Raw genomic sequence first — 140,345 nt, forward strand, 5'->3', positions numbered from 1 at the left:
AGCCTCAGTGTCTACAGCACCAACCAGAACACCACTGCAGCTCCTCCACCCAATCCCTTAAAGCACCAACTCACCAAAGCCAAAACCAAGCTCCTCTCAACTCAAGCTCAGGAGAGACAATCAACATCAAAGAGATCGATGATTAGCCAAAAATAAGGCCTACATATAGATATAGCGGCATGAGGGGGCGGTTACGCCGCCGCCGCCGCCTCCTCTCTCTTCCCTAGTGTCCAATTTTTCCATCGCATAAACCTTAGCCGAACCAAAACCCTAGCCAAACCAAAGCCAAGCTCTTGTACCATGACCGCACGACTTGGGCCACACAAGGACAAATGGGCCGACCAATCCAGCAAAAGAAAATGCCCAAGAAAAACATTAAAATTCATATTTTTCTCAATAATAAGAGCTCAGAAATACAGTTCATACGCAGCCACAAGAAGTCGCAGAGCGGTAAAACTGTTGACTCACACAGCTAGTATACAAAATTGACACTTTTTATTGGAAAGTTTCACGAATCACATCACTTGGGACCATCACCGAGGCCGGCAGGCATTCCTAAGCTCTGTGCCAAGTCAGCCATCCTCTCTTTCATAGCCTGCAGGCATAAATTCGAGAACATTTCAGTTTAAAAGTAAATTTTACAATCGCTATAGCATCGGCAAGACTCCTTTTTTTTTCCTTTTGCAATAAAAAGTTATCAGGATTCGCACCTGGACACTACTCTGATGTGCATCCGTGTACGCATCATTGACCAACTCGGAAAGTTTCTGAAATGAAAATAGTATAACTGAAACAGACACAGCCAAATGGGACTAGAATTTCAGGTGAGAATAGAGATAAGCACGAATTCAACAACATAACAAGATGTTGTGGCAGCACAAAGGCTTTCCAATATCATATGTCAGGTAATAATCCAACTAACTGGAATATCCAGCAAAACCCTAGAATTTCAGCCAAAAATAGAGATAAGCACGACCAGTTTGAATCCTTTCTTAATACAAACCATCAATTACCTCTTATGGGAACAAGTTGTGTATTTCATTAATTTGAAATGTTAACCGCATGCTCGTGATGTTTCATTTCTGTGTACTCTTCCACAGATGCTCATTGTTCACTGGTCAGATCTTGTTATCACAACAAGCAAGTCACAAGCAATTTGTTTTGTTTTGGCGAATGCATACAAACCTAAGGTGTTTAGCCAATTTGATTATAACCTGTGGTAATACCATAACTTCACTTATGCCAAAATCATGTGAACATATATCATTATCTCACTCATTCAAACAATCAAGTGAACACAAATCACAGGAAATCCTCAAAGAAAACAATCAAACTAATAAAGACATGATACATACCTCGGCACCCAACTCCATTGCAGCTTCTGTAATTTCAATTCTTATAGGTTGCTGGTTTCCAGAAAGTGTTACCTAGTTAAGGAATCAAAATCATACTAATCTGAGCAAGTTTCGAAACAGAGCGACACAAAAGAATGTAAAAGTGGTACTCCATAGCCCCGATAAATATGTCAGAAATAAAAGTAAATGCAAACTTTACCGGGCATGGAGCTCTACAAGGTATAGCATGGAGCTAAAGAAACACTGAAATGTTCATTTTCAATTGCTTTCACATAGAAACTATACATCAATTTCATTTTTCTGACAGCACATGCCATGATCCATCAATTATTTATGGCTTCCAGCCGCACAGCTTTGACAGTGTTTGTAAGAAAAAATGGTACATAAGAATGGCACAAGATAACAATTAGGAGATGATGGGAGATTGCATGGTCTGCCGCTACAATGCTATCTAAGCCAGAGCTAATAGAAATATCAGGTGATTTTTCTTGGTTCATATAGTGATAAAAAAACCTTATAGATAAAGCAGGGAGGATCTTGATGTGTAATGATGCTGATATTTCCACAGGCTAGTTCTACAATGTAAGAATTCAGTTATTTGACAGAAATACGCAAATCTTAAAGCACAAGCAAGCATACAACTAGCAAGAGTGCAATTCAAGTCTTCAACTAATCCCAAGCATACCTTGACTAGTTCACCTTCACAATAACCGTCGATCTCAGTCCTAAAAAAGGGAGAGAAATGAAGTCACACAACCAAGCTATTTTGTAGCAACATGTGAAAGATTACTCAAGGGTACAAATGCATACGCTGCAAGCTCCTTCTGCACCCGGACAGCCTCAACTTGGACAACCATTTGGGCCTTCTTAACAGTTTCATAGAGATTTTGCATGTTTCCGAAAATTCCTGCCTAAAAGTAACTACAAAATGACAATTATGCTATGGACAGATATGCATAAAAACTAAAGGAACAGAATGAGTTGAGCAACATTATAAGCTTATACAATAGTTGCAAAGAGAAGCTTCATTTTTGACATGTCACATGATCAACAAAGTATTGAAAATGATACTACTCAAGTAACCAAGTCCAGACAACGTAAATAATTAGCATCTCAGAAGCGGCATCGCTCGCTGCAAGGAAAAGGTAGCGACCCAGAGAAGCTCACCTCCCTAAATTATATGATTTTTCTGTATGTTTATTTACTGAACAAATACATCCAAATGAGTTATCGCAACGAATTTCAAATAGAAAAGTTCTTTTAGCTATTGGATGTAGGAACCACAACAATAGTGAGAACGAAAATACGAAATAGTAAAGGAACATGACTTTCTTACTTTTGATGGTGCCTCATCACCATTCTCATCTTTATCCTTCTTCCCTCCAAATAAACTGTACACACGGAAAGATCTGTAACTTCCTCTTTTCCTTGTGGAACATGACAAACAGAGAGCACCCTCAATGTTTCTTCTATTACCTGAACAACAAAGCACATCAACAGCAGGTACCAAATGTTCAGATGTTACCCGAATCCAATACAAGTGAGCAACAACTCAACAGGTATGCACTGATAACTCAAAAGGAAAGAATAGATGCCTGGAACAGTGGATGAGATTACATATTTACATATTACATGGTTTCTTTAACAAAGGGATGAAACATTGACGCGATGGACCAAACTAAACCAAGGAATAGTTATGCCCACAATCACTGAATGAAACCAACCTGGCCCCTAGTGCCAATAAAAAAAGATTAAAATCGACAGAAATAAGAGAAAATCGAGATTCTCCCAGGCCTCTCCAAATATTTAGTATTTGGCTATTTGCAGACAATATACTCTTCGTCATTTCCACATCTCTTTCTGAGAACTAGTCTCATTTTGGGAGCCGGGCTCCAGCTCGCCGACCGCGGAGCCCAGCTTCCGGCGACAGTCGGCGACAGCCGCTCCCATAACCGCCGCACCTACCGTGCCTGGACGCGGCCCCCGCCCGCCGGCCGCCTCTACCACTTAAGCGCCTACAGCTACCTCGGCGCGGGGACCAAGCACTGACAAGCCAGGAGTCCTACCCTCTCTCCCGAGGCGACGATACCTCGCCGCCAGCTCCAATAGGACCCTCTCCCCCAAATCAGGCTCCGATGCGTCGGGATACCAGTTGCGGAAGAAATCGATCCCATGTTCGCTACTTGCATCTTCTTCTTGCTCCCGAACGCCTTCTAATTCGCCTCTAACATCGTAACCCGGAGCAGAATTAACCGAAATGGAGCGTAAAGATTGGAGCTTTGGGACTTACAACTAGTATTCGACGAGAGCAGCGGCGAGAAGGACCTGAAGGCCACCGGAGCGAGAGCTGTGGAGGGAGCCATCGCGCGGTGGGGGAGGGAGATAGGGCCGCCGGAGACGAGAGGGATAGAGAACGGAAGGGAAGGGGAAGGGGAAGGGAAACAGACCTGATTTTTCGGATAGAAGATATTGTTGGGAAAAAGAAAAGGATTAAAGGATGGGGAAAAGACAACCTGAAATGGATTAATATTTTCTTACGATAAAATGTTACTATTTATATTAGTCTTACGATAAAATTTTACATCTCTCACTGATACATGATATACAGGACTATCTATATCAATTTTCTTTTCTTTTTTTACAAGGTACAAGCTGAATGGAAGTTTTTACAATCCACCGACTTATAGACGAAAGCCTTCAAGGTGTCGAAAGCAAGAAGCAAACTAATCAGCAAAAGAAGAACAATACACAAGAAAAGGGACGCCGGCTACATTAGCTCCCCGTGAGAAAGGCAAATATCCTTGATATTTTCTTCCTCGGAGTGCAAAAAATGTTGGGTTTGCTACTCTTTTGGTTTCATAATATTTAAGGCATCAATTTCTTAAGACCAAACTAAGCTTCTGATAGTTGTGTTATGCAATATGTTAAAAGGGAGGTTTAACAAAAATTACTATCATTTCACCAAAGTTATTACAGTCCACAAAGAAGTGCTTATATACGGCAAAGTTAGAACCAGGTTCTATGGTCATTATTGCAGAATATTGTGTATTATTTGCCTAATGTGTTTTATGGTCACAAGATTTCACAAAACCACCGTAAAAGCATATTTGTTATCGCATCCAATTAACCTCGCAACCTCTAATATCTCTAGTGAGTGGATTTGCAGCGGAATTCCTTCCACTCGGCCAACTCGCCAAGTGACCCCGTGACCCCGTCCATCCTAATTTCTAACCCATTTGATTATTGTGGGGCTTTTTATATAAGACCTTATGATTATAAAATCTGGGATCATTAAGTGTCTCTAATAAAAGCTTGTTTTCACTGTTTCCAGTAGGTATGGCCAAAAACAACTTTATTTATTTCTAAACCTTTTTGCAAAGATATTTAAAAATAAACCTTTGTGTATTTGTTTCTAAAAATAAATATTTTGGCCACAACATGGCTCTGGCATGGCTAAATGAATTCTCATCTAATAAAAATCTATAAAATTCAAATAATTTATCCAATTTTATCATTCATCCTCAGTCCTCTAACCTCACCATCTTGTTAACAGATATAGATATGGAATCAGTTTTACTAATATAAATAAATAAAGAAATTAGGAGAAAAATTAGCAAATAATCTTCCTCTCTTTTTTGGATCTTATCTAAAATCAAATTACGGCATCACTTTCAATGTATTCGATCGGCGATATTCCTATAGCACATCTATATCTGCATACTTTAAGTTATAATTGATATTATCACATCCAAAGTTTATGTTTTCGTTACAACGCACGGATACTTAGCTAGTATAAAATTTACGTGGGACGGTTAGTGTAAATTAGACCTTATCATGGGTAGCTCGCACAGTAAACCCGGCTCGGTCCAAAAACCCCAATCCCATCAAGCTCGAGCATGTTCATCGGGCGGGCGAGGGCTTCAATATTCAGCCCAAGCAAACTTTGGGTTGGGGTCGGGCTCTATGATTCAGCCTTTGGGTAGCCCGATCAGGCCCGACTATAGCACAAATAAAATATTTAAAAAAAACTCATAGCAATCAGGCCGATGCAGCCCAGCCCATTTACTAGCCGTATAAAACCAATCCCCTTCCCCTCTAACGATAAGCCCCCAAGAGGCCCAGGCCCCCAGCCGCGCCTCCTGCGCCAGCATGCAGCCCCTCAGGCGCGTCCTGCGCTGCCGCCGCCCCAGCCCCAGCCCCACCAGCCGCGAGCGCGACAAGCCGCGAGCTCCCGGCCTCTCCGTCGCTCGGGCACGCGCTGCTGAGCCAACCCGACGCGACACGCGAGCTCTCTCTCTCGCCTCTCAGGTCTGTTCCGTCCGTGCATTAGTGCGTGTCCTCGTGCTATCGATCTGTGTGTTCTAGCCTGCTAGTTGCATAATCTTCAAGTCCAACTAGTAGTAGTACTAGCACTGCCTCCATTATTCAACGTTGCAGATTTGTAACCGTGAACCAGCTAGCGATGGCTGTGTTTGTTTCTTCGTGAGTAAATCGTGAGTCTGTGCAATTGATACTAGATAATGGCTGGGCTCAACGGGCCGAAGTTGGTGCCGTTGTGGAGCCTCTTTCGACATCGTGCCCATGGCCTACTAAGCCTTCCGCGTCACCATCATCCTCAGAGACTTTTTTATTTTATATTTTTTAAATCTAAAAATTATAAATATAAGTATTCATTTTAAAATTTTGCAATTCTATACTCCAACGTCAGTCTGACGGCCCCAGCAAGGGCAAGGGCAAGGCCCGCCCACATTTTCGTCAAGCTGTCTTGTGCACCCGCCCGCGACGACGGTGCGGTAGCAACAACTGAAACCAGTACCCGTGCTCCTGGCCGACCGAGCAGAAGGGTAGCATGCTTTGTATGTCGGTATGTGTTGCTACTTACTAAAAGCGTTAGAGTGCCTCTAATAATATAGTCAATTACTAATTTTGTTTATATTATCTATAAATAACACAATATACAATATTTAATGAACTAGCTATATTTTTTTAACTAATTTAATGTGAATCCATATATAATAGGATATTAAAAGACTATATACGTTATAGATTGACTACACATTAGTAGACAGGTTTCTCTCTCCTCATTAACTCTCCATATAAAAAAAAATATGATATAATATCCTTAAAGCTAGCTGATATTGATTGTTGAAGGCGTCCTCAATATATAGATAATTAGGTAATAATTAGTACTCTCTCCTTGTGTTTGATCGATCATCACGATTCAATGATCAGTGTTTGATTAGCTTATTAATTGGAGCGATGAGTACTTGCTGTCAAATTAATGTTTGTCACTGCCTGGCGCTATAATCTTTCTCAGAGTTAGTTTAGTGCAGCGGTCAATTTGGAAAAATAACTTGACACTCATGCGCCGTGCTTATATACATGCTCGTGGATGAAATAACACTTGTGGTGCTCTTAAGAGATTGTTAGCAAAGCAAGTAGTAGCAGCAGTAGTGCTCACAAAAAGGAAAAATATGGAGCCCAAAGTACTACAGTTCACTGCATGCATGATGCGTAGGGTTGCATTGCTCAGGTCAGATATAACCACGGTTACAAATATAGTCGGTAACCGCTCGTTTATTACAGTTATTAGACGATTCGGTTCACGCCGTTTTTATAAATCGAACAGTTACCGACTAAATATAAATTTAAAATTAAAAAAATAAAATTTTAACAAATTTTTATCAAATTTCACCAAATTACTGTAAATTCGTTTGCAAAACGGTAACTAAAACCTGACATAACCCTCGGCGTCGAATGGCCTTTTGCCAATCTCGTGTCGTCTCACTCTCACCAATCACGTCGTCACAGAGCAGGCACAGGAGTAAAGAGCAGAGGCGGACGCAGAGCAGAAGCAGACTGTCGAAACTGAGCCCTCAGCCCTTCAGTCCTCTGAAAGAACCAGAACCGCCGGCCTCCTCCACCGAATCCGGCCGCCATGGCCCCCCGCCACGGCCTCGTGCTCCTGGGCACCCTCGCCGCCTCCCCCGTCGTCCACGCCGCACCGCCGGGCCGCACCGTCTCGGCCGCGGACCCCGGACCCGCCGGCGTCATCCCACGCACGGCCGTCGACGACGTCTTCTCCGGCGCCCGCCGCCTCGGCCATGCCCGCCTCCACTCCGCCAGCCCCACCCCCGCCCCGGGCTCCGACGACGCGGCCGGCCTCCCGCTACGCGCCCGCGTCGTCATCAACGTCACCTCTTTCCTCCTCGGCTTCGCCATCGTCGGCACCTGCGCCGGCTCCTATATCTGGCTCTACGGCGACAAGGAAGTGTCCAGCGCCGACAGTCAAGGTCCCCAAGAGGGCCGCTACGACGTCGTACGTCCTTGTCCAGGACGTCGTCGAGGTCCGTGAGTGACGGCGTTGACAGCTAAGGACGGCGGCTGGACACGGCCACGGTGTAGCTCTCTCTCTCTCTGCTAGCTAGTTCCAGGCCGGCCGGGAGCGCAAACTAATGAAGTGTACATGCCTGCGTGCGTTGCTGCTTAATCAGTGTTGTGCAACTGCTAGTGTTCATTGTGCCGTGTAATCGATCTTACTCTCGTAATTAACTGTCTCGTCTCCTAATGCATGTGCGTAGTGCGCACTTGATGTCTAAATGTGCTTGCTAGTGAGTAGTGATTGATGAATATAATGTGCCCTTAATGATCAGTGTTTGGCTTATATTGCAAAATGCTTGTCAGGTAATAAGATTTTAATATAAGCGTGACATTAGCTCGCTTGTTGTAGTACAACATGCAACTAGATCAACTCCGAACCATTCACCTAACGTACGTTCTCTCTACTTACTGCCGTGGAACGGCGATGATCGATCGTTCGGAGTCGAACCTCGAAAGTGTGGTGTGGACGTACGGCGAATGATATATGAGGCTAGTTTGGATAGGGCTCTAACTTCGGAGCTCTTGAATTTTAGTTATTACTTTTTATAATAAATTTTTAGTTTCATAGCACAACTAAAAAACAGAAAAGCCGATTAAAATCTGTTTTACAATTTTACTTTATTTCAGTTATAACCGTTTCTTCCGTCAGTCCAAAACCAACATAAATGAAAATCAGAAACCAACCATTTAAATAACTTCGGGCTTTTAAAAAAACTGAAAAAAATCTATCCAAATGAAAGATCGTGCCGTCAGGTACGGAGGTAGGTGCGTTGGTGCGTTGGTGCGTGCAGCTGTGGAGCCTGCTCCCTGCCGATGCTGCTACTCCTACGCGCCTTCCGCGCCGGCCGCCACCATCCTCGGTCTGATCCGAGCAACCGATACTGCATGGCCGCATCCCACTGATCTATTCGATGCTGCTATTTGACACCGAGGTAGCTGTTAATCCCACTGGTCGAGCAGGATATTCATCGGCGCCTCACGCGGTACCGCAAATGTCCCTAGCTAATCCGTGGCGCCTCGCTTCATCACGTAATTAATTAGTACGTGATGTATATGATATAAGTTAGAGCGATGCCTCCTTGCATGCATGCATATATAATCTGTTTGCATTGTTAACCACCGTACATGCATCGATGACACTATATGCTATATGTAGCTACTGCAACAGTGGAGTGGTTGAAAAGGAGGCAAGAATCGATTGCATCGATGCGTAGGATTGCGGAGCAATCAAGCTGTTGGCATCACCTCATGCGCGTCCGATCGATTCGTGTGGCTTTTGCCGCTCTCGTCGACACGTTGTCGATCTAGTCGTCCTCTCTCTCTCTCTCTCTGCCGAGCAGACGCAGCAAAAAAGTAGGAGGCGTTCCTCGTCGGTTACTGTCATGTACATGGATAGCTGGGCCGAGGGGCCACTGGGCTTCGAGGACCGGAGCTATCGGGCTGGCTCTGGGCCAAGGCAACTTACGGTGGGGGAATGAAACACTACAAGTGCAGAGCCGCTAGCAACACGAATTCTTTTTATTTATATATATATATTCTTTAATATTTGCAAGAATACATGTCTATTAGAAAATTGCAGAAATAGTATACCGTTATCCGTCCATCAGACAACATTAAGTTATCACCTGATAAACGAGCGATACATTGTGAGTCCTATCTATCAAGTAATAAAAAAATCGATAGACATACGGGATCTACAAGATCTCACATGCTAAACGGATGAGATCTTACGTCATTAGGTTCACTGATCGAGTGAGTACTTTTCACGTGCAATGTTCACCTAGCTATGTCTGGTGTATGTACATTTGTGTGTTTTTATATTTTTCATTTAAATCTTCATTTTATTCGGGAGTATATGAGTGGTTTAAAAATTCTAAATATTTTTATGAGCAAACTAGAGCTCACCAGCAACCCATTTTAATTAGTTTTGATCAAAAATCCTAAACCAATATTTAATTAAAATTCTCCAAAGCAACTACTTTTATAACTTATAGAAATTTTCAATGCTTGAATAAATTTCCAAAAATCAGGGAAAATTTATTAATATTCTTATCATATGATGTACTAATTTATAAAAATATTTTCAAACTTAGGTTATTTTGTGAAAAAATAAGTTATTTTATAATGCTCCATTTATTTGCATTTTTATCATTTCAAGTGATATATTTTTTAATTCTATTTGAATTCAAAAAAATTCAAGATGCACTACTTGAATTTGTTTGAATTTAAATTGAATTAAAAAGAGAATATCAAATTAAATTAAAAAGAGAATATCACATGAAAATTAATTTTGATTTACAGTCTTGCGAAATCCCCACCGACGCCCCGGCCGCGAGCTCCTCCGACGTCCACGCCACGGCCGGCCACTCGCTACCGTTCGTCCTCGTTGTCTTGGGCTCCCTGTTATTCTTCCTCGCCGCCCTCGTCGGTATCGCCTTGGCCGCCTTCTTCGTGGCCACCCTCCTCAGGGCGTCGCCTTGGCCGCCGCCTTCGTCACAGACCTCTACGCGGCGACTAGGCGTACCCGAGAGAAGGCCAGTCGTGTGTATCCCCTCGACCAGGACGCCGTCGCGGCCGCCGGCCCGTGATGACGACGGCGACAACTAATTAAGGACGCGGCCATGGCTTAGTGCAGCTCCCCGCCGGCCGGGAGGGCAATCAAGCCAAGTATATTACTACATGTCTAACTTAACTAGGAGGCTAGGACTCGTATTGTGCAGACGTGTGCTCGTCGTGCTCTCGCCTCACTGTCTCGATCGTAGCGTGCTTTGTGCGCGCTTGATACCACAGAGCTTCTTCTGATATCCTTACTGATCTCAGCGTTTGGTTTACAGTCTTGCGAAATTCGTATTAGCGTCCCTGAATTGATTGCATTATACTCTCTCCGTTTAAAAATATACGACGTATTTTGTTTCAAAAAGTTAAACTTAATAAATTTTAACTGATAATTAATTAAATAATATACATGTTTAGTGTATAAAATTTATTTCAATAGATTTGTATTTCAAAATACTTTTAATATGATGTTGATTTTATAACTATTAATAACGTATTATAAAATAAACTAATGATCAAAAAATATTTTTTAAAATAAAATATGCCTTACGTTATGAATGCTTGGCTTCAATTATCAAGTGGTAGTACAATGCGTGCGTTCTCTCTCTACGGCCATGGCCACACAATCAGAACCAGTGGTCTCGGAGAGTGATCGGACAGAGATCCCCTGCAGTTTACACTGGCACTGCACAATAACGACTGCAGCAAGTCTCAGCCGTCCATCTGCAGATCGAACGGCAGCGGTTAGATGTCACGGTAGATGCTAACCAGTAAATTTGCTGGTACAATCATGCATCTCAGCCATCAAAACTTGATCTGACCGTGCTTACTCCAGCTGCTGAAGCTGCAATTTGAGTAACAACTGCATGTGATCCTTTTCCCATCGCCTCCAGCTTCATACACCAGTACCAACAACAATCACGCGCATACAGAGAAAACGGCCAAAGCAGCAACTGAATTCTCAACACAAGAGCACACTCACTTCACAGTTGAAACTGACCGTCACCGAAACGCGATAAGGTCACGGCCATGACCGGGGCATCCTGACCGTGAAGTTCCAATCCAACAAACAGCACACAAACCCGATTCAAACTTGACGCATCATACCATGTAATCAGAAAGAAGGCACAACCTAGTGAGGCATGGAACCATACTTGTTTACAGCACCACGAATGTTTCTACACCACAGAATACACCGGCTTCAGTGCACTTTGGAGGGGCGGCCTTGACCGAAACCGCAACCGGAATGCTCGAATTTCGCACGACAACGAATGAAGGATGGCACACAGGTGTGATGGGGGGATCCACCATTGCAGCAGCCAATGCCATTATCTGAGGTTCTCAGGCAGGATGTGCACAGCATGTCAGACAGTTGACATACGTACAGTGACATGTCTTCGCTTTCCCAGCTTCAGAAAGCAAACGTATGCATCCTTGCGAGCGTCAAGAACCGTTCTCCTCGGCAACACTGGTCCCAAAGTGCATTCGGATCATTGTGTGACAAAGATACAAGAAAGATTGGAGGCGAAAGGGGGCAAACATGGCATGAAGATTTACTCACCGGATCTCGGACGCATCTGTGCTGCTGGCAGATTGCTCCGCCACTTCGACCTTTTTGTTCCGATCGACCGCCTTTCTGAATTGCACCAAGATCATGGTCATGTTATCACATCCTTCACCGATTGTTGATGGAGCCAGGCATCTGTCAAGCACTCTTTCGCACACTGCAGATAGGCTGCTCTCCTGCAATTGTTTGCCCCAGGCATTGTTTGTCACTCCCTGGCACTATAATCTTGCCAAAAAATTTGTACAGCGGCCAATTTGGAAAATAACTTGGCACTCACCGTGTTTATATGCTCATGGATGAAATCCACCAACTGTTGGCTTGACATGCAGTCCCTGTTCATTAAACAAAGTTGTTAACTCTGTGCGAGGCACTTGATAATTGAAGCCAAGCATTCATGTTCTAGGAACTCCAGCATACTTTAGCTGCACGTGAAACAGTAAGCATAACTACAGCAAGTGCAGTGAAATAGCCTTACCAAATGCCATCACATGCTACAACAAGAAAGTCGTCATCACCACAAAGCTCCACCTGACAAAGAACAAGATCGCATGAACTTCCGAGGAAAAGGAAATATAGTGGCTTAACAGGTCCATAGTGGATAATGTCTCTCTGTAGAATTTCAAAGGTGGAACCAGATTTAGAGAGCTTACAACGTTAATGTCGGGATTTGCTGTCACAATTTGCTTCTCAGAAGGCAAGAATTTGTTCTGTTTAAATTCCATATCTCCTACAAAGAGGTACTCACGTACTTAAGGCACGATACAAGGTGCACTATATTAACAAAGAAGCAAGAAAATGCTCACCAATTGCTCTTGTCAAGTTTAAACTTCCATTTACTCGTCCCATATGGATGAAACCCCCTGCTTTTAGTATTCTTTCTCTCTCAGCTGCAAGCTCCGGTTTGTGGTCCCTTGATAGATTGTATGCCTATCATAGACATGACACAAAAAATATACCCAGGCTTTCAACGATATCTTCTTTATGAACTAATGGAAGAGCAAGAATAGCATACCTGCCCACCCCTTGAAATAACACACCGGGAATCACCAGCATTTGCCACAACAAGTTGGTTATTTCTTATTAGTGCTACACATGCTGTACTCCCACATGTCGGCCCAGCAAAATCAGAGTGAGGTCCCTGATAAAATATTATCTAGGTGAGACATTCCATGAATTTTATACCATAACTCAAACAATCGTGAAGAACATATGCAACACATGGACTTCAGAACATCAGAAAACTGAATTTCGTACTTCATAAATAACGCATAGTACATCATTATTGACAACACAGCCTTCATGTCTGTCTGGCAGTACTTTCTTTACACAGGTTTCATTTTCCAACATAAAGTTCAGCTGTTATTGCAATTCACAATTGACACAGCTTACAAATATTTAAGAATCTGAAACGTATAAAATCTATATTTTAATGAGAAGTGAAAATAGCTGTACATCTATTTTAGAAAAGTGAAAATGGTTGTGGCCAGTTGCAGAAATACCTCCTCAAAAGCCCAATCATCTTGTTGATTATCACCACCCCTTGGAGACCAAATCAACCCTTCTATCATACCACTAAACTTGTTTATCTTATCCCCAAGTGCAGATAGTTCTCGCCAACCTCTCTGTCCTCGCATCATTTCATCCATTCTGAAATATTACAACCACAAATCAGATATTATCATATTCATGCTAACAGTAATGTTAATAAATGTTGAAGCTTTACATCATTTCATGTGGAATCTGGTTTGCCATGTACCTGAAGAAAGATCTGTGGACAGCAGTGCCTAAGTCCCCAGTTGAATAGGCTTCACTTTTGAGAACTTGACTGTGCAGATATTTCGCACAGAATTTGGCAACCACTCTTCCTGAATAAAGCAACCCATATGAGGTTGTGCAATGTTAAAGAGATACTACTGGTCACTACAAATACCTGGCATGGCCGCATCCCTCGTGAGTAGTCTAGTACAATGGGGAACATGAAAAGACTGATCTTTGCGAGTATGCTTACCTCCATGACCATCAAAAACACCAAAGAATGCCGTCTCACTATCAAGATCTAGCAATGCTGAGTGCTGCAGGGTTGCACAGAAAGTTAAACATTGTATCAAGGAACAATTTCAGAAATGGAATGATCTATGAAAATGCTAAGACCATAGCTTTGAAAAATTACCAACTATGCATGTAGTGTGACACTGAACTAATTAAAATAACTGTTAAAGCACTAAATGAAATCAAAGGAATATCAATCCACTATTGATAAAAGAGAGGCTATGCCTCCAGTTCATGACAATGATGGATCCACAGTTTCCAGAAAGCATACTTCAACTAACAACTGAGGACATTGGAATTGGTGCTTTGATGCTCTCTTTCCAGGGGTGAAACTGAACACATGCCCACATTAACTATAGCCCATAAAAAGTCACTCATTCTCACTCTAAAAGGTGATATTCTAAAATGTTTGTCCTACCAGCCTCTGTGATACCAGACATTATTTTCGAGGATGAAACTACATCCATCATGCAAACAAAATGCCAAAAGATGATAATAGCCTAGGATTACAAAAACTCACGGCATCTTCCATGGTTGCTCGCCATCCTTGCATAGATGAAAGACCAAATTTAAGTCTCTCATTTTCCCCGTTTTCAGATAGCTTCTCGGTTTTTGGAGTACTGAGGTAAACTCCCATCCTTGCAAGCTGCAGATTAAAAAATATATATTGTAAGGAAAGAAATATATAGTCATTAACAAAAAGTAGATATAACAGAACAATGACATACCAGAAATTAATCAGGTCAGGTCAAGAACTTGACAAGTTACACCAGTATATCCACGAACTCCTGCATCAACGAAAATTCAATTGAAGTTCCTCGGTAAGTTCTGACAACAAAGTTCCAGCAAACATCAACATGACAAGAGCTATCATCAACAATTAAACCAAAAGATAGCTCATGCAATAAACCCCAAAAGGGATTTGAACAACATAGAAAGGTGAATCACCACAATAAACCAAACAACAAAGAATGCAACCACCCAAATACCACATTAACATAAGAGATATGCATACTAGAAACTACGAAGAACTAATGCAGATGTAACATGGTAAAGATAGCTGAAACAAGAACTTAACAAAATTAGCGAAGTCCCATTACTTCCACATAGGATATTGTCTCCCACCTCTATAATTAGCAAAATTCAGTCCCTTCATATAGGAAAACCAATCATTGGACAATACTTCAGCAATCACAAAACACAACTGCAAAACCCAGGTGTACCTGCAAAGGAACAGAACAAGCCTAACCGCAAGCAACCATATAAACTAGGACACCTCGGCCAACCACCGTTCATAGTTTTCGGTATGAATAACATGACGAATTGCTTAATCTGATGCAAAAATTAAAAAAGCAAAAGCATCCTCAGTAATTAATTTTAAAATACATCCTACAAACAAAACGATGGGCGATGCTAACACCATAGCCGTTTTTCCTTAAAAGCCGAGTAGGTGTGAGCTCACCACCCGGCGGTTCCGCGGGTACTGCTAAACAATATAAGTTTCTTTTTGATAAATATAGCTCATGATCGGTTGTTTGGTGAGATTCAGACAAATTTTAGTACTACAAAAACAAGAAATTGGTATATTACGACTAGGTAAACCATAACATATGCTTCATATCCCCAACACTTCCAATTCTTAAATTAAGAAACAAACTCAACCGATTGGCTCCTCCATGAACCGCAAGATCGACTGAGACAACGCTAACGCACATCACAGAATCCAACCTTGAAAAGAAATCCAAAGACAACAGCCACTGGGCATTGCGAAACCGTAAAAAGGGAAGCTTTCGCCAACAACTGGGTGAAATTTTTTGAGGCCGTTTGGAATGGAGTATTTTTCCATCGAAATTCCGAATGATTGGCATTCCCTCTGTTTTGCTCAACAACGAAACAACCGCACCTAAAAGAGAAATTCATGTACTTTCGGAGCAAATGGGGGAAAAGAGTTTCGGAGCAAATGGAGAAATTCATGTACTTTCGAATTCCTGACCGCCGCCGCTCGCTGCAAGATCCCGTCGCTGCCGGTCGATCTTTGGTCGCCGGTGCCACTGGACCCGCAGAACGAATTGAGAAGGATGAGCTAAAGAGAAAGGAGAGAACGATGAGATTGAGTCGAGGCCGGGAGTGATGGGAGGAGGGATGAGATGTAGTAGTCAAACCTCTACTGACTTGTGGGTCCACCAGTGTGGTGGCCCACCTGGTCAGCGGCTACGAGAGCTCAGGCCAAGATTCCGTACGGACAAATTGAAAAGGTGGACACTTTAATTATGATATTATTTATGTTAATGAAATATAGGATTATTTGAGTTAATGATTGTGGGCTTGGTGCCCAAATCAGGTTTTTTAGAGACAAATTAATAATTTCTCACTGAAAATATTAATATTTTAATTATGATACCATTTGTGTTAATGAAATGTGGGAACATCTAAATCAATGACTATGGGCTGGAGTGATAAGTGAAATCATTTCTTAGCAATGGTAAAAATCAATTGGCTCATGTAGAGATGCATCATATAATTAGGCTGAGCGGAGCCATATTTATTGAAAAAAAAAATATTTGGTTAGTTGTATATATCTGAACAGTCTAAGTTAAATTTTTGTTTGATTGATTGAATCTGAGACCATATGAGTCGATGTAAAAGTTGATATTTTAATTGGTTATTCGCATAAAATGATTTTGTGATATTGACAAGTGGGTCCGCTTGCATGGGTGGATGCAAAGCATACATTCATTGGGCCAAATTGTGGAGTGAAAATAGAGCTTCACTTCCAAACCAGTATGAGACTGTATATTTGTATCCACCGAGCCAGGCTAGAACAGTGGATGCGAGCAACTAAACATATTTCTATCTAGGATTAATAGTGAAGGGATCGGTGACGTCCTAAGAGAGGGTGAATTAGGACACTTAGAACTATTTCGGCTTAAAAACAACACAAGATAAACCTATATCAATTTCTATCTAAATATGCTCTAAGTTTATCTAGTGAGTCTACTCTACCGATCAAACCACTTGCAACCTATCTAAGAAGGTAAATTGCAAGAATGTAAATGCGGAAACGTAAATAAAATAGAGAGAGCAAATTCAACATAAGAATTTTTTTCCCGTTGTATCGATGGTATGAATGTCACCCATAATCCATGTTAGAGCCCCACAAAGGATATGCTCCCGATCAGCACCTGGTTACGGCTGTTGAGCTACCAAGTCATAAAAACAAGGCCTCCATCCGGATGAGCCACCAAACCACCAAAATAAGGTCTCATCACTAGCCTCTCTTCCGATTCCTTACTGCCGTGATCACTTCGGAGCTTAAGCCACCAAGGCAAGAGTCTTCGCGTCCCCGCACAATCGCTTTGTCGTCGCTCCACACAAGTCGGAGGGTTAACAAGCTTGTCGACGAGTCACCAAGACTCCAGGGTGCTGGCGTACCACTTGGTACAAGGTTGGATCACTATTTGATCCACTCTCTAGGCAGCAATCACCTAACAACACTCTCTCTAGGCCTATAAACACTGATCACTCTCTAATGGTGTGCTTAATTGCTTTGAATGATCACTTTAAGCACTTTGTTGGCTTAGATGTCTTCTCAAGTGTACATAAACTTCTCTGCACTCTTTCAGCACGCCATCACTTCAAATGACTAAGTGGAGGGGCATTTATAGCCTCAAACCCACGTACTAGCCATTAACCCAACGGCTCTGAAAAGCTGTTAATACCGGATGATCCAGTGAGAACAGTAGTACTAACACCGGATCATCTGGTGAGTACACTCTCACAAAATAGTCATTGGAACCCCACTCAAGTCTCTGTGAACACCGGACACTCCGGTGTATACTTCATCTCCATCATCGGACTATCCGGTGAGTTATCCTGAGCCGTCTGAGCCTTTCCTTCTTCTCTGTGTAAATTGCTCTGGTGTGTTCATCCGATTCACATCACTTCATCATCGGACTATCCGGTGAGTTGTCTTCAGCCAACCGAGCCAATGCAATCCTCTCTGAAATTAATGCTCCGGTGTTACACAGCCTTCATCATCGGACTATCCATTGGGTCAAACTTCATTTTGCTTCTTTTTCACTGTTCATTGTTCGGTATATTATCCGGTGTTCATTCCATTCTCACCGAACTGTCCGATGGATTGATCATTCGATCTTCAGTGACTGCATCCTTCTATGGTAATAATGCTCGGGTGCATTTATCATTCTCAACACCGGAACATCCGGTGGGTTGAGCATTTTCTTCTTTCCTTTAGAAATACTCTGGTGCAACTCCCACTGATCATCAGACTATTCGATAAGACATATTCTTCAGCACAACACCTTCTCTAGAAGAATTGCTCCGGTAAGCACTCTTCTCAAACACCGGCTCTTCCGGTGAGGTCTTTAGGTCTCTCTCGTATTTGACAAATATACTACGATGAGTTAAAACACCCAAAGCAGCGGACCATCTGGTTAGACAAATCTTTTTAGGACTTCTCCAATTTAGTCCAACTTTATCCCGACTGTAGTGACTTCTTCATGTATTGCATCTATGAGGCCTACTAACATATATTCTTGATAAACATATTAGTCTCATTGACTATGTTGTCATTAATCACCAAAAATCACAATCATGGCTAATGGGACCATTTTCGCTACAAATGGATTATGTACATCCACTGGATCAAGTTGGGAGAGATTCAGGCAATCAAACAAACCTTAAATTTCACTAGATTTCAATAGCAAATTTGCTATGGGTGTATTTGATTCTCCACATATCCCCCATCATAGCCTAAAGGATGCGTAGAATTCCGAAAAGAAGCTCATTTGATTGCATGCATCTACTATTGCAGCCTAGCTCGGTGGATGCAAATATAGAACCTCATCCTAGTCCAAGAGTGAGCCTGGCCCAGCAGATACATACTTTACATCCACTCATACAGACAGATCTACTTATGAGTGTCACAAAATTATCTTCATACCGATAACCAATCATAACATGCATTCATCGTGCTTTCTTTTCCCTACAAAGACATTCTGTGCATGATACTCCTACTCGTTCCACTTCCAACATTTTTGTTCTGAACTGCTCGCCAAACCGCATGAGAAGATGCAGATCCAGTTGGGAGCGTGTGATAGATTCCTTGAGGTGTGATTAGTTTCTCGTATGGACCGTATATACAGGCTCAGGGGAAATATACTGAGCGGAGTCATATTTATTGAAAATAAGAGTATTTATTTGGTTGTATCTGTCTGGATAAGCTAATATGAGTTTTGTTTAGTTGATTGAATCTAAGGCTGTATGAGCAGATGCAAGGGTTGATATTATGATTGGTTGCTTGTATGAAGGTGATTTTGTAACAGTGATAAGTGGGTTTGCCTGCATGAACGGATATAGGAGGTTGCATCCGTCAAATCAGGCTATGGGTATATATTTGTATCCATCGAGACAAACTAAAACAATATATATGAATAACCAAACATATTTCTTTTTAAAATTATAAGCATACGTGGGGGGGGGGCTAGGATCGGGCAACCAATCAGGGAGGAGGAGGTTCTGATTAGGTACTAGGGTGGCAAGGGATTGGGGCCCTTGCGATCGCCAAGGGCTGGCCAGCGGGTAGGCAGGTAGGCGTTGGTGGCATCGTTGCTGTTGGGATAATTATTTTTCAATACATCTCGTTGCTGTCACGAGACCTTGGCCTGGATCCTCGGGTTTTATAGGTTACTGCTATGTGCCCTGCATGCATAGTCTAACTGCAGGTGAATGCATTCAGCATGTGGTTTTTAGAAGAAGATTAGTACTCTTCATCATCAACGTGTAGTCAGTCATGTTGAGAAACCGTTGCTACCGGGTATAGTCTAGCGATTTCTCGAGATAGCGATTGTAAAAGGAGACACAATATAGGAGAAAGTTTATCTATTCTTTATTCATCTGTGTTTTACAATGATGGGTGTTGCCCCTTATATATAGTGTCAAAAACCCCTAAGAGATAGAATCGAATCTTTCAAGAGATCGAGGTAGGCCCACATTCGGTTGTGAAACTCTAGGTTTTCTAACACTCTCCTTGGGCACCTCTCACGAAATACATATGTCTCATCAAAACTCCTCAAAAACCACTGAGAAAAATGAGGGGAAAGAGTGCATAGCTCGTGATATGGTCACACGAATTGTCTCATTAAAAACCTTAATATGAGAAACTTCAGGAAAACTCATTTAAGGGAAAAGAGTACAATTCACCCAAAAATATTTCATATAATCTTCATGATTAACTTTGGGCACTTAATTTTCTTGACTAAGATTTAATTCTTCACATCAGTATTATGTGAAAATTCTCCCCCTAAAATGTGCAACTCTCTAAGCCTCATCATCCCAATGTCACGAACACATCTGTCAAAACTAGATGCGGGGAGAGAATTAGTGAATAAATCTGCAAGATTTTTATATGACTTTGTATGCATTACCTTTATTTCGTTCATCTTATGCAATTCATTAGCATAAAAGAACTTGGGATTGATATGCTTCGTTAAGTTGTTTTTCACATATCCCGATTGTAACTGTGTAACACATGCAGCATTATCTTCATAGATAATTGTAGGGATGTTAGTAGTGTTCAAACTATATTATTATTGAATATGATTGATCACTCTTCTAAGCCATGCCCATTGTTATGCAGCTTCATATAAAGGTGTTATTTCTTAGTGGTTCATCAAAGTAGATACACGACTTTGCTTTGATGGTTTTCAGGAAATTGCAGTTCCACCATATAGGAAAACATAGACAGTCTGTGATTTTACTGTATGCGGGTCTGACAGGTACCTAGCATCTGCATATCCAACCAGACTTAGATTCTAATTTTTTTATAGAACAGTCCTAGATCTTTGCTACCTTGTAAGTAGCGCAGAATATCCTTCAAGCCCTTTCAATGCCTTTTAGTGGGCTCTGCACTGTATCGTGCAGGTAGGTTTACTACAAACGCTATGTCTGGCCGTGCAATTAGCAAGATACATCAGCACACCTATTGCACTTAAGTATGAGAATTCCGATCCTAATACTTTCTCCCCCTCTTCTCTAGGTCTATAGGGATCTTGATCTGCTTGCAATGATCTTCCGACTATGAGAATTTTAGCGGGAAATAATTTTTAACCAAACCGCTCTAACACCTTTTGAGTGTAATTTGACTAATGTACTAAAATTCCATCTGTCACATGCTATAGCTGCAAGCCTAAGCAAAACATGGTTTTACACAAATCTTTCATTTCAAATTCATACTTCAAGTACATGCTTGCTTCTTTTATTTCTTCTTCTATACCGATGATATTCAGATCATCTTCATATGCAAAAATCCATTCTGGGACCTGACTGTTTCAACACATATAGCGACTTCTTCAATTATACGCTATAAATATGTCTATTTCTTCTATCCTAATTCGGCAATGGTATTCCTTCAGCTACCTTCATATAAATGTCTGAATCAAGACTCCCATACGGTCACAACATCCATCAATTTCATTTTCAACTCCAGGTTGACTGTCATCAAGATTAAATATCTAAAAGTAATGACACCCATCACCGGGGAATAGGTTTCTTCACGATCAACGCCTAATCATTGAGTGAAACCTTGTGCCACTAGTCGTGTTTTGTACCTCACAATTTCATTTCTTTCATTCCTCTTACGAACAAACACCCACTTGTATCCTACTGGATTGATATGGGGAGGTGTGTGGCATACTGGCCCAAAACCCTCTCTTTTGTTCGGGGATTACAGTTCAATTGTTATTGCTTTCTGCTAGTCTTCCCAATCTGACCTTATTCTACATTCAGTGAGTGATGCTAGCTCAGGATCATGATTTATAATTGCGGCAATTTTATTTGTGAAGTATGTGTCAACTATTATGGTTGATCTATTCCAGAATTCCCCTGAATTCACATAGTTTATTGCTATTTCATCATGGGATGCACTTTCAGGTACTTCTACATCTTGCTCTTCATAATTTTTTACATATGGAGCAAGGTCCTTTAGTTTACCAACGTCGATTTCAGCACGCGTATTTTCGCTGGTTTCTTCCTGCGTGGGAAGATTCAAATCCAGTATGCCTACTTCCTGAGGTTCCATACCATCGCCAGATCTCAACTGGCTCCCCTTCATTTTCCTTTGGGGCATTTTTATGATCGGCTAGGTAAGCTCTCATTTCCCACTTTCGCCAGACGTCTCTAGCTATTTGGGACTTGAGAAACCGAATTTCTTGTCCTTTATTTATTTTTCGGTGTTCCTAGGACAAGGTGAGGGGTACCTTCTATTGATACTTTCACCCTCTCTGGTGCATTACGTGTAGGAATATGTGACTTAGTCACGCTCTTCAAATCACAAAAATGACCAGACAGATCGTTTGCTAATTTCTGCAAAATGATAATTTTCTATACTTCATCATTTGCTTCACTAGTGCGAGGATCATGTGCCGTAATTCCTTCGAACTGCCAAATAATTTCCCAATATTCTTCATCCAAGGGTATATTTTCTCCTCCTAATGACAAAAAATTATTTTCATCAAGTATGCAGTCAGCGAAGCGGACCATATGCAAAGTCTCATAGCAGTTTGATGTGGCGGCAATGTCGGCACATGAACCATTCATCCAAGTTTACATAAATGAGAAATTTTCAGAATTATCCCTTACACTAGTTGAATGGATGTTATAGGGGAATGGTCTATAATTAGTGATAGCTACTGCACGTAAGATTGTATGTCCCTAACATGTAGCAGGCAAATTACAATACTACAACAAAGGTCTAGCAATAAACTTTATTCTTTTAATCAATGCTTCAGCTAGTCCATTCAGAGTGTGGATATGCGATGCAGAATGTTCAACTTTAATTCTCATACCAGTGCAATAATCATCGAACGCTTTAGAAGTAAATTCCCCAGCGTTGTCCATTCTGACATACTTCACTCGATGGTCAAGAAAAGGACCACAAATATCCCTTGGATTTAGTCTAGGAATGCAGGGATTTTATCTTGTACCTTCAAGGTAGATAGTCTTATAATTAATTTCTCAGTAGCACATACAGGGCATACAAACTCTTCTTGATTCAGGAAATTCTTCATATTTATGCCATGACCTTATTTCTCTTCATTCAAAAATCAAGGTGACCTAATGTCATAGGGAGAATAATTCTGCACTACGAGTAAACACTTTAGGTGCTTTAATACGAGTGTTGTACAAGCCACTACTCATGGAGAAAAAGTTTTTCTAATATTTTTACTTCACTATAACGCTTAGTGATGAGTAGGTGTTCCCAACCATCACCTTCACTAGTTTCTACCTGGAAACCGTTAGCACGAATATCTTTAAAACTTAATAGATTTCTTGTAGATTTAGGGTATAACAATGTTTCTTCGATGTGCAAAGTAGTTTCCATATGTAGTATAACTATGGCTCTTCTAGAATTTACTATGCAATTATCACTACAGTGACAGTCATCACTTTTCAGAGCTATTTTTGATAGACTAAAAATACATATTTTCTCTTAAGATGATGTTTATGGTTCCACTATCCACAAAACACACTTCCTCCATGCGAACACCACACATATTCTATACCGAAAAAATATTGTTTACAGCTAAGCTTGCTCTTCTAGAGCTTTCAATTCATTCATTCAATCCTTCTAAATTCAGCAATCAGATAAATGGCTAATTACTCTACTTTGTCCACTTCCATCCCCACTGTAATGGTGAGGTGTGCTTTTGGCTGCTCCTTTTTTTTTTCTGGTATGCTTCCACAACATGCTTTGGTACTTTGCAGATTCTAGTTCTGCTCACCATACGGTTTGACTTCTTTCTTTGTCTTGCCATTATCATCACCAAGCTTGACTTTGTCTATCACCACTTTCTTTCCTCCCTTCCCTCGCTTCTTATTGTGGTTCTTGCGCGCTTTGAAAGAGTTGTGATTCACTTCTATGTCACTGCTCTTTCCTTGTGGTTAGGATAAGAAGTTTTTGTTTATGACTTCGTCATGAACTTTATAGAGTTGCAACACGTCAATCAGTTTAAAATACTTCTTGTAATTCGATTGACGATGGTTGTGTGCGGATTCTGTCGCATTCGGGTGGAAAGTGGAGAGAGTCTTCTCAATTTTCTCCTCTTCTGTGATCTCTTTCCCACAAAGATATAGAATTGTGCAAATGCAGTGCAGCGCGGAGTTGTACTCTCTGACATGCTTGTAGTCACAAAAAACAGAGTCGGGCCCATTCTTACTCTACAAGAGGCTTAATGGTGTATTTAAGTCGCTCAAAATGCTCCTGCAGTGCGTCCCATAGTGTCTTAGTGCTGGTCATTGCCATATACTCATCCTTCAAAGTAGAGGAGAGATAGTGGTGGAGAAAATAAAGTACTTGATCATTCTCATCCTTCGTGAGAACCATTGTACTACTTGTTCCTAGACCAATAGCAAAGGAGCTTTTTGCTCCAAGTACATTCCGGACATCCGACGCCCAAATGAAATAGTTGCAGCCATCTGTATTCAACTCAGCGAACTCCTTGTTTGTGATGCCAGTCATCTTCATATTCAAATGACGCAAGTATTACTACTAGTAAAGTTGCATCGTGTTGCTAAATTGGATTGCTACTATTATATGAATATTACTGAATTTAAACGCATAACAAACAATTTAAACAGTAACAATAACATAGAAATAAAATACTGCAAAATTGCTAAAAACATATGCAAAGTTTAAATTCTAGAGGTACTTTTCTACAAGAAAAAGTATTCTCAGGGTTTTTTGCAAAGTCTATGGGTTTATACGCAAAATTCTAGGATTTGCGTAGTTTTCAGAAATCATAGGGTTTAATTTGCAAAAAAACAGAGCATCTGGATAATTTTCAGAACAACTAGGGACCAAAATGCAAAAGATAGATATTGCGCTCAATTAAAAGAGAGTTTGGGGGGGGGGGGTTAAACATAAAATTCTGATTTCCCCCATTTTTCTTTTGGTTTTCACCTTATTGGGTCAGCCCGGCCTAACTGGCCTGCTTGCCTGCTATAGATTTGGGGGCGGCTAGGGTTTTCAAACCCTAGCTGCCACTCAGTCTGGTGGTCGGCGGCGCTCAGTGCCTGTGCGGGGGCAGCGTCGGCATGGCTCGCGGGGGCCTACGGTGTCCGGTGCTGGCCGTACTTCGTGTGGTGGCGCGGTGCTCTAACGGGGCTGCAGCAGCGCGGCGGCTCGCGCTTTTGGCAGCAGCGCGGTCTAGCGCCACCGCTTCGAGCAATGGTCGGAGTGGAGGTGAGCGCAGCGCTGGCGGCGGCGGCTTCCGACCGAGCGAATGCAGGCGCAGAGCAGGGCTGCTTCTGGTGGCGAGTGGGGGCGTGGCTGGTGTAGGGCGGTGCCAGCGAGGTGTGCTTCGGGCGACGCGGTGGCGTGGTCGGGCGCATGGCAGCGTGTGCTCAGTATGGCGCTGGCGGTCCTCCTGGTTGCAGCGATGCCGCTTCGGACGGCGTGCGCGTGATGGTGATCGGGACGGGCGTGCGACCGGCGGTGGCCCGGCGACGGCTCGACTTCGGGTGGAGGCGCGGCCCTACAGGGGCTGCAACGAGAGGCAGCCTGACGGTTCTGCATTGGGTGCACGGCAAGCTGCTTGTGTCCGGCGCGGCACAAGCGGCGACGTCATTCTATTCTTCTCTTTTTTCGTTTCTTCTAGATCTGTGGCAGCGGCCTTCGAGCCACCGCATACTGTGTAGGGGGACGATCGTCGTATTCTAGCCGGCGGCGAGATGGTGGCTACAGGCCCCACCAGTCGTGTTCACACCGACGATACAATGTCGTATACATTACTGTTTTGGTACTGTTCATGATGTGATGCTACTATTCATGCATACACGATGCTATAGATCTGTTCTATACTGTTTATTGCTACTGGCTATACGATTCACAGATCTATTTAGTCGTGAAAATAGTAGCATTGAGAAAACGTACCGGACGATCTCGTACCTTTCAATCCTTACGAGCGAGACAATCTGATTCACTAGCTTATCTCCGGGCAAAGTCTCGTGCTGATAACGTGTTGAGAAACCGTTACTACCGGGTGCAGTCCAGCGATTTCTCAAGAGATCAAATACAAAAGGAGACACAATATAGAGAAAATTATCTATTATTTATTTATCTGTGTTTTACAATTAGAGGTGTTGTCCCGTATATATAATGCTTAAAACTAAAAATATATAATCGAATCCTGTAGAAATGTAATCGAATCCCGTAGAATCTTTCAGTCATCAGCGGTAGCCTCATCACTGTTAGAAGATAACCTGCACTGAAAACCGAAAAGGACGGCCAAATTCATCTCATCTTCTCCGTCCTGCGGAGGGGTCCACGCTCTTGAAAAATAGTGGAAACTAAAAAAGGGACTGACTGAAAACTCTTGGCCGTAGATGAGATCGGAGGTTGAGAAGGCAAACCTGCCTTTTCATTTGGCAAAACAGTCTATCTGCTTGATCATGACCTTTCTCGAACTTTCGAAAAATGTAGTGGCGGTTGCTTTAATCTGGTTGGCTTTAATAAAACTCGACTAGGAGAGACATCTACTTAGCATTAATATATACGATGTGAGAATCGAATCCTAGTTAGCTGAGTGACTTTAATCAGGCTTGGCATAATTCGCCAATATAAAATATATCTTAGGGAGGAGATTCTCCCTGATTGGCTTTAATCAGGCTTTAGCTAGATGGGGTCAAGCAGCGAAGCAGGTCGCTGTTGCTGTTAGTGATGAGGGACGTCTGAATAGCTCCCAGTCTAGGCACGCACGCACCTTTCGTGTTCGTGTTTGCGTGTCCTTGCTGACACGTCAGCTAGTTCCGGTTACATAGAGAATCTGACGTCCAAAGTTGGTAGTGCCTCTCTATCTCCCTGTTCTAGTTCTATCTGTGGGCAGGAGCCGAGGTTTTGGACCGAGTACCATGTAGACAGCCACCAGCCGCTGATAACGACGAGATGACAGCACTGCAACTGCGTCCCATCGTGTCCTGAAAAAAGTGTTGTTGGAGATGGACAACCGAGCCGGTTCTACAACTCGAATCGGTGGGCGGCGTGTTAGCTTCGTCGTTCAAGCATGTGTCAGAAGCATGTTCAGACCAATAGCTGATTACGCATCAGTAATGCGCATGCTCGGACATCACATAGCATCGTACCACATGCTCCTGCGGACACGTCACCCGTGAAGCCCCGTCCTTCCATCATAGCTTAGTTAGCTAGCTAGCTACTCCATTTTGTGCTAAAGCCCCTCGATGGCCTCCATTCATACCTCATTTCAGACAACCGCCGTTAACCATTGGTTGTTGAGGAGCGTATTCTCAACTGTGTTAATGGGGACGTGGTTTGGTAATACACCAATTTGGTCACGCTTTCGCGGTTGCTTTCCTTTAAGGCGGAACGATTAAGATTAAGAAGAATAGTTCATTCTTGAGCAACTGTGTGGATTTATAGGATCAGTTACCGAAGTATGTTTTTTTGGAACTGTCATTTAAAAAGGGATTACTTTTTTCTATTTGTATGTGAAAGACATCTATTGTCGCAAATTAATCCTTCTTTCTGTTTTTTCTTAGTATTTATATTTAGGTACTGGAAGATACTGAAATTCTAAATTTTTTTTTACTTCATTTTGTCTAATGTGGATAAGACGAGTTTTTTAGCATATTTTTCATATGTATTTTAGACTTTGTTTTCGTAAGTTTTTTAATAATATAGAATATATACAAAGATATATTTTCATTAGGGATTACAATTCGGAACAGAATAAAGATAATGTATTAGTAAGAATGTTAATCATAAGGAAACTATCATATCTCCAGCTCCTACCTATACCGCAGTTGAAGCACCTAAAGGTAAGAGTAGATTAATACCTAAATATGAAAATAAGAGCTTCCGTTCGGAAACGGAAAACCATCAGGTGAGCACGCCGCGACTACGTGAGCGACCCCTAGCAACTGCAGAGCTACAGTAAAATATATTAGATGCTCTCCACAGCCATTAGATTTGAAGATGGATGGATTAAATTAACTGATACAGTATTATTACAGTACAGGTGCCACAGTACAACTCCGCGCTAAAGTAAAATCAAACACTGTTGCTGCAATAATCCACAGTAAATAGTGATTAATTAATGCAAAAGACTGTAGTAACAGACTCATATTACTGCACAAACAGTAATCCGATCCGTGTCCGCGAGCGATCGGGATACCCTCCACTGTCAGCGCGCGCGCCGACATCCACGAATGGCACACGCATGCAAGGCCTACGAACAGGGCGAGCAGAGAATCACAGTCCATATCACGGTCGGGTCGAATACTGATCATTCTGGCATGGGTGCATTAAACACCAGCCTTGGCATAATTACCCATCCGTAAAATTACCCGTTACAAACAGGTTATTTCTACAAAACATCACCTTAATCATCAAACTCCGATTGCAGACAGGTTCCCGAAGGCATGGAGCAGGTCAGGGAATTGATGTAGCCCAGCTCAAATATTACCTTGCCCCGGCGCCCTTATGTTCAGGCGAATGATGAATGAACACGGGGGCTTCGGGTAATCGGTCACCTTCCCTTTCTCCTGTCCTTTTCCCTGTCCCGGCTTCTGTCGTAATGATCATCCCGCCCTCGGCTCGCACTCTTCTCACGCACCCTGTCCCTCCCAGCATCATTACCGTACGATCGGTCTCTGTTGCGATTGTGCTCTCGGTCCCTCTCCTGTGACTTCCTTGAGGGGCTACGGCTTCTACTCTGACTCCGACGCCGCTTCCTAGGATAATCATGTGCATCGTCATGCCTCTCTTTCCGCTCCAATGATGTTCTTTCTGCAAAATAAAACTTTTTTTATATGAAAGGTACCCAACATAGAAAACATGGGAGCTACAAACACTGAAAGAAGGTGAGGGGCACAGCATGGCTCATTGTTAGTACGTAAACTAATACATGAAGGTGTGAAACTCTCAATGATGATGTGTGCCAATGCAATAGAAATGCTATTATCAAATAAACAGGATCTGTCCTTCCTGCCTTCTTACATACCAGAAGACCGCCTGTTGTTTGCACCATCAGTTGAAGTGGATAAACCATATTCAGACTGAAGACGCCTACGATGGCTGGCAACCTTCCTCTCAATCTCATCCATGTTACGCAAACCTTGCTCCTCAAGAGATTCACGGTACTGCATGACAGAAATCTCAATCTGCCTCAGCTTCTGCCTGCAGATCATAACGCGTTGCAATGTGCTTGGCTGACACTCACATAAAAACTAATAAAGAAACAAAGATTCAACATGGCGGAGAAGTACCTATGCTCTTCATCAAAGATCGTATCTGGATGATGACTTGCGTGATCAGTACCAACTTCTGTTGTATCGACCTTTCCAAGATCACCAGCAGTATCGCTTCCTGATGAATAGCTTAATCCCAAGCCTCGACCACCTTTTCTATCTTCATCATCACTGATGTCATCCTCTCGACTCCATTTAGAAGCTGGCAAAATAGGATCATATTTCGGCTTCTTGCTAGGAAATGATTCAAGTTCAGCAGAAGCAGACTCTCGAGAGCGTCCTTGGCCAGCCCCCATACTGTTACGAGAGACATCCAGTTCATCACCATTAGGACCTTCTCCAAATCTTGGAGTACTGCGAGCATCCACACCATTGTCCTCTATTCCAGTTCTATGTGGTCCGCGCTGTGCATATTTCATGTCAACATCTTTCTCATATACTCGTTCCCTCTCAGCCTCTTCCAAGTTAAGCAACCTGGCAACCATCATCTCTTTACCACCGCATAGTGAGAGGCCATTATGTCTACAACGGCGCTCAAGTTCAGCTAATGGAAGCCCTAATAGCTCCTTTGTTGCTGCTGTCTTTCCTGTAGCCAAGGCACCATCTTCATTAAGCTTAAATCCATAATTTCCATCCTCAGGGCTAGCTTTCTTTTCAATTTCAGGTGCATCGCCGCATAGCAAGTGAAACGGAACAACACCAGAGTTGCCTGATCTAAGAAAAGTAACCCTCAGCCCATTCAGATATGCATCAGAAAACAGGAACCAGTCTGCCCACACTTGTAGAACTTTCATGACCCTCTCCTGCAGAACAGTAATAAATGAATGCAATCATGTAAGAACATCAAGGACAAAAATAAACTCAAGTACTCAACAAATGGCGCAACGTAAGTCACCTTCAGAGCTTCAGCAGTAATCCTTCCAGTGATACTGAGGTACAAGTCATTGAAGCTTTCCATAACATCGGGCAAAGAAGCTTCAAACTTGGTTCGGAATGCAGATGCATTCTTCACAGGAGCACTACTGTTATGAAGGATGTCGGACATTAGCATAAGCCGAGCAACCTTGGTTGGAATAGGTGTCTCCTTGAGTGTCAAGGATTCTGTAAGAACCTCAACAATCTGAAATACAAGACAAGAACCAATGAGTATTCATCAATAAGAACTACAAAAGAGCAACACGTCGTTACAAACAGAAAAATCCAAAATACCAAAATCACAGTATATTTGCTTGAATAAGAGTCCAAAGACTAAACCAATTCCTAATCCACAACAAATAAACTACAACTACAAGGACAACAAAGCATACAAATCAAATCAGGTCCCAATAGTTAATATGATCACTTAAACCATGCACAAGGAACAAAACAATGCCAAATTAAAAAACATACGCATTAACGAAAAGGGGGTGAAAACATTGATCCTTGCAAGTCCAACAATGCAACCCTAAGCCCTGACAGCATTTTCATTGCTCTAACTACTAACAGCTGCAGCTTCACGACAAAGATAGCATTACATCAATTAGTGTACACTTTACATGCTGCCAATTGATATCATTTCAGCAATCAGTGTATACATACATGTTGCAAATTTTTACCCATTTCTGTTCTTAAACAAAAAAAAAACACAGATTTTATCACTCATCATGAAGGTTATCCTTCAAATAGACAGTCAACCGTGACCACATGTCCACAACCTCATTGTTGTCGACACATAACCATCAAGCTATTAACTGATCTCAATGTGGTTGTAGTTGCAGTATTATCCAAGCAACATAAAAGAAGAACAAAAAGAAATATAGCTTATTAGGTCAAATCTAATACAAGGTAAGCAATACCTCCCCAGCTGCATCGGCATTATCCAAGGCAAATCCCATGGCCTCCTTTATTTGACTCCTCTCTAACGTCAACGCTCGTAGCATGTCCTCAAATTCATCACGCTGTGAGTCAGTCAATGTATGCTCCACTTCAACATGCTGAAGAGGGGAACAACAGATTAGTCTTTTAACAGGACAAACATTTAGCGCAAAGGAAAAAAGCCTCTGACTAAGTCTAACAAACACTTACCCTGCTTCTACCAGCAGCAAATGTAGATTCCTTTTCACGCTCGGGGCTTCTATTGGATGGCAAGGCAGGTGGAACCCATCTGAAATAGAATATTTAATATTACATTCTGTCAACAGAAAGTCAATAGGCATAGATTCCATGCATATTGGTCATATTGAATATCACTATCACTGCACACCGCTATTACCTTCCACTTCCTGTGATCATGATGTATGGTTCTGTTCGCCATCGTTGTAAAGTATCACCCTGTGTTAACAGTATCACAAGCTGTTAGCACTCTATCAGTACAATCATTTCTTCGTAGTTACTTGAAATTTTAGCAATGTAAAAAATTAAAGTGTCTGGGTTCCCGAAAAGGTATGTTCCAGCCAAGATAAGGTGATAGCGATAAAGTTATGTAGAGCAAACAAAAAAAATTATATACTCAAAAGTTCAAAAGAAGAAAAAAAAAACTAAGTATTGTCCATTTTGAGAATTCAGCAACTTCTCCTTGAGCAACATACACAATGGACGTCTTAGCCTTGTTTGCTTGTTATCTTTGGTAGCAAGACTGACAAATAATGTTTTGATAGTCTTAACTTCAAATTAAGAGTGTCAAATATGGGTGAATAACAAAAAACAAAAATATTCTCCTGTTAGAACATACAGGAGATATCAGTTGAAAATTTTGAAATATAGACATCAACAAGTACCTGAGCAAAGGAGTATAGCCTCCAAACGTAGTATGTGTGCTCTTTTGATTTAAGATCAAACAAGAAATCAAATAAAGGATTTCCTCGCCCTCTCTCCATTACAGCTTGTTCAAAAGCACATCCACCATCAAGTACATGCAGAGCCATTGTGTCAATCACATGGCGAAGACGCCCATCATCCGGTGGAGCAACCACTATATCAGGAACGTTTGGTGTAAGGACCTATTAAACCAAACGAATCCACAATGTGAAATTAAAGTTAACAAATATTTTAACTATACAGATGATCAAACATGTAATATAATGCAAAATCAAAAGATATCATGCAACTGGCCAGCTGCCAATATCCTTTCTAAAGATAAGTTCTTGGATCTAACTACATGAGAACTAATGAGCAATGTAGCCAAAAATTATATCTGTACTTGTCAGATATTAGAAGAGGACATAACTCGCAACCTTACATACAAGGCAGTGGTGTAGAATATACTGCAACAGACATCTGAACTGGTACACCAAATGAGGACATTTGAAAATATTAAGATATAAAATTATTCTCAACAAGATAGGTAATGAATTATCTCTTTGGTCCACATGATTCAAGCAATCAAGTATTTTCTAAGAGGCACCATTCCACATTATGAAGTATAAACTATCCATCCTTCAGACAGTCTAACGCAAAGCAAAACACGGAAAACTTTCAATGGTAATGCTTTTATGGTAACAGGATGACCTACATAGCAAGACCACTAGCAAGAACATGTGCATATTATATTGCAGAATAAAAAATTGGCATCCAAGAATAAAGAACATTTGAGTTAATAAAGGAATATATACAACTTCTCATACCAGCTCTGAGGTTTGTGGTGTAACTGATGCAACAGCAGGACAGCCAGGACCAGAAAGTATGACTGTACCACCCTGTATGAATTAAAGAAAAAAGATCATCAAAGACAACTCTTGTGTGCAATATCAAGAACACCCATTCTATTTAAACTTGTGTATTATGAGAAAGTCAGCTGAAGATAGGGACTTTAATACAGCGAGAAAGGACAAAAGAAGCAACCTCCTTATTTCTGATTGCCATGTGTCCTGGAGGAGGGGCAGGCAATGCCTGTGATGGAAGAGCAACAGATTTACCCCATCCAATCTTCAGCTCATAGTCATACACAACAACACCTGAAATAAATCATTCAAATAAGATGTACGGTTAGAATAGTAGTATTTCAAAATAAAAATAGAAATAGTATTTCAAGTTCCCATAAAACAAATGAACAAACAAGATGCCTATGGACTACCACTACATGGATATGCACACTAACCTTGCATTTCATCTTTTGCTGCCTGTCCTTCTGCTCTATTCATGAAGGCAACAAAACCACAATTTCTTTGCCTTCTGCGTTCCTCTTCTGTTCTAGGCCACATAATCTTGACACTAGCAATAGGTCCGAACCGACCAAAGGTCCTCAAAAGAAAATTCTCATCGACCTGACATCATAGCATGTAAAGCACCAGCTGCCAGGTAAGGTAACTAGATAATGCATATAAGTTGGCAGAAAAATGTGCAGTGGAGAAACCAACCTTAGGAGATAGATTGCCGACATACAAGTTTGTGGTTTGAGGATCACCATCATCAAATGATCCTGGAAATCTCCCAATGGGATCAAATTCATCTGGTAGTTCATCAAACCGACTAGAGGGCTGCACCAAAAATTTCAAACATCAATGCAACAAAAATATTAACTAAAAACATTTAGTTGGATATCATTTCAAGAACAGTTTGAAGAAGATGCAGACGAGTTGAAAATATTGGCATTCTACATCATAGTAATTTAGAACAGTTCCTGTGGGTTTCATCTCTAGCCTACCCAACTTGCTTGGGACAAAGGCTTTGTTGTTGCTACATCCTAGTAATTTAGAACAGTTCCGAGCCAAATGGACCATTTTAAGACATACAAGTACCTACCATGGAGCTGTCACTGTGACGACCTTCACGCCGGTGATCTCGATCCTGATAACGCTTTTCCCGTTGTTCTTGCTCAAACTTGAGTTCCTCCATGAACTTATCTATTGCTCGTGGCTTTCCTTTTTCCTTTTCCTTTGGCCTCTCCTCTTCCTTCTGCATGTCAAGATAACACTTAACTAAAGGAACTATAGAGACTGACTGAGGCAATCATAAGAATATTGGAATTGTCCTAACCTTTTTCTCAGGCTCTTTCGCAAATGATGGTGGCAAGAAAGATGGAACATACCTGGAGAAAAGTATGCTATGTATAAGGTATCTATCATGCTCACAAGTTAGATCATTAGGCATATCATATATAAACCTAAATGACTAGGGTTATAAAAATGAACAGAAGCAATATCCCCACCCATAAAAAAGGAGTTGCAGGCTGAATAACTGAATGAATCAAGTGCCCTATATGCAATGGTATTTCAGGTATTCTCAACTCAACTAATGAAATTTAAACTTTCTCTACTTTGGCCTATAATCTACTCAAAATCCTGTCAATGCAATGCTGCACGCGATGAAAATTCAGATTCCTCTACAAGACTGAAGCAATCATATTTTCTTCTTCAGACCACCCTTCTCATTGTTTTTAATTGCATTCAGCACTTGGTAACAATTTCGAGGTTCAGTGAATAGACAGTTCATGAAGCGTAATTGTAACGAAGAGAAAACTATGTGCCAGAGTAGAAAGAATAAGGCAATCAAAATTAGCTCGTGTCTCTGAATTCTGGTTATATTAGCCGCATGACCATCGAAGGATGTAGCAGTGGTACCACAGGATACCATCGTCTAGAAATCAAGTATTTTCGCCGTTTACCTACTGCCCTTCTTTGGAACAGACCCCCCATCTTTGGATTTTCCACCTGCCATTGCCGAATGAATAAAAAGGCCGATCTCTTGATCAATTGGAGCAATAAAAGAAACAATGCATATATCCAGTTTGGAAGATATTGAAAATACAAAGTGAAGAGACATCAATGAGAAAATAAACAAAAATGAAACCCCTGTCACTAACCTTCGGAATCAGTCTTTAGCTTTGCATTGGGATCGATCACACCACCTCGGACAAACTTAGCCCCAGATGAGCTGTCACCCTTGAATGACTCGACAAATTCCGCATATACACGTGCCGCTTCATCTTCCTCCCTCTTCACATACCAAAGCAGTCAAAAATAAAATGAACAAGGGGTACAAGGGGAAAAGAAGTAAAACTAAAGTGACACGAAAAGGTTAAAAAAAACTTGAACCCCGACCTTCTTCCTCGCCTCCTCAGCCTCCCGATGCTTGTGATATGGAACCTTCTTCGAACTCATCTGGGCGCTAGCACACAATCATCACAGAGCATCAAAATCTGAACACCACAAACGTTTCTACCGCCCTACATAGCATCAAAACCAGATATATCTTACTACCAACACATACTAATAAACACATAGAACCAGTGGTGGAGCTTTGCACAGGCCAGAGGGGGCCATGGCCCCTCCAACACTTAGTTCAAGTGTTAAACATCTCGGGGAAATTAGAGAAGTCATCTACTTCTGTGCAAGGGCGGCGTTGGGCATGGGTGTTTAGTTGAACACCCATTTTTTCTTTTAGGAATTTTTTTTGATTTGATTGCTCATATAAGCAGGTAAAGAGATCTATCTCCCAGAACAAATAAGTCTTACAAAATAGGGGGGAGTGCATCTAGTTAGGGTTTCTTACCAACGAAAGGAAGAATAAAACCGTAAGTTGGGCGGAGACGAGCGGGGACAGGCGGTGTTCGGGGGCGGAGAGGAGCGGGGGGAGGCGGCCGAGAGGCGCACGCTCGCGCCTGGACAGGTGAGGGGAGAGGCCTGGACAGGCGAGTACCAGTAGAAGGCGGGGTGGAGGAGGAGGGCGACGCCTCTCTGCGCGAGAAGGCTTCGGCGGATGGAGGCCTGGCTTGTGTGTCTCGACGCCGGCGGCGAGGTAGCCGATGACTTAAGATTGTGGCGGCGGTAGAATCGGGAGGCAAGAGAGAGAGAGCGCAAGAGAGGAAACCCTCGGGTCCGGTCGATTTTGCATATTTCCAGTTTTACCCCTGCAGTGGAAGGCTTTGGTGTCGTACACCACGGTCGGTCGATAAGTATAAACTGAAGTTACTACAACGTGAATAAACGCGGGCACATCCTCGGGAAAGGATTAGGGACCGGCTCTATAAATTTGTTCAGTAAAGTGGTACGTGTGTGTGGACAGTACTTCTATCATATAGTATCGTCGTATTGTTAAATAGTACGTCTATAGCGGCTAACTCTGTTCACCACTGTATATGCTCGGTATTCACAGATGTCTAATCCTACATGCCTTCAATCCTCTGTACGCTCATTTTATACGTGACATAAACAGTTAAAACTTCTTAAACATATATCACATAAGGTATTAATGCTACCTACAATAACACATTTACTCGTGCGTTCGTCTGACGTTTCGTGGAGGAGGTACTAACATCAACTATCGATACTCGAACTGTTTTTATACATGCTCAGGAGAATATACTTTTATGTTATTCATGTACAGCAAAAAACATATGATCATCAATAAGTCTGAGTCACGCAAAAAATATGATATGATGAGCACTCCAGTCACAATTTTGGTCACTCATGACATACGCCATAGATCTCACTCCACGAGATCGATGCTAAGGACGTTCAGATCATTGATCACCTAGGAGTAGCTACAATGGTCTTGCTGCTGACTTCATATCAGTATGACATAAATCCATTAATACCCCATCATAGGTCTCATATCTTCAGCAATTACATCGAAGATGGGGACTATATAGTAGCTCTTGCTCACCTAGGACTGACAAACCGGGAGATACTCCTAGCTCCACAGATGTAAGAGGTGTTGAAAGCCTGTAACAGATCACTTCTTCTTTGACCACCGGGTTGCATCACACGATCCTCTATAAGTTGCAGCTAGCACAACAGATCTCCAACTGTAAGATGTCGCCTCATAAGAACATGACACGAGCTGACCCGCTAATCATACAATATAGGAAGGACATAATCGTCTGTCATGTTGCAGAATATGATGTCTCCCAGCAAGATGTACATATACACCTCATAGTGCTACATAATTGTAGCCTCGTCCATATCCAGTGGGCATAGACTGAACTGTGGCAGCCTATGAATCCAGGACATGTAGAGGTCAACATCCTTTATATAATATTGCAAACCAAACCTACAAGATGAAGAGAGTCAACAAAGCTTGAATAGCACTAGAACATTTGAAGTGCATTACATAACAAATAATTATCTGCTCTCAACGTAACCTTCCACTACTCCTTTGCTAATCGTGATCGCGAAACTACTAATAGGGCGTCCCTGATTGGCAGCCTGGTCAGCATGGCGGCATCCCTCAATGTTATGGTCATCTTGTCAAAAAGTAAAGTGGAACATGTGTGTCGGAGGGTTAACTCCTGTCGCAGGGATCCTGAGGGACCCTTTTTTAGAGATTTGGCCGGGGGGATGATCCTGAATATGTTTGCCGAAGAAATAAATGGGTATAAATGCGATGGCTGACGGGGTGGAATGATTTAGTGCGGAACGAAGTAAATGCACTGGGGTTTAGACAGGTTCGGACCGCACGGAGGCGTAACACCCTACTCCTGTATGGATACTATAAATGCTCTGAGAATATCCCTCAAGAATGTTGCTAGTTACAAGAATGTTTGTCTATCCTAGAGCCCGGGGCTCCTTGTTCTTCGGTTTGTGTGTATCCGTTGGCTTTGGGTGCTCTTGGGCTTCTCGATCTTCTCTACTTCCTTAACTGCTTCAGCTTTCCCTGAGCCAGAACCACTTGTCTTTGTCCGTGCTACCGGCTGCCTTAAATACCCGCCGGCGGCAGCGTGCCCCGAATGGGAGGGCACGAGTTCCAAGGCACTATAAATGGAAAGGGCATCATCATAGCCTCTGTGTGAAGTGACCGGGGGGTGAAAAATGCGCCCCGCGCCCGGTCATCCGTCACCATAAATGCACTAGCAACGGGCGCCGTGAAGAGGGCCCACCGAGCAGCCGCAGAGCGGCCCAGCGTGCCCGCCCTGTCTTGTTCTCCTGCCACAGCAGCGCGGCAGACGGAACGCCTCGGCCCTTACGACGTTATCCAGAGACGTGCCGGATGGCACGGGATGGGACCCGTGCATTTAATGTCCCCACGTCCTTCTGCCAGAATGTGGCAGGAACTGACACTGAGCGTGGCGGGAGCAATTGGAGATGACAGGCCACGCGAGCTCTTAAATGTGGCCTCAGGCTTTTGACTGGCTGACACCTCATCACCGGGCCCCTGTGGGGGCCACTGACGGAGGGGCTTCCTTGGTCGTCGGGGAACCGAGTGCTCGGGGGTCACTGTTCACCTCCCCGAGCACTCTCTCCCGAGAACGCCCTTCCTCGATCCTCGGGGAACCGAGTGCTCGGGGGCTACTGTTCACCTCCCCGAGCACTCTCTCCCGGGCATGCTTGTATGGATCCTCGGGGGACCGAGTGCTCAGGGGCCGCTGCCCGCAGCCCCGAGCACTCTCTCCCGGAACTTCCTTCAGTGGACCCTCGGGGTACTCGGGTGCCTGGGGGGCCACCGCTCGCGGCCCCGGGCACACTTCTCCCGGTACTTAGCTTTCCTGGTCGTCGGGGAACTCTGGTGCTCGGGGGTTACCATATACCTCCCCGAGCACTTTCTTCCTGGCACTTAGACTTCGCAGATCATCGGGGAACCTGGGTACTCGGGGACCACTGACTGTGGCCTCGAGTGCCCTCTCCCGGGACTTAATATTTTTTGCCTTGCGAAAGAGATTTCGCGGGATGGCGCCACGTGGTGGATTGCTGGCCTGGCCTCGGGATTCGGGGACCCCCGGTTCCTGATTCACCGACAGTGTGCGTTTCAGGATACCACCGGTCGACGAGACCTATTATGAAGAACCATCCAAATAGTATTCTAATTAATCATAAGTCGATCATTTAAATATTTATGACTATAATAATTAACCAGAATATCATTCCAGTAATCCAGGTACGTGTTTTTTATCTAAGATCAGAAACACATATCTTTTCAACATATGACATCACAACAAAGCTTAAGCAAGAGTGAGTAATTAAATTATATACAAGCATAAGAGTTATTACAATTTACAATAGTTTACAGAGATACTACGTAGCGAAAAAGTAACATCTATGATTAACAATAACTAGGTGAAGCCATATGCCATTAGGCTCCACCTAAAAGCACGTCACTCAAGTAGATAGCATTACTCTTGCCCTCCGCCAGCATCGACAGACATTAACTAGCTGGCAACTAACCTTTTCTCGCCTGTAAACCTGAAAGAGCAGCGTGAGTATGAAGATACTTGCAAGACTTAATCCATATTTTGTACATATAATAACCCGACTCTAAAGATTATGCAATTGAGTTATTATCAAGGAGTAGGCCACAAGGTTAAGTAAATACATATGCATAAGCAACCTGCATATGTGTGAGCACCTAGACTTAATCACATATATCTTTCTACCATGTAACCAACAACACTAACATACCAGCATCGACAAACATTAACTAGCTGGCAACTATCCTTTCCTCGCCTGTAAACCTGAAAGAGCAGCGTGAGTATGAAGATACTTGCAAGACTTAATCCATATTTTGTACATATAATAACCCGACTCTAAAGATTATGCAATTGAGTCATTATCAAGGAGTAGGCCACAAGGTTGAGTAAATTCATATGCATAAGCAACCTGCATATGTGTGAGCACCTAGACTTAATCACATATATCTTTCTACCATGTAACCAACAACACTAACATAAAGGTAACTGGAACTATAACAGTCATAGTTGTGAACATAACCATCTCAACCACAATCCAACATACCCTACTGTCGGTGAATCAGGAACCAGGGGTCCCCGAGTTCCGAGGCCAGATCAGCAGATTGCCACGTGGCAACCTCCCGCAGGGATGACCTCCCCGAAGTGCGAGAAGACTAAGTCCCGGGAGAGGGCGCTCGGGGCCACGAACGGTGGTCCCCGGGCGCCCAAGTTCCCCGATGATCCGCGAAGACTAAGTGCCGGGAAGAGAGTGCTTGGGGTCATGAGCAGTGGCCCCCGAGCACCTAAGTCCCCCGACGACCAGAAAAGCCGAGTGCCGGGAAGGGTGTGCTCGGGGCCGCGAACAGTGGCCCCCGAGCACCCGAGTACCCCGAGGACCCAAGGAAGGTAGTTCCGGGAGAGAGTGCTCGGGGCTGCGAACAGTGGCCCCCCGAGGACCCGAACAGTCGATGCCGGGAGAGAGTGCTCGGGGCCATGAACAGTGGCCCCCGAGCACTCAGTTCCCCGAGGACCAAGAGAGGGCGTTCCCGGGAGAGAGTGCTCGGGGATATGAACAGTGACCCCCGAGCACTCGATTCCCCGACGGCCTAAGAAGTCCTTCGTCGGTGGCCCCCACAGAGGTCCGACGATGAGGTGTCAGCCAGTGAAAGGCCCGATGTCGTATTTAAGAGGGTGCATGGCCTGTCACCTCCAACTGCTCCCGCCACGCTCGGTGTCAGTTCCTGCCACATTCTGGTAGAAGGGCGTGGGGACATTTAATGCACGGGTCCCATCACGCGTCATCCGACGCGCCTCGGGATAGCATCGCGAGGCCCGAAGCGCCCCGCCTGCCGCCCTGCTGTGTCAGACGAACAAGACCGAGCGGGCACGCCGGGCTATTCTGCGGCTGCCCAGTGGGCCCTCTCCACGGCGCCCGTTGCCAGCGCCATCATGACGACCGAAGATAGGGCGGGGGCGCGTTTTCAACCCCCCTCACTTCGCGCAGCAGCCCATAATGATCGTCTTTCCATTTATGGCGCCTTGGAACTCATGCCCTCCCTTTCGGGGCACGCTACCGCCGGCGGGTATTTAAGAGAGCCAGCGGGCACGGACAAAAAAACCTCCTCGGATAACTCTCGAACTTTCAGAGGACTCTCAGAGACAAAAAAAGACTACAAGAACTCTCAGTACAAGCACAAAAGCTGAGACCACCAAAGAACAAGGAGCTCAAAGCTCTAGGATAGACAAACATTCTTGTAACCGGCAACATCCCTGAGGGACATTCTCAGGGCATTTATAGCATCTACACAGGAGTAGGGTATTACGATCAGTGTGGTCCGAACCTGTCTAAATCCCTCCAATGCATTTATTTCATCCTGCATTCGATCCTTCTACCCCACCTGCCATCGCATTTGCACCCATTTATTTCTCCCGCAAACATATTCAGAATCATCCCCCCGGCCGATTCTCAAAAAGGGGGTCCCTCCGGATCCCTGCGATAGGAGTTCACCCTCCGACACATACGTTTCCAAAATCGGAACTCTACGACTGCTGCAAATGGACAAAAAGCTTGCTCATGACCAACAACAGGCAATTCAAATTGTTTTTACACCCTATAGGGGTACTCTTGGACCCACACGACACGAGACCACCGCCCACACAACCCGTCAGTTGCCAGTGATTATTTACGTACCAATCGTTCACATACTCATCTCGAACCTTTGTTCTCATGTCGAGTAATGTGGAGGCCACCTAGATCCCAAGCGTACGACGACTTACCAGACACAATCTCAGACCCTCCTAATAGCATTCTCGCTCACACCTCAATTGATGGGTCAAATGAACACTGTGACTTATGGTACTTGGTGTACCTGTCCCATATCCAAGTATGTGGTAACTACGGAAAGTACTTAAGCCAGCTGTAACAATAGTCGGTGCTTAACCAATACAAGCAGTCTATGGCATCAAGGCTCCTCTCCCGACCTACCCCTAGCACCGCCCACATCTCGTCTCATTCTCACATCTCATACATCCCAACATCATAATCAATATTATTGTGAACAATAAGTAAGCCCTAAGCTCACGAATAATGGTTGACCTATCGTTCGACTTCTACCGAGGACTTAAACATCGCTAAGCATTTCGAATAAAACTTATAAGTTGGACAACAACATTGCTAACCAGGTTACAAGAATAAGGAGCATCAACAATTCAAGGTGAAGATAATGCATCAATATAGGTTCTACCCATATAGCCCGACATTGAATCACCGACACGCAATAACTTACCTAAACAAAGACTCATCAATTTAGACTCCAAATGATTCAAATTATAAGGAGCAATATGCTTAGATGCTTGTCTTCCTGCTCCAGGTGCTTCGCTCACGATCAAAACCGATCCAACGTCAATCTCGACCACAAAGAACAGCATCGCATCACTCTTTAAACAAAATACGAATAAATAATCAAACGATGAAAAAATATGCATATGATGCATGCTTCAATAATAATATAGCATTATGTTTCAAAACATTTGTAAAAGATCGCCAAAACATTAGAGTTTCAAAGTTTGAAACCTCGGACAAGGTAACCTAAGTACATACAGTCTTGAAGGGATGGCGGTGAGACCGACGTGGAAGTAGCAATTTGACCAGCAGCCAGCAGAGAGTTTTGGCATCTGGTGGTCTAACCGAAAGCATGGTGGCGGTCAGACCACCAACCAAAGGTCAAACCGCCTCTAACAGCAATCTGACTCCTGTATAGGGTTTAAACTCAGATGTTCCAGTCCAAACTGGTAGTCAAACTAGCCCTAGCGACGGTCAGACTGCTAGACCTTGTTGGTAGCGCCTTTGCGGGGTCACCGGTGAAACCTTTGATGACAAAGGGCACCAAAGTACTCCACAAAACTAGGGGAGCATTTTACGTGGTCGTTCGGACGACATGCACGGTCCGAACATATAAAATCCCCAAAATGAGATCTAGATCTAGCTTTCACTAGGTTTTTGCAGCGAAAATCACAACGACAATCGCCTAGAGCTAGGAAACGATGAGAACAAGGCAGGGGGATGTTTACCTTGACGTAGAGGAACTTCTTAGCGGATTGGAATCCTCTGAGAGACCTTCGATTCCCAGATCGAGCTCCCAGAATGGTGTTGGAGCTCGCAGTGGGAGAACATCTGAGGAGACGATTTCGGCGAGTAAAAGAGGGGGAAGAATTTAAGGAAGCATCTGGGAAGCTCAGACAAGTCTTCACCGACGATCTCTGGCTTTCAAACACGACGAACGGATCTCACCTTCTCTCTATAGGTTTTGGGGAGAAGGGGGAGTGAGAGAGAGAGAGAGAGAGAGCGAGAGAGATACTGATCGATCCTCTTAACTGATCCTCTGCGCTTCTGACAGTTAGACCGCAGGAGACCCTGGTCAAACCGCGAGAGCGATCTTGTGCTGAAAACTTGATTCTATTCCCCAATTTCTATTCTTCTTCATTTTCAAGGCATTTAGGGTTTTCCTATAGAGCACTAATCTATCTCCAAGTACTTTCGAAACATGTTTAACTCAATTTAACAACCAAATACGTATAAACATAACTTCATGATGATTATGCATGCTTAATTACGTAATTAACATGTTGAGACATGACAAACCTCCCCCTTAAAAGAATCTCGACATGAGATTCAACAAACTTAGGGAAAAGATGATGGTGATAAAGTCGAAAGGAATCCCCCATAAATGGAAAATAATTATGGTTGAATTTCATCGTTGGAACGAAAAGATAGCGGGGAACCTTCACATGAGCTGGCGGTCAGATCATAGCTAGGCCTGGTCAGACTGCGGCTCGGTTAGACCGCGAAATCGGCGGTTGGATAGAAATCTATATAGAGAGTTTTGGGTTCTAGCAGTCGGACTAACGTTATGACAACGGTTAGACCGCCAACAAACGGTTCAACCGCGAGCCTTGGGCGGTCAAACCGCCCGGGAACAGAGAGATTTTGGGTTCTAAGCGCCTCTGGTGGTCAGACTAGCAGACCAACAACGATCAGATTGCCAGGAGCATGGTTCTCCCGGTTGGATGGTTTCTAAGTGTAATCCTTTAGGAACAAACTTTTCATTCAACATGGTGACAACTATAGACATGTGAGATGCTCCAATTGTGCAAAATTACAACAATATTCACAAGTTCTCAAAAAGTTTGGGATGTTCGGAGTGGATTTGATCCATTGGACTTCATCGAGTTTTGCGCTCGGTTTCATCTAAAATTCATATTGGTCGCTCACAATAAGAAATATCCGGCTGTAACTCTTGATTTGCAGTCTCGACGACTTCAGTCGAAACTCAAATGCACTTCTTTAGTTGCGAGATGTGGAAAACATTGTGAATGGTGGAGAGGGACGGAGGTAAGTCCAATTGATAGGCCACCTCTCCACGTCGAGCAATGATTTGGAATGGTCCCACATATCGAGGTGCTAGATTCCCTCTGACTTGAAAGCGTCGAACTCTTTTGAGTAGGGAGACTTTGAGATACACAAAATCTCCAATGGCAAATACAAGCTCTCGGCGGTTGCGATATCCATAGCTCTTCTGTCGAGACTGAGTGTAACAGCCCAAATAGCTTAAGCATGCCATTAAGCATCATAAACATCATTGGCATTATGCTTAATTGTTTTGGTGAATTATGAACATGCTTTTTCAATTAAACATAAATTGTAAAAATCAATGTTAATTGGTGCATTGTTAACAAACTCACAATATTGCTATACAACATAGGGTTGGAAACAATTTTAGAAATTAGTCCATGCAATATGAATAATATAAATGAATTTTCCCGAATTTTTGGAGATGGTTTGAAGGCATAAAAATTACCACAAGTTAGAAAAGATGCATCTTTGGAGAATTTTAGTTTGAAATTGGCTCAGGCTTTTTGGGCCAAAAGAGTTAAAATGGATTGCACAAGAATTGTAGAATCACACAAAATTTGTCCCATGAATTTTTGACCACGGGAAGATCTCCAAATGGATTAGGAAGGAGGGAGATCTTTTTTTTTTCACCCGGACAGCCACTGTTCAACCGGCCCCACCGGCCATCCTCTCCACATCCCTCCTGCTCTCTCTCGCCAAGCACTGCTCGTGGGTGGCGCTAGTTTTATTGACTTCTATGTCTAGCCACATCACCGAAAAGCCAGAGCATGGCACCGAGGCCGCCCTTATCCCTTGCCCCTTGCCCTCTGCTCCCTCTAATCTCTCTCTCTCTCTCTCTCTCTCTCTCTCTCTCTCTCTCTCTCTCTCTCTCTCTCTCTCTCTCTCTTCCGGTCGGGCAGCAGAGCAGAGCACCACAAAACGGCCGCCACCCAAATCACGCACCACCGAGCGCGAGCCCATCCAGCCAAGCCCCTTTGGAGCCCGGAGTAGAGCCGACCAAGGTCATCCCCACCGTCCTCGCGCGATCCTTGACGTTCTTCCAGCTGGATTCGAGTGCGCTGGCACCATCTTCTTCGTCTCTGGTGGCTTCCTCCCGCCATCCACCGTCGAGCCGCCGCATCCGAGCTCCTCCTCACAAATCAATCCCGTGGTGAGCTTCCCCACGCCGTTTCCTTGCTTTTGCACGCGGTCATTTTAAGTTTGCCCGTCGCTGGCCCAGGTTTCCACGGCGACCGAGCGCCGCCACCCGTGGCCTCTCACTGACGGCCATGCTCTAACAAGCCCACTGGCCGAGCCTTGTCCAATTGGGTTCGTTATCACGTGCTGGTCGTGTTGGAGTCCTCGATCGGCCCGATAGCGTAGCCGCTCACCGTCGGTGAACGCCGACCGAGCCGTCGGTCGGCCGTGCCATGGCTCCAAGCCGATTTTGACCCAGGTCAACCCACCCAGGCCCACTGTCAGCCTCAGTGGCTAGCCAGTTGGGTGTGCTAAGAGTATTGCGGGCATTTTAATAATCGGGAAATTCCAGAAAATGCGAAATAAAATATTTGTTCAATATTAAATTGGCTGGAAATTGTAAAATGCATAGAAAATCGAATATAGGTCAAAAATTATGAAACCAATTTTGTTGGCCTTGTATTATCATAATCTACACACGAAAAATACTCGGAGCTATGAAGTATATAATTAAATTTATTTAATTAATGAAATGTGTTTAATCATCAATAATTCATAAACAATTATTGGCAAGTCCAACATTGGTAAATCCAATTCTGTTAATCTTGTTACAATTATTCCCTGCTCATTACAAATAATCACCCTCATGTTAAGTATGAGTTAATTTTCTAATTAGGTCTAAGCTTTGTGTTAAGCTTAATTAATCCAGAAAATGATTAAATGCTTAACATTAATCCAAGTGAAGAAAATCTTGAGGCTTTGAACTCATGGCATGAAGCATTTCATCTCCACTGTCGTCATGCGCTGTGGAGCATCTGTCATTGCACGTCATTCATGCTCATCATTGCATGTGTTCTCCAGTAGTGAACGAAGAACCGGAGCGTGAAGTGAGTGTGATCGAGGGCGACATCGAGGCACACCACTTCTGCGAGTTCTGTTCGGGAAGTATCGGGCAAACACCAGAGCAGAAAGGCAAGCATCTAAGCATACTACACCATTTGCTCAATTTAAATGGAGTCTAAAATTGATAAATTATGCTTTATGTATGTTTGCATGTGTTGAGTCCAGTGTCAGGCTGATATGGGTAGAACCTATGTTGATGCATTATCTCTATCTTGACTTATTGATGAATCCTTATCCTTGTAGCCTTGATGATATAGTTGTGTATAGCTTCAAGGTTTAGTTGAAATGCTTAGCAATGCTTAGGTCATCGGTAGAAGTCGAGCGACGATGCTGCCGTTATTCGCGAGCTTATGGTTTAATCACTGTTTACAGACACAAAGATGAGGTTGAGATGGATGATTGAGATGTGAGATTGAGGCGAGATGTGGGCGGTATTAAGGGTATCTTCTACCTAGGATGAGTCATCTGGGTAGTTCGGGAGAGGAGCTCGGTTTCCATAGACCGCTTGCATCGTTTAAGGCCGTCCGTCGGTACAGTTGACTCTAGCACTTACCGTACTCACCACATGTTGATCTAATGGTAAGGTAAGCCGATTATCATATGCCATGCTGACACTTGTCTTGTGGCTCTATAACGCGTAAGAGAAAAAGAAAAGGAGAAGCAAGGTTGTGGGGAGCCGGAGGTGTCCGGGACACGCTCATGGTAACCCCGGTGCCATAGGGGCATTGCAAGTGAGTTTCCGGGTATGAGAAAGGTTGACTCGAGTACCCCTTGTGTGTACTTTCGTGAGTAGCACAAGCCGAATGGTCCTTGAGTCGTGTGGATAAAGTTGTACCCCTTGCAGGGTGTAAGAACAATTTGAATTAGCGCGCTCTCGGTCATGAGCATGCTATTATTTCATTTGTATCGGTCATAGAATTTACGAATGTGGGATAAGGTTATTGTATGATAGAATTGGTTGGTAGTTTGTTGATGAGATACTATAGTTACTATACATACATGTTCAAGTTGTGGTTACTATAGGGTAGTCAGGTAGTTGTTTTTGGGTTAAGTATATATATGCTCACACATATGTGTCTAGATTGCTTACCGCATATGTTTTACTTAACCTTATAGCATACTCTTACTAACAGCTTAATGCATAGTTCTTGGAGTCGAACTATGTATATATGCTCTATATGGATTAAGTTTTGCGACTACCTTCGTACTCATGCTTGCGCTTTCAGATTCTGCTTGTGAGGGTGATGCGGTGTTTGGCTACTTCGTGCCCACCGATGCAGGTGGTGGGCAAGAGTAGTGCATTCTACTCTGGTGAGGCGTACCTTTTGAGGTGGAGCATAAGGGCATATGGTTTCACTCTCCTTTTGTTGTTGTTAAGGTTCTATTTTTTCGCTGCGTAGTTCCTCTTTGTGTAAACTGTTTCAAATGGTTGCGTGCTTAAGAAGTTGTAATATAACTTTAATTACTCGCTCTTTCTTAAGCTATGTTGTGATGTACATGTTGGAAAGACATGTGTTTCGATCTTGGGCACAAAACACGTGCCGGGACTAGCAGGATGGTATTCTGGTTAATTACTGAGGTTGTGATTATGAATAATGATTCTCCTAATGATTAATTAGAATACTGTTTGGACGGTTCCTCACACTGAGCCGTGAGGAGACACTTCTGAATTGTCAGAACATGCTCTTCTGCATCCTTGAACAAATCCGAACTTAGAAAAGCTCTTTCGCTGGATTTGGACCAATTCAACGACGTCCAACATCTTCAGCCATAGAGAGCTTCAAACTGCGACATTTCAATACTTGATTGATAGCTATTGTTGTAGGAGAATTCCGCAAATGTCAAGTAAATCTCACACTTCTTCCCATACGTGAGCGAACAAGCTCGGAGCATATCTTCCAAATTTTGATTCAACCTTTCGGTTTAAAATCAGTCTAAAAGTGGTAGGTGTTACTGTGAAAGAGCTCGGTTCTCATGGCTTCATGAAAGTTCTTCTAGAAATGAGAGACAAAGACAGAGCCACGGTCAGACACGATCTTCACCGGAACACCATGAAGACAAATAACTCGTGTGAGCTATATCTCTACGTACTACTTGATCGAGTACATGGTCTTGATGGGAAAGAAATGAGCGGACTTTATCAACCGGTCCACAATGACCCAAATTGATTCATAACCTTAAGAAGTCTTAGGCAACCCAGTGATGAAATTCATACTGATCTCCTCCCACTCCCAGGAAGGGATAGGTAGGAGTTGAAGTTTACTGGCCAACTTGAGGTATTCAGTCTTCACCCTCCGGCAAACATCACACCCAGCGATATACCGAGCGACTTCTCGCTTCATGCGAGTCCACCAAAATCTCTACTTCATATCTTGATACATCTTCGTGCTCCTGAGATGTATGGATAGCAATGAATCATGAGCTTCATCTAGAATCTTCTTTCTCAACTTCGGAATTTTAGGAACCACTAGTCCCTTCCTAAACCATAAGACACCCTCGTCATCCAGAGTAAAGCATCAAGCTTGCCCCTACTTGAACTTGTCACGGATTCTTTACATGCCTTTATCTTTCTTTTGAGCTTCCTTGATTTGGTCAAGGAGGGCAGATCTTATCTCCAAGTTGGAAAGATAACCCTCCAGAACCATCTCAAGTCTAAGCCTCCGAAAATCATCACACAGTGTGGAACTTGCGGGTGAAACCAAACTACAATTGTACCGAGCCTTTCGGCTCAAGGCATCAGCGACAACGTTCGCCTTGCCCGGATGTTAATGGACCTCCAATTCATAATTCTTGATCAACTAAATTCATCTCTTACCGCTATCGGGATGCGTTGATGCAACATAATTAACAAATGCATCATAATAAGAAAACCACACAATGCATAAACAAACAATTCAAGTACGTCACTCAAGCATAGGTTACACCTAGGGACATAGTATAGCAAGTTCATACATATTAATCATTAGGAGACATAAAAGAAAATTTAGTAGGTTGCTTTAGTGAGTTTGACATACTTACTAACCTACATCCTAAGCATTTTTAGGTTACTTCATTAAACCAAAATCTGATGCCACGCTATAAGGAACCGTCTAAACAATATTCTAATTAATCATTAAGTCAATCATTTACTTAATTACGACTTCAACGATCAACTAGAATATTATTTCGGTAGTCCCGGCACGTGTTTTGAGCCCAAGATCAGAACACATACCTTTTCAACATTTAACATCACAACACAACTTAATAAAGAGCGAGTAATTAACATTAAACTACAAATTATTACAATCTACAGCAAAAAGACTTAGGAGAAGATAAAAATCGACTCAACTCCTAACCTATAATAGAAAATTACGTAGTGGAAATAAAAACTAAAGATAACAAAAGATGGGTGAAGCCATATGCCCTTAGGCTCCAAAAACACGACCTCTGAGTAGTTGACTACTCATGCCCGCCACCACCCTTGGCAGGCGAAGTAGCCAAAGATCAATTACACCTCGACGGTAGCACCTAAAAAGGCAGCATGAGTACGAACATACTCACAAGACTTAATCCATAATGGACACTTATAAATAGCCTGGCTCTAAACATTATACATTTGGATGTTAGCAAGAAAAGGCCACATAGTTAAGTAAACTTCTTATACGAAAGCAAATTTGGCATAAACATATTTGAGCATATATACTTGACCAATACAACTATCTGACTCATAAATATCAATTGAACATATTGTAAAAGAAATCATAGGAATAATATATGTAAAGCACCATCTCAACCCATCAACCACATCAATCCACACTCGTAACTCTACGACTATTGCAAATGGATAAAAGTATACTCATGACCGAGAGCACTGTATTTCAAAATATTTTTACATCCTGCAGGGGTACTCCTTTACCTACATGACTTGAGGACCATACGACTTGAATGACCACACGGGTCCATACAAGGGGTACTCATATCAACCTTTTCCAATAAACCCCGATCGTTTGATTATCTGCCGATAGGTACGGGGGTCATCCAGAACTACTCTCGGAGCAAAATGGATACCACAAACGGCCTCATGACCGACACCATCGACCAGCACGCTAAAAAGCCATAGCTACAAAGGTAATCGGCTTATCGTTCCCATATGCGACATGTAATAAGCACGGAAATTGCTAAAGCCAACTGTAACAACGATCGGTGCTTAAACGATGCAAACAATCTAAAGTGTCTGTGTCCCTCTCCCAACCTACCATGGGAACTCCACATCCGGACAGGACAAATACCACTAACATTGCCCACATCTCGTCTCATCCTCACCACTCATTCAACCAACAACATCAACCTATCTTTATAATCATTGTGTAAGAAATTAAAGCCTATACCGATGAAACATTTCACCGATCGATTTCTACTGAGGATCTAAGCACTTGCTAAGCATCACGAATAATATTTTAAGTTAGATAACACCATATTAAACCCAGGCTACAAGGATAAAGATAACCAATTATTCAAGACAAGAGAATTAATGCATCAACATAGGTTCTACCCATCATAAACCCGACATCAACTCGAACTCATGCATAACATACATAAAGCGTAATTTATCACATATGACACATATGATCCAAATTAATGGGAGAGTGATGCTTAGATACTTGCCTTACTGCTCTGATTACCGTCTAATGCTACCCGCGTAACACTCATAGAACTCGGAGAGATTAGCATCGCCTTCAACCATGGCCGCTTCACGCATCGGTTCTTAGTTCACTAAACAAGAACACATGCAATGATGAGTATGAATAAAGTACAACAAAAGTATGCCTCAATATACATTATGATAAAAATGCCACAAACTATACTTTATAATGAAAAAAATATCTTTCCTAGATGGCACTAACCATAACATGAATTGTTCAAGAGGTTTCATAACTTTAGACATGATATTAATTAATTGTGATCCAATCAAGCCAACACACATTTAATTAATTAATTAATTATAAAAAATATTTTCTTGACTTTGAATATTTTTAGCATGTAGTTCATACTCATATGAAGCTAACGTAACTGGTTTTATGATTTTTGGAGTTCGTATGAACTAATTATGAAATTTACAAGCTCTCAGCACAAAATAAAATTCCTGATGAACAGTAACTCCTGAGTCTCCGGATTTTTCTCCGGACTTTTTGGAGTACGGTGTTTCCGGAAAATTCTTCTGACACTTCAAATTTATCCGGACTCTCTGGATTTTTATCCGGACTTTCTGCAGAAAGCAGTTCTCACGGGGAAAAATTACCGATTTGATTTGCGAGCCTCTCCTAACAAAAAGGGAACATGTTTGAGAGAGTTTATAGAGTCTAGAACTCATTCAACAACCTAGCAACTCAATTCTTAACTCAAATCTCACCTGAATTCTCTAAATTGCTCTGAAGTTCAAGAATTCAAGAACTTCACAACCCTAGCTCAAAATTCGAAATCCAACAATCCAAAATGATGATTCTTGCCATAGATGCTTAGAAAACTCACCCAAGATACTTTGCTGAGCTTGGGGGCTGTCGGTTGAAGGAAGAAAAGCGCGAGAAGAGGAAGAACGTCGGTGCTCCTTGTGCTTCAACTAAGAACACCAAAAGACATCAAAACCGGCTCGAATCTTTCAGGAAAATGAAAATAAATTGGATGGATGAGAAGCTTGTGAGCTAAAGAACGCATGAGTACCATATGCATACCTCAATTCCTTCTCTTGAGGTGAGATTTTGGGGAAGAAGGTGAGAGTGCTTGAGACAGAGGGAGAGGGAGCTCCTCCTGCTATGTTGCTCGGGCGGAGGACAGGAGGAGTGAGGGAGAGCACATGGGGAGGAAGAGAGAGGGGGGGTGCGTGCTACTCCAAGGGGGTGAGGTAGTGGTTGGCCTCACATGTGGGCCCCACGCTAGAGAAACTAGTCTGTTTGGCTGCGAATTCTATTTTTTCTCTCTCGAATTTCTTTCTCTCATCCGATTGACTCAAAATTGAAGTGCTCTAATATACCAAAATAAATTGCCCTGAAATTTAATCCTGACACTAATGACGTATAAATAGACTTAAACACGTGATTATGGATTTGGGACGTGACACTAATAAAGTGGATGACCTTCTCCCTATTACGAAACTGTTATCCAACCTGGATGTCGTCATTCTGGTATCCCCAGTTAGACAAGGTGTTATGCTTCATGACAACACAATCCAACAGTCCAGCACCACGAAAGTATTAGATTGCCAGCATCGGGTCATCGTTGTATCAAAACTGCCCTCCCCAACATGTTCTCCTTCCTCTTTTTGCATCACCTATTGGCCTGATCCTTCACGCTATTCACTGCATCACTTTGCACCAGTCGTTGCGCTATGTTTACATACACCCATATTTCAAAATTCTCCTCCAATGTCTTGCATGAGTACAAACCTTATACGTTATTCTTTCTCATATCGGACAACGTATGGACAACGACCGAGCTGTTTGAAATAAACTGTGGCCGCACACCCTCCAGGATAACAATATGAGACTGCTGGTTCACATGCAAAAGGCTCAATAGCCCCGACAAAGAAACGACGGTAAGCTGATCTAGTTGTGAACATACCCAAAGGAGAAGGTGCCCACATGTGCAGATCCTACACTCCAGGAGTAAGATCAACACCAGTTAAGATATCCCACAGCTGAAGATACTCCAATAAAGCCTCCATTGACAAGCCACCTCTAATGTCACGGATCCATGTGTTATTAGTTAGAGCATCCTACAATGTTCTTCGGTTTATAATTCTCTTCGGCACATGTACACAAAGAGAAGGTGCAAGGTCAGCCAAGGATTTGCCATGCAACCATCTATCTTTCCAAAATGTTGTCCTGCTGCCATTGCCAACAATAGAGATAAATGAAATGGAGAACATAGCCACTGAATTGGGATGTACTTGGATGTCAAGCCCCGCCCATGGGCGATCAGGTTGAGTCTTTTTGAGCCATAGCCATCTCATTCGCAAAGACCAACCAAGCACCTCCAGATCAAGAATTCCCAATCCTCCAAGGTCAATCGGTCTCTTGACCCGACCCCAAGCAACAAGGCAATGGCCCCCATTCACCTCCTTGCGGCCCTTCCATAGGAAAGCTCTACGAATCTTGCCAATTGCTTTGATAACCCATTTAGGCAGTTCCAAAGCAAAGAGTTGATAGATAGGTATGGCCATGAGCACTGTACGGACAAGGGCAGCCCTCCCGGCCGGGTGCATCATGGCGGCCTTCCACCCGGGTAACTTATCAGCAATTTTGTCAATTATTGCATAGAAATCAGCTTTGGAGAGTTTTTTGATTGACAGTGGAAGCCCAAGGTATTTGCAAGGGAACTCTTGCACTTTGCATGGGAAGTAACCTTGCACCATTTCCATGTCTTGTTCTTGGCATTGGATTGGACTCACTGAACATTTACAGATGTTAGTGACCAACCCCGAAGCCTCAGCAAACACTCGAAGAATTTCTTTGATCATTTTCAAATCTTCCATACAAGGCCGCAAGAAAAGAACCACATCATCAGCATAGAGAGATACTCTTTGACTAGAACCTTGTGAGAGAAGGGGCTGCAATAGGCCACAATCACTTGAAAGGCTCATAACATATAATTCAGTTTATCTGGATCAATAGTTAACTCAACCGGACTCTCTATGTACTGTCAGTTCTAAATTGTTACGAGCCTCCTGTACAAAATAGCGGGACGTTCTCCATAATAAATATGGATAGTCATACCATAGTTGCTAAACAAACGTACACGCCATAAAATAATTACTTAGATGTATGTACGATACACAACTAATTACGTCTCTCGATAAATAATAAGTAAATTAACAATGCAACTTAAATAATACATTACTTAACAATTCTAAATATTTAAGTAATTAACAATGTTAATTAAATCATCAATATTGAATTCAAATGAAATAATAAATATTTAATAATGAATTACAATATTTAATAAACATTAACTATGTATTAATATGCAACTATTGTGATTAAATATTTAATAAACATTAAAAGTAATAATCAATATTTACTGAAGAACTATTACATAAACATTAAACAACATGCATCCCAGAATAATTAATAATTAATAAATAACTATTAAAAATCACAATTAATATTTAAAGGTATGTATCATGATTATTTGATAACCATTAAATAAATTCACAGTACCCTATTTAAATAATCCGATTAATCATACTACTCTACTTAACCTAAGTGATTAAGCTAATTAATCAAATTAGTTGAATTAAACTAATTAATTCGATTAATCATATAATTCTGATTAAATTACGTAAATCCTTTAATTATACTGGTTAATGACATTCATACAATTATACTAAGAGAATAATCTAATTACACTGATTAATGAAATTCATATTATTAAACTAAGCAAATAATATAATTACACTTACTAACCAAATTCATATAATCGAACTAAGCAAATAATCTAATTACTCTAATTTATCAACTTAATATAATTAAATAGAGTAAATAATCTACTTACTCTAATTATTACTATTGATCTAAGTATCAATTAAATATGTAATCTAAGTACTTACTATAACTGAAGGGAGCGTTCTCGAAATGTTCTAAGTCACATTGCTGCTCCTCGTGTTGCTCCTCTCCTACTACTACTCATCTTCTCGTGCTGTTGCTGCTCCTTCTCTTCTCGCGCTTCTTCTCCTCCTCCTCTGCCAGCTCTTATTTATAGCGAGGAAAGCAGAAGCACGCGGCACACGATGCCAAAAATAGCAAGAGCACGCGGCACCGAAAGCTACACGTGAAAGACATGACACCGAAAGCTGCACGCGAAAGACAAGACATGCGACAGCACGCGAACTCGGGTGTTTTCGGCACATGAGGTGCCAAATACAATAGGTTTTCAATACCTCATGTGCTAAATACGGTGTACAGTATCGTATTTGGCACATGAGGTGCTGACAACACTTGTGCTCATCCTTTTCGGTGCACGGTGTACGAAAATATGTTTTCGATAAATAAGGTACCAAATACTTATGCTATATTTACAAATACGATAACATATTATCTATTTTTGCAATATAGATTTTATGTATTGTCTACTTTTCAATACTGCCATAATTACGTGGACGTATGTTCCATAACCAAAGCTAGCTGTTCTTGTCATGGGGCTTATTAGCGACGTGCAATTATCGCTAGGGGTCCTCGTGGTTATCTAAGCCGATCATCTTCGTCTCTTGGCTGATGCCAAGTTTGTGCAACAGGAGGAATGGACATGGACTTATATCTAACCTATCCATGGAGGTGGAGGTTTTACCCGATGCATAAAAGCCAAGCCGATTTTCGTCGTAGAAAGCAAGCCAGGATTGTAGAATTTTATAATAGAACTGTGCTGTGGAGACTATAATGTGAATAATTGAAAACTAGTATTCACGACAACCAAAACCGATTAGTTGACAATGAATAAAAATCATACGAATAATTAAATTAGGTATCACGTATACTTTTGAATTAGAATGCATGTCTTGCTATTTTAAATTAGTAGCAGATTTGTCTTATGGTGGTTATGTAAAATTGATACATCTATATAATCTCTAAGCTTTAATTGTACGTATAAATATATGTATACATGAATGAAAAAACAAGTTCACAATGCCATCATCCTGGGTTTTATTGGCTAACCTTTTACACTAATACTTAACTACCGTATCAGATGGGATCATATGATACTTTCATTCATGTTATAATACTGCAAATAGTTCATGTTTCACGCACCTACCTTGTGCACAGAAAATAGGCTCCTGATGAACAATGCCATGGTTTTATAGCCTGGTACACTGCATGCACCTACTCTTCCGGAGGAAGCAAATGAGCAAACTCAACCCTTCTCCAATAATTCACGCATACGTCAATTCTGGAATCCAGAAGGGTCTCTCTGCAAAAATCTTGTAATATTATACTCCACCCCTCCTAGAGTCGTAAAGTTACGGAACAGTACTGATAACATTATGCAAATGTGAGACGTAGAATTAAAAGCGAAAAGATAAAATCTAGTGCAACAGTAATACCCGTGACAAGATCTGGGGCAATACCGGTGACAAGATCTGACTTTACAAAATAAAATCACAGTTACTATAGCGCACCTCACAAAAACTTGTTTCTCTCTGACTTTACCCCTAAATCAGAGGAACCGGATCCGTCCAGATGGTAGCTTGGTCCACTTTTCTATTCACCCCCTTTACTTTTCTTTTTATTCCTTCTCGCTTCGTCTCCCCTGATGAACGCTACTGCTCATCAATCTCCCCTCCCACACGGAGTAGTAGAGGAGTAGTCCCACCTTGGCTCCTTGATTTCTTTTCCTGCCCCTCCGCGACCGAATCGAACTCAGACGTAATCGGAGGAGTTGGATTTCTTCCCGGAGGTCGCTTCCATCTGTTAATCAAGAAATCCCAAACTTCTCGCCCGAATCCGTGCGGGGCTGGTGAACCGGGTTGAATTGGGCCAGGAGACGTCGGTCTCGGCCTCAGAGTCCCCGTCTCTCGCCGGAATTTCAAGAAAGCCGCCGTCTTTCGGTCGCCCTTGTTGGGGAGACAAGGATTGGGTGCGTCTGATCTGAGGAGTGGGCGCGAAGGCCGAGGATTTTTGCGATTCGGCCGGCGTTGGCTCGTGTTATTGGACGGAGGCTGTCCTGCCTGAGAGGTTAAAGAGTTTGGTGTTTCGTGTTGAATTGTGCGCGTCCGGTGGTACGGTGGAACTGTAGATTTAATCTGAACTGCCCGAAGCAGAAAAAAGGAAAAAAAGGGGGTTCAATTTTGGAGTGGAATTGTGGGCTAGTCGCGAGGAAGATGAGTTCCGGGTCGGCGGTGACGGGCGGCGGCGCGGAGGAGGAGGCGGCGGCGGCGGTGCCGCTGGGCCAGAAGCTGGTGGTGCACGTGGCGGAGAACGGCCACACCTTGGAGTTCGGGTGCGGCGGCGACACGCACGTCGAGGCCATCCAGCATTCCATCCAGCTCTACTGCGGCATCTCGCATGGCGACCAGCTCCTCCTCTGTGGCAACACCTCCCTCGACGGCGCCCACCCGCTCGCCTACTACAAGCTCCCGCGCGATGACCGCGAGGTCTTCCTCTACAACAAGGCTCGCCTCTTGGCCGAGTCCCGGCCCCCGGCGCCGGAGTCCGTTTACATCCCTGAGCCAGATATTCCACCACCGCCCCGGCCACAGGACTCACCGCCGGTGGAGGTGTCTGCCGACCCGGCGTTGAAGGCGCTGGTATCTTACGAGATCAGTTTCAGGTACCACTTCCAGGTGGCCAATGCGGTGTACCGATCTAGTATGGCAAAGTTTGAGCTGTGCAGGCGACTGCTGAGGGAGTGGCAGGTGCAGGAGCGGGCGCTGGACACGGCCCGGAGCAACCTGGAGCACACGTTCCGGAAGCTCTCGCAGCGGTATTCAGACTTTGTGCGGTGCTTCTCACAGCAGCACCGTGGGCACGTCGAGGTGCTGGCCAATTTCGAGAGAGATGTGCAGAGGCTGCGTGCCGTTAGGCTGCACCCAGCACTGCAATGCGAGGGGAGGCAGTGCTTGCTGGACCTTATCAAGGAGAATGACCTTAGGAAGTTGGCGGACGGATGCTTCAGCTCACATAAGCAGTTTGAGGTGAAGGTCTCGCAGTTGAAGGCAAACTTCTTGGAGCTGAAGAAGAGGCTGGACAGCTTGTTTAATGTTATGAGCTCAAATGGGTGCAAGGATCTTGAGAAGCTGATAAAGGAACATCAGGGAGTCATCGGTGAGCAGAAGAGCATCATGCAATCTCTAAGGTTAGGCTTAGCATGTGTTTTACCTAGTTATGTTGCTGTTATATGAGAATTTCTCTAGGAACTATTCATTTCTACTATGAGTGATTCGGCCTGAATCATCTAAATGACTTCATTATACCATTTAGGAAAGATGATGGAAAATGGTTTAGCTTGGTTGAATGACTGGTCATTGTTCCATGGAGAAATAGGCTGATTTGAAACTACAAGTGCTGTGCTGAGTTTTCTTTTCTTTTATATATTTTGGTTTAGTGATAGCGATTTAACAAATGCATACGAGCTATATGCTCCATGTTATTGGATGGTTATAGGGATATGCTAGCGGTTCTTTATGTTTTGATAGTGCTGCATAAAAATAGCTTGTCAAGGGGCTTGCTTCTTGCTAATGTATTTAGATGTGACTGAGATATGCATGTTGCTACCAACCATTGCTTCAGCCTTTCCCCATGATTATGGTTACGTCACACTATATCCTGAAAACTCTGTTGTCTTGCAGTAAAGATGTTGATACTTCGAAGAAGCTTGTTGATGACTGCTCAAGCTGCCAGCTATCTGCTTCTCTCCGCCCTCATGATGCGGTTTCAGCAGTTGGTCGTATCTATGAAGTACATGAGAAGGATAATTTGCCTAGTGTACGCAATTTTGATCACAGGCTTACAAAGTTACTTGAAAAATGTAAGGACAAGAAGAATGAAATGAATAATTTGGTACATGTTTGCATGCAAAGAGTTAAATCTGCTCAGACTAGTATCAGAGGCACGATGAATGAGCTCCATGCGTTCCAAGAGGTGATGGGTCATCAAGACAGAGATTTTGATAACCTGAAGCTAGTCAGTGGCTTGGGCCATGCATATAGGGCCTGTCTTGCTGAGGTAGCACGGAGGAAATCTTATTTTAAGCTGTATACTGGATTGGCTGGAACATATGCTGAAAAGCTGGGAACGGAGTGTGACACTGAGAAAACAAGACGAGAGAATTTTTATAGGGCATGGAGTAAGTACATCCCGGATGATATCATGGGTTCCATGGGGCTCTTTGATTCTCCGAGCCAGTGTCATATAAAAGTTGCTCCTTTTGATTGTGATCTACTTCCCATTGATATTGATGATGTGGAAAAACTTGCTCCACAGTCTCTAGTGGGGTCTTATCTGAAATCTGAGACGTCACATCTACCCAAGTCCTCATTGAGCAATTCTAGTACCAGTGGAAATTTGAATCAATCTGAGCAAAATCCTCTGAATACTGATGATAAGATGGATTTCCAAGATTTGCTGGGGTTCTATGACACTATTGATATTGCAGGTACTAGTAAGTTAGAAGTGGAGAATGCCAGATTAAAAGCAGAGCTTGCTTCTGCAATTGCAGTTCTTTGCAGTCTTGGTGCCGAATATGGATATGAGTCTATTGATGAAGGGAAAATTGATACTGTGTTGAGAAAAACTAGGGAAAAAACAGCCGAGGCACTTTCTGCAAAGGATGAGTATGCTAATCAACTTCAGTCAATGCTCACTGCAAAGCAGGAACAATGCTTGTCATATGAGAAGCGTATCCATGATCTTGAAGAGCAATTAGCAAACCAGTACACACAAGGGCACATGGTTTCAGGAAGCAAAGGCACATCTGATTCCCTTCTCTCTGCGTTTAAAGGTAATGACTGCAACTTGGATCTCTCTGGAGGCAGGCAAACCCAAATACGGGATGAATCAAGTGTGGCCATGGATGAGGCCTCTTCAACATCTGAGCAGCCATCTAAACAAACAGAAGGTGGTGATGAGAATATGACCACCATTTCGGATGCACTGAACTTGCAGTTGCTCGATTCAGCAGCATGCACTAATTTGGATGCTTTCATGACAGAATTGCCATGTGACAATGTTGTCAACATCGAGAAGGATGGGCGGATGTTGACTCAACTCACTATGGCTGATACTTCTGACATTCCTATTAAAGATCCTCTTAGCATCTTAAACTCCAGAACTAATGAGCATCGTACCTTAGAGTTGAGGAATAAGGAGCTCCTTGTGTCAGAGCTGCAAAATACCCTTGATGAAAAATCCAAACAGTTGGGTGAAACTGAAAGTAAGCTTTGTGCTGTGATGGACGAGGTTAACTCCCTGAAGAAAGAACTTGAATACACCCAGGGTCGTCTTGATGAGTCTCAGGTAAATCATACAATATCTTAGATAATTTTACTACAACATGTAGATTGCAACAATCTCCTTTTATGTTCTTATTTCTCTTATTCTCCTGTTACAAATTTTGCTGTAGATGAATTGTGCGCATCTTGAAAACTGCTTACATGAGGCAAGAGAAGATGCTCGTACCAACAAATGTTCAGCTGATAGAAGGGCTGTTGAGTATGATGCTTTGCGGTCATCTGCCCTGAGGATACATGGTCTGTTTGAAAGACTAAATAACTGTGTCACTGCGCCAGGCATGACTGGCTTTGCAGAGTCACTGCGTTCTTTGGCCCTCTCCTTAGCAAGGTATTGCATAGCTGTCATTCACATTAAGTTATATATGTACTAGTCAGTTGTGTAACACCCTTAGTAATCGTGTGTCTCATTTAAAATTCATTGCGGCAGGACATACCAAGATTAGTGATTCATGATTTAGCAGTCTAGGAGACTTGAAAATACATCAATATAAAATGAAAGGAACTTAAGGAAGCATGTGCTGATGGCTATACCTTCTCTTGGTGCTTAGTCCAGAGACTAGAAAGATATTTATCTTGTTATTTAGCTAGATATTTGCATACTTCATAGTAAATAGTATTGTGTGAGGACATTACAAAAGTTTATCTTGTTGGGGAAAATTGATTTTTTTCAAGGGAATAGCTATATTAGAAATATTGCAATTCTGATGTTAAAATCATTTTGTTCTCTATTTTGTTACAGTTCTGTAAAGAAGGATGAAGCTGATTCCACCATTCAGTTTCAACAGTGCATCAAGGTCCTGGCAGACAAAGTTACTCTTCTGTCACGACAGAGTGCTGAGCTGCTAGAACGCTATTTAAGGGTGGAAGCAGCACATAAAAACCTCGCAAAAGAGATGGAGGAGATGAAAGAGCTGGTTAAGAATGTCTACAGTAAACTTCAACTAGAGAAACAGGTATGTCTTGTAACTTCTGCAGTCACAAATTGCAGATCTTTCATACACAATTTCATCTTGAATATGGTAGAAGAAATGAAGTCCAAATCATGGCCCCACCTGACATAAATGTATTTATGAGCATGGTAAAATAGTTAATCAGGACATTTAGCACTGTCCAGTTCAGATTGAAACAAATCGATGCAAAAAAACACGCCTAAATGTGGATTTGTCTATAGACAAGAGGTTACTTGGCTGAGATTTTTTTACTTCAATTTCTGCATCCAGCAATGAACTATCATGTCTGATCAATCTTTGCCCCTGATTGGTCGGACCTTTTATGTTTTTGCTAACTGTGCTAACCAGCAAATATGCTGTGCTGTCTCTTGGGAAACTGTTTTAACAGGTCAGCAAGGAGAAGATATCATTTGGCCGGTTCCAAGTCCATGAGCTCGCCGTCTTCGTCCGAAACCCTGCTGGGCACTACGAGGCCATCAACCGGAACTGCTCAAACTACTACCTGTCCGAGGAATCGGTCGCCCTCTTCACCGAGCACCACACGCGACACCCAGCCTACATAATTGGGCAGATTGTCCACATCGAGTGGCGCATAGTGCACACCGACCAGATGGGAGGAGCAGCTTCACGCCCTGATAGCAGCGGCGGCCGTCGGTCGCCCGCTTCCATGGTGAACCCCTACAGCCTGCCCCCAGGCTGCGAGTACTTCATGGTCACTGTCGCGATGCTGCCCGACGCCCTTCATTGAAACAAAACACCTTCCTGATCCTGCCTGCCATTGGCTGCTGAAATGAAGGGAGAAACTCACAAGTGTATATATGCTGAAATTTATTGCAATAGACTATCTCAGTTGCTTGTTCCAGTTATGTTTGTATATAAGATCAGCTTCACTGTGTAAATAGACTCTCATACTGATGGTGGCTTCATGTTCGTTCAAGCAGACTGAATATTCTTTCATCTTGTGTCGCCTTGTTGTTCTTCTGCTGTTGAGTTTGGCTGATAGATGCACAAAAGCTTCATTTTAGTAGTTTTGATTGTCAGCTAGATCTAGTTCAGTGAACCCAGTGATTGCTTTATTCACAGCCGCAGCAAGAGAATGTAAAGTGGTGGTCACGTATGGACGATCTTCATAAACTATCGTATAAAATTGCCAATTCGAAGGAGGCTTTTCTTGATAGCTGATCTAGAAATCGGGTGAGTTTTCGGCGATCGTCCATTCACAGTAGTTTTCAAAACATTTAGTTTGAAAACCTTGTAAGATTTTTAAAATTTTGACTAACAATAGTTTTCAAAATATTTTGTTTGAAAATCCTACAATCATAAATATTAATTTGTTATAAATACAAATTTAACCGATTTTAGAAATATATTTTGATAAAAATAGTTGTTAAAATTATACATTAAAAATTATATATTATTTAAAATGATATATATTTATGATCAGATAAAGTACTCATTTGCAAAAAATATATGGGTCAATGCCCTAATCTTTGAATCACACGACGTGGCAGCCACTTACGAACCGAGCGAGACAAAAACAAGTCTACGATGAACACGTACCCTCGTTCTTTAAGTCGGTTCGTGGATCTCACCGACCTTACACACCTTGCCTGCCACGAAACCTCACTCCATATATTCCTCGCTTCCCAGTCCTCCCTCTCACACTCAAGCCCTCAAGCCCAAAACCAAGCCCTCAAGCCCAATACCCAAGGGCTCAGAACAAAACCCTCAAGCCCAGTTTCATATACCTCGCCGCACCGGTGTGACCACCGCACCATCCAAAGCCCAAGCCGGGCTCAACGCAGCCCGAGTCCTCCTCTGCCGTTGCCGATGGCCGCCGATGCCTCGTACATCCTCGTGGGCCCACCCGAGGCCCGCAACGCAGCGGCGCGGGCCACGGATGCCGCGCCGGCTGCTGCTGCCCCGGCGGCGTCGGCTGGTGACGCATTCTTGGACCTGATGGACACCAGCTTCAACAAGGCCGCGGCAGCGGCGGCGGTGGGGGCAGGGCATGATGGGGGGAAGACGCTCACGGAGAACCTGTCCCCGACGTTCGTCTCATCGGGGGACCCCTGCCTCGACTTCTTCTTCCACGTGGTGCCCGGCACGCCGGCGCCCTCCGTGGAGTCGCTCCTCGCCAGCGCTTGGGCGGCCGACCCGGACACCGCGCTCCGCCTGGCGGCCAACCTCCGCGGCGTGCGCGGGTCGGGCAAGTCCGACCGCGAGGGCTTCTACGCCGCCGCGCTGTGGCTCCACGCACGCCACCCGCGCACGCTCGCGCTCAACGCCGCCTCAGTGGCCGCGTTCGGGTACCTCAAGGACCTCCCGGAGCTGCTCCACCGCATCGTGCACGGCGGCGTGTCCACGAGGACACCCGGTAAGAAGGCGCTCCTCGCCGCCGAGGGCGGCTTCGTCGGCCGCCTCCGTGGCCGCTTCAGAAACCGCAGGCCGCACCGCCGGGCGGATCACCTCCCGCGAACCGGCAGAACGGAGGAGCGCGTCGCGGCCAGCCTGGAGCGCGACAGGGAGCTCGCGGCCGCGGCAAAGGTGGCGCGCCGGAGCAAGAGGGCGGAGACCGCGGCGAGGGCGGTGGAGATGTACAGCCGCGACCCCACCTACCGGTTCCTGCACGACCGCACGGCGGACCTGTTCGCCGGCCTCCTCGCGGACGACATGCGCAAGCTCACCGACGGCAACTTCCGGGAGTTCTCGCTCGCGGCGAAGTGGTGCCCGTCGCTGGACTCGTCCTACGACCGCTCCACCCTGCTCTGCGAGGCCGTCGCGCGGCGCCTCTTCCCCAAGGGCTCCTCGCCAGAGCTCGCCGCCGACCTCCCGGACGCGCACTACGCGTACCGCGCGCGCGAGCGACTCCGCAGGGCGGCGCTCGTGCCGCTCCGCCGCGCGCTCAAGCTCCCCGAGGTCTTCATCTCGGCGCGCGCGTGGGAGTCTGTGGTGTACACGCGCGTCGCCTCCGTCGCCATGAAGAACTACAAGGACATCTTCCTCAAGCACGACGCCGACCGCTTCAACGCCTACCTCGCCGACGTCAAGTCCGGCAAGAAGCGGATCGCCGCGGGCGCCCTGCTCCCTCACCAGATCATCGCCTCCCTCGGCGACGACGGCGACATCGACGGCGGCGTGGCCAACCTGCAGTGGCAGCGCATGGTCGACGACATACGCGCGCTCGGCAAGCTCACCAACTGTATCGCCGTGTGCGACGTGTCCGGCAGCATGTCCGGCCTCCCCATGGACGTCTGCGTGGCCCTCGGCCTCCTCGTGTCCGAGCTCAGCGACGACCCGTGGCGCGGCCGCGTGATCACCTTCAGCGAGCGCCCCGAGCTACACCGGATCGCTGGCGAGACCCTCTCCGAGAAGGTCGGCTTCGTCCGCACCATGGACTGGGGCATGAACACCAACTTCCAGGCGGTGTTCGACAAGATCCTCGAGGTGGCTGTGGGCGCCCGGCTGGCGCCGGAGCGGATGGTGCGTCGGGTGTTCGTGTTCAGCGACATGGAGTTCGACCAGGCGTCGGAGCAGCCGTGGGAGACAGACTACGAGGCTATCGTGCGCAAGTTCTCGGAGGCCGGGTACGGCGCGGCCGTGCCGGAGGTGGTGTTCTGGAACCTGAGGGACTCCAAGGCCGTGCCGGTGGAGGCCGGGCAGAAGGGGGTAGCGCTCGTCAGCGGCTTCTCCAAAAACCTGCTCAAGCTGTTCCTCGACGGCGGCAGCATCGTCAACCCGAGGGCCATCATGGAGAAGGCCATCGCCGGGCCGGAGTACGACAAGCTCGCCGTGTTCGACTGAAACCAGACAATCACGTCAAGAGACGGCAGTGCACTGTACATCAAGAGCTGAGCGAGAGACTTTGCTTGATCCATAACTCAAGTTTGGGGGAAAGTTTGTAAATAAATAAACGAAATTTCTTGTGTTTCTCTGTTAGTTCGGCTGCATTGCATCACATTTCTGGGTTAAATCCAGTTCCGGATGCAGTGGAGCTAGGGGGTCTCATCCACCTCTCTTTTTTTTTCTTCACACTTCCTACATTTCAGACGGGCGGCGGGGGTTTGATTGGCCACGGGGGGTGGGTTGTCTCCGACTTCAGAGAAAGCTCCAGGGGAGGGAGGCCAGCCCGACGGAGGAGGCGGGTGTGGGGGTGGGGCAACGGAGGGTAGCTAGTGGGGCAAGGAGTGCAAATCGGCCGGGTTAGCGTGACGGTGGTGGCGGGAGGTTGAAGGCGGCAAGCTATCGTTTGATATATTTTTTTGCAAAAATAGGTGTTTAAAGAATAGCATTTGTCTTTTCTCTTTCTCTTGCTTCTCTTTCTCTTCTTCTCCCTCTTTCTTTTCTTCTTCCTCTCCTTCGTTATAGAAAAAAGTTTGTTAGGGAGCCATGGACTGCGATGCAGTAGGGGGCTGGAGCCCCCGGATCCGCCCTGGTAAATCTGCAATGCAAATAGTTTACCACGAAGCTGAAACCATTTCAGTCGAACCAGAGTCAGCTCAACCTCACAAATCAACCTCCATAATCATCCCATCAATTAAATTAAAACTCATCAGTTCACAAGATCACACTCAAACTCTAGAGCTCACTATGGTGCTACCACTCCATTAATCCATTTGAATGGTTGTTGAATCAACCCAATGGAACAGTGCTCTGGTTGCCTAAGGATCAACCACCTTTCGGTTGCTGCAAGAGCAAAACCTACTTTGAGGCGCCACAGGCGACGGCCACCTTCTCCCGCCAGTGGATCAGCACGGTGACGGCCACGTAGTGCGTGATGGCGCCGACGAGCACGAGCACGTGGAAGATCTGGTGGCTGTGTCCCACGACGTCGAACACGCCGGGGCGCCACTTCTCCGGCACGCGGCTGACGTAGAACCAGGCGCCAGTGGCGTAGGCGAGCCCCATGGCGACCTCGAGCGCGAGCGCCAGGTAGCATGCGGCGTGCCCCCAGTTGAGCCACAGCGCGTGCATCGCCGGCACGACGCCCGACAGGCCCATGGCGAGGAACAGCGCGGCGCGGAGGCGGCGGAAGCGAGGGGAGGAGCAGGACGGGGAGAGCAGCGCGGCGATGACGAGCGCGCCGAGCGCGGTGATGGCGGAGAGGTAGGCGACGCGAGCCGGCGGGTGGCAGAGGAAGGCGTAGTACACGGGCGGCACGAAGGAGGCGACGATCATCACGGAGATGCCGGCGTAGTCGAGCTGCCAGAAGACGACGCTGGCCCGGCGCGAGTGGCACGCCAGCAGGTGCGCCGTCGCGCTGATGGCCAGGCACGACATGGCGCCCACCAGGAACACCGTCCGCGGCCACCGCGGCACGCCGGACAACGCCGCCGCCCCGGCGTCATAGCTCGGCAGGCCCTGCAGATAAGCAATGTCAGCTCATGATTATACAGTGCCAATGTTGCTTGGTTTAAAACATCAGAATTCCTCACAATTCCTTTGAGAATTAAACTGTTCGTATGAATTCCCCATTCCAAACAAGCTCAAAATTGGTTGGTAAAAAAAAAAATTAAATGTACGATGTGTGAGACAAGGGACTAATAAAATGCGACTTTATTATAATTGTGATAGTTAATTAATCAATTAAATAAAAATCTATGTTATGATTAATCTTAGAAAATTTTTACGGTGATCTCGGAGGAACTTGAGCCATCTATTTTTTTTTGAATTGCATGGTTTAGAATTGTTAGAATACTGCATATTATTTAAAGGCAGTATGAATAGTATATGAGAGGATTATATATAGTATAAGGGTATTTTTGAAAAAAAAAAAGAAATAGCATGGTAGTTATATTGTGCAAATTCATAGGTTTAATATTTACCCTAACCTGAATACTGATTATTTGGTTGAATGATTATTTGAGGATTAGATATAAAAAAAATATTACAGTGCCCTTCGATGATATGGTGGATAAATATTAATATTACTGTCGTAATTACAGAAATATCCAATCACGTAGACGATCAGATTAAATTTATACTATCTCCTCACTACATGTAGTATGAACCACCGTAAAAAACTCTAATCTTATACGTGATAAATTTAGATACGAACTAAACAAACTTATCATGTGACTTGAATTTCCTCAAAAAGAAAAACAGGAGGCTCGCGTTGTCAAACGGATAGATTCTTTGCTGCGCGGAGAATCAACGACAAGATGAAACGATTATTGTCAAAAGGATGGTAATAATCAGTTGGTTTTGTCTGCTCATCACAAGTGGGTAGTGACCATTCAAGTGGAGCAAAAATCAGCCAAGAAAATCCTCTGCTTTCTCTGCAGGTGTCACTGCCACTCGTCTAGAGAGTATCATGGCATCGCCAGGAGAAAACGTAGAAATGTTTGCAAAAGGATCCGCGCATTTACCACTACTACTCTGGTTTGCAATGTGAAGCGAACAAAGCCAAATGAGTTACTTGCTGTGAACAAGACAAGAGAGGTCACACTGCGGAGTGCACAGTACAGTACTGGGACTTGCACTACATTGCATGAGTGGCCCTGCTTGAGCACCTTTGAGCCATGCCAAAGGATTGCAAGGTGCCTAGAAGTCTAGAACAAGCTTAGATTACCATCATACGGGCAAACCATTTTATTAGCAATCTAGGACCAAAAAAAGCCGATAAATTTGGGCGCTGTTTGGTTTAATGAAACCCCCAAGTTCATCTTGATGTATAGTGCTAGGATCAAGTGGGCCGTAGGCAGTGTTTGTTGGTCGAACATGAGAACATATCTAGTGCTCCTAGTGGATTAGGTGCAACGGTTGCACCCACAAAAGTGCATGAAAAATTCCGACCAAAATTCACGACGTTGGCACGTTGTGCATCTACCTCTCTTTAAAAGTTCCAATTGAAACTCGATTTACATACCGAGTAACAAAATAGAGAAATCAGATATGTTCTCGGCCGAACATGATAGCCCTACGCGAGCAGACGATCATCTCGCAAAAAGGGGCTTTCTTAGAAGTCATATGGTACAGATTTGAATAGAAATACCCGTCCCCAAACACGCCCTTAGGTTCGCGGACGCAGAACAGTTCTGACGGACATTGTTGTGCACACTTTCACCACTGCAAACTGCAAGAAAATTTCTTATTTATCACCAGAAGATAATATAATTTTTTATTATTATCCTAGTAAATGAACTTACGTGCTGTTTCTAATTTTTATACCTTCTCATCACTACTGTTTATTTGATCTATAAAAAAGACATATTTACCCTTCAGAAGGAGTATAGTGGCCTCAGACGTAGTTGCTGGCAACAAACGTCGATGGGGCTCGAGTCATAAACCTCTCTCGAAAGCAAGAGCAGGGGAAGGAGAAGTGCCAAAAGCGAGGACGATGACTGCGCAGGGGACCGCATCCTCATCATAGGCGTCCACACTGGCACTATGACCCGTCACCATTCGCTGTTGACAGCTGCGCCTAAGGCTATTGTACCCTTTGACAAATACGATCTTTTTATGGATCAAATGAATGATAGTAACAAGTAAGAAATGAAAATTAAAAACAGTAATAAACAAATGAGTTTATTTCGTGAGATGGTAAATAGAATTGTGTGATGTGAGTGTAAGGACACGGAAAGGGACAGCTACGTGGGCGTGCCCCCCGTAGGTTTACAGTTTCCTGCACATGAACAGCTCGCACGGCTGCCCATGTCTCTTTCCTGCGGTGATGGCATGGATCTCGATCAAACTACTCACTAGTGTAATAACTCTGAACAAGCATTCTGCTGATGCAACCAAGCCATCTAAAAAATATATATGCAAAATTAGCCTCAATCATGTTATCTAGAGACCACTGATTGATTGCTAGGATGCCAGACACCTTAGGTTATGTTTGTTTTTTATTCTCATTATAAATTCTAACTCTGAAACAAAAATAAAAACAAACGATTCTAATCTAAAACTGATTCTTACAATTCATAAACCAAGTTATGCCTATAAAATCTCACAATATACAATCTAATAAGAATAAATTTCTCTATAAAATCTATATTTTGCTCGTGACATCCATCGTTGTACAGAGATGTAAAAATGCAGCGCTTAAAAATGATCCGAAGAGAGCATAGTGATGGTGGTTGTGGATGTGGGTGATTTTCTTACCGACCGATCGCTGCCCCATGAAACGTTGGCCGATCTCACCACGAACCTGCAGGAAAAAGGATGGCGTAGAATTAAAGGGAGCTTCGCGTAAAGGAAAAAAAAAAAGCGGAGTTCATCATGGTCGAGTGCCATATTAATTCATAATAAGCCTGGCCATTATAGAAAGTTCCCACTAAAGAAGTTCACTTGATGTTACGTTTACACCTGTATAAGAAGTTGTGTTACTATGACGTGTGTATCGGCAGGCTTTGCTAGATTGTGGTTCATAACGCTATACGTGGGCGTTTTTGTAATTCGTAACACTACGATATTTTCGCGGAGCTTTTTGGGTGTGAGATATGACTACGAATACAACTAATTAAGAGGTCATGTAACGACATTCCAAACGTGAAAGTAGACTCTTTCTAAGGTGAAAGCAATGTGCTACTCATTTTTTTACATATATCTTTTTACTGTATGATCTACTTTTGAGATTTTTTAATATACGAAATAGGAGTCGAACTTTCACTGATTCCCTACATCTATGAAGTTTTGCCACTAAGCTACAAGTTATACCCAAAAAAAGAACACAACTATATCGAATTTTAACAACTGTTTCACGTCATGGACAATGCAACGAATATATGCTATGATGGCGACCAATGTTATACTCACCACAATACTGTAGTGTGTTACGCGTGCAATCATAATATGTTTGTATAATTGTACGTGGTTCACCTTTATAGATCTAGTGAAGAAATTTGTCAAGGCGTGGAGGTTTTCCGTGTTAGACGCAACGATGATAAATACAAACAATTTAAGGGGGTATCACAGCAAATTCCTCACATGATAATTTAGATTATGACATCTGGTAATCATAATCACACACGAAAGAGATAGTAACTCCACCGTGATATAATCGCTGACATGTGAGCCAACTCTAAGTGAGCTCTGTGGGTTAGCGATGACGTCGGCTCGTGCAGTTACCTCAGGAGCTGCTTCCAATCACCCAAGAATGAATTGAAAACAAGGGACTTTTTCTACGGTTAAACATGAACATCGCAGAAGTTAAGGAAAGGCAGGACGGGTCATGTGCTGCGTGTGCACGTACCTCATGATCCCCGGCGAGGCCTCGTCGGCGGCCTCCCCCGCTCCTCCGGCGACGGCGAGCGCCAAGAACAGCAGGAACCCTCCCAGATGCCTGCGCAAACGAACAACCCAACCCGAATCAACCAATGAATCGTCGCGGCGCGAATGGCGAGCTGCAAGGGGATCGGGCGCGGGGAATCGTCGATCGGGGGACGCACGTCCAGACGTTGAGGGTCTCGTTGTGCCAGGCGAAGGCGCTGAGGAGCGCGTCGCGGACGGGCCACTCGGCGCGGTAGTGGCCGCGGATGTACTCGTTGTCCTTGAGGTACTCGGGCAGCTCCTCGTACCCCACCAGCCGCGGCCGCCTCCGCGCCGCCGCACCCTCCACGCCCGAACGCGCCGTGATCCCCTGCTTCTTGGACGCGCGGCTCCGCTCCGTCGTCGTAGCCGCCGCGGCTCCCATGCGACCGTCCGATGCGCGCGCTGGGTATCTAGCTGCCCTCTGCGTCCGGTGTTCGCGGGGGCGAGCCGGAGCGCGCGGCGAGAGGAGGAGGGAGAGGGTGGGGAGTGGGACGGCGGCAGGGGCGAGCCGGGCACATGGATTTCCTCCGTCCCACACGCTTTTCGCTCTGTAACTTTTTTGTGACTCGTCCTATAAAGAGGCAGGGACGTGTTCTTCCCCTGCCCCGGCCGCGCCCCCTTGGATGCTGTCTACGTGTGAGGATCACCGTGGATTCTACGATCGAACGGTTCAGGTTTCCTGTGGGTCTTCTCCTGGGGTTCCGAGGGTGTTGGATCCTTGTGTGTCTTCGCTTGCTTTCGTAAACGGGTTGCGACGTGATCACGCACGAGATAGGTATGAGTCTAACGTGTCACGGATCGGATAGATGAGCATGACATGTGTGGGTTGTGTTGCGGCTTATGGATGTTTTTTTAAAACATTGGTACAGCTTATAGACGTATGTATATATTCATACCACCACATACACATACTTGTAGCATTTGCTAAAGACTAGCGATATAAAAGTTAGAAATTGACAAAGTCATTATAGACATATCACTGTCGACAAGCATGTCACTGTCGACGAGAATATCGTCCACCACATACACTCACATATACTTAGGAACAAACCTATAATTTAATCCTAATACACATAGAGTAAATTACCTTTACTAACCACATAAGCTCGTGCTTATGCTTAGTTCTCTTATGGAATGTAAACTTGTAAAGCATAACAACTAAAATTTATGTTTTAGCTGGTGAAAACCAATTAACATGGTCGTGTGTTGTCTCAAAAACACCTTGTGCCTCGAAGCACACCCTGTGCTCATGAGAGGCTCACCTGTCACTAATTAAGAATCGTGAGGTTAGTTTCTTTCTTGGAACAGAGTTCTAACTCTACGCGTTAAGGTAAATCTGACGTTTTCTTTTCTTTTTCCGGCTTCGTTTAGATGGTTCACTCCTGATTTATTGTTGTAAGAAGATTGCAACATGTAACATTACTAAGTGTACTCAAGATGCATACTAAATCAAAAGTCAAGCATCATGCAAGTAATGGATGGATGAATGAACTTAAGCCATAACCCAAGTTTGTTGTTGGGTGGTCAAAGATGTTGTGGTCGAACGTGTACATTTTTTTATTTACATAAGAGGCAGGTGTATGCTTTTGTATTCCATCTTGAGTGCGTATTCTTTCCTGTCAAAAATACTTGTCGTTTTAGATATAACATGATCTTTGATGTGTACCATTGATCACTATTTTTAATTGGAATATATCTATATAATTCAATAATTTTTTGATATTATAAGAGTACGTTTGAAGACAAATACGTATATATAATTTTTATGTTTTAAAATTAAACATTCTAAAAGTTTTTTAATAAAATTTTAAATTTTTGACTAGATTTTATCTACAATGCCATGTATTTGTGGATCTGCATGTTTTCTTGAACCCTATGCAAGTGGTGACATGGTTAAGGTACCTCCAACAGCGGTCGCAAAATCCTGTACTGCTCGTTTTACCCGCCACCGGGAGCTGCATCCATTTCTATGCTACAGCGTTGCGACTGCGATAATGTAGCAGTTGGAGAAAGGCAAATTTGTAGACTATTTTGAGGATCCGTAATACTGTTCATAGTGTATGACTGTGAATCCGAAGAGAGGAGATGGGTAATAGAAGGTAGGAAATAGGATAGCTGCTGAAGGTAAAAAATAAGAGATGCTGTAATAGTGTTAAGGGATGCTATAATAATATTATAAAAAATAAATTTTTAAGTATCTACTGAAGAGGATCTAAATGAGCAGCATTTACGAGCAACATGCGTGTGCGAAACAAATTAATGATGCAATCAATGTATAGCATGGGATGTATGCCACCTGATGCTTACGAGGATGTTGGTGTGCCAACTGGATCCCATGTATAGCGTGATATATGCGGCTCTGTTTGTGCACGACAGACTTGCTCAATCTGATCATTTGATGATATCCTTGTTAATTTATCGTCACTCTTTTTTTAGCATCTGTTTATTTTAGTTTGAGATGTGAAAAACAGGTGGTATATTATAGATGGTAAGAATGTGTATTGTAAAAGTTGTATTGTAAAAGGCTAGATCGTAGATTGTAAAAGCTAGTGGAAGACAGATTGTTGGATTATTGTAATCTAAGAGTTAAATTGTAACAATACAGCTGTTTGTTTCAGCTTGTATACTGTTATCATAATCCAACTTTTACAATTCAACTATTTATTTCAGCTTGTAGACTGTGACCACAATCTAACTTTCATAATCTGAAACAAATAGAGTCTCAGATCTGCTACACATAGTTTCAATTTAAAATCATGTAAGATTTAAAATTTATAGAATAAAATAAAATAGTTTAAATATTTATTTAGCAAAAAAATATCTCAACCAAAACTCTCAAACTACCTACAGCCTCAGCTCAATAAAATTCTAAAACTAGAAATAAACAGTTAAAAAATTAAAACTAAAGCTTTACTAAATAGTCTATAGTATGTGACTACTTTTACCAACATGGAGGTTTTTGTTTGGATGGTTGCTCTCCCTCTTATTATAAAGTCACAACGAGGGACTACAAGTGTAGCTTGAGCACATGTTTAAGATGGAACTCAGTCGTCATCTGAAACATAGAGAAAGAGACAAGGGAAGAAACTCGATCATAGGTTCATGATCCAGCTTTTCGCTTGAACAATTGATCGTTCACCAAACACTTGAACTAGAGAAACGTACTGATTGGGCAACAACGAGGCTTAAGACGTGGTACGTACGGATGGATGCACGGTGGCTTGTGCATTTGGCAGAGACACCAGGAGACGTCACTCCACCGGTTGCTTGGCGGCCGGGACGAGAGTGTTGGTTTTCAGCATGCGTCAGCATGGCCCACTTGTCATAAGCAAAATACAGTAATTTCCTGCTATATTTTTATCTAAAATTTAAAATTAGATAACATATGTAACCGTATTTATCGAAATAGATAACATATCATTGTATCTATAATTTTAACATCCGTATTCGGTAACTTATTTACCGAAAATTGACTTTCGGTACATCGTAAGCTGAAAAAAATGTAGGTTCAGCCATATTCAATATATGAGGTGCAGAATATGACACCGTAGCTTATATTTGGCATCTCATATACCAAAAATCAGATGTATTTGACATACGAGGTGCCGAATATAGTATTGTAGCTCATATTCGACACATTATATACCGAAAATCGGATATATTCGGCACATGAGATGCAGAATATACCGAATATGACCTGTACCGGTACATGAGGTCCCTGATATAAAATGACAGCATCAAAGTGACTGCAGCCAACACAGACTATTCGGCACACGAGATGTCAAATACGGCACTGTAGCATATATTCGACACCTCATATACCGAATACACCTGATTTTTAGTATATGAGGTGCTGAATATGCCATATTTGGCACCTTGTGTATCGAATATGGACGGATCTATATTTTTTCGACGTACGGTGTTCCGAAAGTTAGTTTTCGATAAATGAGATACCAAATATTAAAATTATAAATACGATGATATATTATCTATTTTGACAAATATGATTGTGTATGTTGTCTAATTTAGAATTTTGCTCACTTTTTTTTTTCGAGACAAAGAATCTCCTGCTACAAAAGTACCGGGCCACATGTGTTTTGGGCCAAGTCCCAACTGGAATTTGATGCCGATGCAAGGAAAGCAACTTTTGCAATCGGCCAAAGTACAAGTACAGCAGCACGTATGCTACTGCTACATCCTCAATCCTCAGTGCAGCACGCATACATTTGCAGGGTTTCAAAATGCTTTTAAGTTTAAACAAGTTGCTTTAGAAATAGCATTTTTTAATATTATTTTTTTGATGGGGTTGCTTCAGAAGTCAGAAGCGTTCAACATGAGCTGCCTCGTTCATGCTTCCAAAGCCGGGCCCTGTTCGTACTTGCACATTAAAGAAAGTGGCCCGACATGCTAGCAGTTCGAAACAAACAAAGAGAAGCCGGGGTCAGCTTTAACAAATACGGATGCGTCAACGTTACGGCCCCGCAGGTTCATAACTTCGTATGCTACGGGTATAGTACATCTCACTTCATTTATTTTAGACGGTATTCAGCTTCTAGCTCACATCATATATTTATTTTGTAGATTAAAATAATATAGTTTAAATATTTATTTTTAGATAAAATTAAAAATAAAATTGTTCACTCGAATACTTTTGATATATCTACATAGCTCCAGCTTCATATATTTTTAGAGCTACCAATACCCGGCTCAGCTCAGTCTTTCCTAACTTCCTCCTAGAATGAATGCCTTACATTTGGAACTCAAAGTTTGGAACATTTGAAATTACTGCATTCCAAGCTAGAACAATTCTCCTCACTAATTTATCCTTTCCCCACTCTAAGATCATTTCTCTCCTTTTCTTTAATGGTGCACTAAATGCTTGTGGTTTTCAAACATTCGCCGGTGAGCAGCATCGACTGGAGTAACGGCAGTAGCACGAAAAGGTAAAAAAAAAAAGATGGCAGGGAAAGCCTAGTTCCCGAGACGGGGACGGTTACCAGTAAAGGTGGTAAAGTGAGCGAGTTAAATGGGCCGGCATTAGACACGGTTATTTCGGTCTTGTCTGATGGTCTGTGTTGAGTCATGGCATTTTGGATCGACACGATACGATCTATTTAAGTTTTTTTATTTTATTTTATATAATTTATTTAGATTTAATATTATATAGTATATGTATTGTAATAGTAGTGTGTTTGATTGTTAAATAGAAAGTTGTGTATTTAATTTTTGATGACTATGAGTTTTTATGATTTTTTTAATTTTTCACAAGCTAATAGGTTAATAGGCCCAAAAAAAGCTATGAGGTCTACCATTTCTCGGGCTGGCATAACACAATCTGATCTTAATTGAGTCGTACCTAAGCTAGAGCCACAACACATGAACCGATATGATACGACCCATTTAGCTAACAGATTCAATCAGAGCGTGCCCCAATAGACTTGCCATACTGAGTCGACTTGCCTTTTGGCCGCCTCTAGTTACTTAGCAAGCTGAAGCCAAAATCTGTATAATATCACTTATAGAATTTGCTTCCACTAAGAAAGGCTATCGAGTTTACTGTGCCTCAGGCTAGTATAGCACAATATAATCTTAAATGAGCTATGCATAGGTTAGAGCCACATACATAGACTGACGCGATACAACCTATTTAGCTAATAAATCTAGTTAGATCGTGCGTAAATAGACTTGCCATGCTGGGTCGGGCTGGCCTTTTAGCCAACTCATTACTAGCAAGCCCGAGGCAAAATCACTGCATGATGTTACTGTTGACATATGAGTCAACTCTTATGAGTCCGTACAATAGCTCACCCACTGGCCCATTTCAAATTTAAATCGTCCCTCCAAATCACCACCAATAAACAACAAATCACCCATCAGTACCACATGGTCCCACCGAGTCCACTTCCACCTCACTCAGTCAAGCTGCTCTCCACAGCAGAAGCCTGAAAAGCCTCGTCCAGCTCAGCGAGCGACGAATGGCGACCACCACCACGCCGGCCAAGAGGGAGCCGCTGCGTCCCCGGAGCACCAACACTGCCGCTGCTCCGGTTGCGGCGAGGCGCGGGCCGGCCTCCGCCGAGAAGGAGAGCCCGGGCCCTAAGAAGAATCTCGGGCACGAGAAAGATGAGAAGAAGCTTACGGCTACTACTGAGCTACTCAAGCCTGCGGTAGCACCCCCGCCCCCGCCGCCGCTGCAGCTCCGCATGAAGGACGAGTCCTCCTCGTCGTCCGAGGCGACCGTGTTCGTCGGGCCGAGGGGGCGGGATCTGCTCCCGCCGCCGGCGTCCTCGTCCTACGAGGCGTGGGACCTCTCCGGCAGCGAGTCGGCGCCGGCCTCCTCCTGGGCGATCCTCCCCAACAGGTACGCCGCGCCGTCCTCCTGCTTTCTCTGCTGCCGTTGCAGAACACGGAGCAGCTAGTGATGCGACTCCTCTGTTCTTGCAGGGCGCTGCTGTGCAGGCCTCTGCCGCTGGACGTCGGGCGGTGCACCTGCGTCATCGCCAGGGAAGCGGCCGCCGACGCCAGAGGGGTCGCTCTCTACTCCCTCTACACCAACGTGAGCGTAGCCTCCAACCTCAGGCGGATTCAATCCCCACCTCGATTCAATCTACAGTGCAAAGCTGACAGCTTCTTGTTCGTGGAATGGCAGGAGGGGCAGGGGCGGCAGGACCGGAAATTGGCGGTGGCGCGGCACGGGCGGAGGAGAGGGAGGTCGGAGTTCGTCGTGGCGCAGAACCAGGACGGCGTCTTCTGCACCTCCGACAAGAACTTCCTCGGAACGGTGGCCGCCAATCTGGTCGGATCCAAGTACCAAATCTGGGGCCAGGTACAAGCGCAGCTCATGCTTTCCGTTCTCCATGCTTCTTATTCTAGATTATCTCGAGCCATTGATGAGCAAGTGTTCATGGCTGTGGCTGCCGGCTGGTTGCAGGGGAACCGGGTTGATGAATTGAAGAGCCAGTCGAAACGGCTTCTCGGCGTTGTCGCGTAAGATCCAACCTCCATTGCTAACCAATTCAGGAATCAGATGGCCTTTTCTGTGACGTTTATTGACCCAGATTTGGTCTCTGCAGGTTTGCCCCAACCATCACAACGCTCACCGGGAGTTTCAGGAGCATAAGGGCATGGGTCCCCAAGAACCAGTCCATGCAGCTCAAGACCAACAATTCTGCTCAGGTAAGTTCAGTTGAAACATTTGAAGAATCAGTGGACTAGTTTGGAGTCAGCAATGCGGTTTGTAACTCTGGAAACCTGCAGATTCAGCACATCAGTGGGCTCCCAAAGGACTGGCAGGAGAAGAAGAGCAGAGCTGACCAGCTCTGCTCAAGAGCCCCATTCTACAACAATGTAAGCAGTGTCTGACAGCTTGTTTGATGCATCTTCTTCAGAATGATATGCCAAGAGATAAGCTGATTCTGTTACGGTTCTCTTTCTTTGTTCATAGCAGATGACAAAGCGCTACGAACTAGACTTCAGAGAGAGGGCAGGAAGGATGGGGTACAAGGTGCAGACATCAGTGAAGAACTTTCAGATGACTTTGGAGGTAACATACTTACATTTCCTGTTGGTTATCAGAAGAACACATCACTGGTATCTCAATTTAAGATGTCTGGGCTGGCATCAAGATCACCGCATTCATAAAATAAAACAACTCTGCTTGGCAGGAAAATGGAAGGCAGACAGTTTTGCAGCTTGGTAGGGTTGGAAAATCCAAGTACATAATGGACTTCAGGTAACTAAAACCATCATCGTCCTTGTTGGTCATTCACTCTACAGTTATTCAGGCAGCACAATTTCACCACAGGAAGACCTGTTTTGCAGATACCCATTGACTGGCTACCAAGCGTTATGCATTTGCCTGGCATCGATCGACTCCAAGCTGTGTTGCACCATGTGAGATGGTAGTAATCGTGGAAGAAGTGTTTACTTTTGCAGCTGATGTTTTCTGCAATCCCAGCCTTCTCGCCTTGGGAAGGGGGCTGAATAATTGATCAAGCTAATGTAGTTTATCCTTTTACAACTAAATTGTTGCTTGATCATTTTTATCATAGAAATATGTACATTTGACACCTAACCGTCGCACTTGTCTAACCCTCGACCACAAAAACTGCTAACTGACACGTCCGAACGAACAAAACAATACATGGCATCCTTGTTGGAATCCATGTCACCCTTCTTCCTGATGTGGACAGTGCGCTGTGACCAAGACGCTCGGCATCGTCCTTTCTTCTCGCACGGCTCCATCCTCTACATAAACCGTAGCACAATTTCTATCTGTTTAAACCCTCGTAGATGAACGCAAACTCGTGTTCCGCTTGTACCCTATGCATACACCATCGGAAGTGATGTTCACCACAACACATTGATGAAAGGTAACGCTAGCAAAACACTACAGAAGCATTCTATTCGAATGTGGAGCTACATGTCTTTAAGTGTATTAAGGCAACATGTGATATAGGTCTTGTACAAGAGATATCAATTCATCCGAGTGTCAGCTCCATCTCAACTTTGCGTAGTCATTTGGAACTTCCGCGATCTCCATCAATTTGGGTCAGATGTCCAGCAAAAAGGCTGTCACGGTACAAAAGAAAATTTCCTTCAGACGTGAACGATTATCTTGCTGTTTATGTTACACCGAACATAATCAATCAGAGCATGGCAGAGTTCTCACGTATCCCCTCTTAATCTTCCTCACCGGCATGCTCAAGAAGATAGTTTGCAGCTAGCTGCTCATTCCTGTCGCAGGCAAAGAATGCTTCTATGACACGTGCTCTGTCAAACCCCATGGCTTCAAGCTGAAATATATGAAAATAAAGTCAAATGCGGTGACAATGCAGTTTTCAAATATTTATACAGTGTGAGGAACTGAGTTAACTCTGCTGTACATACCCGTCCAATGGCCTCCTGCTCTTCTGGTGTAACACTAATAGCATGAGGCATCTCATCCTGGTCAGGTTGTTCTAAGAAGTCCCTAGAGATTTCGAGGAAGTGGGGTAGATGAAATGAGATATCATGACTATATATATTCATGAAACATCAGTGAAAGGAATTTATAACAACAAAATAACATGACTGATTTTCCACTTCATGCTGATAATAAATCTAAACCAAAATTGGCAGCAGTAATTAAATAAACTGCAAAATCTACACTAGTTTGCAAGTGGTCATGAAGCAGACAAAGAACCAGTTTGATGATGGCCTTCCAGTTTAGAATTAAGAATGCAAATATAGCACAAAAGAATCTTATAACCCGAGCAAATGAAATGGGAAAATGGAATCAATCAAACAAAAGAATGCTTACCCATCACCACCTTCAAAGGGCTCATTTAGTAACTGAAGGAACTCATCATGATTCTCCTGAATCAACCTTAGAATTTGAGGATTCTGCTTGCTCAATTCCTGGAGCATAGGCTGTACAGTGATGCCAGCACAAAGTTTAGGCAGGTGCTACACAAGAAGCCATAGAATGTAATCAAATAAGAATACAAACCTGCAAAATTTGTGGATTTGTATGGACCATTTCCCTAAGTGCTTGAAACTGCAAAATAATTAAGATGCCATTAACCAGAACAATGGGGATTTTGGTCTACTCCAAAAGGAAATAGGTACTAGTTGTTCCGAACAAAAGGGTTAATTGAAAGTTTTTCAAAGTACATGCTCACACCATACTGGGCCTATGTCCGTTCTAGCACAAAATGATACAGTAATACTATTGGGGAAAACAAGTGTGCATGCACAAGTGACGAGATGACGCTGTCACAGCTTACTAATACGTTAGATCATCACCTATATTGATAAGCATTGATGATCAAGAGGAACCCCACCCATGGGTACATTGCATTTGTAATATTGTATTTTTGCCTGGGAAATTAATAAAGAACTAATGGAAAAATCTTAAACATCAAAACTTAAAATATGAGAACCTGTTGGTTATTTCTAAGAAAATCAAGTGGTCCACCACCAGCACCACCTCCAGCATTTGAACCCCCCTGCTGCATTGTTTAATTGGTCAATACATGCTTCGATAGCAGCGATAATAATTGAACCAAGAAAGAGGAAACCTGTGGGAAAAGATTTAGTGGATCAGTGTTAGGAATTCCAGAGAGACCGGCTTCCCCAGGAGCTGGACCAGTTGTGTTTGCTCCTCGATCACCAATTGGAATAGCAACTTCAGCTGTCACTGGAATGCCCTAATGTTCGAGAGAAACAAATTGCATCTATTAGCACCAGAAAATTGGATCAAATTCCAGGAGTGCAAAGGGGTAAAACAAATACATACCGAGTACAGATATTCAACAGCACGTTCCGGGTTGTTATAAGCGGCACGGAGAGCCCTTTGGACTTTATCCCTGTCCCAACTGCCCCCACCCATCTCCATTAGCTGGTTAGTCATTGTGTCAAGATTGCTTCCCGATAGTAGATTTGATCCTGCATTGTCATGTGTGTTCGAAGGGGCCCTAACAAAAAGAAACAAGTAAAATAAGTTTCCGTTAGCAGAATAGCTAAATGCAACCAAAAAGGAAATGGCATAGTCCAGAATCATAAGACCACTACAGATCTATCTTCCATATAGTTACTGTATTCCCAAATTTCAGTGTGTTTGGGGTCTAACTTCCAACTGGGCACCTAAGCTTGCTGTTTGAGTGGCCTTTAGTTTTTGTCCATTCCAAAATCTTAACTAATAATGTTCTAGATTGTAACATTGCATCTACTTATGTGTTTCAATAATTCAGTTTTACTCACAGCTTCTTCCCCTACTGGGCCATATTACAAGTTCATGGAAAAGTTGGAAGTTAAATTTCTCTTCTAATCCCTGGCAAACCCGTGATCCATTAGTTCGTCCCACGGCTTGCGTTCCTGCCACTCTTCAGTGGACCTTTGCCGGCCATGGTCATTTCTGTAAGGTTGTATGATTTAATGCTGCAAACAACTTCAGAGAGGCTTCACTATGAAGGTTAACGACAGGTATTTCCTTGAGAGGGGTACATAAAGAAACATGGATTTGGATTTTAAGTGCTAAAAAGAGCCTAATTGTACAGATGTGTGATTGGCAGACTGGAAACATACTGTGCAGGAGGTCCTTCAGGCTGAGAAGTTGTAGTTGGTGTCACCCTGCAAAAAGATGCATCTCATTAGTTTAAGCAACCCTCTACATAAATGAATAAAGAGACAAAGAAAAAGGCAGCAAGAGACTCACGGAGGTTGAGGAGCTTGTCGTGGAGCATCCAGAGAAGGCGCCTGCCTGGTTGCAGGAGTGCTTGAGGGCTAGTAATGGTTCATGCAGTCAGTACATAAACCAGTAGTTTGTGTTTCCACTCCCAAAGGGAATAACTTTACCTGGGCAGATGAAGCTCCACTTGAACCAGATGTTTTACTCTGCAGAGACAGAGTAGATAATCATGATAAGAAACATAAAAAGAGTACAAGCATAGAGGAATAATGTGATAATGAGTAATGGTACCAATAGATATATACCATTCGCCATTAGACGTATTATTCAAGGTTACTACAATTTTGACACTAAAAGTTTAGACAAACACTTCAGTAAAATGTAACAGCTAACTGAAAAAATTCCTATGATATATAGCACAGAACTGTATAAGCAGCCAACCTTACTAAGCATGACAACTAGAAACCCGTCTTCACTGACTTTATTCTCATCCAATGTACTTTCATCTTTCAAAACCTTCCCATCGTGAATCAGCAGTTGTTGGCCCCAGGGATAGCTATCCTTTCCTTGTATCTCTTCAATGTTCTTCTTCACAGCCATAATCTGATAAAAAAAAAGTAACGTTTAGCAGAATCTTGACCCAATTATAAATGCCAACAAAACCCATTCAATTATGATCACAGAACAGTAAGCAGAAAAGCATTATACAAGGCATTTGAAAGAGAAGGTGGATGCAAATGGACCCTAAGGGCATACCAGTACGACAAATAAGACTAACTGTGTATGAGACTCTGTGGGACAGGTGCGATACTGGCTACAACCAGTAACACGTGCGTCTGGCCATAGGGTCCATGGTGTTAGAATGGGCAAGGTACTGGTTACTTAGAGCTACTGTGCCAACAGAAATGGTGCAAGAGAAATGGAAACCCTCGATTCCTTCCTTTTTCTGACCCCAGTTCATCCCTTCCTGCTCCAAATTTTGATTCTTCTCATGTGACCCCAACTCCCTCATTCTTGTGAAACTTTGAGCCCAATCCCTTATAACTCTATCACAGTAGGTCTCAGGTTATCATAGCCCTTTTGGTTGACTTTTCTCTAGTAACCCTCTCATTCTATAGCACTGCCAAAACTATTTAACAACAGTAACTCCAGAACCGTAATACACCGATAATGTGAAGACCTGGCACTTGCCAAATATTGAAATATATGCAACAAAAATTGATAACCACGTGCTCCCACCTCCGAACCAGTTGCAAGCAATTATGGAACACAACTATTTGCACATAACACAAGGAGAAACTGCCATCCTGAAAGCTAAACCATCCCAATGACAGCACTAACAGCAGAGAGCACCGAAACGGCCGCCTTGTGACTCCAAATTTCAAATTCTAGGCCTCTAGGAACACCCGACGCGGACGTTCTTCTCCAATCTCCAGTACTAACTCCACCCTCCGCCGTCACAGAACCTCCCCAGATGCATTTCGTCAACACCCCCAAACAAAACATACACGGACAGGAATCCACATCCCCACCAAAATGGCCAGCTCCTCCCGGAATCCCCCCCCCCCCCACCCCGGAACGCCGCAGAAATCACTCGCCTCGCCTACACCAATGCCGCGACGCTAGCACCGTAAAACCCCGGCATCGCCACACGGTTCGCCGCGAATCGTCGATCCGAACAGCCAGAAGCACGAGTAAAAAAAATTCAAAACGAAATGGGGAGCGGAGGGAAGGGGCTCACGGTGTCGTTGGGCTGCACCCGGATCTCGAAGTGCGTGCCCTTGAGGGTCTTCACCGTCAGCTTCATGGCGGCGGCGGAGGAATCCGAGGCTCTGGCCCTCCGCTCCCGCTGCGCGGGCTAGGGTTTCAGGGGCAAGAGCGTCGCGCGTAAGGCTCCGGAGTTTGGCGGGGTGCTGGATCGGAGTCGGGCTGTGTTGGACTGTTGGTTCGTCTTTTCTAGACAGCTCAACTGTTAATCTGATTTTTAAAAAATTAAAAAATCGGTTTATAAGAAAATGAATTAAAAAGTGAGAAGCTAATTGGGAAGAGCTAATTGGGAAGAATTCTTCTAATTTTTATATGCTGAGAAACTAAAAATTTATCAAATTATTAATAATAAAAGTTAATATTCAAAAGTCAGAAAAAAAATTCAAACCCAAAAACGTCAGTTCAACCAACCACGCTCTCGGATAGGCCCGCAGGTAGGTGGCCTCGTTGTGATGGGCCCGCACGGGAGTCAGACAGAGACTTCTGCCTTGTTCGGCCCATCTGGGTTGTCAGCTGGAATTTTTAAAATAAAAGATTGCAAATATATATATATATATATATTCGTTTAAAAAAAATAAAAATCTATACTCTGTAAGGAGATAGGTTTAAAAATAAAAAATATTGAGTTACGTTGATATCAAAATTTAAAATACTATCAAAAATAGTCATGAAAATATTATATAGTATAGAGAATGCTATAATTTATCTTAAAAAAATTAGATTTTTTACTATTTCGATAATATTTAAATTTTAAAAATATTAGAATGAATTTTTTATTTTTAAATCTATCACCTTCAACGGCCAAAATGAGGTTAGATTTGTAATTATTTTTAAAACAGACATATATATTTATAATTTATATTTAAAAATATAAAAATAAAAAGCTCTGTAGCCCGCAGTCCAACAGGAGAGCTCCAAGCCTCCAAATCAAATGCTCTTTGAATTTGGGCCGAATATGGAGCTGAAAAGGGCTGAAACAGCACCACACTTAGGCTAACTCCAACTTAGTCGGCTTCCGCATCATAAAATACTGTGCCAACGCATTTTCCTTGCTTTTGCCGATCGCGAGCGGCAAACGAGTGCTCCAACAGCGTCGGTTTCTAGCTCTACAGGAATGCCGACGGAAATCGACGACCGAAAATCTACGGAAGGATACGGGAGGCCGAATTACTGTTCACAGCGTATGCATGTAGGTTCGAGGGGAGGAGTAGAGTAATAGAAGGGAGAAAATAAGGTAGCTGTTGGAGATAAAAAAAAATAGGGGATACTGTAATAGTGTTAGGAGATACTGTAATAGTATTATAGAGTATAAATTTTTAAGTATCTGTTGAAGATAGTCTTAGAACTGACTCCGAAACTACTACTTTAAAAAACGACCATCCTAAAAAAAAGTAAAAAAACGACCAAACACTTTGGGCGAGAAAAAATTAGCTCATTTGACGTGGGAAATGGGCTGCATGACTGAAGCACCGGATTTGGGGGCCTCTACTTCTCATCCAACACGTTTGCAAAAAAAAAAAAAAAAAAAAAAAAACCCTCATCCAACACACATCTGCGCCAGCAGGTTATCGGTGTAAAATGTGAAACCGCATGAGCTTATGTATATACGATTTATCTCAGTTATTTATTTTTTCACACTATACTAATTTATCTTTTAATTCTTTTTATTTATGTTATGATTTTTTCACCTATAATTTTTTAATACGAATCTGAAGACAAATAAATGATCTTAATAAAAAAAATTCTCATCATACAGCAGGGGGCCTCGTGCGCCGCGTGAGCTAGCGAGCCACAGCCACACACTTGGGAGTTGGGAGACAGATTAACCAACCAGTTAATCAATTCCGGGGTGTCACCTCCGATCGACGTGGCGAGATGGACAATGAACCGATCAGTTAATTAATCAAGTAGGCGTGCATGTAAATTGGTGATTAAATTATTCGTTGCCGCGCCAGATTTCGATCGTCAGGGACGGGGAGGGCCCATGCACGATATGCATGATGTGTACGTGTAGCCTACCTTGCGTCTGCATGCATGCGTTTCCCGGTGAACGGAGAGGTAACTTGCGGCGAGTGCTACCGTGCTGGGTAGCTTGGTAGAAATAACGTGACACCCGTTTAACTCGTGCTCGAAAGCAGGATGCATATGTTGTAGATGCATGGAGAAATTGACCTTAGTTACTACTCCCTCTAATTATAAATACATGTAAAATTATTTAATCAAATTCTTAAAACTTTCACTAACAATAGTTTTAAATATATTTAGTTTAAAATTTATTTATCTTAAAAAAAAATACTTTCATAATATTATAAATTGAATAAATTTATAAATATATACTCAATGATGGTATTGAGCTCAAGGAGCACTTATATATAGAGAGTACATGATAGACGCACCAGGAGAGCCCTAGATTAGAAGATTACACTAATACCTTTGATACCCCTTCACGTACAACGTGAAAGCAATAACGGTGTATTTGAAGAAAAAATGGTACATTCAAGTACGATATTGAAGATGTCATCGAAACGTGCAACTCTTAAACAATGTCTATGTAAAACAACCTCCTTCACAAAGGGTGCTGCCTTCACAACCCGTACTTCAACAAATATCTTTAATATAAATATTTCTTTGGAGACTTTGAATACGATGAATAGTAAGATGTGTCAAATCAAGCTAAAGGGAGAATAGAGAAATCACTGTTGTAAGAAGACACGTAGTGAGACAATATCGTGATGATGACAAAGAGGATCATTGGTCATGATATGTAGCAAGATAGCTAAACTAAGAAGGTAAGATCGCATCAATGATAACTATTATAGAAATAGCCAAATCCACATGACTCGGCTAATCACAAAACGAAACAAGAAATTGACTGACCGACATAATTTGTGGACTTATATGGTTAAAACGAACTAAAGCAGTATATGTGTGGATTTGAATGAGCGGACAACGTGAAAAACATTGGAAATGGACTCAGTATTTAAAGGCCTGTTTAATTGCTCCCCTGACCGGAGCTGGCTGGCCTGGCCAGGCAGCACCTCAGGCGTCCGATTTCAGACGCCTGCAGCTGGCGTTGCTGCCTGCTGTCGAAGCTGCCTGGCAAGCGGCAACCAAACACGCCCTTAGAGCATATCCAACCGAGCCCTCTTTCCACCCCCTATCATATATTTGAGGGAAAAATAATGAAAATCGGTCTCCAACCGACCCCTATCCGGCCCCCTTTCTTTGAGGAGCCCTCAAATCTCCTCCCTCACCCCTACATCTAGGGGCTTCTCATCCGGCCCCTCACCCGCGCCGCCGCATTGCCCCGCACCTACCCGCCCGCGCTTCCCCGCACCCGCTCGCCCGCCCACACTGCGTCGTCGCCCCCTCACCCGCCCGCCCGTGCCGTGGAGGCGTGGAGAGAGGGAGCTCGAGGAGAGGGAGGTCGGGGAGAGAGAAGGAGCGGGGATAGAGAGGGAGCTCTGGCTGGCGTCAGGAGAGAGGCTCTGTAGAGAGAGGGAGAGAGGGGAGAGAGAGGACAGAGGGGGGAGAGAGTTACCAGATATTAATAAAATAGAGGTAATTCAAATATAGGGGGTCAAATATGAGGGGGTGGTTGGAACGCGCTGAGAAGTAGGGGATGAAATCTGGATGAGGAGCCCCTAAATAAGAGGAATAGAGGATCAAATATGAATAGTCGGTTGGAGATGCTCTTATAGCATAGCAGCAACATGATAGATGATATAGCCCCAACACTAGCGGCATCAAGTTGCACAGCTGTAGATACAAACTAGCAGGAAAACAGACGGAGGACTAGGTGATGACGGGCCACGACGAAGACGAAGCAGAAGGCGGCGGATCCGCCGTGGAGTGACTCTGAGACGAGCGACGGGTGGATGGCGACGAAGGACGGCCGCGACGGCGACCGAATTCGATCGGTCTCCGCGATGGGCCGAAGATGAGCTGAGCGGCGGCGGATCCACCGACAATCCTCCGCGATATGCGATGGGCCGCGACGAAAGGAGAAGCCGTGATGTGTGGGCTCCTCTCTCCGCGACAGGGTGACGATGGGCGGCGGTGGAGACTGGATCCGCGACGGGCGGGCTCTTGCAGATCCATCGATGGGGTGACAATGGGCGGCAGTGCAGACTGGATCCGCAAAGGGCGGGCTCCTGCAGATCCACCAACGGGGTGAATCTGCGACCGGGCAACGCGACGATGCGGATGACGATGAACCGCGATGGGCAGTCGAAACGGATGGCTCAGAGGATCTCCGCGACAGGCGGAATCTGGCCATCTAGGTCTGGATGTAGATGACGACGGCCTAGTGCTGACGTGCTGCTGAAGAAGAGGGATGACATCTTGTTGCTGCTGGGGGAAGCACATCGGAGTACGGACCGGCAACGTGCCACGATTTGAGGACGGAGCGGCGCCGGGCCGCGACGTGCTTCCTAGACGGGCGGACGGCTGGTTCCTCCTGCAGCGATAGCCGACGGAGCAGAAGAACCGCGACGTGCGGATCCAGCGACGGCGGGTGGCCGCGACGGCGTCCGGATGAGTCGCGGTGAGCCGCGACGGCGATCTGAGGGTGGGGCGATCAGAAAATCCAAAATACCATGTTACAAATAATAGGCACCGAAGATGATTATATTGAGGTTCAATAGAGAGAGATTATATATGAAAGATACACAAGAGAACCTTAGACTAGGAGCTTACACTAATACATTTGACTATTATATTTTAATTATTTTATAAAAATAATAATCAAAATTATATATTGAAAACCGTGTCGTATCCGGAACCTCATATATTTATAACTAGAACGAGTAATTAGCTAGCCTAGCCATGCTTTTTTCTTACCTTACTTTTCTTTTGAACGATTAACAGGCGCGCTGCACTTTCAATTAAGAAGATAGAAAGTTATGCCGATTAGAAACTTGATAAACTCCTCTAAAAAGCAACGCGGGATGCTAATCTTCGTTTGCTCCTTCGATATGTTCCAAGCCGTGTACATCAGGACTGACGTCGTCGTTCTTCGTTGCCTTGCTAAAAGATTGATCATGGAGGTATATGCTAGTTTCAAACTCCCAAGCTTCAGTGTGTCATCAATTGGTTGTGCCGCATGTGTGCGTGTAAGTGTTGGCCGGTGTATTCGGCACTGTGCTAGTCTGGCGTTCTTGCCTCTAGCTGAGCGTTGTTGTTTTTGGTGCTTCTCAGTTTGGTCAGGAGTGTGTATCTTTTGTTTATTAATACTAGCTAAGTGCCTGTATCTTGTCATAAAAAATACAAATATTATATATGGTAACATCGTTACACGTTCAAGTATGAAAATGTGGATGTGACATAGAAGTGCTACCGAAAGAATATATCAAGAGCGATGTCGTAGTTTGATTTCAGATGAGATCCAAAAAAGAGAAAATTATCCGCTAATTCTTTCCTATTTTTTTTTTACTTTTATTAGAAAAATCGGTCTTATACTCATAACTGGTAAAAAGTGGAAAGACTGTAGAACAAGGATTGATAGAAAAGTGAGTGAATTATTCAAATTTTAGTTTTTTATTGGAAAAAATGTAACCCCTAAAAGTCACTTGGATTTTGACTTCCCCAAAAGTTATTTTGTTGCAAAAAGCGCCCTAAAGGTTTGATTTTGTTGCAAAAACACCTCTAAAAATTCAATTTATTTTCAAAAAAATCACAAAAAAATCTAAAAAAAACTAGAGACAATTCTAAGATCTTTTATGAAAAAAAATTCAAAAATAATATCTTTTACATCATATTTCATGGAGAGTAACTTTGAAAAAAAAAGAAAAACATGCAGTTCATTTATTAATTCAAGCTAAATGCATAGTTAATTATTTACTAATCCAAAAATCATGAGACAAATTTTTTTAGTCTTCTTACATGATCCTCTATCTTCTAAAAAGACATGAAATCTTGAAATAGTTATTGTAACGTGCAGGAATGAGTAAATGTGTTGTAGATAGATTAATTCATAACTAATCCATAACATCCCCAAAATTAATGAAACAACTATTATTAGTTTACTTAAACAATTATTTGTGTAGAAAAAATAATGGTAGACATGAAAAAGTTAAAATAACATGAGTTAATAAATGAGCTGCACATTTTTCTTTTTTTCTTCCAAACTTTCTCTCCATGAAATATGATGCAAAGGATATTATTTTTGAAAGAAAAAAATTCACAGAAGGTCTTCTAATTGTCTCTAGTTTTGTCTAGAATTTTTTTATGATTTGTTTTTTTTTGAATTTAAGGGGGTTTTTTTGTAACAAAATCAAAGTTTTGGGGGGTTTTTTTGCAACAAAACAACTTTTTGAGGAGGGGAAGTTGTCGGATGATTAACTCATGTCGCAGGGATCCCGAGAGTCCCCTTTTTAGAGATTCGACCGGGGTTGATCCTGAATAAGTTCGTCGGAGAAATAAATGGAGGTGGAAGTAAATGCAACGGCCGGTGATGGGGGATGAAGACCTAGTGCAAGAAGAAGTAAATGCACCGGAATTTAGACAGGTTCGGGCCGCACGGCGGCGTAATACCCTACTCCTGTATGAATGTAAATAACTGTCCTGAGGAAGTCCTTCAAAGATGTTTCTGGTTACAAGAATATCTGTCTAACTAAGAGCTTGTGGCTCCTTGTTGTTGGGCAGGGACTGTGCCTTGGGTTGATCTATGGTTCGGCTCTTGGTGTTTCTGTGTTCGCTTGTTGGGTCTTTCTTTTGATGGTTTTTTTTTGCCCCCCTTTCGGATGTATTGCTGGATATATCCCGGATGTTTTCTTATCTCTTCCGTGCTGCCGGCTCTTTTATGCACTCGCCGGCTGATACATGCCCCGAACGGGAAGGAGGGGGGGCACAAGTTTCGAGGCGCTGCGACTGGGAAAGTCATCATCATTTTTTCTGGGCGAAGTGACCGGAGGGTGGAAAACGTGGCGCACGCCCGGTCACCTGTCACCATAAACGCCCTGGCAACGGGCGCCGTAGAGAGGGCCCACCGGGCAGCCGCAGAGCAACCCGGCGTGCCCGCCCCGTCTTGTTCCTCTGACACAGCAGGGCGGCAGACGGAACACCTTGATCCTGGCGATGTTATCCCGAGACACACCGGAAGATACGGGATAGGACCCGTGCAATTAATAGCCCCACGCCTCTCTGCCAAAACATAGCAGGAACTGACACCGCGGCGGGAGCAGTTGTGGATGTCAGGCCACGCACGCCCATTAAATGCGGCCTCGGACCTCTGACCGCTTGACACCTCATCGGTGGGCCCCTCGGGGGCCTTTCTGGGTCGTCGGGGCACCGAGTGCTCGGGGGTACTGTTCACCTCCCCGAGCACTCTCCCCCGAGAATGCCTATCCTTGCCCTCGGGGTACCGGGTGCTCGGGGGTACTGTTCACCTCCCCGATCACCCTCTCCCGAGCACTCTTGCACGAGCCTTCGGGGAACCGAGTGCTCGGGGGCTGCCACGTGCAGCCCCAAGCACTCTCTTCCGAGCACTTTTGCACAGATCTTTCGGGGAACAGAGAGCTCGGGGGCTGCCACGTGCAGCCCCGAGCACTCTCTCCCGAGCACTTTCATGCTGACCCTTGGGGAACCGAGCGCTCGGGGGTTGCCGCACGCAGTCCTCGAGCACTCTCTCCCGGAACTTAGCTCTTCTGATCGTCGAGGGACTAGGGTGCTCGGGGGCGACCGGGCACCTCCCCGAGCACTTTCTTCCCGGTACATAGACTCTGCGGATCATCGGGGAACTGGGGTACTCGGGGACCAGGGACTGTGGCCCCGAGCGCCTTCTCCCGGGACTTTGAACTTTCCTCACCCCGCAGGAGGGACCTTGTGGGATGGCGACACGTGGCGGATAGCTGGCCTGGCTTCGGGAATCAGAGACCCTCGGTTCCTGATACACCGACAGAAGTCAAAATCCAAGTGACTTTTGGAGATGATTTTACATTTTTTTCCTTTTTTATTAGATAAGAGAAAAACAGAGAAAAAGATGAGACGAGAACCAACTCTCTTGTCGGTTTATTTTAAAAAAGTTTACTTAGTTTGTTTTCCTCTTCTTTCCCTGTTTCGTTTACAAGGCCAGCCGTTTACTCACCTTCTGACATCTGTCTGGAGAAAGTCTCCAAACAATTACGCACTAGGACCCAGAAAGCAACTGATGGACACGTAATACGTGCATATCCACGATGGTCTCGTTCCGCGTCCGGTCGCCGGAGTCCTACTCAGGTTAGATACCAAACCGTGTCCGTGTCGATCGGTCTCCTGCTATTGCACACGCCGCGGCGGCGACCACAACGACGATGACGTGAATTGTGCTCCGCTCCTTTATGTTAGAGAGAAACTTATGTCCGCGTGGATCCATTCCATCGCAACGGCGTGTCGTCACTGATTCCGACACAGGGAAAAAATTGGATCGGTATATTTGATATATCTGGTTTACTGTGAATCTCGATAGAAAAAAATTATCATATTTATTAGTATTTTATTTAAAATTAATTTAAATTTTATCTAATATATCTAATAAATTGTGTTTTGTAGGGATCTCCTATAAATTTTATTTAGTAAAAGAAACCAGGTTCCGCACGGTGCAATTGGCAGGCGCGCACTATCGATCCCCGGGCCGGCGGGAAGCTTGAATAATTAACAATAAGTCACGTGTTTCACAAGCGATCGAGCCCAACTCTACGGCTACGCGCACTCACATTAAATAGGATCCCCCAAATTCGATAGCATCGCATCGCAACCTCACAACACAGCTCACTATTAGTGCACTACGACACTCTTGAAGTTAGCCAGCTGCTACTTGCTCCCCGGCGGCTTCCCAGTGTTCCGGAGATGGCGGCGGCGGCGGGCGGAGGCGGGAGGCGGTACGCGCTGCTGCTGGCGCTGAGGGACTCGGAGTACGCCAGGAAGCTGTACGGCGGGTACTACAACGTCTTCGTCGCCGCGCTGGGCGGCGAGGGCGAGAGGTGGGACAGCTTCCGCGTGGTGGACGGCGAGTTCCCCGCGCCGGAGGACCTGGCGAGATACGACGGCTTCGTGGTCAGCGGCAGCCCGCACGACGCGCACGGCGACGACGCCTGGATCCGCCGCCTGTGCGCGCTGATCCGGACCGTCCATGCCATGAAGAAACGGGTCCTCGGCATCTGCTTCGGACACCAGGTGAGTGCATGCTAAATGCCACAGAAATACAGAATGTTATTCAAACGTTGAAATGATCAAGTAACATCTGTTGACAAGTGGAGAGATGATTATTCATTCCGCCATTAACAATTTGGCCTTACTTTTTTCTTGTCTCGATTAGGTTTTGTGCCGAGCATTGGGGGGAAGGGTGGGCAAGGCGTGCGGCGGATGGGACGTCGGGGTGAGGAAGGTGACCTTCGTGCAGCACCCGGAGGGCTTCGAGTTCCACCGGGATCTCGAGGTCGAGCGGCTCCCCCAGAGCGCCTCCATCATCGAGGTGCACCAAGACGAGGTGCGTGCATGCATCAGTGCTGACAGCGCATGTGTATTTTATTTCTCCACTCTGCTTGCCAATGGTAGAAAAATTACCTGCAGCAACTTGGCATGTCGGTGCCTTGATATTTGCATTTTTTTTCTACTACCTTGTAGACGTACGAGATCATGCTGCCACTTGTGAATTGCCACCTTTTTTTCTCTCCTAGATATGCCGGGGGCTCCATGCACGGGAAAAGGTTCCTCTGACGTAGCTCGTTTTACGTCAGAGGAGCACAGTAATTGTGTCTGTTGCTACAGTTCTCTGACGTAGCTACAGTGTCAAGCAGTATTTTTAGTGCTGTTCACATGAGTACTGTTTATCGTGGTACTGTAGCAGATCATCTGATCCGTCGGTTCCAGATCGGACGTCCAAAATTGATTGGACTGCTCTCTGACGTAACGTCAGGGGATCCCATTCCCCATGCACGACCCTAGCTACTTGGGTCACATGTTGTGTTGCCTAAGTTTGACGTGTCCTAGTTGATGAGTGAGTTACACCTGTGCAAAAAACAGTGCAGTGCTATTGCTATGGCTTGACCGGTACGTGTTGATCGATCATGCAGGTGTGGGAGATCCCGCCGCGGGCGAGGGTGCTGGCCTACTCGGAGAAGACGAGCGTGGAGGCGTTCGCGGTGGGGGAGCACGCGCTGGGCATCCAGGGACACCCGGAGTACACCACCGACATCCTCCACAACCTCATCGACCGGCTCACCAACGAGAACGCCATCCAGAGGTGCGTGGGCGAGGACGCGCGGCGGACGGCGGCGGAGACCGGCGGGCCGGACCGCAGGTTCTGGACGGCGCTCTGCAAGGGCTTCCTCGGGGGCGGAGGAGCAAGCAGCCGGCCGCCGCATGTGCCGATGCGCGAGTCGCCGGAGGTGAGCAGCCGCGCCGTCATCGGCTGCTTCGCCGCCGCTCCGATGGCGCCCCAGCTGGCTTGCAGCGCTAGTACCAGCATCAATTAGGTGGCTAGGGCTGCTGCACGTACGTAGTGAGTACGTACTACCTTTTCACTGCATGATTGGTGAGGCCCAGCTCCGGCATTCTTGCACGCGTTACACTGTGCTGCAGCTCTCGCTGCATGATTGGTGATGTACTATTTGAATTTTGATGCCACGTGAACGGGACAAACAAAATTACTAGCCGTTTTTGATATCTTACAGTACCTTTGCAAGCACCGTAAAAAAGAGAAAGAACTCAACGCCACACCATATGAAAAGCGCGTAGGAGTTCCAAATTAAGGAGGCAGTGTAAATTCATCAGAGATCCGATGAAATTACAGCATTCCAAACGGGACATAGATGTATGTTTTTTGTTGTTGCCAAATGCCTGATTGATCATCGCCAATTTTTTAGCTACCAATTTGATATGAACTTCCATTCGCATCCTAGCATGATCCGGGAGGCTCCCTTGATGGCGCAATCCATGTGTATCACCAGTTCACCACCTGCATGCATGCAAACAAATGTCCTTGTGCCGGCTGTGGCCATGCTAGAGCTACCTCTTATTTGCAGTGAGATCTTTTCTGGCATCGACCCCTTCTATTTATGGTGCGATGTTATCTTTTTTTCCTTTTTTATTCCGTTCGTTGCGAGCATCCATTTACAGTACTGTTGTCCCCTATCAATGAAATTTTTGGCACCTGATTAAAACTGAACCTTTCCTCTCCTTTTCATTTGGTAGGTGTATCACCCATTGCATCATTATTGACTTTCTTCTTTTAGGTTTACAGATTTGATTGATGTTTTGTAAGTATGCGTGGACAAGTTATATGGTTTCATGGTGTTATTTTGCTTATGCTTCATCTAATAAACTATTTTATCTCATGAAAATTTTCTACTCTGACATAGCATATTGATTTTACATGCGTTACACGTACACGCTAACTAGCACGAGAAGCGCACCTGTTTGGATTATCTGCACCCTCCAACGGACGAGCAAAAAGACGTTGATTAATGGTGGCCAGGATGGCCTCAAAAACTAATCGTGCTTATGGATGGTTGTCGTCTACTATCCTGCAAGAAAGCGAAGGCACCGAAGTGGACGCTGATATTATTTGTTCGGATTTGGTTGACCAAGTCGCGGGATTAAACGTGTCATGCATATACTTGCAAATGGAGCTGACATGATATCATATGATTTTCTTTTAATTTCCAAAGGTGCAGTTGGTTATCTTTTAGTGAACCTTACGGTTCAGTGATCAAGTATATATCTTGGGGTCATATCTCCGAAAATCCATTGTAAACACACAATAGGGCTGCTTATTACCAGTTGGAGTAGCCACCGGTTGCTGACATTACTAATTGCTGACATTATATATTAAAAAATCGAGCACACACCAATTGACAGTACTATATTGTTTACGCGATTATGACCTACCATTACTTTTGCGCCGGGCCCAGCCTGGGCCCAAGATAATTAAAAACCATGGAATTATGTTAAAAATAACTAAGACAAGTTACCTAAAAAATTAAATAAATCAATACAAGGAGCGTGATTAGCATTAACTTCCTAATCTTTATCAGCGTGTTAGCCTACTCAAATTATCATTGGCGGGCGCAGCAAAGTTATAGAGAAAGCTATAAGGGAGTGTCAGTCGGTGCGGGGGAGGAGGGTTGAGCCCCTCCAGCTCCTTGAAGATCCTCTGTGGAATTATTGTGTTTTGGGGGCAGAAGAACACAAAAGTATCACATTCTTAAGTTTCCTTCATAATTTTTTTTAACACCGAACCCTTTTTACTCGGGGTTTTCATTGGAGGCCAACAGAGGATGTGATGCCGGGGATCGAACCCTGGTGGACTCGACTCTGCCACTAAGCTTTGCCACTAGGCTCCTTGCCCGTCGCAACTTAAACATGAGGATGGAAAATTCTTATGTTTCCTTGCCAACTATTTTTTTGGGGGGGAGGGGGGGGGGTGGAAATTTGTTCGGTGAACTTAAACGTGAGGAATGAGAGAAACCCAATGATACTTCTACTTTTTAAAGAAATAATTATTTGTAGACGGGGATATATATACCAGTCTCCAACCAATTTCATGTGGTAAAAAAACACAGTAAGTACACGATCAATGATAACTCAGCTGGGTTTAGTTTGGTCCACTCGTGTTAATTCACTGCTACTTCCTGCTCATCATGTTTTCTAGCCCTCATTGAGCTATGCTCTGAATTGTCTTCAATTCGTCGGTGCAGCATCATTGGAAGCGGATCATTGATCATCTAGGTGGTAGCCAGACACGTATCTATCAGCCTATCACCAAAATCTGCAAACTTTTCTCAAGCTCTCCGCTTCTCTGCACGTGAGGCGTTAGCGGCGTTGCAAGAACCACAGCTTTGTCCGTTGTGGTTGGGCACCCGACATGCAATGCTGCGATCGCGATCTTGATCAATCTTGTCAGAATATCAGTTGGATGCTGGGACACATGACTTGGATGCATGCAAACGACTGGCCGGCTTTAGGCTTTATCTACGTTGTGACATGAAATTTTGCTAGCATTCTTATGAGCCAATATTTTCTATTTTTGTAGCACAAAAAATTATAGACAAACAATATTACATATTCCCGTATTTTGTTTAAAAAATAGTACACTCCCGTATGGGTCTAATGAATTTGATGCGATCCGAATGGTAGAGGTGGAAAATGTATATCATATATCTGTATTATCTGATATTCGTATTTGACCAAATGTAAATATGATAAAAAAAAATCCGTATCCAATTAACATACAGATACAAATATGGATATATCCGAATTCATTTTTCAAATATGAATATGGATATATCCGAATTCATTTTCCCATAATGGATATGGATATATCCATATCCGAATATGTATAAATACTTTTATGAGTATATATACGAGTAACATAAAAGTATATTCTATTATCTTATTGTCTTACTTAATTCTTTCAGTCTTACATATTATTTTATTATTTAGTATTGTACCACGTATACTGTAGTGATAAATATAATATTTTCATCTCCTATCCAATAGTCTAAAATCATCTAAAGTCATAGTATTGTATTAAAAGTGACTCTTTGCTTTAAGGTAGAGAATCAATCCACTAAAAATAAAGTTTCTTGTGTTGCATTATTATCGTACTCGTGTCAAATAAATTTATACTATTTCATAATTTATCATTAAAATTGTAGTATATTCGCATACAGTTGAATCTAATACGTATTTGAATATGAATTCGTATTTATATTCAAGAATATTCAGATTTGTAATTATATTAAAATATAAATAGTAATGAAAAAATAGACTATTAGGTTTGTATACCATCCGTTCCGTTTACACCCCTACCGAACGGGCCCAAACTTTTTCGCGAACGGCACGCACGAACTTGGACATGTTTCAATCCAGTACTCAGCTACCTGCAGCGTACAGCTAGAGCTTCAGTTTCTTCATCAGACGCACACTCTTTTTGCAGTCTCCCACCTAGGTAAGGTTTCGATATTCTTTTTTAATGATGGAATAAAAATTATTCTAGTCTCTGCATCAAATGCTGCTCTTTGCCAAGCTTCGATATTCTCGACGTGCATTTTTGTGCGCTAATCAAAATGTAAAAATTGCTCCTAAAAATGCTAAATGGTACTTCATCCGGACATAAATACACGTGGATTTGGATAAATATTCTGTCAAATTTTAATTTTGACTAACAATATATTTTAAAATATTTTCATAATATCGTAAATTTAATGAATTTTATAGATATATTCTAATAGAAAATAGTTGGTAAAACTATATTCTAAATATCACGACTTATTCAAAATGACGTGTATTTATGTTACAAGAGTAACACACAAATGTCGCCTCATCTTGATGCGATTCTACACGTCACATTGTAACACCGATAGAACGGGGAACATTTGAACGTTGCATTCCGCTTGCTTCTTCCGACAACGATCGACCAGGAGTGCTGTTCAATTCCATCCTCCCTCCTCCGTTTGCTGTGTTGGCAGTTGCCACCTCTGATGGCATGTTTGGTTAGACTGATGTTTTAAAGTTTTTGGTTGAGAAGCTACTTTTATGTATTATAGCTGTTAATTATTATTTTTTAATAAATTTTTAACTTCTCGGCACACTAAAAACCAGAAAAACTACTTTAAATTAGCTTCTCAAATTTTAATTTAATTCCTTAGAAATTAACTTTTCAGCTTTATAAAAACTAGCTCAACAATTAAACTGTTTGTTTCAAATTCTAATTTCCGAGAAGCAGAGCCTGAGACCTGAGTAAGAGCATGGCTGTAAGCGTCATGGCCTTGCACATAGAGGTGGTGATGTATACAGTAGCTCTGTGTCGAGATCCAAAGCTTATGAAATGCTGTGCAGTAATGTACTGCTTGTTTTGGCACTATGTCACAATGCACCATTGGCGTACATCATCCACACAACACATGGGTAAAATTGGTTCGAGTTCATCTTGCTTAAAACGAGGGCGTAATTAAATCAAAATGTCTGAAACGAGGAAACAGGATTACCATGAGAAACTATACTCGTACATTGCCTCAAGAATTAACTGATTTTACATCACCAATACACTGGTGGTTAAAACTTCCTGAAGGTGAAGTTCAACAGAAATGTGGTGCCGGCAAGTTAACTTGAAAACAAAGACACCAAAAGGGACGTCATTTGATCAGTTTGCTTCACTTTCTTCTTAATGCGATCTCCGCTGCCCATGCTTTTCCAATGTCTGTCTGAAATTTTCCTGCACAGGAATCAACCAGAAAAAAATAAATATTGTTCTGTTTCAGCTATTTTAGTGCTGATACAGTGGCAGCACTAGTACATTGTGAAGTTGAATGAGATCGAGCATAACAAGAGAGAACTGTCAAAAAGGCACATAATAACTCGTGATAAAAACACTCATGGAATGCTAGTGCCTAGTATCAACTTCAACAATAATCATTCAGGTGTTAATATGATTTGGATTTCTGATAAACAGGATTTACAAATTCGTTTGAGGGTCGAAAACCGGGACTTGGCGATTTTCCGAAATTAGCAAATATCGTGAAAACAGCTCAAAGGTCAGTGAGAATTCAGCCAAATTTGTAAATCGGAGGCAAAAATCCAGCTGAATCGACATTTGGTGACCGCTCGAATTCAGCCGAAAACCGACCGAATTCACCGAAAACCGACCGCATTACTAAAAAACCGCTCGGTTTTCTCGAATTTGAGTGAAGTTCAAGAAAATTAAAAAAAATAGCTCAACCTTGTAAAATCGATAGCTAATTCATCTAAGCTTCAAATTAAGTGAAACAAATTTTGTTAGTTTTCTTGTAACATGATCTACATGATAAAAGTATTTATACTCATAAAAAAGTTGTACATTTTCTGTGAGAAAATGTATTTGCTAAACCTAGTTAAATGCATAGTTAATTCTTTGCTAATCCAAAAATCATGAAACCAATTTTGTTAGTCTTCTTACATGATACTATGTCTTCTAAAAATACATGAACTCATGAAATAGTCATTGTAACATGCATGATTGTGTAAATATGTTGCAAATAGATTAATTCATAACTCACCCATCACACCTCCAAAATTAGTGAAACCACTTTTATTAGTTTACTTATACTATGCTTTATGTAGGAAAAATAATGGTAGACATGAAAAAGTTAATTACAGTGTTGTTTCTTAACACGTTCACTTTATGCTTGTGAACTTTGTAAAAATCATGGAGAAATTAATAAAACTTTGAATGAAGTGAAACCAATTTTAAAGATCCTCTTAAGATACGCCATACACAAAAAATATGTGTTTGCGTGTTAAGCTTTTCCTTAACGTGATGGGCCAAATCATCTTGTTCATACGGCCCATTTAAGCATTTTTTTTTCAAACTTCCTCTCCATGAAATATGATGCAAACGACATTATGTTTGATTTTTTTTTTTCACAAAAGGTCTTAGAATTGTCTCTAGTATTTTTAGAATTTTTTGTGATTTTTTTATTTTGTTGATTTTTTTTAATTCAAAATGTGGTGCGGACCTAATTGACCGGTTTTCGCGAATATCGAGCGGTTTTCAACGGTTTTGTGAACCCTGCTGATAAATAGTTTAGACTATCAGAAATAAACATATGTCACGTGTATGAATAAAAGAATAACGTACAACATGTGCCGTTTAACAAAAGTGTTCAACTGAGTGTGCCGGATGCTCATTGAAACTGAGTAGCAGAATCTGATGGAAGGGGGGGGGGGGGCAGATAATCACACCTGCTGTAGATTGGAAGAACTCTTCAAGGTCCTGCCCTTGCTCTGAAAAAATGCGATACATAGGCGTAAGTGTGATACTGTAAACCCATCTCATGGTCAATAAGGAGCATAGTGTTCTAAGGACAAGAAGTCGCAAAAGATGGCCCATACTTGATACTTGAGCGGAATTTTCTCTATAATCATTTATTTGATCACAACAAGAATACTTGACGAATGCATTTAATAGTCCGTAGTTCATAGCAACTGCGTATTGGAAAATGATAATGATAAGTACTTAAGATATTCAAGAAACAGTATGAACTTACCCTTTTCATATTCCAGTGCTTGAAGTATCATCTCAACCTGGACACATAACATTAAAAAAACAAAAAAGTTACATGTAAAAAAGAAATAAGTCAAAGCCAAAGGTCAATGTCTATGCAGGGTCCTATCGAATGTCTACACTTGGACAAAACTAATCTAAGCACACTTCCATGTTATGACATTGCCAGTTGAACGATCGCAAGAACTGCTTGAGACAGATGTAGTTGTGTCAGTAACTTGCTCGATAAAAATGTACCTTATCAAAATCTTTGACAACTTTTGCTTCCAACGAGGCATTCTCCTCATACTCCATCCAAAGTTCACGAATTTCTTGTGCTGGAAAAGAACAGCATGCAGATAATGAGATGAATGCAATGTTTATTGTATATCAAATATATAAGGGCACAAAAACGCTTTAGTTTGGCCTCTACAGAAAGCACTGCTGTACGAAGAACCATTTCTCCTAAAGGCAGAGTTCGAGAGTGATTTTGAATTTTAAAGTGTTCCCTTGGCACTGAACTGAGGGATGCTAGTGCTCTCTGTCTCCTTCAATAACTATCCAAATATGTTCGAATAACAATAACACAAACTGCCCACTGGAACCTTTCTATCTGAAAAGAAAAAAAGATCTTGGAGCCCTGAGCTATGTTCCTGATGGCAGTGAAAAAAGGCTGGATGGTAAAATGCCCATTTAAGCAATAATGATGGTAGGATTAATATGGCTTCAAGGATAAGAAAACATTAGGTATGGCACAATATTACCAGCATTTACTACAATATGGTATTCACAAAATTCAAAGGCATGCACATTTTTCTTCTTGTTTTTCCTTGGAAGATGCACACATAGTGGAGCCACTAAGGTGTTAGGCTGTGCTATTGTATCATCTAGAAAGTTGTCAAAGATTTACAATAGCATCACACTCATTTTACATAATTATTTATCATGTTGTAAAAGATGAACTCATGTCAATGGAATGGTACCAGAAAAAGATACATACAACACAGAATATTAATGTTTTACTTTAGCATATTTTGATATTCACCTCTTGAACCTCCGCCAAGCAAGTCACACATATGGTCCAATGCTTCTTTCTCCCTGCGGCTCTTCTCTTCCTTGGGCACACCATCAGAAGGGGTGATATCACCAACAATTGCTGGTGCAAGAAAAAAAAAGGTTGGAATGAGTCAACAAATGTAATTCATGCCAGCAACAGACTTTCGCACAACAGAAAGTATCCATACAGATGCAACACATAATCATGCGTTCATTTCTCACTGACATACTTTTAAAAGCTGAGTGTCATATATACTGCTTTTCCTATAAAATGAAATGCTACATATGAAGGCCGCTAGTTGTGAAAACTCAAACATAGTTTCAAGAAACCTATAGCATTTTTCCCCAAGTCCCGAAGGCCATATAAGCAACATTATCATCAAAATACTGCAGCAAACTTTTCCACACATCAATTTGAAACATGAGTACGTGGATGCCATGTGCTACTTTTCCAATCAAGTTAACGTCTACCAGCACAACTGGTAGGTGTATGCTCCCACATTCACAATTTCACATCCCCGGTTTTTAGTCTAGCACTTACAAACACCCAAAATTGAATCAAACCAAGTAAACAAAACCTTTTAGCAGTACCTTCTGCAATGTCGTGCACAATCGCCATCTTGACACACCTGCAATTGAATAAAAAAGCCCCATGAACATGATACCGTCAGAAGAGACATAAAATGGCCACAATGGAGGAGGAAACGGACGGCATCACCTGTCGCGGTCGACGCCGGGGAGGTCGGCTGCAACGAGCGCCATGACGCCCATCCGGTACATGTGGTCGGCCACCGACTCGGGTGCCTGCACCCCGCGCTTCACCCACCCCGCCCTCTTGGTCGTCTGCACCCACACCCCCATCACATCACACCCCGATCCCCTCACGACCGAGCCGCAGGAAAGCGAGGCAGAAACGGAGCACTCACCTTGAGGCGGTAGCAGAGAGTGAGGAAGTCGATGGCGTTGGACGCCGAGGGGGCCGCAGCCGCGGAATCACCCCCCGCAGCAGGGGCCGGGGCGGGGGAGGACGACGACGACGACATGGCGGCGAGGCGGAGAGGGAGGTGGTGGAGCGCACGGTGGGAGGCGGGGAAGGGGAGCGGGGGTTTGGCGGCGGCGGCGGCGAGGGTGGTGGCGCAGAGGGAGGAGAGGGAAAGGGCTCGGCTCCCACCGCCCATCGCTATTAGATGATGAGAAGGCGGAGGAGCGGTGGCAGGTGGCTCGCTCGGCCGTCCGCGGATGCCGGGGTGCTGCCGTGCCGTGGTGGGGCGTGTGCCGAGGGCCGCGAAACCAGCGCGTGGCCGCCCGCGCCCGGTGGCCCAGCTTGCGCGGCGCGCGGATCACGTGGGTATTCCCCCAATTTTGGGCCCGGAGCACAGTGGATTTGCCCAGAATTTCCCTCGAGATAGTGGCCCAAACGTGCCTGAAAAAAATTTGGGCCCGCCCCACGGTGGACTTCGACCATAATAGGCCTGGCTCTAGGGCCGGACCGTCCTCATCAACAAGGGCGGACCACGGACTCACCTTACAGCCAGAGGGTGCACGGGACTTCGGGTAACTTTTCGTTTTTCAGCGGTACATCATTTGTAACAGATCTATATGACACTTTTTCTCTACAATTTAAAAAGTAGCTACAAATTCGCCTGTTTGTCTGACTCTCGTCCTTTGTCCGCTCGCAATCCAATACCCCCATCTATTCAATCCGAGAAAACTGGAATCCCCCGCCACCCTCTTACACCTGCAACCAACCCTATCCCCACCGCAATCCCCTTTCCTCCCTGTTGCTGCCCTGAACCTTAAAGCACACAACACACATCCAAACATCGAGCCATCGGCCTAGAAAGCACCATGGCAGTCAAAGTTAGTTAGCTTAGGTGGTTAATCAAGATCACCCAACCAACAGCTGTATGAGCGGATGTAATGACCATGTGATCTAAAATTGACGAGTGAGTCCTACTGATACCGTAGCTCATGCAGACTGTATTCGCTGACCTAGATACGAGTAAAGCTCGATTTAGGTGTATCATATGATTAGAATAACTTATGCAAGCTGTATCCACCATACAAACAATTAAACAGACTTCTATATAAAAATGTATGATTAAATACAAGTTTTTTTATATATAAGTTTAGATGCAGCAAACAAACCGATCAAAGTACCAAAAGAGATGTACGGAGACTGAAACACTGCTAGCGAGCGGGTGTGCGTGCAACCGATATGCAAGGACGTTTTCTCTCAAAACAAAAAAAAAAATGCAAGGACCAGGGGCGGATACAGTAGCGGATCGGCTGAAGCCCTCTCCCATGCACCTGGGAGTCCTTCAATTTTTAGGCATAAAAAAAGAAAAGAGGGATAGCCTCCTTACCTGGCGGCCATGGATTCGCCACTGGCGACGACATGCAGCGACTGGTGACCGCAAGACATAATTGCGCACGCACTTTACTTAATCAGTAGCTGTTAATTGAGTGTGCGGCGCGTAAAGCGGAAAGGCAAAACGTACCATAGTACAAGAGGGACAAACAGGAGGCTAACTTACCTGACAAATAACGAGAGACACAGAAGCTTTTGACTGGTCGTGAGTTGGCAACTTGGCATGATGCATCCATACCAATTATTTGCTGCTAGCTAAATCGTGGTAAATGTGATGTATAGGCTTCACAACACGCTCCTTCTTTTCACGTACAAGTTCATGCAGGAGCTCTGCCGATCAATTAAGTAACAGCAGTGTAGAGCTAACACGACCGATCGGACCGCTAAGATAATCTTGCCTTTAAGATGATGCAGACTGCATTTCCTCTCCTCCCCACCTCCTCATTTTCCTCCTTTCTTCCCCTCCCTGTTTTTCAAATTTTTAACTGTGTGTGGGCGGTGACGGCAGGAAGCATTGTGTGGGTGGTTGCTGCGAGATGGCGTTTGGAGCTACGGTTGTCGTCGAAGTAGCCTACCTCGCCAGCTTGCCCTACCCTAATAGTCTTAGGACGATAGTGAAGTCCATGCCATCGTTGTGCACTTACCTATATTATATTTACTAATTAGAAGTTTCTTTTGGTGCCTCCATATTAATCCTAATAAAATTCTAGAAATTTTTGTAAAAAAAGCAAAATATCCAACCGTCAAATTAATTGATTGACTAACTGTAACCATATATTACCAACAGATGAAATAACATAGAAGATTAAAAAATAAATCATAAAGTCCAGCTCTAAGACTACTTCTTTCCTTCTTTTTTGTTGTAGATACTATTTATCCAACAAGATTACGTTAGCAAACTGCAACTTAGTTACGTTAGCAATCAACACGCTTTTCCAAATCAATTATAATCAAACTTACAAAATTAAAACAACAGAACGCAAACATATTATGGATTATCGCACAAAAAAAATATCAAAGAATTTATAATATATTAAAAAAATAATATAAGATACGGTGATGACATTAAAAATAATAATAATGTCAAAAAATCAAGAAACAAATAAAAATCAATTTGCATAACACATAAAATGAAAATTATAAATTAGATCTATTCACAAATAATAAACATGATTCCAATATTATGAACAAAAAATATATTATATTTTACATTCTAATATTTAAATATAAATAGTTGATGTATCTTAGCATACAACCATTATTAACACAAATATCTACAATTCAGTCGTAAGCAGAATTTCTAATCTGTGCAGTCGTACGGATTGATACGTTGGTTATGTATTAACTAGTGGTCACATCTGACCGGATACAAGTTAGAGATTTGAAAAGGAACAATTGCATAACTTATGATGTATCTTTATATCCGTATTGATGTTATACCGATGTATGTATTCGTATCAGTGCTGCCTAGTGAAGAGTCCCGGCGTGCTCGTCTTCATTGCTCAACGGCCTCTTTGCTTCGGCTGCTGCGGCTTTTCTGTTGCAACAAGCTCACGGTGGGTACAGCTAGCTTTTGCTGCTTCGATCCTTGTTGCACTGCGCCGCGAGATAGAGGTGTCGGAGGAAGAACACGTAACACTGCGCGCGCTTGCGCTTACGTTCGTTGACCCCTCTCTTCACGCGCCGCCCATCTACCACATGCACTCTCTGCACTCTGCACGTACGTACCCTCTGCTCGATCTGCAACGACCGAATTAACCCGGCAGATTTATAATTCGGCAATTGGCAAGTCGCTATTCTACACCACTGCTCCTATGTATCCTACTCCTCCAGTAAGGCAGTAACTAACTCGCCCTTGTAGATGACGTACGAGAGACGGAGAGAGAGTACTAGACAAACATATGGAGACAGTACAGAGGTATTACTGCAACTCGTACCGCCCCTATACGCTGCCACATCTCCACTTCCCAGCGTAGCTAGGCAGGCGCCGTCCTGCCCTGGCAAGCTTGAGCTCGACAAGACATGGGCGCTCACATGGCCGGATCCGGCGCTAACATGGCGTACAATAACACCACGCGTCTCCGATCTGCTGCTAGCTAACTGCACAGTGCAACGCTGCTTCAATACCGCTCCACCGTCCTTTTCAGGGGCAGACACCGCAAGTGCACGCACGCCGCACCGCGCCCAAGGCCGGCCCCGGCACAAGAACTATCCGCAGCCGATCGATCGGCACCCAACACGCAACCAGCCAGGCAGATGCTCGATCGTGGCCGGCTCGTGCACGCGGCGGTCTTGGTCAAAATCGGCATGCCGGCGGCCGGCTCAACTGTCCGGTCGCTTCACGTTTCTGCTCCTTAAACTCTCGGCCGCATCCGCCTAGCTCGCTTCTCCGATGGACGCAGCAACCACCAAGCCGCAGAGCAGTACGCTGTGCAGAAGCCGGATAACGACGGCATCCTAGCCGGACAACGACAATGCATCGGCCATCCGTGCATGCCATCATGGTTGCGTCGATTGGGCTGGGCTGGAGCTGGCAGCGATGTGCGCGTCGCAGCGCCCGGCCATCAGCTAACAATGTCCGTGCGTGTCCTGGGTTCTGAAAACGCCCACCAACCAACAATGTCTTCGATTCTGTGCTGATTTTAAGAAGTCAAGCTCGCGAGAGAAATCGCAATGAAGGCAGGTGTTGATGGCAAAAGAAATTCCGTTGATCGATATCTATCAGCGTCGGGTGGTATGATATACTTATGCAGAATGGCACGTGCTGCTACACCCGTCTCGAATAAATGTAATATCGGAATATTACGTGATTTGTAAACTGTAATTTGAAGGGTAAGTGGATATTTTTGTTTTTATTTTTTTAAGCTACACTCATTAAAATGTTATGATTATAGCTTTTATTTAATACGTCAAGGCCCATAGATTAATTATGCATTCTTCTTCTATCGGGTATTTATATGCCAAGCTGATAAACTGACAGCGGTGCATTTTTTATCTAATTTGTATTATTTTTATCATTGCCGTTTTAAAGTATGAATTATCAATGATGAGGAAAGCGGATCCGGAATTTGCCCAAAAAATCTTTGTTGCGCTCACAGGACGAAGAGAGGTGAGGAGGAAGTCTATGAAGCTTGCAAGAGAGCCGACGACGAGCACTCCCAGCTAATCGGTTCTCCAACTCTGTTGCTTGACAAGAGCAAGAGTCTTTGAACTCACGCAAAACGGTAGTTAGGGTGGAGCAAGAACGTGAGAGAAATGTGTAAGAAGTTAATTAGGAAAAACAAGGTCGTGAGGATTTTTTTCACTGGTGACTAGAGTTTCCGGAGGGGAACACTGGATTTTATTTGGTCCCACATGTATGAGACAATAAATGAGAGGAGTATTAATTTGAAAATGAGTTCGTGAGGTTTTTTTGCCCGCGACTAAAGTTTCCGAGGAAATGCTGGATTTTATTTGGACTTACATGTACGAGAAAATAAATGAGCGATATATATATATATAAAAGGTATGCTCACTGTAGTTCATGTTTATGCACAGTATTTCGGGTTATAACTAGGGGATACGTGCAGTGCGAATAACAAGTTGTAACTCACAGTGTTAACTTCTCGTGTTGCAATTATACATTAATGAATGTGAAGTTGTAACTAATCTACCTAATAAGTTGTAACTCGCAGTGTTTAGAGTTGTAACTGGAGGATGTGCGCAGTACGAATAACAAGTTGTAACTCACAGTGTTAGCTTTTCGTGTTGCAATTATGTATTTTTGGACGTAAAGTTGTAACTGATCTACCTAACAAGTTGTAACTCACGGTGTTTCGGATTGTAACTGTTGGATGTGTGCAGTGCGAATAGCAACTACACATAGACATAAAATAGCATCGCCATATATATATATATATATTAAAGAATGGAATAAGGCAACTAAAGTTTCCGTCGGTGACTAAAGTTTCAGAGGGAAATATTTGGACGTATGTCTATAAGAAAATAAATGAGTGAGATTATTTATTGTTTTTTGAATGGAATTATTATTATTATTTTGAATATCTGAGAACATTAGTTACAGAGTGATACAGTGTTTTCTCGCATAATGTTTGGTGATATGGCGGTGCGATACAGCGGCTCTAGTGCCTTTTTTATTTTTGGTGTTTGGGTGAGCTCACAACCTGTTTTTTTTAACGGATTAAGGTGACTGAAGTTTTGGAAGAGCAACGATGGATTTTATCATGCGTTCATGTATGACAAAATAAATGAGCAAGATATTATATTATTTTTGGAATATATATATATATATATATATATATATATATATATATATATATATATATATATATATATAAAGCATGTTTGTTACTATGAAGTATGTACTCTCACATATATATCTCATAACATAGTAAATATTTAATATGATAAATAGTATGTACATAGAGCATGTGAGTATATAAGATCATCTAAGTGGTATGTATATTTTTTTAATATTTTGTACATATTTTTTGAGTATGAAGTTATTATCAAAATCTATTAAAATTGATGGACTTCTTTTCAATTTTTTCATGTATTTTATATTAGAGTATCTTATAATAAATATATAAGTATATCTATAGTGATAAAGAAGCATATTTAATTTATTTATATAGTATATTATAATATGAAGTATATACTTCAGAAGTATATATATACACATACGCGAGCTTTGAGGACGGCAACAATTAAGCGAGCATGTACGCGGAGAACACTGGGCTAAAGGCGACATCTCGAGAAGCCTCCAGCGCGTATGCGGAGAAGACGACACGGCGAACGGTAGCTACACTGACGGGCAGGACCCGTCTAGCATAACGTGTCTATAGGAGCTGGCGCGGAGAGCTAGCGAAGTCTTCCACCGTTACAGTAGTATAAAGCATTGATATGGTACGATTTCTCAACCATATTTTTAGTTTGGGTCCTTTTAGTTTGTACGTGTGGCCGGCCGTTTATGAATTACCTGTAAGTGGGCCCCGGACGTCCCTGCTTTGTGTTTGCCCACTCTGACCTTCTTCTTATAAGTAGTATGTGTGGCATATATACCCGGAGCAGAGACGAGGGGAGGCAGTAGCCGCACAGATACTCTCTCTCTCTCCAGTACTGATCTGTGAAGCCAGTATCCATGGCTCCTCCCCTCGCTTCCTGGCCATGGGCAAGCCTCGGCCAGTACAAGGCAAACAACTACTCCTCTCTTGCTTCTACATGTTCTGATTTATACATGCGTACATACGTCTGCGCATATATCTTCGCAATTATTGTGTTGTTTATAGTTCTTTGACATATTTCGATGCGTTTGTCCATGGGTATATGCAGTACCTCTTGTTTGGGCCTCTGGTATGGAAGGTGGTGCAAGAATGGCGGGAGCAGGGGGGCCTCCCGCTGGGCTCATGGTGGCTTCACCTGCTGGTGCTGTTCGCGGTGCGCGGGCTGACCTACCAGTTCTGGTTCTCCTACGGCAACATGCTCTTCTTCACCCGCCGCCGCCGCGTCGTCGCCGACGGCGTCGATTTCAAGCAGATCGACGCCGAGTGGGACTGGTAAGCGAGTGAACATCCATCCATTCTCTTCTCTAGCTTGCTAGTGCTGGTAGTAGTAGTAGCAGCCAGCTTCCTCCACTCTTGGCCTCTTGGGATATTGATTGCGCCATGGCGGGGCGCATGGGCTGATGGGCATGTAGTAGAAACGGCTTTGGAACTTGGAGTCATTCGAAGTGCGTGGATAGCTAGGCTTTGTGTTGATGGCAACTACTCGTAGGCTCGTAGCTTGTAGTAGCCTTCTACGCTTCTACTAGCAGCTTGCTCCTCAGGCCTACGGCATGAACTAGGGGCCTGTTTGGATTGAGCCCTAGCTCACCAGGTCAAATCTGTTGGCTTGCCAAACAATTAACAAAGGATTTGGCCTCCGTCGCTCCGCCGTGGGTGTAGAAATGAACTAGTATGGGCGGCGTCTTTCCAAACGTGTGATGCCGCACACAGTCAACACCCAAAAATTAGTAGAGCGAAGCGGGGCGTCGATCCAAACAACTGTAGGAGTTTTCGGCAAACACGGTCTTGGTCATGTTTGCTGCATCCTTCGAGCTGAACTTTGTTTCACGTAAAAACTTGCTTGTTAGCAACACAATTTTACGTAGCAAAAAAGTTGTGCTTTAATTCTTCAGCAGAGTAAATATGTACCATAGTAATTCTTCAACCACTATGTTTACTTGTTATCAGTTTTTTACTGTAGTAATTTTAATCTTGTGTATTTTGTCTAAAACATTTAAAAATATTTATAACGCTAATAAAATATATTTCACAACTAATCTAATAATATAATAGAAAAAATATAAAATCAAAATTACTATAGTTAAAAATTAGTAACAAATAAAGAGAAGTAGTAATGTTGTTCCTGTCTGACGTACTACAATCTGCGCGGGTGCAGGGACAACTTTCTGCTGCTGCAGACGCTGATTGGGGCCGCGGTGGTCAACAGCCCACTGCTCCCGGGCCTGCGGCAGCTCTGCCTGTGGGACCCGCGTGGGTGGGCCATCGCCCTGCTCCTCCACGTGGGCTTCTCGGAGCCGGTCTTTTACTGGGCCCACAGGGCCCTCCACCGGGGCCCGCTCTTCAGCCGCTACCACTCCGCCCATCACTCCTCCGCTGTCACCCAGCCACTGACAGGTACGTACTGTACGGACACACGGATCCATCTCCATTTCCTCTTCTTTTTTTAGGTCCATTTCCAACTTTCCATTTTCTCTCTGCCGACTGCATTTCCATCTCCACTGTGCCGACTGCATTCCGAGCACCTACAAAAACCCCATAAAAAGGGTGACCAGGGCATGTGTGTTGCAGCTGCTGCATGATTGATCTCACAGGGCATCTGCAATGATCACGGCATCATTTTTCGCCGCTCAGTCTTGCCTTGACTGTGGTTGCAGCTGGGTTCGGCACGCCACTGGAGAGCCTGATCCTGACGCTGGCGATGGGGGCCCCACTGGCAGGGGCCTTCCTGATAGGGGCCGGCTCCATTGGCCTGGTCTACGGGCACGCCCTCGTCTTCGACTACCTCAGGGCCATGGGGTACAGCAACGTGGAGGTCGTCCCTCCCAGGGCCTTCGACGCCTTCCCCCCGCTCAGATACATCCTCTACACGCCGACGTGAGTAACCCAAGCTCTTGTCTGCTCACGCAATGCTCTGAATACGCTTGTACGTGCCAGAATGCAAATGCAACCGTGGGAGATGATGATCTGTTTGCAAATGCAAATGCACATGCGTGTGACTATGTGATCGAGCATGTGACAGTGGCTTGGAAAAGAGCACAATTTTTTATTCACGGGGTATGCAACCACGCGTGAGCACCATGCATCCCCATGGTGGCCGAAGTTAAAGAGGTTGAGGGGCGGGGCCAACTTGAGAACGGAATGGGAAAACTAACTTGCAAATGCCATTTTTTTCCCCGGCTATTCTTATTTCATAGCTGCCATCATCAATTTGTTCTGGCCTAATCAAGTGTTTTCTGTCCTGTGATGATGCAATCCTAGCTGCTTAATCACCGTGCTAATCCGTGCAGGTACCTGAGCCTGCACCACCGGGAGAAGCGCGCCAACTTCTGCCTGTTCATGCCGGCGTTCGACGCGCTCGGCGGCACCCTTGACGGCCGGGCCTGGGAGCTTCAGCGAGTGGTTTACGAGGGCCGGAGCGGAGGCGGCGCGATGCCCGCGCCGGAGTTCGTGTTCCTGGCGCACGTGGTGGACATCATGTCGTCGATGCACGTGCCGTTCGTGCTCCGGTCCCTGAGCTCCACCCCGTTCGCCAACCACTTCATCCTGCTCCCCTTCTGGCCCGTCGCCTTCGGGTTCATGCTCCTCATGTGGTGCTGCTCCAAGACCTTCGTCGTCAGCTTCTACTACCTCCGCGGCCACCTCCACCAGACCTGGACCGTGCCCCGCTATGGATTCCAGGTCACAAATCCTAATCTGCACAATTTTATTTTTTTTTTGATTTTTTTCCCTCCCTGACGAAGTGCGAAACCCCCCTCGGAAACGGCAATGGCGGTGATCGGATTGACGCGACAGACAACCGATGGTCGCCTGATCATTGTCTGTCATTTAAAATGCTGTTTGTACCATTGCCACTCGTTTTAATTTGTGACGACTGAGCAGTAGCGTGATAGATTTGGATGATGCCGGCAGATTTGACAGCCATTCACTAAACTGTTTTCTGGTTGGGCATGTCGATTTTGCAGTACTTCCTGCCGACGGCGAAGAAGGGCATCAACCATCAGATCGAGCTGGCGATCCTGCGGGCCGACAGGATGGGCGTCAAGGTGCTCAGCCTCGCCGCCCTCAACAAGGTCAGCATCCACATTAACTTGTCAGTCCAATGGCCATTGACCATGTTACCGCTAGCTCGTACGCGTACTTATCCTTTTTTTTGGGGGGGGGGGGGGGGGAATAAGAGAGCTTTATTACTCAAGTAATAGGGTTACAATCTGCAGCAACAACTGCTGATATACAAACGGGTGACTGAAGTAACAAAACATTTAAACTCCGGTTCACCATCGCGAAAATTGTAAGATATTCTGCAGCCCTATTCTGAAGACGACCAATATTTGCGAGTAACAGCTCTCTGTCTCCATGGATTATCCGCTTCAACTCCTTGATGAGAAAACCGGCTTCTGCTCTTTCCCTGTCAGTACTCTGCAATGCCTGCAGCAACACCGCGCAATCAGATTGGAGAATGAATCTTTGGTTGGTGTGTTGCAAGGCCAGATTAATTCCTTCTAATGCAGCGTGAACTTCAGCTTCAAAGGCGTCAGCGCAATGGGGCAGAAAACTCCACGCTGACAGCAAAACATCACCTCTGAAATTCCTGACAACAACTCCTATTCCAGCACTTCCATCTGCAAACGAGCCATCAGTTGATACGGCAGTCTGATCCATGCCTTGTCGACAACGGTGGCGTCCGCAGGCGTTATAACCTCCTTAGAGACGTCGTGGTCAAGTTTCCCCTTAGGATTACTCTGAGTGAAAATTCGGCTTTCGGATGAGCGACGGCAGTTCCTTCATCGCTACCTTCTCAAAGATATCGTGTCGGAGAATCCCTCTATTTTTGCTTCAACTAGCGGCACTATCACAGGGCACACCATCCCCTCCTTTGTCGTTGCGACCCTCTTCTGGTCGGCGGGGCTTCCTTCACTTTTGGGCGCTTCTCGGCAGGGGCAATATTCCAACATCCAAGGACTAGTCTTTGATTGCGGTTTGGCGTGAGAGCCGCTGATCGAGTCAGGTAGTCAAGTGTGGGAGCAGGGTTCGGCCTGTTGAGTTGTCAGGTGTCCTGATCGAGGTGCTAGCAGGGCATAGTTCTTGCAGTATAGCGCTGTTAGATGTGGTTGCTGGTTTTATGTGGTTGTTAGGTTGTAGCTACTTTTTGTACCTTTGTCGTCCGGTTGTCTTGGGGGTTTGGGGGGGGGGGTTCTTTCTTCTTTGTCTCGCACGCGAGCTGGGCTTCGCGGGTTGTATGACACTGTTTGTTAAAGTTTTTAGACCTGATTTTCCTTATAAACTGGGTCACTCTTTCTTCTTAATACAATGATGCGCGGCTTTCCTGTGTGTTCGAGAAAAGATATGCACTTTTCACTGTAAACATGCTTTACTTCTATGGATGCCAAGCCAGGAAGTCTGCATCGTCTCCTCTTGCTGTTTTAATCTTCAGTATCATCTCAACATCCTCAGGTATAAAATACTCTCTAATTAAATCCTCCTTCCATCTTCCATTCTCATCACTGAAGTCAGCCACCCGAGTGTATCGACATGGACCTTGAACTGAAATTGGCTGATGCGAGGCATCCCAAGGGATCCAAGGATCACACCAAACCCTCACAGTTCGACCATTACCAATCCTCCATAGAATCCCCTTCTTTAACAGCTCCAAGCCATACTCAATCCCCTTCCAAACAGCTGATGGACTGCCTCGAAAGATAGTGTCCACCAGATTGCCTCTACGATAGTACTTTGCCTTTAACAACCTTGCACATAAACTTTCTTAATTGTCAATCAATCTCCACGCCTGACAGGCCAACAAGGCTTGATTGAGGAGATGCATGTCACGAAATCCAAAACCACTAAAGTTCTTTGGGAGTATCATTTTGTCCCATGCAACCCAATGCATCTTATGCTTACCATTCTCCACACCCCACCAATAGCACATCATCAACTTTGTCAGATCATCACAGACAGACATTGGCAACTTAAACACACTCATAACATAAGTAGGCAACGCTTGTGCCACTGATTTAATTAACACCTCCTTCCTTCCACTCGAGATGTATTTTTCTCCTCAACCAACTAGCCTTTTACTCAACTTTGCCCGCAAGGTCTGATATTTTCTACGGTTCATCCTCCCCTCCGGCACAGGGAGCCCAAGGTATTTAGCTTCAAAGCCAGCTTACGTCACATTTAGGACTTCCTTAAACTACATTTTGCACAGCTTCAAGGCAAACCTCCCCAAATAGCATTGGGCACTTTGACATGTTAATAAGTTGGCCCATACTTGAGGCATATCTTGCAATAACATTATGGATGATGGTTGCTTAATCAGTCGCGGCTCTAAAAAACAGCAGAGTATCATCCATAAACAGGAGATGCGATACTTCAGAGGCTGTAGGACAGATTGTAATTGGCACAAGGCCCCTCATAGACACCGCATCCTAGATCAAAGCTAATAACGAATTTGCGACAAACATGAACAGGAAGGGAAACTTTCTTCCCAAACCTCTTCCCAAAACAATGCCAAACCTCCTCTAAGTCCTTCACTGCTGACTGCTTCAAAACCTCTCATAGCAAGCCTCCACTTCAAACGCTGCACTCTCTCCTCCGACTGTCTAGTCTCACAGAGGAAGACCAGTTTAGGGTGACTAACCTGAACTAAGGCTAGGAGTTCTTGAATTGTCCGGTGGTTCCTCACCCCTCAGCAGTTCCAAGACAAGAGATACATTAGGCCCAGCGTTGCTCCTCGAAGGGGCCTACCGATTTTGCCAAGTCATCTACAAATTGTTTTGTTATCACCTTCTTATGTCTCTTCATATCTCTTGCTTCTTTCGTAACTAAGTTCTCGCCATTCTCTTCATCCCCTCCGTGTCAGCCGGCTGCAACTCCAACTCCTTCTCCTCATGAGGCTTGTCAAAAAAGGCCATCTCATTAACATCTATGTACTGCTGCCCATCCTCCAGCAGGAGACGTCCCTTACTCAACGAGTAGAAAGACGTCTGCTGCTACTTTCTTTTAACAGGACAAGGGGTTGTGTTCCTGAGCTTGTCATCCACAACATCGTGGTCCTCCCACACTGGACTGCCTCCTCGTCCTCCACGGCCACCCCCTCTTCAATTCATCCATGCTCCACCCCTTCGAAACTCCGGTGCGATCAGCGAATCCGGATACCCAATGTCGGGTCATGCACCCCATCTCCATGCTCCTTGGTGATGTGGCCAACGAGGCCACCCACACCAAAAAAACTGGCATCTTCTCATATTGAAATCTGAAGTACATTTTCTTCTGCTGCAGAGTCAGACACGCACATCGTGTTAGAGGTTTGCGGGCATCAATGTACATGTGCACCCTGACCCCTTTACAGTGGCCTTTCACCGACTGCTCATCCAACTTGATGTACTCGCCCGCCTGGCTAGAAAGCTACGAAGCCACACTTGCGGTGTGGATTTTCTCCTTCAGGTCCAAAACTTGCACCAAAGCTGGAAACTTGAAAAGCTCCACTAATGCTGTCTCCGACCAGCCATCATAGGGTGCCATCATGCATTACTCTCTCCCAATCTCCAAGGCAGCAAAACTGCACCGAAAAAAGATAGTCTTCAATTGCTCTGAAATCCACCTCCTGGGCACACAACCATGCCGAGCGCATGTTACCGAACAGAACACTCTGGCTGAAGGTTTTCGTCGTATGAACTCGCGCTAGGGCAAGCCAACGCGCGTCTTTTTCGAGCTCTTCTGAAAAGGAAGATGTGTTGATAGTACGCGTACTTCTCCTTAGCTGTACCATATCTTCTCCATGCCTCTGTCTCGCTCGTCGATCCGTGTTAGACTGTACACGTCGTTGGGCAGTATTGGTTGGTCGAGCACAGCAGTATCCCAGCCAAGTTCCGGTCACTAGCATCCATTATGAGAGGGAGACGGGGCGCATGTGGGCGCATTCAAGGGGCGGCAGTGGCGAATGGCGATGGCGAGCCGGCCACGCCACGCCACGCGGGTGCACGACGAAACGCATGGCCGGGACGAGTGCGTGTGGAGGAGAGGGTGGCGCCGGCGCCCGGACGCGGTTGGCATAGGCTCCCGGCGTGAGCGAGCGAGCGAGCCGTCCTTGTCACGTACCGCGACGCCACCCGTATGAGGCAGGCGCCGCGCCAGCCAGTGCGGCCTCGTGCATGCGGGTTCTGGGGTAGGGTCGATGGAATCCAATCAAATCAGATGGCCCGTGGCCCGCCTGTGCAGTGCGGCGCAGATCGGGCTGTGGCGTTCGGCGGGCACAGACACAGCTCGCCCGTGTCCCTGCGCCGCTCACCGATCGGCGCGGCGACGGGTGTCACGGCGTGGAGAACTGTAGATCGAGAGGGATGTTACAGAGCGTGCTGGGCTGGGATGCGACCTGCTCCTGCAGGAACTTGTCTGTTTCCTGGCAGCTAGCCCTAGCCGTGTTCTTCAGTGCTCGTCCATCTCTGCCATATCTGAGCAGGAATGACAAAAGCCAACCCAATTTGAAATGCCCGCTACTCAATTCAAACGCCGTAATCTCTTTCATTTTCATGGGAACTGAAAGTATTTCACGTGAAGTTCCTACGTCACAAACAAGACTCACTCGGACTGCGGGGGTTTTCCAAAGTGGTGTATTATTCGTTTAAGATTCGTAACTAAAATCATCCATGTTTGTTCAAAATAGATAGAGCGGTGCAGAAAATGATCTTCAAACCCCCTATTTACGAGCTTCTCTTATTCGTTTTCTATTCAGAACGAAGCGCTTAATGGAGGTGGCACCCTGTTCGTGGACAAGCACCCGGACCTGCGGGTGAGGGTGGTGCACGGCAACACCCTGACGGCGGCCGTGATCCTCAACGAGATCCCGAGCAACGTCAAGGACGTGTTCCTGACCGGCGCCACCTCCAAGCTCGGCAGGGCCATTGCTCTCTACCTCTGCAGGAAGAAGATCAGAGTCCTGGTACTACTCATCACCTGCAGATTGTTCTTACACCAAGTCACCAACTCACCTTGTTTGAGACATTGCCAAAGAGGTGATATTCTCGTGTCTTCCTGTCCCAGATGTTCACGATGTCGTCGGAGAGGTTCCTGAAGATCCAGAGGGAAGCACCGGCGGAGTTCCAGCAGTACCTCGTGCAGGTCACCAAGTACCAGGCTGCGCAGAACTGCAAGGTGAGTACACCGGCTTGACACGTCGCGCACGTTTGCTTTGCACTGCTGCTTGTAACCACAGAGACGGTAACGTTGGTGGTGGGTGTTGCAGACATGGATCGTGGGCAAGTGGCTGTCGCCGCGGGAGCAGCGGTGGGCGCCGGCGGGCACGCACTTCCACCAGTTCGTCGTGCCGCCCATCATCGGCTTCCGCCGGGACTGCACCTATGGCAAGCTCGCCGCCATGAGGCTCCCCAAGGACGTGCAGGGCCTCAGCTCCTGCGAGGTACGTAGTAACAACTCACGACAACAGACGAGCTAGATCAACACATGGCCCATGCCAACCATATGATCGAGCTTGCGGCTGATGTGTTTGTTGCAATGGTGTCCATGAATGCAGTACACGATGGAGCGGGGTGTGGTGCACGCGTGCCACGCCGGCGGCGTGGTGCATTTCCTGGAAGGGTGGAGCCACCACGAGGTCGGCGCCATCGACGTCGACCGGATCGACGTCGTGTGGAGGGCGGCGCTCAAGCACGGCCTCACGCCGGTGTGAGCACCGCGCGGCGGACGTCGGTGAGGCGCGCGCGGGTGCAGAATGCAGCCAAGGCGACCGCGACACCGTCCCGTGCTCGACGGCTATTCTTGTACTCCATTCTTGCCGAATTCGCTGTGCACCTCCAGGCTCCAGAAATGTATGGATACCGATTTGACAGGAGATGAAATTGTCGCATTTTCCAGGTCACTGGGTTCTTGATCAGCTCGTTCGACAAGTACGGATGTAAATCCTTATCAGAATAAAAAATTGCTCCTGCTTTTTCGCAGGTTAAGAGCAAGGAATTGCTCTAGTGATAAGACTACTCCAACCATATTCCTTTCATTTTGTTCACTTTTCGATTTACTTCTCCGTTTCTATTCTTTTTATTTTCTCTTATCTTCAACATCTTTCCTTCGAGCGGAATCGCGAAGTGAAATAAGAGAGAATCCTATCCTGAAAAGAATGATTTGGGAATTCCGTCGTGAAGAGAAATCATTAGAGCGCTGAAGTGAACGAGAATCCCTTCACGACAAAAATCTCTCCTGCGAAGGAAAGCCATTGGGTTAACACCAGCAAGATCATGGGAAAAAACGATAAAATTGAGGCAGAGTGTCGCTGGCTCTTGATCATTTCGAACCAGAAGTGTGATCCGTTTTCGAGTCGAACTGGACCGGCTTCTGTCAGGCTTACTAAAGTTTCAGATAGAGTAAAAAAAGCCCACGTGTAGTCATTCTGGGAATTTTCTTTATTTTTATATTTTTATATTTTAATATTTGTAAAAATACACAGTCATTTAAAAATATTGCACATCTAGACTACCGTTGCCCTTTGGATGTGCAATATCTTGATGTTGCCCTTCCAACGAGTGACAAATTTAGAAAATAAAGATGTCGCACATTCAACATGTGATATTTAAAAAAAATGAAAAAAAATATTATGTTCCATTACTCTCAAAATTCAAAACAATATCAAATTATCATGAAAAATTCTGAAAAAAATCATGTTGTAGAGGATTCTATAATCTATCTCTCTAAAAAAAATCAACTCAAAGAATAACTTGTACGATGAGAAACAAAAAAGACAAATTTCATTGTACACAGTCTACAAATCATAGTTTTGTCTAATTTTTTTTAGAGCTAGATCATAGTATCCTCTACGACATATATTGTTTTCAGAATTTTTTTGAGAGTAATAGAATATAGTGTTTTTTTGATTTTTTTTTAAAGGTGTCGCACGTTGAATGGCTGACATCTTTATTTTTTTAAAGGTTTTATCTATTAGAAAGGCGATATCTTTGTGTCTCTCATCTAACGGGCGATAGTAGTCGTACAATATTTTAAAATGACCGTGTATTTTTACAAATATAAAGATATAAAAATAAAGAAAATTCGTCATTCTGGCGAGTCTAGCCCATACTACTTGGGCCAGCACGAAACACCGAGCCGAAAGCCCAGTTCAATATGAAGTGGATCCTGAAGCTTTCTAATCCCAGGCAATGCAATTTTCAGTTTCAGGTTAGGCCGCCATTAGAAGACTAACAGAGCTGCACCCGGCCTGGTCTGAGCTCTCTCAGCAGTACACAGAAGCTTTGACCTCACCCAACTACCCAAGGCCCGTCAGGTGCCGAAACAAGGCCGAGGAAAAGAGAGTGTGAAGACCCACGAATGACTCGCAGTCGCAGGGGAAGACGGAGTGCAGCGAGGTTCAATGATGGTGCTTGGTTCCTTGCTGCACTTTGCACCCTGGCACACTGCTACAGGTCTGCAGCAGCTATGGAACCTGTGCTAGTATCAGTTCAATTCAACCTGAACGCAACAACAGTGCAGATGGATATGGCTCTCCTCTGTTTTGTACAACTGCCTGTCATCCATTCTCAGATCATGCCGGACAGGAATGAACTCGAGCTCCAACGTACGTTCCCAGATCAGATAGCTACAGCTGGTTCCATGATCCGTGCAAACTGCGGTAGGTGTGTAAATGACGAAGCATAGCTGAAACGTTTCGGTTCTTGAATTTTGTTGATTTGTCGCGGAAGATCCCCTCAATGGCGCGCCGGACTGCGAGGGCGTCGTCGTCGGGCTGCATCACGGTGTACAGCATTTGCGGCGAGATGTTGGTGTAGAGCATGCATTGATCTATCATAACTCACTCCGGATCGTGGCGAGGATGAACACCGCCGGGTCAATGTCGATGTGAGCGCCGAGGCCAGACTTCCAAAGACGGTGTCCAATAAACGGCACATTGAGAGTAGTTGGAGGTGTCGAAGTCGAGGACGGCGGGAACATGGGATTTTGATGTTCACCATTTGGGCTTGGGAAGCACTGGGGTCGGAGGTGGTGGTGTCGCTGCGCGCAGAAGGTTGGCGATGGGATCGTAGGGGAAGTAAATTTTATAGGACCGGTTCTACGAAAGATATTTTTCTCTGTGATAACATATGTCTCCCTCTCTCTCTCTTCTTCAACTCAACCGTTGGATCAGAGTATATGTGACTGGATTAGTATCTCACAAAAATCTTTTGTAGAAAAGTTCTAGAGAATCTGCTTTCTATTGTAGAGGTGAAGTGTGAAGAATTGTAATCTGTGTTCAGACTACCGTCCATTGTCTGACTAGTCTGTTGCTGGTCCTCAGGTTCAGTAGGATTAGGATAGTCAGTTGGTAGGTTCAGAGAAATGAGTTAGTGGCTTAGGAATCGGTTCATTAGTTTAGTATGTCCCTAATTCTTGGATCATGGCGGTTGTATCATGATGTACTCAAGTGATTATGGGTCTATTTGGTAGAGCTCTCAGAGCAGTTTTCTGGTTGTAATCAGGGGAACTCTACCAAACAGCAGCTTTTAGCTTTTAGTTATTTGAGTAGAATCCGTAGGAGTGATTATTTGAAATAAATTAGAAGTTGGGGAGTTGAAAAAAAAACTGTTTTTCTTGATTCACTTCTCGCACAGAATCACTTCTTCTATATAGTTTATTCTAGAGAAACACTTCCGCTAGAGAATCACTCTCCACAGTTTGAATTAGGGAGAGCTCTACCAAACATGTCCTATATAATAAACACTATCCCGGGAGAATCAGTGTGTTCTCTATCTATCTTCAGACTTCTTTTCAAAGAGATCCTATGATACCATGAAAGTGAGTTTTAGAGCCTTCGTATTTGAGGCGAAAATTCTGTTAAGGTATACGTGCAGACACATGTTTTATCAGAACCATTCATTTATATTGAGATTTATGCTAGAGAGTTAGAAAAAAATCATAGTTAGGTGAGAGAATCAACATATGGATGATTATCAAGTGTGAGAGATTAACGTCCGAGGTAGACCATGCGTGCGTTAGGGTGTGCGAAGTTATATTCCGCGTATGATATATATCATGTAAGGCACAACGGTGCACAGATAGCAACCAGCTAACTAACTCTAACTAACCCTAGTCAGCAGGATGAAGCCTAAGTAGTGGACTCGGTACATGAACAGACTTCGGATCGTGTACAGGTGAGTGGCAGGAATATTGCTAACAATCAGCACTTCAGCAACATGGCACTGAAAATCTGTTAAACGCTTCAGCAGATCTTTGCGTTTCGATTCTTCTGTTTGATGTAAGCATATTGTAGCTGACACGAGCATGAATTAAACATTAGCATTAGATGTATGTACAGGATAAAAAGGAAAGGAACAAACGAAAAGTCATTCCCTTCGAATCCTAACTACATTTGCAGACATGATTCAAATTTAATAAAATGATACGTAGCACTCCTGAGTTTACAAGAAACATACATGGGTATATCTCCCTCAATGGATAACAAATACTAGCGGTAAAAAAATACCGCAGTCAAAAAAGAATTGGTACTATCACTACGATGGGTTCTCTTAAGTTCCAGTACAAAAGTAACTACTACTTTCTTACAAATTTTCATCCCGTGCCTCTCTGAAGAGGACAAGATCTTGATCTATCCTTCACCATTTGCACAGCCTGATCATCAGGGACATATCTCTCATCAACTAAATGCAAGAATTCTTTCTGCGAGAATTTTTCCTCCTCTTCTGAAGTACTCAAGTACCTGCTGCTACAATGTACCCGCCCATTCACCTGAAACTTTTACCGTCACTTCCTTTGGCTCAGCAGTTGGTGAAAGAGTTCAAGAACCCCCTTCATGCTGAGGTAACAGAAAGCAGATCAAGAAAGTTTATTAGGATTCATCAACGCTAATGATATCACTTTTAGATCAGCTGCCAAAATGCAGGAAATTAACAAACCTGGCATGCTAGCTACATCTCGTTGCACGGCTTTCGAGATGCGCTGGAGCACGTCGACTTGCGCGTGAAGATGCGCAACGTAATCCATGGCTTCACGAAGTAACGAGACCTCGTCCAAGAACTCACCTCCCGGTATCATCCTCCTCAGAACCTTGGTCCTCTTCCTCACCAGCCTCCTCGCAATCTCACTGCTACTGGCCATTGTTGTTCTTGTAAGAGAAGCACCAGTGACATCTCTTCTCCTGTGGTGACGCCTCCTCACAATCTTCCGGCGCCTCTGCACCTTCCCTGGCAACTTGCACGGCGGCCTGGATGATGAAACCAAGATGGCCTGTGGCCACCGTGCTGCGCCGCCGCGGGCGGTCGCCATGGCGATGTCGGCCGAGGACTTGATGGCGCGCTTCCTCTCTCGGAGATTCATGGCAACCACAGAGGAGGAAGGTGTGCTGCTCCTGCAGGCTTGGAGGCTCAAGATCAAGTTCTTGAGGAAACCTTGCTGGAAGGCCGTGGTGCTGGTGCCTCGCATTGCTTTGGTTGAGGGAAAAGAAGAACTAGTAGTACATATGGAGCAATGGACTCCTCATTGCTTCTATGTGTGACCGTGTATATATACATCTCCATGAGGAATGAAGATGCATGTGGTGTGAGCTAGCATGCATTGCCGCCATTTGTGGTCCTCGAACAGCATGTTTTCTCCTTTTCTGGTCATGTGCCACATGCTCCTTTGTTGTACAAGTGAATAGAGAGGCTTGTTTAATTTCTTTTCAAGGTCGAAACAGTTAAGAAATGAAGAAATGTGCTAGCTGCAGACAGTTATCAGAATGTGCACAATGGACAGCTCAAATGTTAAGCATGTGGAGGCTTGGAAAAGGACAAGGTATAATCTCGTATTGTTAGCTTCCTGCATTTTTCTAACGCATGCTATGTATCTCATATCCATGAGCAAAGTACAATGATAAGTACAATTGTACAATCCAGCAAGTACTTCATTTCTGAATGCACGACATTTTGATTTTCCGAAGTATCCCAAAATTTTGGTCCTCACAAAAAAAGGAGAGAGGCTTGGAAGTGGGCATGGCTCTCCATGAGGATGCGCAAGGCGCACATGGCAGCACATGCGGCGCCACCCCGAGTTGGCAACCTTGCGAGTTATGAAGCAAGAACGAGATTCGTTGGCATGCATGTTATGTGCCGCCATGCTTAACAACCGGCCGTCGGTCAGTGTAAGCAACGCATTTGCCGAGTTCCTGAAAACTTGCAGGTGTAGGTGCCAAGACTACAAATGGGGCACAAACTTATAACCAGATCTTCTAGTACATTCTAGACCTCCATTGTAGGAACAGGAAAATGAGATGTTTTCTTACAACTTTAGATTCATCAGTAACTGACATATAGTAATGTAGATATATTTCAAAGAAAAAGAGGAAAAATGTAGCTGACATATAGATGAGATAAACCTAGAGCATTGACGGCTGGTATGTCGATGGTGGCGACAAGAGGTAGAGGGCCTTTTTGAGCAGCCAGAGTGTGATTTGAGAAAGGGAGTGAGGGAGGGACGACGTGGTTGACGGCCACATGGGGTTTCTCTCCAAGCTCGGAGCACGCACATGGCGCTTTCGCGCTTGACTTGATAGTGCACTGTACATAGTACACACCAGGCACCAATTCTTTGGACCTCCACAACACAATTTCCTGGGCCTTTCCTCCTATCTTGTCTTGAAGATTTTTTTTATATGTATGGAATGATTACATGAAGTTAGTTGCATGTAGATTTTAGAATTGTATTAGCGGAATACAGTGTAGTTAGAGTAGGACTCCTGCAACTATGACATATCATAAATATGATAGGAGAGCCGTTGTTGTAACCATAACGGCAAATTGACAAGTTCGCAGAGGGTGACGACAGTTCTGCTAGAACCCTAAAAGTGATTAGTGTTGCTAGATGGGGAAGAGCGGCCATAGTCATGCTCCGGGAATATAGATTTTGACTAAACCTTGTTAACAAATATCGTGCCTCTAGTGTGGTCTGTGATCATATGCATCATCTCATTAAATCAATTCGTTATTTCTACTTATGGTTAATTTCCTATCATTTCCTTTGACCATCGCCTATGTTTTTTGCACACATGTAGTCTACGTGGAACCATGCTTTTACTAAATTCATTATCTAGATCATTTGTTTGTGTGCTAGCTTCTCGGAGAACCACATTAAATCAATTTATATGGATAATACAGATGAATTTACCTCTAAGTCATTCAATGATTATTGTCTAGTCTTGAGCATCGATGTAGAGCACTATGTACCCTATGTGCACACTTAGAACGGACTCGTTGACGAGTTAGCACAAAGGGTATGGTGCGGTAATGAAGAAGTCGAACAAATAATTAGAAAATTACTTGTGCATGTTCACAGGCACACTCTGGGTAGGTGGTAGGGGGAACTACTTGTACCAACCAAACTAACGCATCACATGATGCTAGGCGTAGTCCTCAAAGAGTTTGAAGTTGAGGAGCTTCCTCATAAGCCAGTTGTACCATGGTATTTTATTATATATTGGTATATATATAGAAAGATAAAATAAAAAATAAAAGGGGAAAAGAAATTAAAAAATGGGTAATGGGCTGCCAGCTCTCTCTCACCGGCCCACATTCTTTTTTGGACCTGTTCTCCTCTGCAGCTCTCCTCTCTAGCGTTATCTTCTAGCTCGAGGCCTCCAGCTGCCTCTCTCTCTCGTGTGCAGAACAAGCCAACAAAATCCCCCAAATCCGGATCAAACACAAGATGAAGGATGATCTAGAAGCTATCAAACGGGATCAACATCAAGTTTTAAACCAAATCCCCTCCTTATCTCTAACGGAATCCAATCAAATCGCAACAAAATCGGAGTTTTATCTCTAATCCAAGGCTGGAGTGACCACCTATATATATGGACTTGGAAATCGATCTGTGGGGAAGAGGGGGGCAGGTTGAAGAAGTGGGCGAGGCCCTGCCACCCTCGCTGCCACCCAAAGTACAGGGGGCGAGGAAGGAGCGGCAGGCGGAGCCCTGCTGCTGCCGCCGCCGCCGCCCATGGTGCACAGGTAGAGGGGCGCAGAGGGAAGAAAGGGGCGGAGACCCCTGCCTGCTGCCCGCGTCGAGGTTCTGCGTGCCGCCGTTCTTGTTGCGTCCGCCCATCGCCGAAGAAAAGGGCGAAGCCCCTGCTGCGGTTGCCTATGGCGGACAGGAGGAGTCAGGTGGAGGCCCTGCCGTCGCCCGGGCTTGCGTTCCGGCCAGGGATCTGCTGCACTGAGGATCTGCTGCCCTCCAGCTTTGCCGCCGCCGCCTAGAAGGATCGAGGAACGATGGATCTGCTCTAGTGCAGCCGGCCTCCATGTTGTTACCAATGAGCTGTTGCTGCGCGTTCTTCCGTCGCCTCGTGTGCGTATTGATCTGTTTTGGTCTTCGGTCGCGTGTGTTTGGGATGAGCCATGCACTTTATGTTGGCCTGACTGCCATCGAGATGGCCGTAGCCATGGCCGTATGTGCGTTGAGCTCCTCTGAACTCCGGCTGGCATGTGAGTGTTTCTGTATGAAACGTGGCCGCCTTTCATACCGTCGAGGTATCACCAGGGTGCTGTGCCGAGCCAAGCTGCGCGCACGTGTGCCGTTGTAAGCTGGCGCACGCGCCACTGATGTCGCCCCCCTTCTGTATCCCGGTTGGTGTGTGCTCGCCATGCTGCCATGTTTGCTGCAGTAGGGAGCAGAGGTCTTGGAGAAGTGCAGCCACAGCCGGATGCTTTTTGATGTAATTGAGCTGTGATGTGGGTGGTATCTGGGCTGTTGGTCTTTTTTATCCTGATTTTTATGTCTTTTATTTCTCTTTCGGATGATCTATTATATGATATATGTACTCTGTTATTTTGTTTTTAATAAAAATAGAGATCTTTCTCCTATAAAAAAAAAGTGCAGCCACAGGAAGCACGTGGATGCTCAGATGATCGTGTAGAGTTAGTCATATTGAGCAGGCAAATGTGATGTATCCCGTCTCTGTATTTTGCCCTCGTATGTCTCTTCCTATTGGCAAGTTGCACAGTCTGTAACACACATGGCTGGTCGCTTTGTAGTGGGTTTAACTAGCCCTTTTGCAAGTTTATCGGTGAAACAATGTGGAGAATGTTTCTTCATTAAACACACACATGTGCATATATGCAACTGTGCATACGAGAGCAGGTTGTCCGCCTCTTCAATACTTTGTGCTACCAAGCTTCCCTGAAATATGTTAGGATGAACTGGGTAAAAGAAATCCAATATGAGATATTCGCTACTCACAGTATCGCGGCCTGTCATTAGGCCAGTCATTGCACCATTGGTTTAGTCAGTATTAAGCTTTTCCTGTGATCCGCTTGATTGTTGTTCGGGGTACACGAGAATAATTCAAACTACTGCTTCTCTACAAACATGGCAATGCTGGCGCCAAGCACATGCGCATACATGCCGTTAGAGAAAGCTAAATAGGCACTCGACTACGTGTCGTGGAGATGATCTCAGAAGTTTGCCAGGAAGAATCTCTTAAGCATTGCATGAACACAATGTTGCTACTACCATACATCTGTTTGTCCGCATCGTAAAGGCCGGTGTACCACTTGAAGTCTCTTCCTTTTCCCTGACCGACGAGGCTGGGTCTTTTTTTTTTCCGTGACCGACGAGGCCGGAATTACTTTGTTTGCGACCGACGAGGCCCAACATTCTTTCGAGACTTCATTTTGGGATCTGCACGACGAGGACGAATATCTTTTTTAAGGCTGCTGAGGCTCTGGCACTCCACATTTTATGCATTGTGTTTATGCATACTTTTAGACAACTCTTGTTTTGGAGACGATGACCATCAAACATAGTTTAATCGGAGGTGTTTTGCAGTCCAACACTGCGGATGTAATTAACCGGCAGCCTTACAAGGCCATGGGAACCAAGAGCCATGCAATCGCCAGTTGATTTAGTCAGATGTACTTGGCACAATGTAAAGCGTGGGAAATTGTACTTTGTAATTCTATGATGAATGAATAGAGTAATGTTTTCCCGTATTTCACGTTTGCATACTTATTTAATTCATATATGATGGTATACTGGCACGCCTGCAATTGTTGCATTCACAATACAAAGTCGTGTTTCGAATCCGCGAAACACCAATACTCTCTGTCCCGAGTGCACAAGGCATATAGTACGAAGGGGGCACATATGTGTAGTTCCTCGTCAGAGTACGATGTCCACCTCACGTCATCGACCATGAGTTCGTCAACTGGTTTGTGAAGTTTTGGTATGCCCAATTCGTCTGGACACTGGACCAAGTCGGCTGTGTAGAGAATATGTGTTAGACAAACAAAGTAATGAATCGATGTAAGGAATGCATGCCATCTTAATAGATCTTACACGCTGTTGGCACCACAAAGACCCTATGGTGGGTCCATCCATGCCGTCAGGTGCAATGGGTTACGAGATGTGGTTCACTACCGGTCGCCCAATGGCTAACCGCTTGTACGACCACAACTGGAGAAGAAGTGGGCAACCGGTGAAGATAGCCCTCAAATCTGACTTCACGCGGCCCTCGCACAGACCTCTGCAGACTACAGGGCATGGCCAGGATAGTTGTACTGGGGGGCCTCCCCTGGTACGACGTCCATAATTTCCATGGTGTACGGGAGGATCATGCTCATGGACATCGAGTTATCGTGCATCTCGGTGGACATGATCCACCCGAACAACCACATCAAGCAGGCCTCCAAGTGCTTAGAGACTTCTTCATCGCTCACCTTTGGGTGGATATTCTCCGCATATTAATTACAAAACGATAAACAATAAGCTCATAGGTGATGAACATTAAGCATGTGAAGGAACATTTGATGAATAACATACCATGAACTAAAGCAGAAAAGTCTTCGTAGTTCTGTGCTTCTCCGATCTAGGTAACATCCTTAACGGGGGGAGGCCATCCCTCCGGACAACGGCTCTGAACTATGCCAAAAGGTCATCGTGCCAGTAACTCCTACATCCCTCGCGCCTACCGTAGGGCCCACTCATGGTAGGCCTAGCAGGAGCAAGGCGTCCTGAAGTGTGGGCTCCACCTTCCTGCACAGGAGATGAACATGTGAGTCTCAGGCCGTTACCTGTCGACAAGGGCTGCCAGCAGGGCCTGGTCAAAGCTAAAACACCGCGCAGACTCTACTCCCCCGAGCCACACGTCCACATCCACGAGTCTGCAGAGTGGGAGAAGCCCAACACCACACAACCTGCAAATGAAATATACTAAGTGAAGATCTTCATCAAGGAAGAATTAAAGGACGTGAAAGAAATGTGTTACAAACCTGGGGATCCAACGCTCGTCCAGCCTCACGAGCTCGTCCGGAACATATGGTCGTAGTACTAGGAGCTTGTTTGTCTGCATAATGGTTAAGTAGGAGTGATGCTTGACATCCAACTATGGGTCAAGCAGCTCCAGGTGGGTAGGAGCCATATCTGCAAATACAAAACTTAATTAGACTTTGTGAAAGATGAATTAAATGGAACAAAAAAGGGCAATACATCAATAATTCAAAAAAAGCAAGCTGAACATAACAAAGTTCCTAACAACGTATCACATTACATCATAAGTGATACTACAAGCTTGACGACAAGAATTACACACAACAATAATTGTTACAACATGAAATAAACTTAAGGGGTGGACAAAGCAAACGAACAACGAGCATGAGGATGTCTCCCATTGGCAGTTGAGCCAGAAGGATGTGCTTCGGTGGTATTGCCACCTGATGAACCAACGATGCACTTCTTGTAAGTGTGTCAGGTTTCGTTACACTTGTTGCATCATTTAATGCTACACCTGGCTTCAGCTTTGTCCATGTTATTACGAATCCTTATCATCCTATGTCTTCCTATCTTCTACTTCATCTTGTTGGGATCTGGGATATATAATTTGTCCACTCCAGGGGTCTTTGTGAACGAACCCGCAATTCCAAACCCATATAGATCGTAGTTCCATGTGGCGAAGAGAGATTCCTTCCTAAAGTAGTTGGAGACATACCTTTGAGTCCTCATATCCGTCATAACACAAACAACAATAACATGAAAGTATAGCTTGTGCAATAGCATTAGCTTGTAGCAACTACAACTTTTCTTGAATAACGTACACTCCTAAATAATTCTTTCACGCTTACCCCTTCCTACCTTTGTCTCTACATAGAATTTCATACTATGTTGTGCAGTCCCCATGGGCTTCACCCAGTGCATATTGCCTTCGTCATCTTGTCAGTAATGTATTGAGTGATCTTGGTTCCATATATCAGACGAGCATGATTCATTGCTAGTGATGCTAATGCATAACGGTCCATAAAGTATTTACAGGTGCCTTGCATAATGAACTCTACAATTCTAACTAGAGGCAATCCTCTTACACCTTTCATGACCCAATTGTAGACCTTAACTAAATTTGTAGTCATAATTCCATACCTCACTTCATTGGTGTCATAGATTAGAGCTCATTTTTTCTTTGACTCGTTCTCAATCCTTATATCTGGATGGTCCATTGGAAGGCTACACAGATCAATGGGTACGTTCTCCTGTCCTCTCATTGGCCTCCGTGTATGCTCTCATCTTTGCTACTTGGTCAACTCATCTAATGTCTTCCATATGGCATCAAACTTCTACTATTGATTCTAACAACACAACCTCTTAAACAGTTTCATCAGGTTATTGTTCTTGAATTGTCTGAAGAAGTTAGCACCCAAATACCTCATGCACCACCTATTATGCGAAACTGGCTAGACGAGGTCGATCACACCATCCTATGTACCATTCTATAGGTCAAGTATTGCCTTCAAAATCCCTACATGGCAATCATGTATAATACAGACATACGATCAATCCCCCAATAAACATCCTTACACGGTACATGAACTAATACCAATGATGGAGTTCTCACTCTCCACAAAGGTGAAGGCCATTGGCAACACTTGATTGTTTTCATCAACTTCAATTACAATTAGTATCTGACCTTTATACTTGCAGGTAAAGAAGGTCCCGTCAATGCAAAGGATATGGCGACAATGCTAGAAAGCTCGAATACATGATCCCAATGACCAGAATGTGCGCTTCATGACCAACTTCCCTAGTTCATCCACCGACTGGTAGTGATCAATGTCAAAGTAAGTCCCAAGGTTGCTTTGAGAAATTATGCGAAGAAATCATGAAAGATTATCATACGATGCTTCGTGCGTCCTAAACCTCATCTCAATCTCAATTGCCTTCTTCTTTGCCCTCCAGACCTTGTTGTAGCTAATAGTGTACTGGTACTCATACTCAATTTTCTTGATTATGGATCCGGTTTTATAGTTGAGATTGTTCACAATCTAAGCATAATGATGTTGACAACAAAACTCGACGAAAGGTTCACATGTCTGCTCTCAAATTCGTCTAGCAAACAATTATGATCCACCACTATTGACACTTTCCGATAGTCAAACCGCTTTTCCTTAAAGACGTGCACCAATCACGGGCAACCATTGTTCATGCACTTCACGCCATACTTCTTCTTGCCGGACTTCACAATAACTACTCTCAAGTTTATCTAGCAAAAAATTGTGGTCCACCACTGTTGACACTTTCTAATAGGTAAACCACTTTCCCTTGAAGACGTGCACCCGCCGCAGACAACCATTGTTCATGCACTTCACACCATACTTTTTCTCGTTGGACTTCACAACAATAAACTACCTCCGAAGATATGTCATCCATCGAACCACAACATCCTTGATGGCCTGGCTAGTAGGGTACCTAGCCTCCTAGGACACATCGTTCTAGGTATACTCCTATGGCACTTGATTCCCTTTATTCATCATTAGATTGTTAGAATTCAGATTATTCTAGTCCGTAGAGATAGATTCATCATCCTCAGTATCTGAGATGTCATATTTAGGATCTTCCTCGTTCTTCCATGCTCCCACTCCACCTGTTCAATTAAACCAGGGATGAGTTCTCCCTTGTCTGCCTCATCAGTTGGTTCTATTAGAATAGCCGAGGCCTGCCTGACATCCAGTTCCCTAACCTTGTGTTCCACTATTTCATCACCTTCCTCCTCCTCTACATCGCCTCCACCCTGTAATTCCCCAACTCCCTCCTTATACCTCAATGGCACAAGAACCATAGGTAGTCAATCTCTATCATTTACATCTTGTAGGTACCTCCTCCAAATCTGGATTTCACTAAGCAGGTACATATCTCAATAAAAACCATCATTCCTATAGTTCCCCACAATACTAATAATCATCTCTTGTCGCTCGGGATCTATTTTGAAACCCCTTATTAACCAGTCATATAAATGTCCAACACTCTTATGCATTGATCTAGCTATACCTTTTTCTATTGAGTCAAACATCAACAGATCTACCCATTCTGGACCATAAACAATGTCCTTTTTTCATAAAAAATTCTAAATTACCACTTATCAATATACCTACCTACGATGAAAAAAAACTATTATTATTTCGACAAACAATAACTGCTAGATCTACAATAAAAAACATAAAAACCTAGATTCAACAGTTACTAAATAATACCAGATGTACTAACAATGCAACTAACTTAAGAAACATAGGTCAAAAAATTACTTACATTGCTCTAAAAACCTATATATAATAGCACTAGTTCTAATATCACCAAATCTTAGATCTAATTGCTAATCTATATCTACACCTAGATTTGATGACTACCTAACTTGTTTGTAAATAAATATGCATATTAGAGCATTTACTTTTACCGGAAATGAATTCCGGCAGACCTCTGCCTTGTCCTGGTGAGAACGAATGAATCTGTGTGAGAATCTTCGACGTGAACGCACATGCACGGATGTCGCCGTAGGTGTATCGCCTGGCACAACGAAACCTATACGCCGTGACGACCTTGAACGAGTCCTCGTAGTTTTGTATGCACGCATGCCCATGGCTACGCTCGTACCTGTAATTGCGTGTCTAGTTTAGGTGAACAACAACTAATCTTCGTACTCAAGACTAACAACGCTCGGGGTACCTGCAACTCGATTGTTTATACCGTTTGACGCGGAAAAGCGTATAGCTGGGTTTTTTTATATAGTTGCTTGGATGTTGACTGGCTACACGATGTTAGGTGCAACGATCAAATTGACCAGCTCTTCAATATTGTACGTACTTTGTGTGTGAAATATCAACTAATTTCCGGTTGATGCGAGATTATGATTTTTTTAAAAAGTTGTACTAACTAGTAGACCGGAGCATGGGCTGGGCCGGCCCGAAGAGAAACTTGGTTTGTTTAGGGCCTAAAGTGACTGCCCAGGACTTGTCCTAAAATCCCACTGAGCAGCAAAATCGGGTCATGGTCGGGCCGGTCTTAGGCTCAGGCTGGGCCGCTCGTGTTTTGTACGCTGAAAAATAATTAAATGTAATGTTTTGGGCCGCGCTCGAGCTGGGCTTATTTTTTCAGACTGACAACCTGTTGCCCAAGCCCCCTATTGCAGCCGAGGGGCCTATCTGGGCTGGCCAATATCAGGTTGGGCTCGGGCTTTTTTCCTCTATATAAAGTGACATCTAAAATGATCTCTCGTACTCTAACAATAATAGGCTTCTGTTGGAAGCATCTCCACCGACACTCTATACCTTACTCTCTGTATCTTTATATGAAGTGACATCTAAACTAAGGACCTCTCCGTATCTCTCGTACTTTTACTATACTTATTTTACCCTTTATATTCTACTCTCATATATTTTAATAATATTATATAACTAATTATACATTTATAACGGCTATATTTATAATATAGTTATATTTTTAATGACTATATTTCTAACATTTATATATCAAGGATCTATATATACAAATCCATCCAATATTCCTAATTGTATTTTCAACAGGCAACATGATGACATGGCCACCACTGTAAAACTCTATTTAGTATTTTTTTTTATCCGTTCCAACATGAGGCCATCCCCTGTCGTGGACACAAGCCTATTATTGTTACTTTTTCAAGCAGGCCTCTATCTTTCTAAAATTTGAAAAATAGAAATAAAAAAAATTCATCCGCACCCAATGTGAACGCGCGTCCGGGCGAGGCGGCGGACGGGGTCCGACCTAGGGGCGGGCCCAAACCGAGGCGGAGGAGCCGTGACGCGGTTGGCGACCTGGCGATACTTCACAGCCGGCACCGGGCGGCGCTTTAAGCTTTGCCGTTGCCGCGTCGCGGCGGGGGCTCTGCTTCCTCTTCCCTGGCCGGCACGTACGATTCGCGGGGACAAACGTGTCAGCCAGTCGCTCCATCGCGGCCGTTCGTTTGCGAGATTGAAGCTCCGAAGTCTTTGCTGCCGTAAAATACTACAGCGGCCACCATCCCAGCGCGTACAGTCCTCACGGACACGTGTGTACGTAGTTCTAAGTTCAGGAGTATCGAATTAAGTTCAGGCTTTTTACATAGGTCCTGTTTATTTTAATTCAGATTACAATAAACTAGTTTATTTATTGTAAGTTGAAACAAATAACTAGTTTATTTGTCCAAATTATTATAAATTGAAGTTTAGATTATAATAATCTCATAAGCTGTGAAAAAGTAGCTTATTTTATTTTATTTTGACTTTATACTATACTATTTATCAAATTTAAAAGAAATTACTTACCAATGTCACTCTTTTCATCTTACACCTAAATCCCCCACCCCTATTGAGAGTACTGCAGATTTTTGCTAATAATCTAGACTCCAATAATCTAAGTTGCCAAACAACTCATGACTTATTTTTCTTTAATTTATCATAATGTAACTTATTATAATTCATCATTTATAAACCGTTTATTATAATCCTGAGCTGAAACAAGTTATAATTCCAATAGGAAACTAAGCCTTTTTTTTTAAAAAAAAATTCTTTCGATTCCGATGGAGCGAATGCTGCCGAAATCGTCATTTTCGGAATAGATCTTCAGTAACCTCACAGGCATCCTGATAATGAACTGTCACCGGACCTAAAAATACAAAGCACGTTTCAAATCGAATCCCTCTCACTTTTGAAGTTGAAGGAAAGCGACTACTTCGACAGTTTTACTTCACTTAATTTTTATTTCTTTTCTTTTTCCTCCCCCACCCAACCCGCAATTCAGCATATATACCGAAGGGCTCTTCCATTCCATCCTCGTCAAAGCCCAGAAATCTTCCCCGCCGAATATTCTCCCGCGAGCCAGGCCAAACACGCCGGCCGCCCTATCAAAATGGCCCCGCCACCCGCGGGCGCCGGCGCGGGCGAGCCCGCCCACGCCGCGACGGAGCCTTCCGCCATCCGAGACCGGGACGCCAAGCGCCGCCGCCGCCCCTGCCCTGAGGGCGCCGGCGCGCGCATCATGTCCCTCGGCGTGCAGGCCGCCGTGATGGCGGCCGCGCTCGCGCTCTTCGTCCTCTTCGCCGCGGCGGCCGCCGTCCTCCTCCTCATCCTCCTCGTCGCCGCGCGCGCCTTCCGCCACCACCACCACCGCAGCCGCTACCGCGTCCCGTCGCTCGACCCGTACCCTCCCGCGTCGGGCCTCTCGCCCGACGACCTTCGCCTCCTCCCCAGCTTCGCGTTCTCCTCCCCGGGCGACCGCGACACGTCCTTGCCGCCGCACCTCTGTGCGGTGTGCCTCGAGGCCGCGCGCGCCGGGGAGCGGTGGCGCGCGCTGCCCGCCTGCGGACACGCGTTCCACGCAGCATGCGTCGACCGGTGGCTCGCCAAGTCGCCCGTCTGCCCTGTCTGCCGCGCCGCGGTGGCCGTCTCGGTGAGCTGATGGTGCAACTCTTGGCGGTATGAGCTCACATGAAGGCACCGCCTTTGCGCCTACCCCGCTTTGCCTCGGGCTGCAAGGTTCTGTTCCCGCTAGGTGTTCGACAAACCTTTCCGCTGTTGTGATTTGTAAAGAGAGAAGCAAAAAAGCAAAGGATCCCAAAAAGTTTTTCCTCTCATAGAATTTTTCGATGTTAACTTTACAGGATTGTGTTGCTTGTGTATTTGATGCGTGTTATTGTAGTGCGGCATTTGGTTCTTCGAAAAAAATTGTAGTGCAGCATTTGAATTGTGATGCATGAAGATTGCTGTGCCCCGACGTCCCAACATGGGGAGTAATGATTGATAAATACTAGCTAACAGTATGATAATATCTGATGCTATGCTTTTGCTGTACAAGCAATCAAGAATAGCATAGCGATGTTGAAAGCTCAAGATGAACAAATTATTGGAGCTTATGATTAACTCCGATTCTAGGGCCCACGTTTTTCATCCAAAATTTTGTTGCACAATGAGCTACTTGCACCCAGCATTTATGTTCTTGACCCTTTTAGTTCCAACTGCTATCTGCTTTGTATTGATTTTTGCCTTTTGGGGCGTATAGATTTTCCAGGTAGCTGAGATTCACTATTAATTTGGTCATTTTCATACTTCCTGAGGATTGAGGAACAGGGGGCATTTTTTAGTACACTCAAAATTCTCCTCATGTAGAGAAGAATTCGCAAAACCCGCCTTGTGGAGGTTTTTGTAGATGCCAAGTGTTCTGTTCTTCAGGACAAACAAATTGCAGGTTTGGTTACACAGCACTTCATCTGAATATTGTTGTGACCTTGAGACTTTCTAACGTTGTAGACTCATTTTACACCTGATCCTGTCCTGATAATTATCCATATGATAAAATTGGCATCATTTATATGATTGTCATTTTACTTTAAACAGCACACATTGAGCAGTCTCATACGACAGCTAATCCATTTCTGAAAGCTTTGTTTCACACACTATCTCGGTGGCGGGAAAGAGATTATTTGAGACTTTCATTACTTATTGAGCTTATGATCAATTGTCATATATTCTCAGTCTGAAGGCTAACTGTCAAAGAGTCTTTCCATAGTGGAGAACATATTTAATTTGAACTTTCTGGGCAACTGATTGTTACCAATTATCTTTTGACTTAACCATTTATGTTACAATCTTATAAAAGGTAATTCCTATCTGGAGTGGACAAGTGTGGGTGTTGCAAGATGTTTATGTTTGGTATCACACTGGATTCCTCGTCCCTGCAACTTCAGATGTTTTTCTTTACGGGAATCAACTTCAGATGTTTGAACCCAATGGTTAACCGATTGGTTATTACCTATGAAGGTTGCTGTTCCTACGTCTCAGATGACAATGATCTGAGCTGTAAGAATTATCTATCAGCTATTCAGCTTGTGTAAAGAGAGATGCAGAAAAAAGAAACCGTAAAATTTTTCTCCTTGCAAAGAATTTTTCGACGGTAACTTTGCAGTATTGTGTAGTTGATGACCTGTTGTTGTAGTGCAACTTGTGAAAAGGCATGAGGATCGGTGTGTTCCAACTTCCAACTTCCAACTTCCAATATGGGGAGCTATGGATTAATGATTAATGAAGAATACTAGCTGACAAACAGGATCATCTTTGATGTGATACTTTTGCTGTACAAGAATAGCATAGTGATGACGAAAGCTCGAGATGAACAAATTATTGGATCTGGAACTTCTGGTTAATCCCAATCCTAGGGGCCCCTTTTTTTAATCACTATGTTGTTCATTATTCAACCCATTTTAGACACATTTTGCATATAATCCTGTCCTGGTAATCCCAATCCAAATGGGCACCATTTATGCTTGCCATGTGAAGTTTTAATCAGTTCAGATGGAGCTATCTCATATGACAGCTACTCCATTTCTGTAAGCTTTGTTCAGACACTCTCGCTGAGGGAAGTGATTGGAGTATTTGAGACGTTTAAGTACTTATTGAGCTGATGATCAGTTACCATATATTTCAGTGCGAAACTTAGTAACTTCGAAAGGGTCTCTCCATGCGGCAGAACATATTTAATTTTATCTTTTTTGAATGATTTATTTAATGTTACCTTTTTGGTAACTAATTGGAAAGAGTCGTCTTCTGACAACCATGATGGTTACAACTTACAACCTTGAAGAAAGTAACTCCCAATTGGAGTGGACAATTGTGTGGATGTTGCAAGGTGTTCATGTTTCCTTTCACCCTGGATTCCTCGTCCCTGGAACTCCAGTTGTTCGAACCCAACGATTAACCGATTGGTTATTATCTATGAAGGCTGCTGTTCCAACGTCTCGGATGATAACGATGATGTGTACGTACTTTGTCGAGAGTTTTCCCTTTGTACCTGCCTTTAATCTTGTGGGTGATGCTGTGCCGGCAATGGCACTTGCAGAGAAAGTCTCTTTCTGGGGTCGCTACTTGAGGTAGATTTCTCCTTCACTGACCCGGCTTGTGCAAACACTTGTTTCTGTTCTCGCTGTCTTTATGTCCGATTTTCTATTTCCATCTTCAAATCATTGGCGAAATAGATGTACATTCTGATACTACACTGTCTAATATGCCAGCGTAAGTGCTAATTTAAGCCTAGCAAAAAAATCTAATTGAATATTCCAATATAACCTCACAGTATTCACAAATAAAACATGATTCAAAAATTGAAACAAAAATAAAGCAAATCAGAACATCCACTAAGCTCGAACCGTACTCTTCGTGTTATGAATTAGAGCTACGTATCGGGTGACTCAGGAAATGCTTGGTTCCCTTGCTCAACCTTACTTAGCCTTGCTTTTCGGCAAGACATGGGCCAAACAAAGCTCGACAAGCAAATAACTAGCTGTTTGTTTATTTTGCCAACCGAAAAAGCTCGCTGAATGGTAGTGCACTGGATACATACATGTCTTAATTAAAAATTATAGCATCATGAAGTGGACCTATTGGTGAGCAGGTTCAATTTATTATCAGTAACCATTTGATTATTGTTGTTATTGGATGATTCGGTCATCATCGTATTTATAAACCGAGCGATTACCGAATAAACTCAAATTCAAAATTCAAAAAAATTAAAAATTTAACAAAATTCGATCGATTTCTATCAAATTATTGTACGAAAATTTTCGGGATCCAGATGCATTTGTGAACCATGATCGTCCACCTCCCGATTCTCAACATGCATATTTTTCCTTCCTGCTCGCTTTCGCCTTGCCAGCGCGGGAGAGCAGAATCGGCTCGCGGACAAACGAAGCAAAACAAGTTTATAGAGCTAGTACCATACATACAGTATATCCTTGCCGGGCAAAGGACAGATCTTCAGTTCAGATCAAGCTAGGTACACAGATTAAACGGCGCTTCGATCCCATTTTGAGAATCGGTGCTGCAATCGGTCTCCCAGATCTCCCCCACTTGTACCTCTCAACACGCTCCCCTCCGCTCCCAAATTTCAAATTCGCGCAGCGCTCCCCTCCCATCCGCCTCCTCGCCGAAATCCGAACCGCCGCAGCCATGGGGGGTTCGCACAGCCGCGAGGACCCTGACCTCTCCGACTCCGACGACGACGCCGAGTCCCGCGCCTCCGACAACTCCTCAGACTACGGCACGCCTCCCCCGGCATCCGCCTCCTCCAAGCCGGGTGGGGTAGGGGCCGCCCCCGCCTCGGTCGACGCCATCGACCGCCACCTCCGCAACCTCCACCTCAAGTACAACGAGCCCATCTCCCCGAACCCTAGCCCCGGGCCCGCCCCCAGCGCCAACCCCGCTGCGCTCAACGCCGTCAAGCTCTACCTCCACATCGGCGGCTCCTCACCCTCCGCCAAGTGGATCGTCTCCGACCGCCTCGCCGCTGCCTCCTTCCTCCGCTCCGGCGACGACGATGACGAGGACGATGCGTCCGCCTCCGGGCCGTGGTGCCTTGTCGTGGGGGCGAAGATCCGGGCCAGGGTCGGGCCGGAGCTGCAGCTTAAGACCTTCCCCGCGCAGCGCCGCGTGGACTTCGTCGCCGACGGCGTCTGGGCGCTCAAGTTCCTCCACGCCGACGGCTTCGGCGACTTCTGCGCCAAGTACCACAGCTGTATCTTCGAGAACAGCTATGGCGTCGCCGCCACAGACGAGGGCCGAGCCAAGGTGTTCGGGAAGGACTTCGCGGCGTGGGCGCGCCCGGAGGACGGAGACGAGTCGATATGGGAGGATGCCACCGACGGGTTTTCTCCAGGTCCCAGGGGCAGCCCGATGCCGTCACGGAGCCCGATGCTGAAGCCTCTGATGGAGGATCTGAGGGAGTTTGAGGAGCCCGTTGAGGAAGGAAGCGGCATACAGAGTCTTGCGCTCGGCGCATTGGATAACAGCTTCCTCGTCGGAGAATCAGGCATTCAGGTGGTGAGAAATTTCGAGCATGGGATACATGGGAAGGGCATGTCTGTCAAGTTCTCTGGAGGAAGCACAAACTTTTCTACACCAAAGAAGGCGCTTCTGATGCGGGCTGAGACTAACATGCTCCTGATGAGCCCAGCGACTGATGGAAAGCCACATGCCAAGGGAGTGCACCAACTGGACATTGAGACAGGGAAGGTGGTCTCCGAATGGAAGTTTGAGAAGGATGGAGCTGATATTAACATGAGGGATATCACGAATGATAGCAAAGGTGCCCAGTTGGATCCGTCGGAGTCCACCTTCTTGGGGCTGGATGACAACCGTTTGTGCCGGTGGGATATGAGGGACCGCAGGGGGATTGTGCAGAACTTGGCAAGTGCAACTGAATCACCAGTATTGCAATGGACCCAGGGCCATCAGTTTACCAGGGGGACAAACTTTCAGTGCTTTGCTTCTACTGGCGATGGCTCAATTGTTGTTGGATCACTAGATGGGAAGATCCGCTTGTATTCGAAGAGCTCTATGAGGATGGCGAAGACAGCCTTTCCAGGGCTGGGTTCGCCAATTACACATGTGGATGTGACTTATGACGGAAAATGGATTTTGGGGACAACTGATACATACTTGATTCTTATATGCACCATTTTTATCGACAAGGATGGGAAGGACAAGACTGGATTTAGCGGGAGAATGGGGAACAGAATTGCTGCTCCAAGATTGCTGAAGCTCAACCCACTCGACTCTCATCTAGCAGGAGCAAACAACAAGTTTCGTGAGGGCAGGTTCTCATGGGTCAGTATATCGCCATTTCTGTTTCTATGAATTTTAGTTCGAATTTACCACTGTTTCATTTTATAAAAATGATGTCACGCTTATTTGGTAGGTATTTACATGATCAAGAATGACAGTTTTGGTTATCTAGTATATCTGGTAAACTGTGGCTATCAATTTATTAGATCTATCCATATCATTCGCTGCTAGATTCTTTTTATGCAGCTTATGCTTATTGGGCTTTGGATTTTTTTCCTGTTTAATTAAACTTTTGAGTCTAAAATCACGCCTTCTGTGATTTTATGATTGTGCATGACATTCATATGTTAATATTAGTTATTAACTACTACATGACATTGTGACTGATACATTGGAGT

The 140,345-nt window shown here is 44.2% G+C and overlaps 14 protein-coding genes across 21 annotated transcripts in view; 7 read left to right on the forward strand and 7 right to left on the reverse strand.

The window, feature by feature from the left end:
- Window positions 1-371: 371 nt before the first annotated feature.
- LOC133922545 (nucleoid-associated protein At2g24020, chloroplastic-like) lies at window positions 372-3,833 on the reverse strand. The gene is made up of 7 exons (XM_062367912.1): window positions 3,646-3,833; window positions 2,692-2,831; window positions 2,166-2,266; window positions 2,041-2,080; window positions 1,356-1,427; window positions 711-767; window positions 372-595 (listed from the first exon to the last, which is right to left on the reverse strand). Exons 1-7 carry the CDS (start codon window positions 3,716-3,718, stop codon window positions 521-523), a joined length of 558 nt encoding a protein of 185 aa, XP_062223896.1. The 5' UTR covers window positions 3,719-3,833; the 3' UTR covers window positions 372-520.
- A 7,386-nt stretch (window positions 3,834-11,219) lies between these two features.
- LOC133922546 (probable protein phosphatase 2C 11) lies at window positions 11,220-16,042 on the reverse strand. 5 transcript variants are annotated; one of them, XM_062367918.1, is made up of 13 exons: window positions 15,887-16,042; window positions 14,637-14,696; window positions 14,429-14,554; window positions 13,868-13,931; window positions 13,616-13,724; window positions 13,359-13,506; window positions 12,872-12,997; window positions 12,663-12,786; window positions 12,510-12,586; window positions 12,335-12,387; window positions 12,137-12,191; window positions 11,854-12,035; window positions 11,220-11,760 (listed from the first exon to the last, which is right to left on the reverse strand). In XM_062367918.1, exons 3-13 carry the CDS (start codon window positions 14,543-14,545, stop codon window positions 11,736-11,738), a joined length of 1,080 nt encoding a protein of 359 aa, XP_062223902.1. In that variant the 5' UTR covers window positions 14,546-14,554; window positions 14,637-14,696; window positions 15,887-16,042; the 3' UTR covers window positions 11,220-11,735. The 5 variants fall into 5 exon arrangements, with proteins under 5 accessions (XP_062223902.1, XP_062223897.1, XP_062223898.1 ...); XM_062367913.1 differs by having other exon boundaries at window positions 11,854-12,077; XM_062367914.1 differs by having other exon boundaries at window positions 11,854-12,077; window positions 14,637-14,736; window positions 15,887-16,035.
- Window positions 16,043-27,904: 11,862 nt separating this feature from the next.
- LOC133922547 (protein RRC1-like) lies at window positions 27,905-36,028 on the reverse strand. Its single transcript, XM_062367919.1, has 18 exons — window positions 35,659-36,028; window positions 35,208-35,332; window positions 34,970-35,102; window positions 34,772-34,817; window positions 34,144-34,195; window positions 33,910-34,062; window positions 33,525-33,644; window positions 33,266-33,431; window positions 33,010-33,122; window positions 32,793-32,864; window positions 31,947-32,168; window positions 31,442-31,500; window positions 31,255-31,333; window positions 31,026-31,163; window positions 30,086-30,310; window positions 29,209-29,993; window positions 28,944-29,119; window positions 27,905-28,729 (listed from the first exon to the last, which is right to left on the reverse strand). Exons 2-18 carry the CDS (start codon window positions 35,265-35,267, stop codon window positions 28,470-28,472), a joined length of 2,859 nt encoding a protein of 952 aa, XP_062223903.1. The 5' UTR covers window positions 35,268-35,332; window positions 35,659-36,028; the 3' UTR covers window positions 27,905-28,469.
- Window positions 36,029-56,475: 20,447 nt separating this feature from the next.
- LOC133922548 (autophagy-related protein 11-like) lies at window positions 56,476-62,141 on the forward strand. Its single transcript, XM_062367920.1, has 5 exons — window positions 56,476-58,079; window positions 58,573-60,238; window positions 60,345-60,562; window positions 60,974-61,187; window positions 61,573-62,141. Exons 1-5 carry the CDS (start codon window positions 57,106-57,108, stop codon window positions 61,930-61,932), a joined length of 3,432 nt encoding a protein of 1,143 aa, XP_062223904.1. The 5' UTR covers window positions 56,476-57,105; the 3' UTR covers window positions 61,933-62,141.
- Window positions 62,142-62,761: 620 nt separating this feature from the next.
- On the forward strand, window positions 62,762-65,123 carry LOC133922549 (uncharacterized). The gene has a single exon (XM_062367921.1). The coding sequence runs from the start codon at window positions 63,015-63,017 to the stop codon at window positions 64,986-64,988; it is 1,974 nt and encodes a 657-aa protein (XP_062223905.1). The 5' UTR covers window positions 62,762-63,014; the 3' UTR covers window positions 64,989-65,123.
- A 573-nt stretch (window positions 65,124-65,696) lies between these two features.
- LOC133922550 (heptahelical transmembrane protein ADIPOR2-like) lies at window positions 65,697-70,976 on the reverse strand. Its single transcript, XM_062367922.1, has 4 exons — window positions 70,574-70,976; window positions 70,378-70,467; window positions 69,288-69,333; window positions 65,697-66,545 (listed from the first exon to the last, which is right to left on the reverse strand). The coding sequence occupies exons 1-4, from the start codon at window positions 70,816-70,818 to the stop codon at window positions 65,886-65,888; spliced, it is 1,041 nt and encodes a 346-aa protein (XP_062223906.1). The 5' UTR covers window positions 70,819-70,976; the 3' UTR covers window positions 65,697-65,885.
- A 5,335-nt stretch (window positions 70,977-76,311) lies between these two features.
- Window positions 76,312-78,498, forward strand: LOC133922551 (tubby-like protein 4). Of its 2 annotated transcripts, none has more exons than XM_062367924.1 (9): window positions 76,312-76,797; window positions 76,881-76,992; window positions 77,086-77,262; window positions 77,368-77,423; window positions 77,510-77,612; window positions 77,694-77,783; window positions 77,881-77,979; window positions 78,101-78,168; window positions 78,258-78,498. In XM_062367924.1, the coding sequence occupies exons 1-9, from the start codon at window positions 76,412-76,414 to the stop codon at window positions 78,331-78,333; spliced, it is 1,167 nt and encodes a 388-aa protein (XP_062223908.1). In that variant the 5' UTR covers window positions 76,312-76,411; the 3' UTR covers window positions 78,334-78,498. The 2 variants fall into 2 exon arrangements, with proteins under 2 accessions (XP_062223908.1, XP_062223909.1); XM_062367925.1 differs by having other exon boundaries at window positions 77,884-77,979.
- Window positions 78,499-78,725: 227 nt separating this feature from the next.
- Window positions 78,726-83,538, reverse strand: LOC133922552 (ubiquitin receptor RAD23b-like). Of its 3 annotated transcripts, XM_062367928.1 has the most exons (13): window positions 83,348-83,538; window positions 82,048-82,209; window positions 81,774-81,812; window positions 81,634-81,701; window positions 81,504-81,548; window positions 80,869-80,893; window positions 80,716-80,838; window positions 80,498-80,626; window positions 80,360-80,428; window positions 79,927-79,974; window positions 79,738-79,847; window positions 79,326-79,407; window positions 78,726-79,231 (listed from the first exon to the last, which is right to left on the reverse strand). In XM_062367928.1, the coding sequence occupies exons 1-13, from the start codon at window positions 83,411-83,413 to the stop codon at window positions 79,118-79,120; spliced, it is 1,080 nt and encodes a 359-aa protein (XP_062223912.1). In that variant the 5' UTR covers window positions 83,414-83,538; the 3' UTR covers window positions 78,726-79,117. The 3 variants fall into 3 exon arrangements, with proteins under 3 accessions (XP_062223912.1, XP_062223911.1, XP_062223910.1); XM_062367927.1 differs by having other exon boundaries at window positions 80,360-80,425; window positions 80,716-80,893; XM_062367926.1 differs by having other exon boundaries at window positions 80,716-80,893.
- An 8,557-nt stretch (window positions 83,539-92,095) lies between these two features.
- LOC133922553 (gamma-glutamyl peptidase 3-like) lies at window positions 92,096-94,024 on the forward strand. The gene is made up of 3 exons (XM_062367929.1): window positions 92,096-92,526; window positions 92,669-92,839; window positions 93,426-94,024. Exons 1-3 carry the CDS (start codon window positions 92,200-92,202, stop codon window positions 93,825-93,827), a joined length of 900 nt encoding a protein of 299 aa, XP_062223913.1. The 5' UTR covers window positions 92,096-92,199; the 3' UTR covers window positions 93,828-94,024.
- A 4,244-nt stretch (window positions 94,025-98,268) lies between these two features.
- Window positions 98,269-102,684, reverse strand: LOC133922554 (uncharacterized). The gene is made up of 8 exons (XM_062367930.1): window positions 102,358-102,684; window positions 102,150-102,274; window positions 102,023-102,060; window positions 101,421-101,531; window positions 100,634-100,713; window positions 100,380-100,416; window positions 100,075-100,116; window positions 98,269-98,569 (listed from the first exon to the last, which is right to left on the reverse strand). Exons 1-8 carry the CDS (start codon window positions 102,607-102,609, stop codon window positions 98,508-98,510), a joined length of 747 nt encoding a protein of 248 aa, XP_062223914.1. The 5' UTR covers window positions 102,610-102,684; the 3' UTR covers window positions 98,269-98,507.
- A 6,167-nt stretch (window positions 102,685-108,851) lies between these two features.
- On the forward strand, window positions 108,852-118,075 carry LOC133922555 (very-long-chain aldehyde decarbonylase GL1-2). The gene is made up of 10 exons (XM_062367931.1): window positions 108,852-108,993; window positions 109,134-109,357; window positions 110,241-110,479; window positions 110,740-110,959; window positions 111,373-111,763; window positions 112,048-112,155; window positions 116,817-117,023; window positions 117,125-117,235; window positions 117,327-117,500; window positions 117,615-118,075. The coding sequence occupies exons 1-10, from the start codon at window positions 108,943-108,945 to the stop codon at window positions 117,768-117,770; spliced, it is 1,881 nt and encodes a 626-aa protein (XP_062223915.1). The 5' UTR covers window positions 108,852-108,942; the 3' UTR covers window positions 117,771-118,075.
- Window positions 118,076-121,469: 3,394 nt separating this feature from the next.
- Window positions 121,470-122,606, reverse strand: LOC133920686 (transcription factor IBH1-like 1). Its single transcript, XM_062365283.1, has 2 exons — window positions 121,996-122,606; window positions 121,470-121,895 (listed from the first exon to the last, which is right to left on the reverse strand). Exons 1-2 carry the CDS (start codon window positions 122,519-122,521, stop codon window positions 121,891-121,893), a joined length of 531 nt encoding a protein of 176 aa, XP_062221267.1. The 5' UTR covers window positions 122,522-122,606; the 3' UTR covers window positions 121,470-121,890.
- An 11,568-nt stretch (window positions 122,607-134,174) lies between these two features.
- On the forward strand, window positions 134,175-135,163 carry LOC133922556 (RING-H2 finger protein ATL56-like). Its single transcript, XM_062367933.1, has one exon. It carries the CDS (start codon window positions 134,246-134,248, stop codon window positions 134,792-134,794), a length of 549 nt encoding a protein of 182 aa, XP_062223917.1. The 5' UTR covers window positions 134,175-134,245; the 3' UTR covers window positions 134,795-135,163.
- Window positions 135,164-137,973: 2,810 nt separating this feature from the next.
- The window catches only part of LOC133922557 (protein CYPRO4-like), a 3,847-nt gene continuing 1,475 nt past the window's right edge, over window positions 137,974-140,345 (forward strand). Inside the window, exon 1 of the mRNA XM_062367934.1 lies at window positions 137,974-139,989. Coding sequence (XP_062223918.1) covers window positions 138,334-139,989 — 1,656 coding nt within the window. The 5' untranslated portion in view covers window positions 137,974-138,333. The remainder of the gene's footprint in view (window positions 139,990-140,345) is intronic.

The sequence above is a fragment of the Phragmites australis genome, chromosome 6 (assembly GCF_958298935.1).
Source record: "Phragmites australis chromosome 6, lpPhrAust1.1, whole genome shotgun sequence".
In the NCBI taxonomy this organism is placed as follows: Eukaryota; Viridiplantae; Streptophyta; class Magnoliopsida; order Poales; family Poaceae; genus Phragmites; species Phragmites australis.

What these genes read in the sequence shown, in the direction of transcription:
- LOC133922545 (XM_062367912.1), bottom strand. Translation starts at nt 3,718, where the DNA reads ATGGCTCCCTCCACAGCTCTCGCTCCGGTGGCCTTCAGGTCCTTCTCG. An exon ending in GTGCAGAAGGAGCTTGCAGC is followed by an intron (nt 2,081 to 2,165) that starts GTATGCATTTGT and finishes TCCCTTTTTTAG; the next exon opens with GACTGAGATCGACGGTTATT. An exon ending in GTGAAGGTGAACTAGTCAAG is followed by an intron (nt 1,428 to 2,040) that starts GTATGCTTGGGA and finishes TTCCTTAACTAG; the next exon opens with GTAACACTTTCTGGAAACCA.
- LOC133922546 (XM_062367913.1), bottom strand. Translation starts at nt 14,545, where the DNA reads ATGGGAGTTTACCTCAGTACTCCAAAAACCGAGAAGCTATCTGAAAAC. An exon ending in AAACTTGACAAGAGCAATTG is followed by an intron (nt 12,587 to 12,662) that starts GTGAGCATTTTC and finishes ACCTCTTTGTAG; the next exon opens with GAGATATGGAATTTAAACAG. An exon ending in ACAGATGCGTCCGAGATCCG is followed by an intron (nt 11,761 to 11,853) that starts GTGAGTAAATCT and finishes CTTTGGGACCAG; the next exon opens with TGTTGCCGAGGAGAACGGTT.
- LOC133922547 (XM_062367919.1), bottom strand. Translation starts at nt 35,267, where the DNA reads ATGAGTTCGAAGAAGGTTCCATATCACAAGCATCGGGAGGCTGAGGAG. An exon ending in CTGAGGAGGCGAGGAAGAAG is followed by an intron (nt 35,103 to 35,207) that starts GTCGGGGTTCAA and finishes TGGTATGTGAAG; the next exon opens with AGGGAGGAAGATGAAGCGGC. An exon ending in TTGCTGCTGGTAGAAGCAGG is followed by an intron (nt 31,164 to 31,254) that starts GTAAGTGTTTGT and finishes TCCCCTCTTCAG; the next exon opens with CATGTTGAAGTGGAGCATAC.
- LOC133922548 (XM_062367920.1), top strand. Translation starts at nt 57,106, where the DNA reads ATGAGTTCCGGGTCGGCGGTGACGGGCGGCGGCGCGGAGGAGGAGGCG. An exon ending in GTCGTCTTGATGAGTCTCAG is followed by an intron (nt 60,239 to 60,344) that starts GTAAATCATACA and finishes ATTTTGCTGTAG; the next exon opens with ATGAATTGTGCGCATCTTGA. An exon ending in TTGGCCCTCTCCTTAGCAAG is followed by an intron (nt 60,563 to 60,973) that starts GTATTGCATAGC and finishes ATTTTGTTACAG; the next exon opens with TTCTGTAAAGAAGGATGAAG.
- LOC133922549 (XM_062367921.1), top strand. Translation starts at nt 63,015, where the DNA reads ATGGCCGCCGATGCCTCGTACATCCTCGTGGGCCCACCCGAGGCCCGC.
- LOC133922550 (XM_062367922.1), bottom strand. Translation starts at nt 70,818, where the DNA reads ATGGGAGCCGCGGCGGCTACGACGACGGAGCGGAGCCGCGCGTCCAAG. An exon ending in GAGACCCTCAACGTCTGGAC is followed by an intron (nt 70,468 to 70,573) that starts GTGCGTCCCCCG and finishes TCGTTTGCGCAG; the next exon opens with GCATCTGGGAGGGTTCCTGC. An exon ending in CATGGGGCAGCGATCGGTCG is followed by an intron (nt 66,546 to 69,287) that starts GTAAGAAAATCA and finishes GCTTATCTGCAG; the next exon opens with GGCCTGCCGAGCTATGACGC.
- LOC133922551 (XM_062367924.1), top strand. Translation starts at nt 76,412, where the DNA reads ATGGCGACCACCACCACGCCGGCCAAGAGGGAGCCGCTGCGTCCCCGG. An exon ending in CGGCTTCTCGGCGTTGTCGC is followed by an intron (nt 77,424 to 77,509) that starts GTAAGATCCAAC and finishes TGGTCTCTGCAG; the next exon opens with GTTTGCCCCAACCATCACAA. An exon ending in AGACCAACAATTCTGCTCAG is followed by an intron (nt 77,613 to 77,693) that starts GTAAGTTCAGTT and finishes GGAAACCTGCAG; the next exon opens with ATTCAGCACATCAGTGGGCT.
- LOC133922552 (XM_062367926.1), bottom strand. Translation starts at nt 83,413, where the DNA reads ATGAAGCTGACGGTGAAGACCCTCAAGGGCACGCACTTCGAGATCCGG. An exon ending in GGGTGCAGCCCAACGACACC is followed by an intron (nt 82,210 to 83,347) that starts GTGAGCCCCTTC and finishes TTTTTTTATCAG; the next exon opens with ATTATGGCTGTGAAGAAGAA. An exon ending in TTCTTAGAAATAACCAACAG is followed by an intron (nt 79,975 to 80,359) that starts GTTCTCATATTT and finishes ATTATTTTGCAG; the next exon opens with TTTCAAGCACTTAGGGAAAT.
- LOC133922553 (XM_062367929.1), top strand. Translation starts at nt 92,200, where the DNA reads ATGGCGGCGGCGGCGGGCGGAGGCGGGAGGCGGTACGCGCTGCTGCTG. An exon ending in GCATCTGCTTCGGACACCAG is followed by an intron (nt 92,527 to 92,668) that starts GTGAGTGCATGC and finishes TGTCTCGATTAG; the next exon opens with GTTTTGTGCCGAGCATTGGG. An exon ending in TCGAGGTGCACCAAGACGAG is followed by an intron (nt 92,840 to 93,425) that starts GTGCGTGCATGC and finishes TCGATCATGCAG; the next exon opens with GTGTGGGAGATCCCGCCGCG.
- LOC133922554 (XM_062367930.1), bottom strand. Translation starts at nt 102,609, where the DNA reads ATGGGCGGTGGGAGCCGAGCCCTTTCCCTCTCCTCCCTCTGCGCCACC. An exon ending in TGTGCACGACATTGCAGAAG is followed by an intron (nt 101,532 to 102,022) that starts GTACTGCTAAAA and finishes TTCTTGCACCAG; the next exon opens with CAATTGTTGGTGATATCACC. An exon ending in AGCACTGGAATATGAAAAGG is followed by an intron (nt 100,117 to 100,379) that starts GTAAGTTCATAC and finishes GCATTTTTTCAG; the next exon opens with AGCAAGGGCAGGACCTTGAA.
- LOC133922555 (XM_062367931.1), top strand. Translation starts at nt 108,943, where the DNA reads ATGGCTCCTCCCCTCGCTTCCTGGCCATGGGCAAGCCTCGGCCAGTAC. An exon ending in CAAGCCTCGGCCAGTACAAG is followed by an intron (nt 108,994 to 109,133) that starts GCAAACAACTAC and finishes GGGTATATGCAG; the next exon opens with TACCTCTTGTTTGGGCCTCT. An exon ending in GGAAGAAGATCAGAGTCCTG is followed by an intron (nt 117,024 to 117,124) that starts GTACTACTCATC and finishes TTCCTGTCCCAG; the next exon opens with ATGTTCACGATGTCGTCGGA.
- LOC133920686 (XM_062365283.1), bottom strand. Translation starts at nt 122,521, where the DNA reads ATGCGAGGCACCAGCACCACGGCCTTCCAGCAAGGTTTCCTCAAGAAC.
- LOC133922556 (XM_062367933.1), top strand. Translation starts at nt 134,246, where the DNA reads ATGGCCCCGCCACCCGCGGGCGCCGGCGCGGGCGAGCCCGCCCACGCC.